Source organism: Tasmannia lanceolata, unplaced genomic scaffold, assembly GCF_043159265.1.
Source record: "Tasmannia lanceolata isolate RefF3 unplaced genomic scaffold, GAP_Taslan_0.1 ptg000013l, whole genome shotgun sequence".
Classification (NCBI taxonomy): Eukaryota; Viridiplantae; Streptophyta; class Magnoliopsida; order Canellales; family Winteraceae; genus Tasmannia; species Tasmannia lanceolata.
Genome location: NW_027518690.1, coordinates 4,781,200 through 4,903,549, shown reverse-complemented (window position 1 = coordinate 4,903,549; position 122,350 = coordinate 4,781,200). Strand labels below are relative to the sequence as shown.

The 122,350-nt window shown below is 38.1% G+C and overlaps 8 protein-coding genes across 11 annotated transcripts; 2 read left to right on the top strand and 6 right to left on the bottom strand.

The window, feature by feature from the left end:
- The first annotated feature begins 10,681 nt into the window (after positions 1–10,681).
- Positions 10,682–16,114, top strand: LOC143889581 (inositol-3-phosphate synthase). Its single transcript, XM_077393847.1, has 10 exons — positions 10,682–10,985; positions 11,725–11,793; positions 11,920–12,055; positions 12,425–12,672; positions 13,369–13,595; positions 13,689–13,804; positions 14,324–14,500; positions 14,598–14,786; positions 15,222–15,284; positions 15,892–16,114. Exons 1-10 carry the CDS (start codon positions 10,798–10,800, stop codon positions 16,009–16,011), a joined length of 1,533 nt encoding a protein of 510 aa, XP_077249962.1. The 5' UTR covers positions 10,682–10,797; the 3' UTR covers positions 16,012–16,114.
- A 3,056-nt stretch (positions 16,115–19,170) lies between these two features.
- Positions 19,171–22,041, bottom strand: LOC143890614 (non-specific lipid transfer protein GPI-anchored 11-like). Its single transcript, XM_077395321.1, has 3 exons — positions 21,559–22,041; positions 21,367–21,393; positions 19,171–19,400 (listed from the first exon to the last, which is right to left on the bottom strand). The coding sequence occupies exons 1-3, from the start codon at positions 21,890–21,892 to the stop codon at positions 19,171–19,173; spliced, it is 591 nt and encodes a 196-aa protein (XP_077251436.1). The 5' UTR covers positions 21,893–22,041.
- Positions 22,042–29,569: 7,528 nt separating this feature from the next.
- On the bottom strand, positions 29,570–49,409 carry LOC143889580 (uncharacterized). Of its 2 annotated transcripts, XM_077393845.1 has the most exons (9): positions 49,062–49,409; positions 47,908–48,659; positions 42,825–42,961; positions 36,993–37,062; positions 33,210–33,297; positions 32,892–33,061; positions 31,126–31,269; positions 30,849–30,977; positions 29,570–29,890 (listed from the first exon to the last, which is right to left on the bottom strand). In XM_077393845.1, the coding sequence occupies exons 1-9, from the start codon at positions 49,273–49,275 to the stop codon at positions 29,723–29,725; spliced, it is 1,872 nt and encodes a 623-aa protein (XP_077249960.1). In that variant the 5' UTR covers positions 49,276–49,409; the 3' UTR covers positions 29,570–29,722. The 2 variants fall into 2 exon arrangements, with proteins under 2 accessions (XP_077249960.1, XP_077249961.1); XM_077393846.1 differs by lacking the exon at positions 30,849–30,977.
- Positions 49,410–66,603: 17,194 nt separating this feature from the next.
- On the bottom strand, positions 66,604–68,771 carry LOC143889579 (FCS-Like Zinc finger 6-like). The gene is made up of 2 exons (XM_077393844.1): positions 68,443–68,771; positions 66,604–66,979 (listed from the first exon to the last, which is right to left on the bottom strand). The coding sequence occupies exons 1-2, from the start codon at positions 68,661–68,663 to the stop codon at positions 66,823–66,825; spliced, it is 378 nt and encodes a 125-aa protein (XP_077249959.1). The 5' UTR covers positions 68,664–68,771; the 3' UTR covers positions 66,604–66,822.
- Positions 68,772–73,190: 4,419 nt separating this feature from the next.
- Positions 73,191–75,390, bottom strand: LOC143889578 (FCS-Like Zinc finger 6-like). The gene is made up of 2 exons (XM_077393843.1): positions 75,064–75,390; positions 73,191–73,592 (listed from the first exon to the last, which is right to left on the bottom strand). Exons 1-2 carry the CDS (start codon positions 75,282–75,284, stop codon positions 73,436–73,438), a joined length of 378 nt encoding a protein of 125 aa, XP_077249958.1. The 5' UTR covers positions 75,285–75,390; the 3' UTR covers positions 73,191–73,435.
- An 8,606-nt stretch (positions 75,391–83,996) lies between these two features.
- LOC143889577 (Thioesterase superfamily protein) lies at positions 83,997–92,783 on the bottom strand. Its single transcript, XM_077393842.1, has 4 exons — positions 92,437–92,783; positions 92,228–92,288; positions 90,903–91,047; positions 83,997–84,415 (listed from the first exon to the last, which is right to left on the bottom strand). The coding sequence occupies exons 1-4, from the start codon at positions 92,681–92,683 to the stop codon at positions 84,161–84,163; spliced, it is 708 nt and encodes a 235-aa protein (XP_077249957.1). The 5' UTR covers positions 92,684–92,783; the 3' UTR covers positions 83,997–84,160.
- A 10,514-nt stretch (positions 92,784–103,297) lies between these two features.
- On the top strand, positions 103,298–108,651 carry LOC143890891 (protein SOSEKI 2-like). The gene is made up of 5 exons (XM_077395577.1): positions 103,298–103,481; positions 103,597–103,666; positions 103,774–103,886; positions 106,303–106,930; positions 108,250–108,651. The coding sequence occupies exons 1-5, from the start codon at positions 103,298–103,300 to the stop codon at positions 108,362–108,364; spliced, it is 1,110 nt and encodes a 369-aa protein (XP_077251692.1). The 3' UTR covers positions 108,365–108,651.
- Positions 108,652–109,863: 1,212 nt separating this feature from the next.
- Positions 109,864–122,084, bottom strand: LOC143889576 (uncharacterized). 3 transcript variants are annotated; one of them, XM_077393841.1, is made up of 7 exons: positions 121,743–122,084; positions 114,650–114,744; positions 114,288–114,464; positions 113,235–113,333; positions 112,584–112,826; positions 111,393–111,864; positions 109,864–110,067 (listed from the first exon to the last, which is right to left on the bottom strand). In XM_077393841.1, exons 2-6 carry the CDS (start codon positions 114,716–114,718, stop codon positions 111,400–111,402), a joined length of 1,053 nt encoding a protein of 350 aa, XP_077249956.1. In that variant the 5' UTR covers positions 114,719–114,744; positions 121,743–122,084; the 3' UTR covers positions 109,864–110,067; positions 111,393–111,399. The 3 variants fall into 3 exon arrangements, with proteins under 3 accessions (XP_077249956.1, XP_077249955.1, XP_077249954.1); XM_077393840.1 differs by lacking the exon at positions 109,864–110,067 and having other exon boundaries at positions 111,191–111,864; positions 121,738–122,083; XM_077393839.1 differs by lacking the exon at positions 109,864–110,067 and having other exon boundaries at positions 111,191–111,864; positions 121,743–122,083.
- Positions 122,085–122,350: the final 266 nt, after the last annotated feature.

Below are 122,350 nucleotides of genomic sequence, written 5' to 3'. Positions count from 1 at the left end.
TCCGCAGTAAACTTCGACTTTTTGGAAAATGTAAAACCTATGTGGTCGGAACTCCGAGAATTATGTCTCGGAATTCCGCAGCGAGTCTGATGGTTTTTAAAAAACTTTCGGAATTCCGAGACATAGTCTCAGAATTCCGACACTTATGTAACCCCTTTTAAACCCTCGAACGTGCTTTTTTTTCATTTCCCTCTTCTAATCTACCTTCGTTTTCCGTTCTCTCTGAAAACCGTTTCCAAACCCTAACTCCATTAACCATTCTCCCTTACAATTCGTTCAAATCTAACCCTAATTTATCATCTTCATCCTCCACAACCCTGTTTTTTACCCAAAAACCCATAAAATGCGTCATCCCTGCTAAAACCCCCAATTTCTCTTCCTATTCCTCAATTTCCTCCTCCTTTTGTCAATTTTCTTCCATTCACACTCCTCCTTCCATTTTCTCTTCTTTTTCTTTCACATTCCTCATTTTCTTTGTCATCTCTTCCATTATAATCAATTTCTCTTCCATTTTCTTTCATAATCTCCATTTTCAGAAATCTAAGGTTTCCCATCTTCCGTTTACCCTCCATTACAACTTCTCTTATTCCCTAACTGTTCTCAAGATGCCTCGAACCAAAAATGTCCAAATCAGAGGTTCTACCCAACGCCAGGACGATGAAGGACCATCGAGGAAGCGGTCTAAGAAAGCTATGGCTCCGGCTCCCGAACCGGAGCTTATTCCAAATTCCTACTTCTCCTCTGCACAAGCGAAGAAGGCATGGCCGAAAATGGCTAATCGTGGTGTCCGCACCGGACGCTTCATAGAGGCCGACGTCCTCAAACACTTCGACCTTAAAGCTCGGTTTGACGCTCTTGGATGGACACAATTTCTTCATCTTGATGAGCTTATCTATCCTAGATTGGTACGTCTTTTCTATGCCAATCTCACAATCAGTCCTACGTACTTCGAAATTGAGTCTCGCGTCAAGAAAACAACGATTCGACTCAATTATCATGAACTTGCTGAGATGCTTGAGATTAGTCCCAATGGTTTTGAGCATTACTTTTGGCCTGGAAATGGGATCCATTCACTTAATGATCTTGATCACGACACTGTGTATGGTCGGATTACCCGGAGTTATAGATCCAACATGATAGTGAAAGCCTCCCATCTCATTCCTGAAGCTAAGATGCTTCACAACTTCATGTTCAGCAACTTCACCCCTCGCGGGGGCATGACCGATGCTCTAAGGCCCTTAGAGGCCTACCTCATCTATTGTATTCTTGAGCGTCGCAAGGTTTGCCTACCCTATATCATCTTCCGTTTTATGTTCCAAACACTTAAGCGGTCCAGAGCCTCCTTGCCATATGGCATGCTCCTTACGTGTATCTTCCGCAACTTTGGCATTGCTCTGGATAGTGAGGCGACCATCATTCCTACCGCTCCATTTGATGATAAGTCTTTCCGGCGCATGGCTCTAAACAAAGAAGTAGTTGAAGTTGCAGCTGGAGAAGAAGACGAAGAAGGAGAAGAATGAGAGGAAGAAGAAGAAGAAGAAGATGAAGAAGAAGAGGCGGATCAGGATACTGAGGCACCTGTGGCACCACGGGCATCTCAGGATTTCACCGCTATGCAGGAGGCCCTTCAGCTATCCATGGCTTCTCAGTTTGAGAAGCTCACTACTCACGTTGACAGGGAGATGACCAGTCGCTTCGAAACGCTCACTACTCACGTTGACACGGAGATGGCCAGTCGCTTCCAGGCGCTCAGTACTCACGTTGACACGGAGATGGGTAGTCGCTTTCAGACTCTTACTACACACATTGATGAACAGTGGACCACCTATTACCAGTACCTCTCCGGTGGTCAGTGGGGTCAGCAGCCTGCCAGTTCCTCATATCCTCCACCACCACCTCCAGAGCAGTAGATGGCTTCAGTTCTCCGATGATGATGGATACTTTTTTGCTCAGACGCTTTATATATACTGACATATGATGTATTAAGCTTATCTTCTTGGATGATAATTTGGATAATGTAGTTCGTATGCTGGCCAAGCACCTGATAGGTAGATTCTGTGATCAGTCGCTTTCAGGTTTTGACAATTGTAAGTGCTCCTTTGCTTCGTAAAAAAAAATTCTCATTAATTATAGCACCCCATTACAGAAAACATACATGTACTCAAAAAAAACATACAATTATTCCAAAAAATGTTTATGTATTCCAAAAAATGCCGGGCCTGCAATTCATACTTACAGAAAAAACGGAGGCAGACAGGATAGACCAGGCCTGCAATAAAATTTGCACGAATCGATTAATGCCAGCACGGGTTGTATCGAGGACTAGTAAAAAAAACATGTTAGATTGATCATACCTGTTCTCCATTGGTGCGGAAGGCCCGATTGGAGCCTCGTTTTGCTGACGATTTACGATGGGAGGATTCTTGCACGATCTCTTATTATGTCCAAGTTGCCCGCAGGTACCGCACTTATGATGCACTCCTCTTTCCAGTCCTCTCTCCACTCTGACTTTTTTTTGTCGCCCTGGCTGTCGTCTTACTTTTGGCGGCAATACCAACGGCAAAGTATGGGAAGGATCTGGCCATTGCGATCGATCTAACGTGGGATAAACTACTCCATCATAAGTCTTCCGATATGCATCGGCCAGATACCAATCCTGGCAGTAACAGTATGGATCTTGGTGGTTTAGTCCCATGGCTGCTATCGCATGCCCGCACGGAATTCCCATCGTTTGGAACATACGACACGTACATGTTTGCTTAGCTAAGTCCACCTGGTCAACGTGATACCTGGACGTTACTTGAAATTCGGTCCAACTACACTGCCACGGCGTATAGGCACCTGCTTCTTTACGTGCTTCCGCCAACCAGGATTCTGCTTTTGGTGTCAAACGAGTCGTCCATTTGCTACATGTCTTCTGACGGAACTGAAAGAAGTCGCAAACTTTCCATCTTGTGTGTTCGACAAGTGCTGCAATTGGCAACTCCCTTGCTCCCTTTAAAACGGCATTGAAGCACTCAGCTGCGTTAGTTGTCAACACATTATATCTGCATCCCTCAAAATACGCGCTCGCCCAATTTTCTTTAGGAATGTCCGATATCCATTGGTGTGCTCTTTTACTCTGACTTTTAATACTCTCCATCGCTTCCTTAAAAGCACCCTCCCTTAGGGAATATGCAGCTGTCATAAAGAGTTTCCGGAGCTTTTCATTTTTAAAGGTTGAATGGAAGTTGGCACTGAGGTGATGGATGCAATAGCTATGGTGTGACCTGGGCAAAGCTTCAGTTACGGCTCTAGGCAACCCCTTCATCCGGTCCGACCCAATCGTGATGACATCTCGACCCGCTGAAATGAAATTATGACGGAACAAATGCAGAAACCATACCCAGCTTTCATACGTCTCAGCCTCGACTACTGCAAATGCTAGCGGGAATAACCCACCGTTGCCGTCTATCCCAGTTGCGGCTAGTAGAGTCCCCCTGTACTTCCCCCGCAAATGGGTCCCGTCAATTAGGGCGAGGGGCCTAACTGTTCGGTTGAATGCAAGTATGCTAGGGCCAAATGACCAAAATAAACGGGCGAAAGTATCATCCCCTCTTGGCCGTAACTCTCGGGATCGGCACAACCGTATTATTGTGCCATGATTCCTTCTTACCAACTCCTCAGTATACGCAGGCAGGATGCGGTAAGACGCCTCGGCATTTCCGCACTTAATTTCGTGTATAAGCTCCTTCGCCATGTGGGCTTTTCGATAGGACAATGTTATACCCCACTGGACCTTGATGTACTCTCTTATCAAAGTAGCCTTGACGTCATCTGGTCGGGGGAATAAGGCTACACAATTTTCAGCAGCCCATTTTGCAGTGGCCATGGGATGATCGTTCCCTTTCACTGTGCCTGAGCATGTGTGTTGGGGGATAAATGTTTTTACCTTAACATAATCTGTGTAAGTGGTCCCTGTGATACGCCACGGGCAACTATGCTCCTTGCATCTAACGCCATACTTTGTGGGATTTTTCTCCTGTGGGACAAACACAAAATGATGCTGGATTGCATAGTCTCTGAGTTTCTTTTCAAAGACTTTAAGATTTGGGAACATTGCCCCAACCGTGAACTCCTCAAGTCGCACAATCTCATTTACTTCATCAGCCCCTACAACCATTTCATCTGCTTCCATCGGCTGCCTTTCATACGTATTTCCCAAAGCATTGCCTAGATAATTAGTAGGTTCATCCTGCTCATCACCAATGTCCTCACTGTCACTGAAGTCCTCTTCATCATCACCAAAGTCATCATCATCGTTATTACTGCCATCGTTCGGTCTAATCAATTCATTAGCATGAACATCACCTCCAAAATTCCTAGACAACTCCTCCTCGTATTGACTTGGGTGGGTTGTCTCAAACTCGGTCTCAGTGGTGTCGGTCTCATTAAAATTGGGATCATCAAAATCCTGATTCAAGTCCACTTCGTAGCTGCACATCGGGTAGCAATTAGAGATAAAATAATCGATTCATAAATGAAATGAAGGAATATGAATAGCACTCAACAATTGCTCTCTACTATAATTTACCGATGTATGTTATGACTACTGCTATGTCTTCTTTTTTTTCCTTCTCGAGCAACGACCGATGGACTCGGTAATGCAGGGACAGAATTAATTTTCGGCCTCGAAGCGTCTGCAAATGAGGTAGGGATCGTTGCGACACCAACATTCCGGTAAGAAATATGATCTTCATAAACTTCACTTAAGTTGGCGTGACATCTGCGCAAAGGTGAGTAACAATAAAGGGAAGGCAATTTCACAAATGGATTGTAAACAATCAACTATTTTACCTATCACTCGTATATCCATCACCACATCTTCCTTCATCAGGAGGATCTCCACACCGATACAGCAGACCGACATCCGTAGGGTGAGGAGAATTGTTTCCTCCAAAATTGTACTCTTTAGTTACATACAAGCTCAGAGAATTAATAACCGTACTATCAAAAAGCATCATCATCAGATCAAGGTCGTTATCATCTCGAATATCGTATAAGATGATCTGATATGGGTCTAAAATATATCGACACTTGATGGATAAAGAAACATTACTTCGATTAGTCCCAATTTTCCTGTGAATTAGAGTGTCAAATTCTCTAAATTTTATTTTCTGACCCACAATTAATGGCAACTTCTTCCCTCCTACGTATTCAAATGATACCGCATCCTTTACAAAGCCGTCGACGTGTAAGATAAAAGAAGCTCTTCGTTCTACTGTTCTCCTGTTTACACAAAATTAAACCATTGTCAAAATAACCAATTCAAAAAAAAAACCATTCCAATTAACAAGTAAAGCACCCATTTTTGAATTATGCACAACTTCAACCATTGCTAAGTCTCCATAAAACAACATAAACCACTACTAAGACCTACTAAGTCATGACAAGGAAATATGAACCACTACTTACCCCATATAAAGCACTTAGAAATACTATAAACCACTGTTAAGCCAATATAAACCACTGTTAAGCCAATATAAACCACTTATAAACACTTTAAACCAATGGTTATCCTAAATAAACAACTTATAAACACTCTAAAACAACTGGTAACTCTATATAAACTACTTATAAACAGTCTAAACCACTGATATGGTTATATAAACCATTGTTTACCCTATATAAACCAGTTGTAAAAACTCTAAACCACTGATAAACCTATATAAACCACTTATAAACAGTATAAACTACTTCTTACCCTGTATAAACCATGTATAAACACTCTAAACCACTGATAAGCCTACATAAACCACTTATAAACAGTCTAAACCACTGATAGGCTTATATAAACCACTGATAGGCTTATATAAACCACTGTTTACCTTATATAAAGCAGTTGTAAAAACTCTAAACCACTGATAAACCTATATAAACCACTTTTAAACAATATAAACTACTTCTTACCCTGTATAAACCATGTATAAACACTCTAAACCACTGATAAGCCTACATAAACCACTTATAAACAGTATAAACCACTGATAGACTTATATAAACCACTGTTTACCTTATATAAAGCAGTTGTAGAAACTCTAAACCACTGATAAACCTATATAAACCACTTATAAACACTATAAACTACTTCTTACCTTATATAAACCATGTATAAACATTCTAAACCACTGATAAGCCTACATAAACCAGTTATAAACAGTCTAAACCACTGATAGGGTTATATAAACCACTGTTTACCCTATATAAACCAGTTGTAAAAACTCTAAACCACTGATAAACCTATATAAACCACTTATAAACAGTATAAACTACTTCTTACCCTGTATAAACCATGTATAAACACTCTAAACCACTGATAAGCCTACATAAACCACTTATAAACAGTATAAACCACTGATAGGCTTATATAAACTACTGATAGGCTTATATAAACCACTGTTTACCTTATATAAAGCAGTTGTAAAAACTCTAAACCACTGATAAACCTATATAAACCACTTATAAACACTATAAACTACTTCTTACCCTGTATAAACCATCTATAAACACTCTAAACCACTGATAAGCCTATATAAACCACTTATAAACAGTCTAAACCACTGATAGGCCTATATAAACCACTGTTTACCTTATATAAACCAGTTGTAAAAACTTAAACCACTGATAAACCTATATAAACCACTTATAAACAGTATAAAATACTTCTTACCCTGTATAAACCATGTATAAGTACTCTAAACCACTGATAAGCCTACATAAACCACTTATAAACAGTCTAAACCACCAATAGGCTTATATAAACTACTGTTTACCCTATATAAACCAGTTGTAAACACTCTAAACCACTGATAAGCCTATATAAACCACTTATAAACACTAGAAACTACTTCTTAGCCTGTATAAATCATTTATAAACATTTTAAACCATTGTTAATCCTTATAAACCATTTATAAACACTCTAAACCACTGGTAACCCTTAATAAACCACTAATTACGATTATAAACCACTACGGAGGAATCTTACCCAAAGAACCTATATAAACCACTTATAAACACCCACTTGAGTACTGGTTTATGGTAGTGAAATACTGGTTTAACTTAAGAAATTAGTGCATTACAGTAAAATAACAACGATTATAAAGTGTTTAAAGTAATTTAAATAAGATTAAATAGTGATTCTTCTGCAATGGAAGACAGTAGTTTAACATGAAAAACTTTCATTCAAGTTTATAAACATGCCTAATAATGGAAAGAGAAGGGAGAGGGGTACCTTTCCATTCAATGGAAGCTTTCTGCAATGGAATGGTGGTTTCTAGTGAAGATTTTTAAGATTTCCAAATCTAATAACGTTTTTTCCAATATTTGTTGAAAATGGAAGCGCTGTGCAATGCAATGAAGGGTTACGAAGGCTTTCACATCTAAAAATGAGGTTTTTAGCATTAGAATGGAGCTTTTGGCATCTAACAATGGAGGTTTTTGGGTTTCAAAAATGGAGGTTTTTGGGTTTTTCATACGTACGTTTTTTTGGTAGGTGGGAGGAAGAAGAAGAAGAGGGAAAAAGGTGGGTTTTGGGATTTGTTTTCTCCTAAATGTAATCATTTCAAATAGGTGATTTGATAGGGAGAGAGAGAGAGAGAGAGAGAGAGAGAGAGTCAAGGGCATTTTAGTCATATGCACTCTTGATTGGTGATTTAGAAAACAGCCCTCTTGAAATGTCATAGTCAGAAGAAACCCCTTCTATTTGGTCATTTTCCCTTTTCTTTTTTGTTTGACTGCTTAGAGCTTTTTGGGAATTGTAATAGCTTTTGACAGCTAGTTAAGTAACATAAGACAACGTGAGCTTGTGTCGTTATCAAAACATGGTAGTGCAAATATCAGTACCCTTTTTTAAAGAAAAATTCCTTATTTTTCAAGGAAAACTACAAACCAACCAGCTCATAATATTTTATTTTCCTAGGAATATTTTGCCATAAAAAATAAGGAAATATTATAAGCACTACCGTATTTTGATGAGGGCACTCCTCACTTTATTAAAATTACGGTATGGGCCCCACCATAGGATGATCCAAACCGTCCATTAGATGGGCCACAACCTAAATAGCTTGTGCTCTAAAAATCATTTCCATAGGTTGATCCTAACCCTCCGATTTATAGAGGGTTACGATCAACTTTCTAACATTCAGATCGGAGGGTTGGGATCAACCTATGGAAATGATTTTTGGGGCACAACCTATTTAGGCTGTGGCCCATCTAATGGACGGTTTGGATCATCATCCTATGGAGCGGGCCATACAGTACTTTTAATAAAGTGAGGAATGCCCTCATCAAAATACAGTAGTGCTGATAACATTTCCCAAAAAATATTATTTTCCATAACTTTTTTTTCCCTACAACCAAACACTCAAAAGTAAAAGTCCAAAACGTACAAGTACTGGCTAATGTCATGAACACCATAAACATATGGAAAACTCCAGTAACGTCGGTAACCTAGTCATGTGAGGCGGGACCCACCCGACCATGAGAGAAGGATGAGACTAACGTGCGCGCACGGGGCCGAACGATTGCAGCTTTTTGGGAACAGGGGACCCCTAAACTGAAAGGTACCCTGTACCGCAAGCATTTTTTTGTGGCCACTGATTTTTGGAAAAAAGAAAGCATTTCTCTAGTACAGTTAGCCCCACAAAAGATGAAATGATTCTCTCTCTATGTTTGTTTAGATGCGCGTCCTACTCCTGTGTATTATCTAGTGGACCAGGAACTAGGGTGGGCCCACCCTATACTGTCACACTCATCCCGAAAATATAGTGGGGCACACGTTGTTTGGGGTGATCCAAGCCGTTCATTTGTTGAGCCCTAATGTAGATAGGGTGTGCCCAACAAATCTTCTCCATTGGATGATCCTAATCGTCTGATTCGTGGAGGTTTAAAATTGACTGCACAGTATAGAAATCTCCACAGATCAGAGGGTTAGGATCATCAGTTTTAAACCTCAACAGGTCAGAGGGTTAGGGTTAGGGTCATCCTATGGAGAAGATTTTTTGAGTCACACCCTATCTACTTGAGGTCCCAACAAATGAACGGTTTGGATTATCTAAACAATGTGGGCCCCACTCTATTTATGGGCTGCACGCCTTGTTAGACCCCATTGATTATTAGGATCAATGATCTATCTTTTGAGAGTGTAGCTAAGGCACACGTTCCTTTAAGACTAGGAAGAAAATTATGAGTCGAAAACCAATTATTGTACCATAGGCATCGATTGTGAGTCCAAAACCAATTATTAGACCATACATGGTCTAATAATTGGTTTTGGACTCACAATCAGTGGTCATAATCTCAAAAGAATTAGGTTCATTCGTTCAAAATTACAGGTTCGAAAACAATATGGGTAGAAATAGTGAGGAAAGACTTGATGGCTAGGAATATATCATAGAACATGACTTTTGATAGGAGAGAATGGAAGAAAATGATCTACGTAGACGAACCCAACTAGTGTCAGGATTATACTTAGTCAATTGGAGCCGGATAGACCCTTTCACCTTCTTCATGAAAATTCTCTAAATGATTAATTAGCTGATCGCAACTGATTTGGGACAAAGACTTAGTCGAATTGAGCTGAGTTTTCTTCTCTCTTTCTATGTATAGATAGTTTCTTCCAAAGCCAATTATTGGTTTTTTGAGTCCAAAATTGGTTTTGAACTCACAATCTGTTCTCATAATAAACAAACAATGCCTAAGCTTTAATTAAGGGAAGAAATAAATGCGCCTCTATTCATTTCATGGGACACTCAGCTGCAGTGTATCTATGACTATTGACTTCAGAGGGTCTGATGTACTTGACATGGGAAGGATTCAACCGACCTGATTGCAACGTACACTGCAGCTGGGTGTCCAAAGTAATGAAAAGGGGCGCATCATTTCCCTTAATAAAAGGTCGAAAATCTAATTCTCGCACATTATTTTGACGGATTTGGAGAATCATGCTTTGATGAACACTATTTTTTTTTGTTTTTTTCACTCTCCGCATAGTAAAAGGAAAGAATTATTAAGAAAATTACATCTCAATTATGGATAAGTACTCTAGATTAGTATGCATCTTATACGTGGGCCCAATCACTCTGGTGTCTTGCAATGGGCCACATAAGATAAGTGCTCTAGATTAGTTTGTATCTTCTTGGTGGATCTCCCATAAAATTTCATGCCAAATTCCGAAGGTTACTGATATTGGCACTAAATATGTTTAAATAAAAAAGACAGCAAGAGTTAATGCGATTATCAAAACACTGTAGTGCCAATAACAGTTGTGATTCCGAATCTCGATTGCTCTCCAGATGACAACCACAAGTTTGGCCAAAAAGAAGGAAAAACATCCGTGACCCTTCAATCCTACGCTGGCCCCACCACTTATCATCTCTTTATCTCTACTTGTCAGAGCACCTTCATCTGTGGGCCCCACTCTCACACAAAACTCACACGTGTAAACCCTCGGCCCCACCACGCATCTAAAGCGCAAAACACACCTCCTCCTCTCCTTCACACATCAACTCAATTTTTCCCTCGTGTCCCCACACGTGTTGCTGGAGGCAGAAATCTCTTGGCCTTATTCATTAAATTATATCACGACACGTGTCATCTTTACAGCTACTATCTTTGGTTATAAATAACTGATCCAGATGTGTGATGAGGGGAGAAAAAAAAAAGAAGAAAAAGCTCTGTTTTTTCTCCTCTGTTTTTTTGGCCTTTTCTTCTTTCTGTGAATTTTCTCTGTTTTTTTTTTCTCTCTCTCTTTTGTGAAAATGTTTATTGAGAGCTTTAGGGTTGAGAGCCCTAATGTGAAATACACAGATCATGAGATTGAGTCTGTTTATAGTTATGAAACAACAGAGCTTGTTCATGAGAACAAGAACGGGGCTTATCAATGGACTGTGAAGCCAAAGACTGTCAAATACGAATTCAAGACGGGTACCCATGTCCCAAAACTAGGGTTAGAATCGATTCTAAACAGAAATTTGTGTTTCTTTTTTGTTTCTGATTATTGGGTTTTTAGATCTTTGTTTTCTCATTTGCATGTTATTTTGCTTCTCAAAAATAAGATGTTAGAATGGATTCAAATGATGAAAATAAAATATGGGTTTTCTCTAAAAAGTTCAAAAGTAGGGTTAGAATTGATTCAAATGACGAACAGATTTTTTTTGTTTTTTTTCTTAGATTATTATATTTTTATACCTCTGTTTTCTCATTTGCTTAAATCTTTTGCTTCCCAAAACTTGGATTAGAATGGGTACAAATGATGAAACAAAATCTGGGTTTTCTCTCAAACTAGGGTTAGAATCTATTTAAATGTCAAATAGAAATCTGTTTTTTTTGGCAGATTATTAGGTTTTTAGATCTCTATTTCCTCATTTTTCATGTTATTTTACTTCCCAAAAGATAGGGTTAGAATGGATACACATGATAAGAGAAAATCTGTTTTCCCCCCTAAAACTAGGGTTAGAATCTATTTAAAAGGCAAACAGTAAACTTTTTAATTTTTTGGCAGATTGGTTTTAAGATCTTTTTTCCCCCTCATTTGATTGCTCTTTTGTTTCCTAAAAAGATAGGATTAGAAGGATCCAAATGATGAAAGAAAACATGGGTTTTCTCTAATTTCTAATACTTTTACCAGATTATTAGATTTGGATATCTCATTTCCTAATTTGTAATTGATTTTTTATTGATTGTAGGGTAATGCTAGTGGGTTGGGGTGGAAACAATGGTTCAACCCTTACTGCTGGAGTTATTGCCAACAGAGAGTGAGTCATTTTTTATTCTGTAATTTTTCTTTATTTTTCCTCTTTTGATTTGATTAAGGTATGTTTTAATATTTTAATGCATGTGAGATTTTAATATGTGGATTCTCTTTGATTTGATTGTTGTAGAGGAATCTCTTGGGCAACCAAAGATAAGGTTCAACAAGCTAATTACTTTGGCTCTTTGACCCAAGCTTCAACTATCAGAGTTGGCTCTTTTAATGGTGAAGAGATTTATGCTCCTTTCAAGAGCTTGCTTCCCATGGTAAAAATTATAATAATTATAGGGAAATAATATCAGTACAGCCATTTTTTTGATAATATGCACTAACTCACCTTGTCCTATATGCTTTAACCATATGTTACAATTCCAAACTCACCTTGTCCTATATGCTTTAACCATATGTTACAATTCCAAACTCACCTTGTCCTATATGCTTTAACCATATGTTACAATTCCAAACTCACCTTGTCCAATATGCTTTAACCATATGTTACAATTCCAAAAAGCTGTCAAAAGCCTTTGACAGCAAGTTAAAGCATATAGAACAAGTTGATTTTGTGCTTGTTATAACTTACAACAACTTGGTTGTGCTGATCTCAGTTGCTTTTTTTTGTTTTTGGGTTTTTATAGGTGAATCCAGATGATATTGTTTTTGGGGGTTGGGACATAAGCAACATGAATTTAGCTGATGCGATGGCTAGGGCCAGGGTTTTGGACATTGATTTGCAAAAGCAATTGAGGCCTTACATGGAATCCATGGTTCCCTTGCCAGGAATCTACGACCCAGATTTCATCGCTGCAAATCAAGGTTCCCGTGCGAATCACGTGATCAAAGGAACCAAGAAAGAGCAGGTTGAGCAAATCATCAAAGATATAAGGTATATAAAAAGGGAGAATTTCTAATTACCCACTATATAGTGTTCATACACTGAAAGTGATGTGTTCAATCCTAACTAATTGATGGCGTGGTAAAATATTCCGTTTTAGTTGAAATCAAAATATTTCGACCGCGATCGAAATGAAATCCCTCGGTTTCAAAAAAAAAAATACAAGATTTCGTCCAGTACTTCAGGATTTCACCTGAAATTTTGAGATTTTGTTTCTGTTTTGGTTGAAATTTGCAAAACATGCGACATTTCAACAGAAATTCTGACAAAAATCAACTCTTCTCGCAGAAAAGAGGAACAACGAGATTCCTTTAAGATATTTTTAAAAACACTACAAAAAAATGAAAAGAAAAACCGGTCGTGAAGAATCTTACTTAGATTTTGGCCATGATTTCGTACTGTTTACTTGATTTTACAAGATTTCGGCCGAAATTTCATTCTGAAACTGAAATGTTTCTGTTTTGCTAATGACCAAAACCGAACCGAAATTGAAATTTGATGGGGATGTGTAAATTCGTTTATAGATTGTGTTATAACTTACCAACTTCTCCAAAAGCTTAAGCTGATGGAGAAAGGCGTTATTTATCTTTTATACTTTAACAGATTGAGTTTCAGTGTGCAGTTTTAGGATAACTAAGCTAGCTTGATTAATCACTTCTCTCTGGTTTTTTTTCCACCTGATTTTAGGGAGTTTCAAGCGGCAACCAAGGTAGATAAGGTGGTTGTTCTGTGGACGGCGAACACTGAGAGATACAGCAATGTAGTGGTTGGGCTGAACGACACCACAGAAAATCTCTTAACTTCGTTAGAAAAGAACGAAGCGGAGATATCTCCTTCAACATTGTTTGCATTGGCTTGTGTGTTAGAGAATGTTCCTTTCATTAATGGAAGCCCACAAAACACCTTTGTTCCAGGTTGGAAGCTTCAAAATCTTACTCTTCTATCTTTCAAAACTGTGATGATTTTCATTTTCTTAAAGAACTTTCTTTCTTTTGTGTGTTTTGCAGGGTTGATTGATTTGGCTATAAAGAAGAACAGCTTGATTGGTGGGGATGATTTCAAGAGCGGGCAGACAAAGATGAAATCGGTGCTTGTAGATTTTCTCGTGGGTGCAGGAATCAAGGTATTGAACGTGCAAACTCTAACCAAAGTTTAGTGCTAGTTTTTCTCTTTATTTTATTTGTTACGAGAAAGTGAAGTTTTTGAGCAATGGGTCTAGAACTAATCCAATTACTTTTCTGAGTGCAATTAGGCAAAAACTTCTGAGTATAATTTAGGCAAAAACAAAATAAAATTGACAAAATGGGCTTATAAGAATCAGCTAGTCTCTATCTCCCCCATTTTATTAGCTTAATAGGGGGGGCGAGGAGGGAGGATAATAAAACCAACTTGCATCTTTTTTGCCAATTTTTTCTGCAACATATACCAAACTAATGCAACTTTAGCTTAATTATAAAATGAAATAGAGGGTTTTTTATTGTGGATCTGTGTGACTAAACCATTCTAGTTGAAGTGTACTGTATTTTTTCTTCTTATAGCAGTTTGTAATGAAAAATTAAATGAAATTGTCTCTTTTTTTAGCTCATGGGTCTGAAAGATCTAATTGTGTAATGAGGTTTTCATATCCTTTTTTACTTGTCAGCCAACATCTATAGTGAGCTACAACCATCTGGGAAACAACGACGGCATGAATCTGTCGGCACCCCAAACTTTCCGATCGAAAGAGATCTCGAAGAGCAACGTTGTGGACGATATGGTTTCTAGCAATGGTATTCTCTACGAGCCAGGCGAGCACCCCGACCACGTCATCGTCATCAAGGTCTCTTTTTCTCTTTCTTAACTCTTGTGTGTTTTGGGTGAGCTCTCAACCTTATATCTCTGTAAACTTATGTTGGTCTTTTGTTTGAGTGTTGTAGTATGTTCCATACGTTGGTGATAGCAAGAGAGCTATGGATGAGTACACTTCTGAGATTTTCATGGGTGGCAAAAGCACCATTGTCTTGCACAACACCTGTGAGGATTCTCTGCTCGCAGCTCCCATTATCTTAGACCTCGTTTTGCTCGCTGAGCTCTCCACCCGAATTCAACTCAAAGCTGAGGGCGAGGTTGATCTCTCTCTCTCTCTCTCTCTCTCTCTCTCTCTCTCTCTCACACACACACACACACACACACACACAATACAGTTGTTAGATCAGTTGAAGTATCAATGATTAAATAACACTAACTCTTAACAGCTTAAGCTTTTGGAGTAATTGGTTGTTTCACATGGTATTAGAACTATTACGGTAGGACATCCTGTGTTCAAAACCCAACAACTCCTTGATATTAAAAAAATCTTGTGCATTTGGCCAACCCAAAAAAAGAGGGGCCACATGTGCCACGTGTATGCCCAACCCATAAAAGAGGGGCCACACGTGAGGTGGGGAGTGTTGAAGTATAAATGATTAGATAACACCAACTCTTAAAACCTTATGCTTTTGTAGTAATTGGTTGTTTCACAAGATCAACTTGTTTACCTTTCTCTGTATTGGGTTTTGCAGGGGAAATTTCACTCTTTCCATCCAGTGGCTACCATACTCAGTTACCTCACCAAGGCCCCACTTGTAAGCACATACTGCAACCCTTTTTCAATGCTTAAGTAGTCCTAAAAATGGCTGCATTTCCACTCCTCTTTGTTCATCCTTTCCTGAAAACAAAGCCATTTTCATGGGAAGGTAAACAAAAAGGGTGGAAATATCATCTCCTATATATTATAGGGCCAATTATCTAGTTGTCACTAATTGATGGCTTGCAATGCAGTGGGTATATACCCACTAATCAAAGGGCACCCAAATGTGCAATTATCAAAAAGCACAAACTGCAACCCAGGTGAGAGACTTGCATAAACTATACACCCAAGCATAGTGTATAAACTATACACCATCCGATTCTAGCCTGTTCTTGCTCGCAAGCAAGAGTTATTGGCCACAGTAGAAAAAATAAATTGATTCAATGCCTTAAAAAAGGAATGTACACCAAGCTTCCATGTATAAATTGAGTACAACAAGATCATTCTGGCTCGAAAGCTTACATCCTTAAATGGTTTTCTTTATAGAAAAGAAACATAGATATCCCATCTAAATCTTAACTGTTTGAAACTTAAATGATGTAGGGCTCTGGATGAAAATATAACTTGCTGTTATACATAATATTATGGTGTATGTGATTCAGGTTCCACCGGGTACACCAGTGGTGAACGCTCTCGCCAAGCAAAGGGCGATGCTGGAGAACATATTGAGGGCTTGTATTGGCTTGGCTCCTGAGAACAACATGATTTTGGAGTACAAGTGAAAGTGAAGATGGACATGGGTGTTTCTAAGTCCAAAGGAAATTAATTGAATGTACCAAAAGTTTGCTTATGTAATGGAAATTCGTGGTCTTCTTTGTTCTTTCAGAGTCGGTTTTGGATTTTCCTACCCTACTTTAAAGTTAGTTGCCTACATGTGACTCTGGAAAAGAAGAGGGAAAAAGCCCAGTGCTTTATCGGCTCACATGTAGAATCACCCCCCATTTGTTTGGACTCATAAATATATAAGATATGATGTGTTTAGACTTATTATATAAAAATATGATGTGTTTTGGTTTGTAATCTTAGGGGCTGAGTTTTTAGTGTACTTATTGAAATGTCCACACTTGACATTGCTTGTTTGCTACCAACCTAACTGGTGGGGGACTTCAAAAGCTTGAGAAATTAGGTTGAGGTCATGGTTTTAAATTTCGACCGGATTTCGGTGGGAAATCGAAACCGAAATTTCCCGAAATTTGATTTTTCGCCATTTACAAATTTTGGTAATTTCGGTCCGAAATTTCGATTAAATGCCATTATTATATTTTTTTAAAAGTGTTAAAAAATTTCATCCGAAATTTCGGAACGTCGGTCTGAAATTTTGGAAATTTCGTCCTGAATTTCGAACCAAATTACCTGAAATTTTGGTTTTCAGTGGGGTCCGAAACGGTTACCGAAATCAAAATTTTAAACCATGGTTGAGGTTAGCTTCTCACCGGGTCCAATTTGTTCTTGGCTTCTCTTTTGTTTGTTTCCCTTTTACAAGCAATAAGGAAACATGAAATGTGGGGGTGCTACCAATTGAGGAGAAGATGGTTCGGGCATATCCAACGTAGGCCTTTGATTGCTCCAATGAGAAGAAGTGACTCGTGCCAAGTTGGAGTAAAAAGAAAAAGGGGCAGACTTAAAACAACTTCGGTAGGAATAGTGAGGAAAGACTTGATAGTTAAGAACATAACAGAGAACAAGACCTTGGATAGGAGAGAATAAAAGAAAATGATCCATGTAGACGAACTCAACTAGCGTCAGGATTAGACTTAGTCAATTTGAGCGGGGTAGATTCTTTCACCTTCTTCATGAAAATTTTCGAAAGGATTCATTAGCCGACCCCAACTAGTTTGGGACAAAGGCTTAGTTGAGTTGATTTGAGTTTAAGGGTAACATGAAACAGAAATGAGCTACGGGTAATAATAAAGGAAAGGAAGGGCTCACTTTATTACTTTAAACAAAGGACTGTTTTTAAGTACAACATTGCATCATTTACAATTTACTAGTCATTTGGAAACACACATTAGTGACATACTCTGGAAATGTAAACAGTGTTGTTTGGAAAATGGATGCGGAAGTCTGGCAAGGAAAGAAACCATATTTGGACCAAGATAATTGAACTTAAGTATGGAACTTGTTAGACCGAAAATTAGTAACAGGTACAGCAGTGACGCAAGAGCTGAGCTGGATAACCAAAGGAGCTGAGTCCTGGGGGACCGTAGTGAAGTGGCTAGAAGCGAGTCCTGCACAAGGCAAGCGAGGTCAGAAGACCAACCCGGGTTTTACTCCGGACAGGCCCTTCGACACTCAAGTCAGTATGAGCAGGAGTGAAGGGGAGAAGTCTAAGAGTTTGGGTGGAGAGGGTTTTTCGCATTACCCATTGGTTTGAGCTTTGATCCCCCATTTATAGGGGATAACCTGGTGAGGTGTCCAGGACAGGTGTCCTGGACAGGTGGCGGCCTGTGAGAGGCTGGAGTTCACCTACTCCAGGACAGGTGGCGGCCTGTGAGAGACTGGAGTTCACCTACTCCAGGACAGGTGGCGGCCTGTGAGAGGCTGGAGTTCACCTACTCCTGGACAGGTGGCGGCCTGTGAGAGGTTGGAGTTTTTGCACCCCATCAGAACTCGTCCTCGCACTTATGGGACTTTTCTTGACAATTGGATCTATGATGATAAATATAGGTTTGGTGCTTTGACGATTTGGAGTGTGAGACGAGAGCACAAATTTCATAACCAAGTTTTGATGTGATAAACGGTGCATAGAAGTGCTTCTTTTGGACCTTTTCCCGATCCTTTTAGAGCGACATTAAAAAAAGAAAAGTTCTGTAGGATTGTTTGTGAGGGAAGGAGATATCACTTGGGAAATCCAGTTCATGCAGAATTTCTTTGATGGGGAAAAAGAGGCACCCTCCTTACTCATCTATTTGAAAGCCATTACATTAGGATTGTTGGAAGAGCAAAAGGGTTTGGATCTTGATTTTCTCTAGCGAAGAAGTTGTTCTATCTTTACATTGTTTATTGCTCTCCTCTGCCGTAGCTTTCTAGAGTTAGGAGTGTTCAAGCCTCACCCCAAGTCTTTTTTTGTCCTACCACAATTTGCTAAGGAGAAACTTGAGTGGCACAAAGACAAGGAAAAAATCAATCATATTTTGGGTGGAGTTTCTTGTTTCTTTGTTTTTAGAGAAGAAGCTCACAAAGAAGAAAAAAAATCAATCATATTATCGTGGAGTTTTTTGTTTCCTTTTTTTTTTCCAGGCTTTTCTTACTTTCTCCTCATTTGGTGGCATGCTTGGCTAACATGAAAATTTCTTCTCTAAACTATCTACTTACCCAATAGTGTGAGGGAGGGTGGGAGAGGGATAGACATGTGAGGGACCGAGTGAGGCGAGCGTAAAAAAAAAGGCCTGAAAAACAAGGGAACGAAAAACTACACCCAAAATATGATTTAATTTCCTTGTTTAGCAAACACAAACACAACTTATTACTGCCCTCTCAAGTCTCTCCTTTCCCATCGACTCTACCCCTCTCACAGCTTGAGACTATTCCACAATAGAACTAAATATCTTATGTTAAATTAATCTTGGTGGGATCAGAGAGCCAATTAACAACCCATTAAAGACTATTCCACAATAGAATGTCGTACATTATATGTAATTTACTTACCCCTACAAACAACTAAATTTCTAGCCAAAATACCAATGAACACCCACTTAGAAACTGATAATATATAAGATATTAAATTCGCAATCTGTTCATGTCAACATGGACAAATGACTCTATAAGACAAGCAACAAAGAATGCTATGCCAGCAGTTCTGAACTAGTATGGAAAACCCAATAACAATGCTATTCCTAAGAACAATATTCTATGACATACTAAATCTAAACAGGCACTTCTCAATAGTAAGCTATATAAGCAACTGAAATACTAACAAGAAGAGCTGCAAATGAAAATGTGAGTGCTGGTGCACCAGACTGCGAGGGAGATGGCTCCGGGGCCATTCCTACATTTCCTCCAGAGGGTGGTGGAGAGATTGGCGCAGCCGGAGCTGGCGCAGAAGGCAATGGAGAGACCGGTGAAGGAGATGGAGATTTCTTTGGTGGTGGAGGCATCTTTGGAGATGGACCTGCAAGACAAAAGCAACAAATTTTAATAAAGATCTTGCAGTGTTTTGGAAAGATTAGATTTTGTTGTGAGATTGGAATTTTGAAAGCATTGGCATTAGTTCTTGTTTCTTGGAATTTAGGAAGAAATTATACCAATTTGAAGGAGGTGAGAAGCTTATGTAGACCCACACACATAGTATTATTAGTAATATCAGAACAGTTCATATAGGCCCACCAAAATTGTAAAAGAAAATTGATTTCTAGTTTGTTAATTGTAATTGCTTGATTGCAATCACCCCTAATAGTGCCCTGTATAGAGCACCAAGTCCCTGTTTTGGATAGATTAGATTCTGTTGTAGGTGTGGCATTTTCAAAAGAAAGTGCACTTGTTCTTATATCTGGCAATTTATGAAGAATTTCCTACAATTTGTTGGGGTTGAGGAGCTTAACTAGGCCAACATTCATAGTTATACTGTTCACATAGGCCAACCAATTTGTTAAATGAATTGGTTTCCACTAATCTTGCTTGATTACAATCAACCCTAATAGTAATTGTATAGAGCACCTAGGCCCTGTTTTGGGAAGATTAGATTATGTTGTAGGTTTGGCATTTTGAAAGAAATTGCACTTGCTCTTGGATCAGGGAATTAGGAAGAGTTCACACTAATTTGAAGGGGTTGATGAGCTTACATAGGCCCACATACATAGTATTAGCAAGATCTATACTGTTCATCTAGGTCCACCAAATTGCAAAAGGAATTGATTTCTAGTAATCTTGCTTGATTATAATCTACCCTAATAATGCTTGTATAGAGACTAAGGGCCAGTTTGGATTGCAAGAATAGCTTTTCTAACAAAAAGGGTTTGATTTCATAGGATTTTTTTTTTCTTTCCACGATTTAGAGAGATGTGATATGCTTATGGTTAATTTAGAGGAATAACATCAGAAATGGAAGGCTTCTCTCAAGAAAAATTATAGGTTCAAGTTATCCTTTTTAGTGCACAAAAAATTAGGAAATTTTAGAAATATTTTTCCTTTCCAAACTTTTCCACAAAATTCTTGCAATCCAAAGAGGGCCTAAACAAGGAAAGATATTAAGATAAGATTAGCTGAGATCATTCTAGTCTAATCAAGTTACCTAACCTATCTAGGTTACCTCATCTAACCCGCTTGCCTAATCTACATCCAAGATGATCCAACCGTGAGATCACAACCTAATCCAATGGTGAGACCTCAGCTGTCTGCATTGGTCTACGTCGGATCGACCTGCTCTGATACCATGTAAAAATAGGAAATTTACTATGTTTTTTGGATTGAGTACAATGATCTCTAATGGAGCTTATATAAACCAATTTAAGAGATAAATATAGAGAAAAACTCCAGATCGGATAAGGATCAACTTCAAGGATAGAAAATCCTAATCTTAAAGTCTCAATTTAGGGACCAAAATCTCAATTGGTATCATAAAGATTGGTATAGAATAAAAAATTAATATCAGATGAAGTCTCAAAACAAACAACGGTGGAAAAATAAGCAAAATCCGATGACCACAAAATAAGCTAAAAAAAGATTTGAACATATTTTACAAAAAGGATATCAAAAGAACAGAAAAACAACTAAGAAGTTCAAGAAACTGAAGACTGAAATCATAACAGGTTAGTCTTTCCTTCATCAAGATCAAACAAATAATAATATCAATATAAATAATAAAACGAATAATAATGATTATAACAGATTCATTGAGCATCACCATTAAAAAAACAGATTCATTGAACATGAAAAAATACACCACAACTAACCATCAGATTTGATTTTTAATTATTTCTTGTAAAATCAGAACATCTTTACCAGAGCACTCTAAACATAAGATGACTTACATAGAAGTAGATACAGAAACAACTATAAGAGATCAAAGAAGACTACATAAAAATAAAAAATAGATAGAGAAAAATAACAATAAGAGATCAAATAGGATAGTCACAAACCAGGAGCAGGAACAGGAGAGCCTGCATCTGCAATACAAATAACCAAGTTCAATCATCAATCTAAAAACCCAAAGCAAAACCAAAAAAGAAACAAAAGAGAGAAAACCAAGATACAAAGAGACATAAACAAACCAAAGTGAGCAAGAAAACTAATGACAAAAACAAAACAAAACCATAAAAAAAAAAACTTACCATCACAGTTGCTAGGAGGAGGAGTAGAGACCCCACACAAAGAAGGAAGCTGTAAACCCCTAGTCATATTCAAAGCAATCCCAAAATCATTCTTTCCTTTCAAGACCTGACACAAACAACTAGGACTATTCTTCACCACACTTTTTAGACCAGCACAACAAGTCCCCTCAGGCTTAGAAATTTTACTACCATTTTGCACAAAGGACAAACAATCAGACATTGAAAGAAGAACATTAATACAGTCCACAGGTGGCGGAGGACTAGAAGAAGGTGGTGCTGCATTGGCCAAAACCCATAGAGCCAAAACACAAAAAACCCACAAAAACTTGGCCATTGTTTCGGAAGAAAAACACTAAAGAAAGGAGACGACGAACACCACAAGGCAAAGAATAAAGGGATTGGTGAAGGGGTTGTGCATATAAAATAGTGAATTGGGTGAAGTAATGTGGAGGGATTCCAACTTTGGTAAAAACACCACAGAAGGTTCGTATCTATCTTGCCTATTCCTATCTTACCTCAGTCAATATATCCCTTACAAAAAAGGATTTGCTTTAATAGGGTCCTATTCAATATCAATTAAAACGCTAAGAATTCTAATTAGTATCGTCGATTCCCTTTCTCTCTCAATTTAATTGCCTTTTTGCATTCCACCCTTCCACGTATCCCTCTAATTGATTTACATTGCATACTTATCTCAATTTCCTTTTCGCATACCACCCCTCCAATTATCCCTCTAATTGATTTACATCAGCTTCTCGAAGCAAATATAGAGAAGCTTTCTGGGTGGTATCCATCTCGGTTCCATATCAATTATATTGTTGTTTTTACATTTCATGTTACATATATTAGGATCTTTATCATTCCTTTAAAAAGAAAAAAAAATAATTCTGTGTGGGATGTTTTTTTCGTATCTCTAAAGTTGTATATGTAAGAGATGTTACTGAATCTTACATATACAACTTACTGGAAAGAGAGGAACTCTAGTCTTTGAGGGGAAAGCCAAGAATCCTCATTGGATTTACTTGAAGATCATCACCTTGGTTATATCTGGGTGAGATGCCTCTCATCATTCCGGTTTGTATCTGCTTTTGATCTTTGGGAAGGATGGTGGGAGGTGTGCTTTAGTGTTGAGTGCAGAGATCTTATTTTGCAAAGGTGGAAGCCCCCTGCTCAAAACATGTATAAGGTTAATTTTTATGGTGCGAGTTCCAGCAATCCGGGGGTCCGGCAGGAGTGGGAGGGGTTTGTCACAATGATAAGGGGGATGTTGTGTGGGCATACTACGGCTCTATTGGTGTGTCTGATTCCTCAGATGCGGAAGTGAGGGCGGCATATTTTGAATATTGATAGAAGGTTGATGGATCAGACAATTGTTGAGGGAGATTGGTTAAATGTGATTCGTTGGCTGAAAGGTACGGTGGCTCCTCCGTGGAGATTTCTTTCCATTTTTTATGAGATTGAGGACTTAACTGCGGGGTCTGCTATCGGCTTTTAGCATGTTAGAAGATCGGTAAATGATAAGGCGAATGTGCTAGCTAAGCATGGTGTTTCCGATGGTTCTATTATGTGGTTCGACCACCTTCCTCCCTAAGAAGGGTTATTCTCTGTATTTTGTTTTTTCTTCTTTCCTGTTTCTTTCTTGCTTCTTTTTGTAGATATGGGTGTTCCATCTCGGCCTCCTTAATTTGGTATGATATATAATTAATGCCATTTAAAAAAAAAAAAAGATGTTACTGAATCTTCTATTTCCCTTCCTTTATTTTTTTTATTTAAATTCGTAGGTTAGATCAGGAACCAGTTTTCTTATGAGAAGAGTGTCAGCAATTTCTCAGATAATTTGTTCTCATCAGCACAAATCCTTTTTATAGGATGCTTTTCATGTGATGATATTAGATACTTGGAGTAATTGGATAGTCTAACTGCTCATAGCCACCCCCGGGTGAACTTAAAAAATTGCAAATTTTGTTTTGGGAACTGCTAGCGTCTATCGCAAAAGGGTTTTCGCTGCTGGTCTGTCGCATATCAGATCAGCCACCTCATTAATGGAGACAACAGCTTTTGTCTCAATTCACGAGGTGGCGGGTCTGATTCACAACAAAAAGCCTTTTGCTAAAAGCCTTTTGTGATAATTCGTCTCCATTCGCGAAAAGCCTTTTGCGATGGAGCTTAGCAAATCCCTTTTGTTGTTATTTCTTTTGCCTCTTAGGTGGTGGCGATGATCGTTTGGTGATTTTATCGTGCAGCTTGACATATGGGTTTTGGAGTTCGAGTTCACCTATGCAAGTTTAGCCACCGACTCAAATGTAGAATATTTGTATATGAAATTCTTATGCTTATTTCATTTTTTTTGCATGCCACATGACCCATGTTGCTCTTATGATTTTTCAGCAGGAAAATTACACAACAATAAAAATAAAATACCCATTTTAATTTAATTTTCTTCTTTTATGCTTATATATGCATTCCTTATTTATGTATTTATTTCTAATTTAATTTCTCGTGTTATTCTACGACCCCCAGAAGTAAGATAAGTAATATGGTCATTGAGGCAACAAGTTTGGCATATTCCTTTCTCTTTTGTCTTTTTTCTCAGGAATTCAATGTTTTTTCTACGGGTCATTTTTATTTTATGAAAAAGATTATAACGTACTTTGAATTATTTGCTGAAATTCATGCATGTTATGGTATAGTATTCACGAGTTAAGAAATTATACTGTGGCTGACCATGCGGAAACAAGGGTGGAGAGAGAGAAAACCCTTCACCTTTGATTTTTGATCCAACAAAAAGTTGAAAAAGAGGGTTTTTGATTGTTACGAATCAATCATTAAAGTATGGTGAATCTCATTCAGCTTTTGATAAAAAAAACTTACCCAACATTTATTATCAGAGAACGTTTCCCACAATTTCATTTCTATTATTTTATTATTTTATATGAGATAAGTTTATTTTTGTCATTTTCATGAGATAGTGTATTTTGTCATTTTTATGAGATAGTGTATTTTGTTCATAGGATCGATGATCCTAACCTTCCAATCTATGCATTTTTTTTTATTGTGGTGTCCATTTTAAACTTCCTCAAATCAAAGGGTTAAGATCATTCTATGGAGAAGATTTTACGGGCCCACACTATCTACATTAGGGCCCAACAAATGAATGGTTGGATCACCCACCCAAACAATGTCGGCAGACGTATTTTTTTCATTTGTTGGGGGTGTGCCCAGAAAATATTTTTCAATCCTAACCCCGATCTATGTAGTTTTTTTATATTGCGGTGTCCATTTTAAACCTTCTCAAATCAAAGGGTTAAGATCATTCTATGGAGAAGATTTTATTAGAGAATAAAATTAGATCTGAATTAGAGAATAAAATCAGGGCCCAACAAAATGAATGGTTGGATCACCAAAAAAATGCGGCCACCAGTATTTTTTTCGGGTTGCACGTAAGTGCAGAGCCGTCCACCATGTAAATTGTCTTGCATTAGATAGGTCTTTTTTATTATTTTCTATGAGATATAAGTGTATTGGTCATTTTTTTATGAGTGAGTGGTACTTTGATCATTTTCTATGAGATAGGGTCTTTTTATTTTCCATGATATGAGTTTTTTTTTCTTTTTTTCTTTTTTTCGAAGAGATAGGTGTAGGAGTGGCAAAATTGGCCGAACCGAACCGGAACCGAGCGGACACCGAACCAAAAATTCAGTTTTGGTTTGGTTAAACCAAACCGATTCAAATTTCGGTTTGGTTTGGTTTGGGGATCAAACCGAACTGAAACCGAATATCTCCAATAATTATGAGTAAGGCGTGGTAAAATTGGCAGAACCGAACCGAAAATTCGATTTTGGTTTGGTTTCGGTTTGGTAAAACCAAACCGATTCAAATTTCGGTTCGGTTCGGTTTGAGGGTCAAACCGAACCGAAACCGAACCATTGCCACCCCTAGATAGGTGTATTTAACACTTTCTACGAGATATAAGTATTTTTGTCATTTTTCATGAGATTTAAGTAGGGATATTTTGGTTATCTTTTATGAGATAAGGGTACTGTTGTTATTTTGTCACGGTGGGGGTATTTTTGTAAAAACCAAACCCAAGGCTCTTTTGTTGAAATTGTAATTATGGAAATAAAATCTCGACTAGAATCGTTGCTCCAGTAATAAATGGATATACGGGTGGGGGTGCATGAAAATAGGTGCTTTAAATGCTCCTTAACGTTAGCAAAACCCATTTCAATAACGTATGTTTTTCAAAAATGATTTCCTTCCCTGTCTTTAATACCTTAATTTCACCATTTTTTCAACTCCTGGTTATGGTCCCACTAGTTCCTATATGTGCAATACACGCTTTTTACACGTGTGTATGGCTATAGATGGAAAGATACAGAAAGATATTTGCACAATACATATCCGTTTCCGAAAAGTTAGGCCGTTTTGAAATCCCATCTCTCTCTCTCTTTCTCTAGTCATTTAGGCTTTGAGGAATGCTAGCGTCAAGCGCCTGAATGTATTGGCCATAAATGGCCTTGTTGGCACTGCCTTCTTTAAGTCTTTAACCATGGGTAAAAACCGAAACGGTCATTTATTTCGACCGAAATTTCGGTTAGGATCATCCTATGAAGAAGATTTTTTGGGGCACATCCTATCTACATTAGGGCCCAACAAATGAACGGTTTGGATCACCCAAAAAATGTGGGTCCACAGTAATTATGGACTGCATGTGCATACATGGCCGGCCACCATGTAATTTCTCCTAACGAGACTTTATATGGTGTAAGCCCTTATAGTCCCGTATTTTTTTATTTTTTTTTCTAAAAGTACGGTATGGACTACACCATAGGATGATCCAAACTGTCCATTTGATGGGCCATAACATAAATAGGTCGTGCCTGAAAAATCATTTACCTATGATGATTTCAACCCTCTTATCAGGTTTTCATGGCTATGATCACCAATGGAAATGATATTTTGGTCATGTCCTATTTATGTTATGGCCCATAAAATGGACGGTTTAGATCATCCTGTGGTGTAGGCCGTAAAGTAAGAAGCCTAATGGTTTACGACTATTAAACCGCATCAATGTTAACTCATTAAGAGAAAATTGCTGACTTTCTAGGGATTCTATTGATGGCATTTTAACAAGAAGGATTTTATTTCTAAATTAATGCCAGTGTATGCCGACCCGAGCTCGAGCTTTGTTGAATTTTGGCGAGCAGAACACGAGCCCAAAAAAAAAAGCTCGTCACGAACACCCCAATGTTCGGCTCAGCTCGGCTCCTTTGTAGCCCTAAGTTCAACCCATAAGATAAATCGACCCCATATAGGATAGTGCTATGAGAGAGAGAGAGAGAGAGAGAGAGAGAGAGAGAGAGAGAGAGAGAGAGAGAGAGATTAGGGGGTCAATTTATCACAGCCCTTTTTTTAATCTTCGAATTTAACATGACTCTACTCTAATTTCTTGATGACCATTTGATAAGTGTGATTTTATGGTTATGTCATTTATAAAATGGGTCTCCCTAATGAAGGGTCTAGATCATGCTAAAGTTAAGCTAGGACCTTTGAGATTAGTCCAGGATAAAGGAAAGGGATTTGGATGAGATGAGAATTATGCTAGGATGAAGTCCATACTTAAGACCATAACACACCAAATTATTTTGGATTTTGAGTTCAAAACTAATTTTAGTGTTAGATTGTGTTTGATTTTGAATCTAATAATCAGTCTTGGAATCAGAAATCAATTTTCAAAATCAAAATGGTGTAGAATCAATTTTGGATTCTATTGATTCTACATCCCAGTAATACAAGTATTTTTGTTTTATTGTATTTTTTTCTTGTCCAAATTGAGTATACACTTGCAAGCCAAATGCCCAATTTTTCCAAGAATCAATTTTGGACTAAGAATCAATTCTCTAAATCCAAAACAAGCATAGCCTCAGTACCATTTCCTAAGTAGTTAGAGATCATTAATAAATAGGTTCATGAATGTACATGGGGGTGACAGGAAATGCATGTATGCTTAGCAAAGAGCCAGTGACTTTGAGAGACATAAAAGTACATAATTAGCACACGTGTATGGGATCTAGGCCGTTTGTTACATGTGTGGATTGTTTCAATTGAAGGTTTTGTGCATCTGTGGCAACTACTGCAGATGAACGGTGGGTCTTACACGTGTGCCATGTGTACAGACTACACACATGGCGCATTGTATGGCAATTGGAGTGATTAGTTTGGTGGGCCACCACCGAGTTGTATGGTGGAGATCCGGTACAGGTGTCCCCATGATGTAGGCCAACGAAATCTTCATAAATGGACAGTTTCGTAGCCCTTCTTCATCCAAGGGACCCACCATGAATATGACATGAGCTAAAATCTCTATTATAGAACATGAAGACCACTATTGATTTTTTTTTGGGATAATTACATTTACACCCCCTCTAGTTCATGGTGGGTCCCTTGGATATGCATATGAGGTGATGTTCATTTTGAAGATGGGCCCGATCTAGATCATGCTACATCATGTGAGTGGGCCCCATCAAAAAGCTTCATAAAAAAATTCGGGTGCTATCATGGTTTAAAATTTCGACCGAAATCCGAAATTTCGGATACCAGTGGGGACCGAAACCGAAAATTTCCGAAATTCATTTTTTCGCCATTTACCAATTTTCGGATTTCGGTCCGAAATTTCGGTTTAATGACATTATTATTATTTTTTTAAAAGTGTTACAAAATTTAAGTCCAGAATTTGGAACCAAATTACCAAATTTCGGACTGAAATTTCAGCTTTTTGTGAGGTCCGAAACGGTTACCGAAATCGAAATTTTAAACCTTGGGTGCTATTTAAAGTGCTATGCCCTTTCTTGAGGAATCACATCAGGATAGTAGCTAAAGAGTAATGATATAAAATTGACCTTAGTGTGCAAAGAACATTTATGTATCAGTGCTTCCCATTGATCTGGTGAAAGAGATCAACCTAGTGTAGAGTCTCTCCCTAAAGATCAACCTGGTCAAACTGAAGTAATCTGGCAAGAGAATTGATACTTTGATTGGGCAGGAGGCAAGCAGAAAAAGGAAATCCGTATTATAAAAGGGATGGATTTGCTAGGGACAATGGTGGAAGGCATTTCGTGGGCCGGCTGTTGCATGAGAGAGCAGCCTCTCTCATGCAACAGCCGGCCTGCGAAATGCCTTCTGCGATGGTCCCTAGCAAATCCTTAAACGGAACTGGCTTAATAATAGTTACCCTAGGGAACGAGATACCAAATATGGCCGTCTTGTAACATCCCCCACCAGACCAATAGTTTCTCATTTTTCTTTTTGCAAATGTACTCAATGACATCCAATAGCTTACTAAGCAGACCATTCCCATTCCGCTCCGCCTGGTGAGCTCCTTCGCCACTGAAAAAGAAGAGTCGGTTCGGCTTCCTCCTCCTCCATTGGAATACACCCCGGCACGTATCGCTCACCATTGAACCTACTGTTTTCATCCATCACCATTAATAGTTTTCCAAACATGTAAAGTATCCCAAAAGATACTATCCATAAAGCCATCATTCTCCATTTCGCACGAGCCTGAACTGCACGACTCTCCCGGCCCGCACGAGCTTAAACAGCATAAACATAACAAATGAATCTTTTCTCTACAATCAATAATTCCGTCCAAAAATTGCTTGTGAAATGTAGGGTCTAAATCACTCAAAGGTCTCCTTCAGCTGATCGAATCGATCCACCGTTTGACCAGAGTTAAACCACGTCAAGTGACCTACAAATAGAGGGCCCTAAATGAAGGATCAGATATCGTGGGCGTGGGTACACTAGTCACTGAACTTTTCTCGCCTTAGAAATAGCGAGTTTCACTGCCCTTAAACATCAGATTGTGCCAAATAATACAAAAATGTTTACTTGCTGCAGAAAACTAAAAGAGAATCGTACTGGGTGTGCATGTTATGAGCAATAGCGTTTTAGATATGTAGGCCAGTGGATGCTGAACAAGCTATATTTCGAGGACTCGTGAAACTGATAACACTTGCAAATAGGTTTTTTTTTTTTTTTTTTTAAAGAGACTTTGTGTCAAACAATCGAAGAGAATTCACAATACTGGTGCAATTGAGATTTTTTTCTATATCATACAATTGAAGAGAATTGCAGAGATTACAGGGGTTCAGAATTACTTGAATTAGGAGTCGGAGGTCTGAACTATGGAGACAATAACAGTAACATCATCCAACTTCCCGCCGGTAAATGAAGCGTACCCAGCTCCTTGGGCTGCATCCGCAAATGGACTTCTCGCTGATGCCGACCTCCCCACCTCTTGTGCCCTCATTGCCAAGAGCTCCGCTATCTCCTAAATCACGCAAACCAATGTAATTAAGAAAACTCAGTTACACTATTTTTTTCAATGGAAACTCAATTAAATAATAAATTAACGCTATCACGCTCGTCACAGACATAGTCACAAATATCTCCAACTTTTTCAAAATATTGCAATTTTTATCACAACTTTTTATAAAACTACAAAATCCCTAAATAATCCCAATATTTTTATTTTTTATCCTTTACTGGGAGAAATATCATGATAATATCATGATAATTTTATTATATTTTTAATTCTATATTTTCCTTAAATTATACATTTTCACAAATTTTTTTTTAGGGAAATGATATCAGCGTAACCATGTTTTAATAATTGCACAAAATCAGCTTATCTTTTCTCTTTTAATTGGCTCGTGAGAGCCTTTTGGGAACTGTAACTGTAATAACCTTTGACAGCTCTTTATATAATAAAAGATAGGGTTAGTGCAAATACCAAAACATGGTTGTGCTGATATCATTTCCTTTTAAATATTCTATTTTTTTCCAGTTTTTTGTCCGATATAAACCCGAAAGTAACAAAAAAAATTAAAAGGATTTAGTAGGGACCATCGCAGAAGGCATTTCACGCTTGGGATGAAACAGACAGTTGCCATAACGATTGGCACTCGGACAAACTTAGCCCAACTCTATTCTACCGTCACAGGGCGACCCTAGGGACCATCGCAGAAGGCATTTCGCACTTGGGTTGTTGCATGCGAGAGCAGCCACCTCAGATGAATTAAATGTAAAAGACAAAATCTGAGCCTCTGTGACTGCAACAGCCCAAGCGCGAAATGCCTTCTGCGATGGTCCTTAGTAAATCCCAAAATAAAATACCCAAGATATACACTTCCCGAGAAATTTCAGAGGCAAAATATTTGTGACTATGGTCACAGATAATTGATCTGCACGCATTGTGTATGAATTCCAGGAAAGGTTGATTTTCAGACCTTTGGTTTCAACTTGGCTTGCAAAGACTTGGAGACGAGCAATTCTATTTCTTTTTCATACAGATTGTCAAAAAGCCCATCGGTTGCAGTGACGATTACATCACCTTGGTCTAAGACAATATCATAGCGCTGAAATATAAAGAGCATAAACATAGGAATATTAAAATGAGTATTTGCCATTGTTTTCTATGGCAAGAAGAAAATATTTGCATAATTATTATGGCCTACTGACGCTTTGAAAGGTTTTGGACAAGAACTGGTTATGAAATAACTGTACCTCTATAAATTTTGAGGGATCATCGCCTCTTTGAATCTGCAAGGGAAAATTGAACTCGTACACCATTGGAGAGGACCTTCGAAAAACAATACCATTTCTTATTATGATGAATCCAGAGTCTCCAATATTCGCCACATGGAGGACCTGCTAAAACATCTGATGTCAAATGAAGCAGGGATTTTTGGATGTAAAATGTTGTACTAGCAAATACTGAATCACCAAGCCAACAATAGCACAACACCCCAAGTAGTATCTTCTACAAGTGTGTCAAGTAAATTTATACACAGAAATTTTACAAATTTTACAAACTGATGTCAACAAGTGGAAACAAGTAGATATTTTCATGTAAGGAGTCAGATTAAGTCTCATTTACTACAGATGCTAGCATACGCTTAAAGCATAATCAAGAAAATATGAACATGCCATATGAATTGAGTGTGTAAAATGCAAGATGAAAAACCGTTAAAAAAAACTGCAAGGTGAAAAGCCTTATTATATCCAGTTCATACGCAAACTGGATTTAAAATGCAGTTCTTGCACCCAAAACTTATAAGTATGCTTATAAACTCAAGAGGTCTTACAACCTGCAACAACTAACTAAAACCGCAGCATCAAATCAATTGTGTAAAGAAGAGGTAAAGAATGGGAATTTTTTACATTTCACCACCAAAATTGATTATGACGGTCGTGTGAAAACTGGACAAACCTCGAAGTATTCTTTAATTGCCATTAGAACTTTTCGTGTGCGCATGCATTCGTTGTAAAAAACATGCAGTGTAATTGTGCAGGAGAAACTTGAGTAGAACAGCGGACATTAGCTCCTTGGCTATTGTTCTGAGAGAAATTGGACCATATGCTAAAACCAAAAACAATTATGAAAGATGTTTTTATGTTAATCCAAGCTACAATGACGGGAGTGTATACAATTACAATGTGAGACTCAAAAATAAAACTTCAAAACAGGAAATGGATGGGAAGCATCATCAAAAGTGAACATAAATCATGTAAAAAGCCTCATTGGAAGTGAACCAAAAGGACGTAGAGAGAGAGAGTGGGAGGATATAGATGGTTAGGGAGGAAGGTTAATGTAGGTTACAATTACAAGAAGTATAGAGAACTTGACAACTTATTAGAATTACAAGTTTTATATGCTTTATTCATTTAGATTAATGAATAGTTTTTGGAAAAATATTCAGATAAGTTATATTGGAAACTTCAGATCTGTTTTTAAGTTTTAAATATACTCCTTCGGCAATATGAAAAGGGGAAAACACTCTTAGGAAAAAATAATCACTGAAATAGGAGGTATAGAGAAAGCTGTAACAAGCGAGGTTTTGTTAAATTTGGAAGCGAGCTTTCGACCCAGCTAGGGAACTTCCGGTAACTATGATTAAATCCATGTTAAGAGAACACCTTACTGAGGCTGTTTCAGAAGTCAAAAGGATACTACCAAGTACCAAGCCGTGTTTAAAAACAAGGATGTGGCGCAGAACGCGGCCGAAGAAAATCCTAGTCGACTCGGTACGACGCGGCTGGGTACTCGGTTGACGCATTCATAATTCGGAAGAGTCAAAAGGAGGTTTTATTGACTCTGAAGGGCAAAACACGGAACGGGGCCAAGGGAAAAGGGAGTCGAGGGGGAGTACACGATGACGCGGGGAGTTTCAAAACTATGCTATCAAGAGAACTAAAGCTTATTAAAAACAGCAGTGAACATTAGATGATTGGTCCATGGACTAAAAGAAAGTACCATCAAAATAACATACCTGACCATCAAAATAAGCAACCACAATAGTAGATGACCCAGGAGAACTTGATTCAGCAGTACTTTGGATGAGAATTTGGTCTGGTTCAATTCCCGGAGCTCCTTGACATTCCGACACAAACTTTACACAATTTTCCATCAGCTCTCGGGCATACAGTCCTGCATTGATCCCTGAAAAAGTAAAATAGAACATATCAGAAATAACAACATTACTAGCCATAACTATCGGATAGAAGATAACTTTATTTTTAACAACAGTGAAAGCTGATGCGTACATTGGAAAAAAGGGACAAAAACTTATGACGTATAAAAGGATTACCCTCAAGAGACCACTGACCAACTCCGTCAGCCACGCCGAACCAATTCTCACATGCAATGAAAAAAGCATCCTCACCACCTGTCAATGCCTGGCATTATTACTCTAATATTACTAACCTAAATATTTCCTTTAATGCCAAACAGCTAAGTACTCAAATATTGAAGATCTTGTACGTTGTAGGTTCTTAATTAAACATATGAAGAATAGCTATATAATTTCAGAAACTAACCATACTTAAATGGTTTGCAGTAGTACTCTATAGTCTATATTGCCAGAATAACAAGCAAGTTTTTACATACTTAGAAATAAGCAACATTCCTTCAAAATAATGAACTGTCAGAAGTTTCTGTAGGCTTCCTTCCAGAATTCCTTCTTAGTTTGTATCAATGGAAACCATTAAAGAGAAGATCACCTTGAGGGGCAGAAATAACTGTGGTTGAGTTAAATAGTCAAGGGCAAGATATGACAGAAGTCACTGTTAGCTTCATATATCACAGTGTAAAGGATCAACAGTTCTCAGCACTGGAAAAACTCATTTTATGTATTCAATTATTTAAAATAAACTTCACAGATCTAGACCATGGAAGACATTTTATACCACAGTCTTTACAATGTAAGGTTGCAGCCCCAGATTATCTTTCGGAGAAATAGCATGGTTTTCTACCCTTTTCTCGTTTTCACTTAAAGGCAACACATAGTATATGTGATTTTGAAAATAATCATATATGGTGCAGATCACCTACAGTATGTGACATAAGGCTAAATTGTTAATGAGAAGACTTCATCCATGCCGGTGATGACCTTCATGTTAATTAGAAGACTCCATAACCCTCTAATGACTTAAAAATTCTCCCCCCACTTAAAATTCCCGTAATACATATGTGAAGCCTATTTAAAACTCTCATAACTCAAAAAACTTAAGTTATACCCCTATTATAACTTAAGGAACTCAAAAGACACTTAACAATTATAATTTGGACCTTAGGATGGTCTTCATCACCTTGACCCAAAGGTTTAGGATTATCACAACAAATCGATTTGTTACCTTGATTCATGACATAACTTCGCTTGTAGGAGATTGTCGGCACCCTTTTTTGGTAATCATAATTCAGTACAAACTGCATTCCACTAGGTGTTGGACGTTGTTAAACTATTCTTGAAGCTTCATCGTAAAACTCTATCATTTGTATGTGTTTCCATACGTTTTTGTGATTTTTAAGGATTTTCAATGAAATTTCTAACCAAAATCGAAATGTTTCTGTTTCCATGTTGACCTAAACGGAAACCAAAACCGAAATTTAAAACATTGCTTTCAATGATGAAGCTGCGAAAAATGCAAGAGAAACATCTTATTCAAGGTTAGGCGTAGAAAAAGTAAACATTTCTACTTATTGTCCAGTGCACCATAGAACCTCACGAGTAGCAACAAGAATTTGATTAAAAATGACTTCCTCTGACTTCTACAAGGCTTACAAAAAATGACTGCTACCCGATCATATCCAAAGTCACTCAGAAAATCAATGGTTCGAACAATCGTTTCCTCTCTACAGCTGGCCGGGTGGAGCTAGTGAAATCTGTCATCCAGTCTTATCAGATTTTCTGGTCTTCATCATTCAACATTCCAGTGGGCATTATAGACCAGCTGGAGAAAATTTGCAGAGATTTTGTGTGGGCTGGGAGTGCAAGAAAGAAGAAAATCCATGCTGTTGCGTGGGAGGTTATTTGTAGACCTAAGGAGGAAGGTGGGCTTGGACTCCGTGGATTGAGAGATATCAATTCTGCTCTTCAACATAAATTGTTTTGGAGGCTTCTCCAAGGAGATACCTCTTTATGGAAGGACTGGATTCAAGCGAAGTACATCAAGACGAAGAACATATGGACAATGAAGTCCCCTTCCAAACCCTCATGGGCTTTCCGAAGCATTTTGAAATCAAGGGAGATTGTAAAGGAAAAGATCTGCTATATTGTGGGGAAAGAATCAGAAATTGATTATTGGACCCAACCTTGGCACCCGGATGGCATCATAGAACAGAATTTCTCCAAGACTGGGTCATATTATTCTCTATCCTCTGTAAAGCGCCTAGACGAAATTCACCGCCACTCTTGTTGGCACCCAATTTTGAACAAACCTTCGCTCAAGGAGGAGAAAATCTTTATGAGGAAAGCATTGTTTCATGAGGAATGCAGTAACAAGGTAATTTGGAAGCCCGCTGTTGATGGTGAATTTTCTGTGAAGAGTGCTTGGGACAGCGTAAGGTCTAACACAGCAAAGTGCCATGGGTGAAAACACTCTAGTTTGTGGGCCACATTCCGAGACATGCTTTAATAGCCTGGAAGGCAATACAAGGGAAATTACTCACAAGAGATCATCTGATCTTCAGAAACATCTCTATTGACGAGAAGTGTCCCCTTTGTAAAGCTGAGAGAGAGTCTATAAATCACCTCTTCTTTAAATGTGGGTACGCCTCCTGGGTATGGAGGTCTATTCTCTGGCGTTATGGAACCCGTAGAAAAACGAAGTGCTCTGTTAATAACGAAGAAGAATGGATCAGAAATGAAAGAAGAGGTCGAGGTCAATATGCCACTGGTATTCGAATTGCTTTTGCTTCTGCCATTTACCAGTTGTGGAGAGAAAGAAGACAAATCAGCTCATAAATCCGTTGTTCTAAGAAGGATTCTTCAAGATGTGAGGACTCGAATAAACTTTCTAAATCTCAGAGAGGATGATATGGAGTTCAAAGTTATAACGGCTAACCATTTCGGATACAAGCATATGAGAAACAAAAAAGAAATTAATTGTTGCAGGTGGACTTTACCTGGTGACCTTGAGTATAAATTGAATACTGATGCTTCCCTAACAGACTCTGGTGGTGGGTTAGAGGGAATCATCAGAAATGGGGGGGAGAGGCAATCTTTGCTTACTCTATCAACACTGAAAGTGCAGAAATCTTCGAGCTAGAAATCCAGGCAATATGCTTTGGAGTTCGGGTGGCAAAAAATCTGGGCCTTTCAAAGCTGTGGATAGAAGCAGACTCTACTTTTGCTGTCAACTGTCTCAATTCAGTTTCCCCCCCTCCTTGGAGAAAGTTGCCATTGATCCGGAATACTTGGAAGGATTGGAAAGACATAGATTGGAGAATCACACAGATTTGGAGGGAAGGAAATATGGTAGCAGATTACTTATCCAAAAGAGATTGCATATGCAAAGGCAAAAACATCCCAATTTCAAAATTTCCCATTGATCTGCTGAGATTACTGGACAGTGACAAGAGAGGGATGATTTACTTTCGAAAGCCTCAGTGAATTTGCTGTCTGCTCAATCCTCTTTTATGTATTTCTCTATTTAGGACTGGTGATCTCCTGTAGCTTGTATATTGTTGTTTTTCTTTAGCCCTTGGTGGCTTGTAGCAGCATGCTAAGTTAGGTCCTTGGTGGCCCACTCTCTGTATTTCTCCTTTTCTTTTAATATATCTGGTGGGGGTCTTGCCCAACCCCAGCTTAATCATTAAAAAAAAAAAAAAATTGATTAAAACTATATATGCCTCGTGAAAATTATTGTGAGACGAACAATATAACTACAAATTTATTTATAGTCATGCATATCCACCACTCATGATCAGTTTGGGGCCATTTGAAGCCTATCAATCATGCTTGCCAGCAAGCACTTCTTTTTTGTGGGAAAATTTACATGTACAATTACAAGGGTGCATTTACTACTCTTTTCCACATGAGATCCAAGAGTGAAGAAGTTGTGTTAAATTTTAGTTAAACTGTTGGGAGTACCTTAGAAGGATGTGGCAACATAGCGGCACCAGAGGACACACAAAAGCTTGGCATTGATGTCGCCTTTAACCTGCATTATAAATTAAATAGACAAGGAAGAACAGATGCAAATTATATTCCAAGATTCTTTTTCTTTAATGGTTATATTCCAAGATTCTTGAAAATAAACTTTAGCAGTTTCAACAGAAATTAATTCTAAATGCATGCAGAAATGTCAAAAACAAAATATTTACTTTGTAAAAGACGGAGCGCCAAAGAACAACAAAATGGATGACAGGTTTAAATTGAAAGTCTGATAGATGGTGCCTGCCTCTTTTTCTATTTTTCATGGTAGATGGTCTCTATCACCTTGACTGTGACCCTCCTCGTGCCATGTTGCATACTTTTGTTGATGCTTATCAATGGAATTGCCGTCTCGGCCATCCCTCCCTTCCCCGACTTCAGCAGTCCTTTGTTGTTTCTGGCCCTCTTCAGCCCTTTCAATGCGAGTCATGACAGCTCGGGAAACACCATCAAGTGTCATTCCCATCTTGGGTCGTTAGTCGTGCCACTACTCCTTTTTGAGCTAGTGCATTCTGATGTATGAGGTCCCTCTAGGATCATGTTTCCCTCTGGTTATCGATATTTTGTCGTCTTCGTGGATGATTTCTCTCGTATGACTCGGTTGTTTCTCCTTAAAGACTGCTCTGAGATCTTTCATGCTTTTTGCACGTTTCATGCAGAGATTACTACCCAATATGCTTGTTCTCTTAAGTGTTTGCGCACTGATAATGCTAGGGAGTACTTCTCAGTTGCCTTTCGAGATTTCTTATCCACCCATGGCATTATTCATCAGTCTTCTTGCGCATACACCTCCCAGCAAAATGGTGTTGCTGAGAGGAAACTCCGATACTTGATATGGCCCGCACTCTTGTCTCTCAAATGCGAGTTCTTCATCTCTATTGGAGCAATGCCATCCTTACATCTTGTTTCCTGGGTAATCGACTCCCCTCTTATGTTTTAGATGGCACCCCCCTTCTCGGTCTTACACCCTCAGGGGGATCCATTTCCCCTCACTCCGCAGATTTTTGGTTGTGTTTGTTTTGTTTACAACCTCTCACCCGGCCTGGATAAATTGGCCCCTCAGGTGGAGCGATGTGTCTTTCTAGGGTATTCTCTCACCCAGAAATATTATCAATGTTATAGTCCTCGACTACGACGCTTATTCGTTTCCGTTGATGTCACATTCTTGGAGTCTGTCTCCTACTTTACTGCTCATGCGGAAAGTAGTCCCATTGTATTCGACCCTCAGGTTCATCTTCATGTTCCTGTTCTACCTGATCGTGTATGTTCACCCTCTTTACCATTGCAGCTACCCTCGGCTCCTCCTCCTCCTCCTCCAACTCCTATGCAGGTTTATCAGCGGCGACAGAGGCCAGATGCACTCCACCCTACTCCCAAGGCATCGTCTTCTCAACTGGCGATCACGGCTCCTTCATCTTAGGTACTTCTTCTTCCCTCTTTAAATGTGGTTGTAGACTCCCCTATTGCCTCACGTACCCGTTCTCGCACCACTGCTCATCCTATCTCCTCTTATGTTTCTTATGATCACCTAATCCCTTCTTTTCGTAGCATTGTCTCCTCCTTGTATTATGTTTATTTGCCTAGGTCTGTTCAGGAAGCTCTTGCTCACCCCGGTTGGCGTGCTGCTATGGACAGCGAGATGGCCATTCTTGAGGCTAATCATACTTGGTGGTCACTCCTGCTCCTGGTGCTCAGCCTATGGGATGTCGATGGGTCTATGCCATCAAATATTTTCTAGATGGGACTATTGAGCGCCTTAAGGTGCGCCTCGTTGCCAAAGGATATACTCAAACCTATGGGATTGACTACACAGAGACATTTTCTCCTGAAGCAAAACTCCCCTCCGTACGTGTGCTTATATCTCTAGCCGTCAACTAAGGGTGGCCATTATATCAGCTCGATGTCAAAAATGCATTCCTCCTTGGAGAACTGGTTGAGGAGGTGTATATGGAGCAACCTTCTGGGTATGTTGCTCAGGGGAGATGTCCTCCCCAGTTTGTCGGCTTCGAAAATCATTATATGGCCTCAAACAGTCGCCTCGAGCTTGGTTTGGAAAGTACAGTGATGCTATCATGCGATATGGCATGAAACAATGCGTTGTTGATCACTCAGTATTTAGCCACCAGTCAGATGCTGGTCATGTCCTTCTCATAGTCTATGTGGATGACATCATCATTACAGGGAGTGACACAGTTGGCATACAGAGGTTGAAGGCCTTTCTGCAAAAAGAATTCTCCACAAAAGACCTTAGATGCCTTCAATATTTTCTGGGGATTGTAGTAGCTTACTCGGGTAGTACTCTCTCCCTCTCACAACGAAAGTATGTATTAGTTCTACTAGATGAGACAGGGTCGTTGGGTGTGAAACCAGCTGCCACTCCCATGGATCCAACTACAAAGCTACTCCCAGAGGAGGGCGACTTGTTAGAGAACCCTGGCAGGTATCGACGGCTAGTTGGGAAACTCATATACCTCACAATCACTCGCCCAGATATTACATATGCAATGAGGGTTGGTAGCCAGTTCATGAGTGCTCCTTGTACCTCCCACTGCGCAGCTGTCATGATTATGCGATATTTGAAAAGCACCCCAGGGAAAGGGCTGTTTTTCAAGAGACATGGCCATAAGAGGATAGAAGGGTTTTGTAATGCTGACTGGGCAGGGTCACGACGGATAGACGATCTACGACTGGGTATTGTACCTTTGTTGGAGGTAATTTAGTATCCTGGCGCAGTAAGAAGCAAAACGTTGTATCAAAGTCGAGGGTTGAAGCCGAATACGGAGCTATGTCACACACTGGTAGTGAGCTTATCTAGCTGCGTTCTCTTCTAGCTGGGATTGGATTCACACCATCATCACCAGCTCAGTTGTATTGCGACAATACCAAACACATAGAGGTGGACTGCCATTTCATACCACATAGAATCCAACAGGGAGAGATATACACTACTTTTACTCGGTCAACAGATCAGCTAGCATGCTCTTACCAAGCCCTTGAGTAGAGCTAAACTAAGTGATATTTGTAACAAGCTAGGAATGCACAATATAAACATTCCAACTTGAGAGGGAGTGTTAGAAGTGTGTATGCCTAAGGGCAGTTTGGTCTTTTGTATCCTCTCTTTATACATACATAAGTGAGGGGGAGCTAATCCTCAACTCACTCATTCTGTTCTCTTCTAATCTCTAACAAATATGCATGCTCAGAGTTAAAGACTCTGTAAGAGCATTATGACTGCTTCACTGCGACAAATGGAGCATCATCAATATCCATACTCAGAGTTAGGAGAAGAATTGACATGGCTAAGTTAAGACTTTGTTAAAGCAGTATGACTGGTTTACAATTTACTGTTTTTCACTATGTATATTCAATTAAGTTGCTGTCTGACATATTTGTACCCATTTTGATGGAACAAAATCCATATTTGAGGCGGTTAATCAAACCATCTCTTGGTCAGGGTATTGCATTCATAGACATCTTCATTGGAGTTACTGCACATTCAAGGTAAATGGGAAAATTGAAAATTGCAGAAATGGTAGTTGCCATATGGAAAGGTCTGTGCCTCCTAAGATCATCTTATGTCAGGATGCATGAAGGCAAGAAAGTTTAGCTAAGTCTTCCGTAATGTTAAGTAGTATGATATGAGGATTTCTAGAAGCAAAACAATGTGGCTTCATGCATTTTTTTTTTTTAAATCTTTGGATATAACACACCCACCAAAGCCTCTTCGTAGCAATGTTATCAGTGCTAATAAGTCTTCTAAACCCCTTGTTCTAAGTGAACAACCATGTTATTAGTGCTAATAAGTCTTCTAAAACTCTGATTCACAATTGAGTTTCCCTAGTGCTTCCATCAAACGAAGCACTAGACTCACTCAACTTGGAAATAAGGCATTGAAAGAACTTCACAGACATTCACCCCGTACTTCTTTCGAGGGAAATACTCGCTTAGCGCACAGCTCTCCTGTAGCTTATTGTTGAACTTAATTGTACTCTGATTGCAAAACTTAATTGCACTAGGTCTCCACACTAACCCTTAAGTTTTAAGAATTCAATATCTTTGAGTTGGTGGTAAGTGAGTAGAGCTAGCCTCTGAGCGGATCGAATAGAGTTATCACGATCATGGCGATGAAGGGCGTTAGGTTGCCCTACAAGGAGAGCCACCCCACGCCACAACCCAAAAAAAAAAAAAAAATCTCGGATCTCCTAAGATCATCTCATGTCAGGATGCATGAAGGCAAGCTAAGTCTTGCGTAATGTTAAGAATCAAAATAATGTGGCTTCATCTTTTTTTTTAAAAATCTTTGGATGTAACACACCTCAAAGCCTCTTAGCAGCAATGCTATCAGTGCTAATAAGTCTTCTAAAACTCTTATTCTCCGTGAGCAACCAAACACATGAGGCAGATTGGCACTTCACATACTGAAGGTAATGCCATGGAATCATCATCTTTTCAATATTATCAAACAACCAATCACTGAAAAAGAACGAAAACTTTCAATATATGTTCTAATTTTTAGCATGTACAGCTTTCACTCCCTTCTACTCTATAGAATCCCAAATTGTTCTCAATAATGCATTGAGATATATTTTGCCGTTTTACACTCCAAATCACCCTAAAGTTATCTTTTATTTTTTAGGGATATCATCACCACAAGGGCTATCAACGCTATGGAAAAACGTGATGGGTGTACTGTAATACAATGACATTGAGATGTTGTTCACAAATCAACAAGCTACCCTTTACCATGTGCATAACCATCTTCAGTCTGTCAGCCAGCACTTTCGCTAACACCTTGTATAAGCACCCCATTAAAAAATTCATGAAACTTTTCAAGAATTCAAGACACCCATTCATAAATCTTTCAAGGGTCTTTATCATTGATCAACCTTCTGTCCTACGTCAATTAGGATTAGAGCTGCATGCATAATGATCTTTATGTACCCTTCCTGCACCAATTGGCATTAGAGCGAAGCATTAGTTGTTCCTTCACTGGTCCTACATCAGTTTGATATCAGAGTGAAGCATAAAGTCCTTCCTTCATTGGTCCTGCATCAGTCACCAAGACAGTTCACCCATATTGGCATACATCTCTAGAACTGTTGTTTCGTGTCAACTAGTGCCCAAGTGCTTCCACTTGTCGGCATGACTAAAAATCAAAATGTAGAAAGTGTCAAGGTAATATTTTGTTGAGAAAGTGTTCATCTAGGCTGTTAGTGAAGGGCTTCATTTAAAAAATGTAACAAACACAGATATCTTTCTGGTGTTACAACCACCAAATGGAGACATTACCATTAGGTGTAATAGAAGATACACATATCTTTAATTTGGAATTCAACATATAGTGCAAGGTAGGCGAATGAGTCAAAGTCTGCTGTTAGGGAAGGACTCCATTTTAAAAATGTAAAGAACACAGATATCTTTCAGGTGTTACAACCACCAAATGGAGACGTTACCATAAGGTGGAATAAAAGATACAGAAGCTCTAATTTGGCATTCAACATATAGTGCACAGTAAGTGGATCAGTCAAAGTCCACAAGCATGCAAGGAATTTCTGCATAAAAGAAGTCAAACTATAGCGCATGTAGCCAAGCCAAGTGATCCCCATGTTCAAATTCATTAGAGTTGGGCTTAAACAGAGAGCATGTCCACACACACTATAGACTACGTTGAGACAACATATCCTGGAGAAAAACAGACTGTCATTTTACCTACCATACCAAATGGTTGTGTATAACCACCTAAAATGGAAAAGACAAGGATGAGCATACCTATTAGGATCAATATTATCTTCGATATCATGAATCTGGACAAATGATGAACCTGCTATATTTGCACTCCCGTTGTTCTTTTCATCCCCTTCATTGTTTTCTGATTGAAGATCTGATGAAGGAATTGCTCCTTCTAGCTACAGGTGAGAGAAACATGTAATGAACTTCATCTCATCTTAAAGTATAAGAAGTCTATAACATTGTGTCCTTCAAACATTACATTTTGTTTCAAATTTCATTATGAAATCATTACAAAATTTTGGCAAAAAAATGAGGCTTATAAAGAGGAAATCATGTCAGTCTAGTACATTAGGAGCACGTTAGGCACTTTCAATTTAAATGGCACTAGAAATTGGAGGCATACCAAGCAAGTCATCCAAAAAGCATGACAATAAAATAATAGCACGTATTACAAATCTATATAATCATCATAAAAAAATACTTGAATCTTAATTCAAATTTCTATCCATTTGTTTATATTGAAGTAGTCTGAGTATGATTTAAAATGCTTTGTTAACTGTTGTTTGCAAATTTGTATTGGGCATGCTAAATCTGTGATTTATTTACTCGCTCGTTTTGCGGGACTAATGTGGATAAAACAACATTTTTCAGACTCGGTGACTGAACCCGGAGGGAGATCGATTTAGTGTAGACCTAGTTATCTGGAAGCATCATAGTTGGTTAGGTTGGATTAGTATTTTCTTTTTGATATTGTACATATGTATTTTTGTCAGACTCTCATATATATATAGTTTAGTTTGGGACAAAGGCTTAGTTGAGTTGAGTTGAGTTGAGTTCATATATAGTTCAGTTTGGTTATTTAGATTGATTTATATTTATGTACCATTGATACAATCTGAGGTGATTCAGTTTTCGATTTGACCTTTCATTCGTGCGAGGTTCGCCCTGGCGCGCAACACCTAACACGTGTCCCAAGGGTCTCATGGCGTGACATTGCTAGACTAAAAACCCACCATATCTCTCTCTCATTGTCCTACAATGAGGGACGTTCACAATCTCACAGAGGGTCCCACAAACGACTGATCTAGATCGTCTCTTTTTCTCTCATTGTACTACAATGAGGGACGTTCACAATCTCACAAAGGGTCCCACATACAACTGATCTCAACCGTCCATCTGGTGGGCCTTTCTTTGGATCTCCTGTGGCCGAAACAATCAAATCAATCATGCAATCATAACATCAAATACTGTATATTTTTTTGTTGTTGAAGAACATAAATGGCCAAAAAACAAAATCTATCCAACGGTTCACATTAAATGATTAAAAACACACACTATTGAATGTTCGGATTGCATGATTACCGTGATTCGCAGGGCACTAATACATAATAGGTTTGAGTAGAGATGGTGGGCCCTACCCACCAACAACAGCAGGGGTTAAATGGTGGCCCCATCCCATCAATTCTTGTAGTGTAAACGGGTGAGCCCACATGGGGTGGAGATGGTGGTCCCTACCTTAACAAGAATTTAAGCAAGGGAAATTGATTGCTCCAAAATGATAAAGCCAATAAACACAATAGCATGCAAGATAAAGAGAATAAGCAAAAATAAAATACAAGTGAAAGAATAGATATGGAGAGAAGAAGAGCACCAAGGATTGAGAGAAGAGGCTTACACACACGATTTATAATGGTTCGGTCCTAAACCAAGACTTACTCCACTCTTCTCAAGTTTGTTTCCTTGAGGTAATCCACTAAATAACATCCTCCTTAGTGGTTGGATTTGAGCCCAATTACAATTTCCCCTTGATGGCCGAGATAGAGCCAATTCATCAAGTTTGCATGCTCCAAGGGATTTAAGTTAGGTTCCCTTCCACCTTTACAACGATATTATGAAAAAGAATGAAGAATACAATTGTTTTGGCTCCTCTTAGGCTGATTGCACAATATAGAGCTAGATGAAGATCTCTCCAAATGAATACAAGCAAGCGTTATTCCAAAACTCTCAAAGATTGATCACAAATTCAAGGCACGAGAGTTTGGGTGAGATTTGAAGGCCAAAAGTGGGTTAACAAGTTTAAAACATGGCTTGGGGAAGTTCTTAGATCATTAAAGTTAAGTTAATTAATATACATAACCAAAAATCCAAAACTAGCCATTTCAAGCTCCCAACGGCTCTCTCGGTAGACCCTTGGTCGACCGTGGCGCTAGTCGTTAGGCCTTTAAAAAAACAGTTTGTCGGGTGCAGTAGACTGCAGCATCTCGGTAGACAGTGCGGCAAATATTGGATTTTCCTGTTTTGCGTAGCCCGCTTGTAAAATTCATATCTCTTTCATTTCTTATCGGATTTCGATGTTCTTGTGCTCTACGGATAAGAGAAGAAAGAGAGCTATCTTTTAAAAATAATTTCAAAAATACTTGGAAATTAGTTGGACCAATTATCATAGGATTATGGCCTATGGTCAACTAAGTGTCAATTTGATGCTTTTTCACATTTGGCTCACTTTGGCACTTGGGCTTTGGGTCCACATGTTTCCCCTTGTTATATTATATTATTCGGGCTTTTTAGATATTCTTGAGTGCCTTGAATATGAGAAAATCAAAGGGAGATTGGAATTACAATCTAAATAACCTGACTCCCTTTTTTACTTGATTTTTCCTTGTATGATCCTTCATGATGTTTGGCCTTGCTTGTGATTTTCTTCAAACTTGGGCACTTCTTTGGAAACTCTAGCTTTAGCTTCTTTGATTATGCTTTAGCTTTGGCTTCTTTCTTTGAGCAAGTGATGAGCATGTAATAAACAACCAGGCCTCCAAGACTTGATCTTTCCTTCATGGATCTTCATTTACTTTCCTAGGCTCACTTGATTTTCCAAGATAACTTTAATGCCATGATCTATGCTTCTTGACTTTATTGAAAGACATCTTCAATACAGGCTCAACTGACACAGAATTCATTAGTAAACACATAATGAATCAACTTGTGTTTGGATTCGTCAAAACAACATTAGAAGATTGCCAAGGGTTGAACCATTGGGCTAACAATCTCCCCCTTTTTTTATGATGACAATACACAAGGTGATTATTCAATAAGCTCTACAAAAATAGAAGTTTTCAAGCAAATAATAATCAATTTAAAAGTATATGACTTTAAAACTTATCAAATTTCTCCGTCTAAATATATGATTTATTTCCCTATAAAACTTCTCTTCCCCTAAATATCTCTCCCCCTAAATAATTGTTTTAAAGTGAACGAAAATCCACTAGCCACTTAGACTTTAAAACATATCACTCAACTTCTCCCCGCCTTTGTCATCAACGAAAAGAGGGGTTACACCGAATTTTAAAAGAATATCGGGATTTAGATAGAATATAAAAGCAAATTAAGTCCTCTCCTTAATATTTCAAAACAAAATTCCCACTTTATAATTTAAAAGGTCAATTTGAAAGGAGATTTGAAACATGGGGTTTTAAGAGAATATCAAAGATTTTTGTCTCCCCCTTTGTTAATGAAAATTTCAAACTATAACTCCCCCTTTTTTATTTAAAGTTGCAAATTAAGAGGGGGCTTTCAAAACCAAATTGCTAAGAGTTCATAAGATTACTCATTTAGATTGAACCTTGGACTAAATAATCTCCAAAATTTATGATTTTCAAAATTCACTTCCATTCTTAATTTCGAAATATATATACTCAGTTGAGAACAGGCCTCTAAGACGGAATCTTTTCGAATCAGTTGAGGCAATGAATTATGTATGGATCCGCTTTAGTTAATGCATAGATAAATGGAGCATATGGCATACAATTTGAATGTAATAACATTATAATATTCTCCCTAAAATCTCGTCATGAGATATATAAATATCAGATCTAAGCACATCATGATAAGCATTGAAAAATTAAGATTTTTCAAGTAAGCTTTCCCTATAATTTTTTCATAAGAATAGTGTTTACAAGCTCATGCTCCCCCTGAATAAATGAACATCCACGTACGGCTCCATGAGAAGAGCGGTGGACAGAAATGACCTCGGCACTCATGATGATTCTACTGCTACTGTAGGACCTGTCAGTGCCTCCACACTTGGGCTTGGAACCATACGAAGGAAAGGGAGGGGTATAGGTCTCGATCACGTGTGAGGAAGAAATTGAATCAGGACTATCACTGGGAATCTTTTCACTTGCTCTGTTCACCCGTTTGCCTAATGCTCTCTAGTGCTTGCTCTGCAAGTCCAACTACATATTCCACATGCTCCGCTCACTCTAATCATTGTCGTTCTCGTTTCGCTCTCGCCCCACTTCCCTCTAAGAAAAGGAAAAACTTAGACTCGGATGAGAGCTTAGCTAACGTAAAGGGTGCGGACTCAGACAAATCAATAATTGACAGATGGAGTTTCCAGACAATCCTCCATACACATCTGACATCCCAACATCACCACATGACCCAGCAAACAACTCATCTCAACTGCTCGGTAAAACAACAAACAACTCTTTCGTACCCAAAGAATAAAAAAACATCCCAATTACAATATAGAAAACTAAATGGAAGCTTAGTATACAACAAAAAATAATACAAAAATTCCAGCAATAGAAGAAATTTTAAGGTAAAGTGGGAGGAAAAATTGTAACTAAAGTCATGTTGGCTAGGTCAAATGTAGTGAAATAACAGTCTTTGAGGTGATCTAATTAAAATGTGTGAAAAATACATTTCAATAATAAAGCTGAATGCCTAAATTTGTAAACAAATATTTGACTTGTGGTCTAAGACATATGACAACAACATTAACAGATGAGAAATATAGATTTGTAACTCAGCTCAACATCAAATGTCCTTCACAATGATCATAGTGACATCCGGCAAGTATGAGGAGAGTATAGTATAAGATTCTGTGATGATTCATCAATTATATAGGGTTTATTGTACTTTTGTGTTTCACTCATGAGAAATGTCTATGTGGTGCACTTGTATTTATTTTCTTGTTGATTGAGTATGGAGCAGTGCTCAGTGTTCCCATTTCGAGGGAAAAAAAAAGGAATAATGCCCAACCCACTACAGAAGTCACAAGTGCATTCAAACACTAAAAACAAAACAGAAAGGAATTAAAAATACTAAAAGCAAGGCTGACCATTATCGAGCTTTCGACCGAACCCACATCCTCAGAACTTTCCTCAGATTCGAAATTGATTTCTACATTCCCAACAGCGCCAAGCTCTACAGAAGTATACACTTCAACTTCTTCCGCGTCTTCTGGAACCTTCTCCATGGATTCTAATCCATCCTTATTCAGCGGTGCCACTATTTTACTATCACTGTCTACCACAACCATCTCAGAGTATTCCAATCTATCCTTATTTAGAGGTGCCACTATATTACAATCACTGTCTACCACAACCATCTTAGAGGATTGCAATCTATTGTCGTTCAGAGCTTTCATCACATTGCTATCACTGTCAACTGTTTCCATGGATTCCAACATATTATCGTTCTGAACTCCCATCACTTCACAATCACTGTCAACCATAATCTTCTCTACGGACTCCAATTTATTGACATTCCGGGATATCACCACATTACTATCACTGCCAACCAGAGTCTTCTCTAAGGACTCCAATCCATCGTCATTTGGTGCTACAACCAAATTACCATCACTGACATCCAATATATCGTTTTTTAGGGCTAACACCATGCCATTGTCACTGTCACGAGTCTCCCTACTTCCAAGCCCTAAATCCTCCTTCATAATCTCTCCAACATCATCAGCTTTCTCCTCACCAGCAATCAAACTCTCAACCTCATTGTCTCCTTCCACAAGATTCGAATCAAAATCCGTTTCCGCCGCAATTCCGAATCGGAAAACGAAGCTTCCATCCGAACACTCTGCCGAAATTACCAAATGCCACGTGAATAAGCAGCAACAAGCGAGGTAAAAGCATACCGATCTCAACACAAAGATCTGATCTCTTCTATAAACCCTAAATACCGTCATTTTTTCACAAAAGATTGAAGAAACTAGACGAAATTCAGCTAAAATGGAATGAGATTCAAAGATCTCAAAACAAAGATCTGATCTCTTCTATAAACCCTAAATACCGTCATTTTTCATAAAAGATTGAAGAAACTAGACGAAATTCAGCTAAAATGGGACGAGATTCAAAGATCTCAACACAAAGATCTTATCTCTTCTATAAACCCTAAATACCGTCATTTTTCACAAAAGATTGAAGAAACTAGATGAAATTCAGCTAAAATGGAATGAGATTCAAAGATCTGATGGAATACCGGTTGTGGAAATGAGATCCAGATCAGAAGATAGTGAAGGCGTTGCAGAAGGAGGCACGACGAAGATCTGGAGGTCGGATCTTCTTCGATTCGGAGATCGGAAGATAAAAGGAGAAATCTGTTTGATTGATAACGGCTTGAAAATCGAGATCGTGTGGAAGGACGAGAAGGTGAAGGATCGCAGATCGAGTAACTTGGAGGCGAAATCCGCCATTTTTAGAGGTGGAATTAGGGTTTGGGAGCTTTGTGTTAGGGTTTGGGGATACAGAGCTCATCCATGGGTTTGGAGAAGATGGATGAGATGCATGTTTTGATTTGGGCCATTTGGCACCACGAATTTAGTTTGGAGAGAGGAGCGGATAAACGAGTATAACACTACAACCCATGGATGTGGGTCCCACGATCATTACCTGTTTGGTTGCACAAAAGCAAGGACAATTTACTACTACTACAGGCGTCCAACTCGGGTCGGGTTCAACCCGAAAAAGGTCGTGTCAGGTCGGGTCAGGTCGAGTTTTCACAACCGGGGTTGAGTTCGGGTCGGGTCAGGTCGGGGTGAGGGCTTGGGCAAACCTTACCTGAGTGAAACCCAACATTTTTTATCATTTTTTTCTTTTAGTAATCTTAAAGAAGTCGGGTTGGGTCGGTTGAAATCAGGGCGAAGAAGGAAGTACATATGACTTCCATTACCATTTTGTTGCCGGATTCGGGTTGGGTGTGTCTTTAAAAAACCTCTGACAGGCCGCTGTTATGGACTTATCTTTCCAAAAAAAAAAAAAAAACTCAGGTCGGTCGGTTGGAAAAAAGGGTTACTAGGTTGGTTCGGTTTCGGGTTCGGTTTGACCTCCAAACTGAACCGAACTGAAATTTGAATCAGTTTGGTTAAACCAAACCGAAACCGAATTTTCGGTTCGGTTCGGTCAATTTTTGTCACCCCTGAGCAGGGGACGTCAAGGGTTCTTTATTTGGATGTAAATATATATTCCCATCTATTTACTTTCCTTTACCTCGTAATTTGATCGGATAGTCAGACAGTGAAAAAATACTAGCATTTGAAAATTTTGTAGCCGCCAATTAATGTCATCTTCATAATAATTGGCAACCAAATGAATTCTTAGTTACCAAAATCCAAAGAAAGGGAAGTGAAATTTTAAGTGGACATCATTAGTAAAATTAAATTGATGGATGATATTGAAATTGATAAAGGGTTTTGCTAACGAGCAATGGAAACATAAATTTACATATGATATGAGAAAAAAGTTTCAAACAAAACATGTGTAAAACTCTCAAACCATGGGTAAATTTATGTTTCCAATGCTCTTTTTAGCAAAACCCATTGATAAATGAGAAAAGAGAAGGTACTCCCTGGAGTAGATAACTTATCTCTTGATAAATATCATTATCAAGTTACAACTTAAACCCCTAAAATTTTTGACAACCGATTGTGAGTCCAAAACATAATGTTGAGTCCAATAATTGGTTTTGACTCAAAATCCATTGTCACAATCTGAAACGAACAGGGTTAGTAACAATCTTTGGCCATGGTGATTGTGGTGGTTCAACATCACTCTCTAATCTTCACCAATTGCAACGTATGTTATATAGTAGCGAGGGGGCACAAGGACTTTGAGCAACAGGGAAGAGAAGAAGGGAGAACGCCATTGAATTTGCACAAATTTAATAGAAAATACTCTCCTCTTCAAAATTCAAGTTCATATTACCTATAAATTTGTAAATATCATCTAAAATTAGAAATATAAAGAATTCAGTGACAATAAAATGATGTCGCTCTATGATAACTTACTTTGATGGTCTAAACAAGTGAATTAAGAAAAATGAAGAGGAAAAGAAAAACTATATTTCTACTCAAAGACAATCAAAACTCTAAAATTCATCAAGAATGAGGAAAAGTGAATAATTCTTTACTCGTAGCCCCTCCAAATTTTGTTGCAATATCTCGTCTCCTCTCTCACTTGTCCAAGTGCCAAACAATCCTCAGAAAAGAACCCCTTCTTAGATCCTTTATTAATCCAAGGGTATAAATCATATTTGAGTACATTTTATGTGTATTTATTTGCACAAAATTCCTTGAAATTGTTAAAGTATAAAGAATAAGTAATTGCCTTCTCCAATAGCTCAAGTTTTTGGACTAACTGGTTGTTTCACATGGTATTAGAGCTAAAGGTCCTGAGTTCAAACCTCCTTGATAGCAACAATCCACATGCAATGGCCAAACCAAAAAGAGGGGCCACACCCCGAGGGGTGTGTGTGGAAGGTTTAAAGTATAAAAGAATAAGTAACGCCTTCTCCAACAGCTTAAGCATTTGGAGTAATTGGTAGTTTCACAGAAGTATACATGACTAAATAATAGAAACTCTAACAGCTTAAGCCTTTCGAGTAATTGGTTGTTTCACATGGTATTAGAGCTATTGCTTCATCATAGGTCCTGGGTTCAAAACACAACTCATTGATATTAAAAATCCACATGTACAACACCCAAAAAACGAGGGACCACAAGTGATTGGGACCGTCACCAACATTGACAGCTTAAGCTCTTCTCAATAATCAGTTGTTTCTAAGGGCATCTTTATCTAGACTTACCATTTATGTTGTTTTCGGTGTATGTAGTGTGGATAAAAAATCGTTGTATTCTATTAGATGACACAATCTGAAAGATAATCAACAACAAAATGCACCATAAATTTATACCTTTGCCGATGTCCCGATCGAACCAAAAGAATGACAAATTCAACGACTGGAACTAATCACAATTAGCTGAAGTAAATAGTAAAATTAGATGAATTATCTAAAATGAATCAAGTGCTATATGCTCTTGGGAAAATCTCTCACTTCCAATCATAATCTCGGTTCAAATAGGGTATAGAGATGAGACCGTTGATATGCAAACTCAATAAAAACTCATTGACCCAAATAAAAAATGGTCATGAAAAATGAGGACAAAAAATGCTACACAAGGAGCTTGATTAGAGATAAGCAATTTTGATTTCATGTGTATTATAGAGGTGATTAGACCACTAATATAAGAGAATTTAACATGCATTTTTAATCAGTCATGACATTCAAGCTATTAATGGTCATTAGCTTTAAATGGGTGTATTAATAAAGATCGTTTATTAGAAATCAATACAATCAGAGCCCACAAGAGAACATCCACATCTCCAGTCATAGCCATAACTATAATCATAATCACAACCATGGCTCGGAGCGCGTGTGCAGGGTAAAGATTTTTCCTCTCTCTCTCTCTCTCTCTCTCTCTCTCTCCATCATTTGGAAAAACAACTTCATCTTGTAAGCTAGATCTCCATCGTTGGGAAAACAACTTCAACTTATGAGAGTTATCGATCTCCTCATTGATGAAACTAAAGTTTTGAAGACCTTATAAAAAAATAGCCTTTGACTTTGGTGGAAAATGAAAATTTGAAACAATTCTTTTTAATTGAAATACATACTTGTGTTTAAGCTTTATAAACTAACTTTTTAAAGCTTTAAAAACTAAAAATCCCCCACATGTTTCAAATGCAAAAAGGAATAATGCATAAGCAAATGTGTCTTTTGGACTTGAATTTTGTTTAGTATAAGTGCATCAGGTTAACAAGAATTTGGTGAAAAGATGCCTTGTACCAACTTTCTTTTAAATTTTTAAAACTTCCATGCACTGATCTTAGCGGGGAATTCAACGTAGTAGATGCTATAAGGACCACCTTTGTCCTAGATAGAGCACTCTCCCTCATGCGCATTGGAAACTAAACTTCGATGCGTCAAGTCTTGGTAATCCAGAGTCGACAAGTATTGAAGGTCTTCTCAGGACTTATGTAACTAATTAGGCATTTTCAAGTCCAATTGGCGGAAAGATTCTAACTAGTTAAAAAAATTCGAACTGCTTAATGGTATTTGTTTGGTTGTTAGAATCCCTTGGACCATCTCATTATTGAGCGTGATTTTCTTAATGTGATTTGGTGGACCAAAAATAAGTCTATTCATCTTTGGAGTTTCTTGGTTAAGAGGGGTCACAAGATTGATTTGAGGCACGTTTGGCACTCAACAATATTGAAGCTGATCAGCTATCTCGATCAAAAGTTGACAGTAGTTTATGTTTTCTGATTACCTCCACACCCCCTCCCTTCCCGAGGACAGGCCATTCTTCTTTTTCTGTATGTTTTGTGCTATTTTGTTCTCTTTGATCTTGTAGTTTTAGACCTCGTCGGTTTTTCCATAGATTAATGATATTTCTATCATTAAAAAATCATATGATAGAAATCACACTGATATTGAACCTGAAGGATCTCAAAATGCTGAAGACATAGAAGTGGGAATGGTTGAAGAGGGTCAGTTAACACCGAAGGAACAGAAGGGAGACAGAAGAGTTCAAAGGGTGAAGCAGAAATCTAAATGGTTGAAGGATTACATCTAGCTGATAAGGAATTATAAAACCACTGTCTTTCAGGAATAAATAAAAGAAAATCTTAGCTGTTAGTTTGTTAGGAAAAGTACCAACGGCATTAACTGTTAACTTACCAACTTCTCCAATAGCTCAAGCTGTTGGAGAAAGGCAGTATTTAATCTTTTTATACTTTAACACTCCCCCTCACGTGTGGCCCCACTTTCTAGGGTTGGCCTACACGTGGCACATGTGGCCCCACTTTTGGGTTTAGCCATTGCATGTGGATTTTGCTATCAAGGAGGTTTGAACCCAGGCATTTGCTCTGATACCATGTTAACTTACCAACTTCTCCAATAGCTCAAGCTGTTGGAGAAAGGCAGTATTTAATCTTTTTATACTTTAACATTAACTGTTTTACAATGTATAAAAAGAGTGGGTGTTGTAATGGTCAGGGTAATGAATAAAAAAAAAAAGAGTTCCTTTCCTTTTCTAACTCAGTTTTCTGACTTCTTCCTCTGTTTTCTTCCCTTTCTTGAATCTTGGAAACCTAGATACTAGATCTTACTGAGGTGGATCTTGTATCATTGGTGCTTTCATTGACTCTGAATTCCTAAGATCTGCTACCTTCACATTCAGTCAGCAATGGCGGATAGCACGCTCGCCCAATCAAAAATCGACGAACAGTTTAAACAACAACTCAATGATTTGAAGCTTCTACAATCTCAACAACATGAAGAACTAGTTGCCATGATCAAACAGCTTCAAACCATACCTCCACCTACTCATTTTCAACTCACCAGTAGTGAAGATCATACATCTGGTAATTCTGAAGCAAGAGGTATTGTTTCAATCCAATCAAATTCAAGTAAATTCATTCGAATGGATGTACCAAGATTCGATGGATCTGATCCAGTGGGCTGGATTTTCAAGACTGAGCAGTTCTTCAACTATTATGGTACATCAGAGGAGCAGAGATTGGCCATTTCTTCATTTCATCTTGAAGGGCCAGCTCTTGCCTGGTTTCAGTGGGCGACATCTAATAATCTCTTACATTCTTGGAAAGGTTTTCTTGATGCTATCAAATTGCAATTTGGACCATCGCTGTATGAGGATTTCAAAGGAAAATTAGCTAAACTTCACCAAACGTCATCAGTTGAAGATTATCAATCAAGATTTGAGGAGTTATCCAACAAGGTAGGTAAGTGGCTTATCTGAATTTTTTCTCATCATTTTTTTCATGTCAGGCCTTAAACCAGAGCTTGAAAGAGAATTGTTGGTCTTACAACCTACTTCTTTATTACAGACAATTTCTTTAGCTAGGATATACGAACAAAAATATGAGGATATTCGAAAATCTTGGAAATCATCATGGATTAAGCCCTGAAATGCTCCTAGTTTGCTTCCGATTCCCTCTTCTAATCCAGTTAAAGCTCTTCCTGCACCTCATTTGAAACAATTGCCGATCCGTACACGACAACTTACTATGGAAGAGATGAAAATCAAAAGAGAAAAAGGACTGTTATTTCTGTGATGAGAAATATGTTCCAGGCCATGATTGTAGGCGTCGTTTGTATCATCTTACGGCCCTAGATGATGTCGAACCAGATATTCTTGGTGACGATGGTCTAATTGATTTACCTGAGACTTCAACTGAACCTAGTCCTGCTACTTCACCAGCGGAAATTAGTTTTAATGCCATGGTTGGCCAACTGAACCCAAGCACAATTCGTTTGACAGGAATCAGCTCTTCCTCTGCTATTAATGTCTTAATTGATAGTGGATCTACCCACAACTTTGTTAAGGAGAAGGTAGCTACCTCTCTTACATGGGCTGTTGTTCCTATCACACCCTTTAAAGTCCTTATCGGAAATGGGGAATTTTTGCTTTGTACAAAGAAATGTCTAAATGTTAAGACTTTCATTACAGAAACATGTTTTTTCAATGGACTTGTTCATTTTACCAATCAAAGGGGCAGATATTGTTCTTGGCATTCAATGGTTAGCTGAATTGGGACCAATTTTGACTGATTACAAGTTATCTACAATGGAATTTACTTGGTAACGGCAACAAGTGAAGCTGATAGGCGAAACAGATTTGAATAATATTCCTCTTAAACTGGCTCAACTGAAATGTTTAACGAGGTCCAATTTAATAGCTTCTTGTTTCCAGTTGTATTGTATAGACAATCCTCTGTCATTCAAAGAAACAATTATGATGGAACCCATTGTATTTTCCAACGATTTACCATTAGAAATCTCATCCATTTTGAACCAATTCCAGAGTGTTTTTCAAAAACCAACAGGACTTCCTCCTCAAAGGGAAATGGATCATCAAATTCATGTGTTACCTGGATCTCAACCAGTAAATGTGAAGCCCTACAGATATCCTCACTTTCAGAAAACTGAAATAGAGAGATTGGTTAAGGAAATGCTACAGGAGGGTATCATTATCCCCAGCATAGTCCATATTCTTCTCCAGTTCTTCTGGTAAAAAAGAAAGATAGCACTTGGCGTTTCTGTGTTGATTACAGAGCATTGAATGCGATTACAATTAAAGACAGATTTCCTATTCCGACCATTGACGAACTCATGGATGAGCTCTATGGAGCAGCTGTCTTCTCTAAACTTGATTTGAGATCTGGATATCATCAGATTCGAATCATACAAGAAGATTGTGCCAAAACAGCTTTCCGTACGCATGAAGGGCATTATGAATTCTTGGTTATGCCGTTTGGTCTTACAAATGCTCCTTCAACATTTCAAAATACTATGAAGATGATTTTCACACCTTTTTTACGAAAAATTGTCATTGTATTCTTCGATGACATCCTTGTCTATAGCAGCTCTATCAATGACCATGCAACTCATTTACATTCTGTCCTTACCTGTTTAGCTCATCACCAGCTCTTTGCTAAGTTGAGCAAATGCAAATTTTGCCAAGTCAAAATTGATTATTTGGGTCATTTGGTTTCGAGGGAAGGTGTGCAACCAGATCCGGAGAAGATTCGAGCTCTACAAGAGTGGCCAATTCCCACTAATCTCAAGCAACTAAGAGGTTTTCTTGGCCTAGCGGGTTACTATCGCAGATTTGTTCATCATTATGCTACAATTGCAGCACCTCTCACTAGCCTTCTTAAAAAAGATGCCTTTAATTGGTCTTCAGCAGCTCAAGTGGCATTCACTGAGTTAAAGGTACTCATGACTCAATTACCAGTGCTTGCCTTGCCGGATTTTTCTCAAGAATTCGTTTTGGAGACAGATGCCTCTAGTATTGCAATTGGAGCGGTGTTAATGCAAAACAAACACCCTATAGCATATTTCAGTAAGAAGATGTCTGTTACAATGTCACTTGCCTCAGCTTATGACAAAGAGTTATTTGCTATTACGGAAGCTGTAAAGAAGTGGAGACAATATTTGCTGGGCAGGAAATTTATCATTTATACAGATCATTGAAGTTTGAAAAACTTAATGGCTCAAGTAATTCAAACTCCAGCTCAACAACAATACCTTTCAAAATTGCTGGGTTATGATTATTCTATTTTTTTTCAAATCTGCCAAGGAGAATCAGGCCGCTGATGCTTTATCAAGCTTTGAACACACCCCTTCTACTCTTACCACACTTCAGTCTTGTCAATTTCAAATGGCAAGGTCAGTACCGGTGTTGGATATATCAGGTCAAATCCTGTTAGAAAATAGTACTGATCCAGAACTTCTTGAAAAGCATGCAGAAGTGCTGAATGGAAGTGTTTCATCAGAATTCAATGTCAGAAATGGTATCCTTTTTCATAATTCTCGAATTTTTATTGGCTCTACCTCACCATTGAGATACAAAATACTCCATGAATATCATAGCGCAGTCAAGCAGGACACCCGGGGGTTGTAAGAACTACGAAGAAAGTTTCTGCAAATTTTTTCTGGATTACATTGCTAAAAGATGTTAAACAATTTGTCCAAGATTGTATCATTTGTCAGCAGACTAAATATTCAACCACTCCGCCAGTGGGGTTATTACAGCCCTTACCAACACCACTCAGAATTTGGGAAGATGTTACAATGGACTTCATCACTCATTTGCCACTTTCAGAAGGTTTTACAACTATAATGGTTGTTATTGATAGGTTGTCGAAGCATGCACATTTGGGTGCATTGCCAACACAATTTAATGCAGTTAAGGTTGCCCAACTCTTCACTGAAATAGTGATTAAACTCCATGGACTACCAAAATCGATTTTCTCTGATAGAGATCCAATTTTTACCAGTAAGTTTTGGACTGAGCTTTTCAGATTAAGTGGAACATCATTGAATCTTTCCTCCGCATATCATCCACAATCAGATGGTCAATCTGAAGTTTTAAATCGGTGTGTCGAGCAATACTTAAGGGCTTTTTCCAAGATACTCCTCGGAATTGGCACAAGTACTTATTGTGGGCTGAATACTCTTATAACACTTTTTTTCATAGTGCCATTCAGTTGACGCCTTTTGAAGCAATCTATGGCAGAGCTCCTCCAACATTACACACTTACATTCCAGGTACCACGTCTGTTGAAGCAGTGGATACAGAATTGCAACATCGAGATAAAATTCTGAATCTACTCAAAGCTAATTTGACTCAGGCTAAAGCACGAATGAAAGGTATGGGAGATAAAAAAAAAGAGTAGATAAACACTTCGATGTCGGTAAGTGGGTTCTGCTTAAACTCCAACCATATCGCCAACAATCTGTTCATCATCGTACTTCTCAGAAGTTGAGCAAACGTTACTATGGTCCTTATGAGATTATAGCTAGAGTGGGTCCAGTTGGATATAAATTACAGCTACCAATAGAGAGAGTCCCATACATCCTGTTTTTCACATCTCTCAGCTTAAACCATTTCATGGACCAATTCCTCAATCATGTTGCACATTACCAGATCAGAGTTTTAACAACCAACCTGTGATTACACCCTTGGCTGTCCTAGGGACCCGAGTTATTCTCCAAAATGATAAGCCTGTGACACAAATTCTGGTACAATGGCATGGTCTTTTACCCGAAGATATATCTTGGGAAAATTTGACCGCACTCCAGTATGACTATCCTCATTTGAACCTTGAGGGAAAGGTTCCTTTTCAAGCGGCGAGCAATGATAGAAATCACACTGATATTGAACCTGAAGGATCTCAAAATGCTGAAGACATAGAAGTGGGAATGGTTGAAGAGGGTCAGTTAACACCAAAGGAACAGAAGAGTTCAAAGGGTGAAGCAGAAATCTATATGGTTGAAGGATTACATCTAGCTGATAAGGAATTATAAAACCACTGTCTTTCAGGAATAAATAAAAGAGAATCTTAGCTGTTAGTTTGTTAGGAAAAGTACCAACGGCATTAACTGTTTTACAATGTATAAAAAGAGTGGGTGTTGTAATGGTGAGGGTAATGAATAAAAAAAAAGACTTCCTTTCCTTTTCTAACTCTGTTTTCTGGCTTCTTCCTCTGTTTTCTGACTTCTTCCTCTGTTTTCAACCCTTTCTTGAATCTTGGAAACCTAGATACTAGATCTTAATGAGGTGGATCTTGTATCATCATATGATCACATTTACACAATTAGAGGATGTTTGAGGACTATAAATGAATTGATCAGTTAGAGCCCATCGGATGGGCAACAATCTAGATCCAACAGGTCTTCGATTTTGTGTTTTTTTTTTTAAATTATAACTTTTTTATAGTTAGACTAAGGTTTTTTTGTGGGCATAATCAGTGTTTAAAAACTCCTTGACACGACAAGGTACTCCCCCGAGTCGACAAAGATTTTTCTTGGCCGTGTTCCGCGTTGCACACATCCGCGTTCCGCATTTTGCCTTGTAGAGTCAATAAAAACTTCTTTGACTCTCCCGAGTTATGACCGCGTTGACCGCGTCAACTGCTTGGCCGCATCCGTGCCGAGTTGACAAGGATTTTTCTTGTCCGCATTCCGCGTCACATCCGCATTTTTAAACACTGGGCATAATTCCAGTATGGGCATAATACTTTTACTTTGGGAAACACTAAAATAACTTTGGGCCTTCAATTATAACTTTTGCATTAAGGAGGACCAAATCCCTTGTAAAATTGATAGAAATTCTATGTAGATTATATGAAATTGAAGGCCCTTTTGTCATTGAACACCTCACCTCCTCACACCTCACACCTCACACCTCACACCTCACCTGTTGTTGTCTATATGAAGAAAAAATAAAAACCATAAAATAATACAAGTGTTGAAGACAAATAGCCAAAGGGCATAAACAAATGGTTAGTGAAGGCCCAATCCAAACAAATTGGAACCATACAGATGGAGGGTGATGCTGACAACAGCTATCAAACAAAAGAGCTAAGGTGTAAAGGGGAAGGTAGCTGTGACTTATGAGCATTCCATTGGATGCCCCACCTTCATTTATTTTATAACAAGTTGGGAAGGGAGTTGATATCAGCACTCATTTCTTTTGATAACGGCACTCCTCACTTCATCAAACACTTTTTTATTCTATTAAATTTTAACACTTTTTTGTTTTGTTTGAATGATGAGATATTTATAAAAAAAGAAGAGAAACAACAAAGAAAGCAACCAGAATACAACAGATACAGAGCAAAACTTGAGGGGGGAGAAAGTCAAAAATCTAAACAAACAATTAGGAGAAAATTTCGCCCGAAATTCCGAAATAAATATTTTATTTAATATTAAATTTCGGTAAAATATTAAATTAATATTAAAAAAACAGTTTTTTTGGGTCAAATTTTGGAAAAACCGAAATTTCAGCCGAAATAAATGACCGTTTCGGTTTTGGTCAATTTCGGTGTCGGTCTCCACCGAAATCCGAAATCCGAAATTTCGGTCGAAATTTTAAACCATGATGACAGCCACAACTTGCAGTTGGTGGTGCCATGAGGTGCTTACGATGGATCGACATGGATCGCACGTGAGAAGCTGACCATGTAGAAGACAAGATGGGGGCGTAGGACCCACATGTTATGAAGGTCAAAATCAAGTCTCCAACTAATCCTTGATACACTATTTATGTGATGATTGAAGATAAAATGATATTCCCACCTCTTTTTCCAGCTTTTCCAGCTCCTCATGTTTGTCTTTTATTAAAAATGGCTGCATCTCCACCTCCTTTTGTTTGTATGTTCATGGAAATAAAGTCATTTTTGTCAGGAAAAGACAAACAAGAGTGGGTGGACATGCTGAGAAAGAGGTGGAAATATCATTTCTCTATTGAAAATAATTGCTAGATTGCATCACTTCTAATAGAAAAATTAGGGATTAAAATCATGACACCTAAAGGTGGGCATTTAAGTTCATGCCATGATAAAAAGTTAGATAGAGCCCACATATGTTGTGTGTACTCCATGTCTAATGCTGATGAGACAACACCTATATATAAAGAAAACAAGGTGCACATCTTCCTAGCAATATAAATATCTAAACAAACATTTAGGAGAAAATTATAGAAAATAATAGTTTCAATGGAAAAAACATTCCATGGAATATAAAAGTACATGGTTTAGGTTTGTAGTTTTCCTTGAAAAACATGGGTTTTTTTTTTTTATTGTTATTATTATTTTGGAAAAAAATTCCATGGAAAAATGAGATTACCAACCTTTGGAAAATCCATTTTCCATGGAAAAAACTCCCAAAAAATTCACAGCATCCAAATTTGAGTCCAAAACTGATTATTGGCATCAAAATTAAACATAAATTTGATTATAATAATCAGTTTTAATTTCAACTCACAATTGGTTCTCAAAATCCAATACAAATCGGGCCTCAGTGTTGTAGTATATGATTAGGAAAGACAAACAACAATCTGCAATGTAAATTTATTTAATCTCTATTAATTTTGGAATTCGAGAATTAATCATGAGTCCAAAACTAATTATTGGACTCAAAATAAAATCAAGTTTGTGTCCAACAATCAGTTTTGGACACAAAATCAATTCTCAAAATTCTAAGGTCATGTTTTCTTTGGATTTAGAGAATCTATTTTGACTCCAAACTTGATTATTGGACTCGAAATTAAACGTAATTTTGAATGTAATGATCAGTTTTGTACTAAAAAACCAACTAACATAGCCTTAGATGTTTGTGAGAGTGGGTTTACATAAAAAAGCAAAAGTTAGAAATAAAATACTCTATTTTTTATTTTTTTCATTTAAACCAATATTAAAAAGAGCGGAAAAAATTAAGGGATGACCCTCATAAACAAAACCAAGCCTCCCTCTAGAGCCGAGTTCATGACACACACACACACATACACACACACACTATAAACAGTGTAATTATTGGCTAATATCAATATTTTAATCTTAATAAAAATCTTAAGCAGTTGGGTGGTAACTCGTGGTGTTATTTTGCAGCTAATATTATTGGCTAATATCAATATTTTAATCTTAAAAAACAGAGGGCATCTTTCCACTGAGTATATCATTTGATTAGTGAAAATTCCTAATTTATTAATAAGTATAGCTGTTAAGATGAACACTAAGATCTAGCACTCACGTGGAAATATATTTTATAAAATGCTAGTTGCATTGAGTTAATTTTTTCCATATTAAGGCCCTATTCTTTTTGGATTATGAGAACCGATTGTGAGTCCAAAAAAAAGCAATGAACAGCTCACATATATGGCTGTTATTAGCCATATATTAACAGACATAGACCAGACAAGTATGCATACCTTCTCTTATTCATTCCCTTTATTAAAGAAATGATATGGGCACTCTTTGTTTTGATAAGGGCACTCCTAACTTTAGCAAACACTTTTTTTTATTGACTCTTGGTAGCTATTTGGTAAGGAAAATGATATCCCCGTTATTTTGATAAGGATACTCCTCGTGTTATTAAACACTACTTATCTAATGAGGGTGTTCATTATTTGGTTATAACCGAATAATTGAACCGAACCGAATTGGTTTGGTCGGTTCGGTTCGGTTTTCTTCCTTTTCGGTTCGGTTTTGGTTTTTTTTTTTTTTTTGGAAATCCGGTTATTCGGGTTCGGGTTCGGTTATCTCAAAAAAAAAATTCGGTTAACCGAAATTATGGATAAAAATCATTATTTCCCCCCAAAAAAAGTGCTATATGGTCACTCCGTAGGATGATCAAAACCGTCCATTTGATTGATCACAACTTAATTAGGTTGTGCTCAAAAAATCATTTCGATAGGATGATCCTAGCTCCCGAGTTTTTGCTTTTTCTCCCACTATTTGGTTATAACCGAATAACCGAATTTTTAATCGGTTCGGTTTCGGTTCAGTTTTCAGAAATTTCGGTTCGGTTTCGGTTGTTGAAATTTGATAACCAGAATTATTTCGTTTATCAAATTTCGGTCTATTCGGTTCGGTTATAACCGAACGAACACCCCTAGTTGAAGGCATAGTTTCAAGACTAGGCCGAGTTGACTCCCTTAGACCTTGGTTAACATAAAAGCATAAAATAAAGAGAGGATTACCATTATCATAACAAGGGAGTGCGATATCATTTGCCTTTTATTTTATTCTTTTTATAAGAATAAATAAATTTTGTTAACCAAGATAAGCTTGCTTACTAAGAGATTAATACATCAACTTACTCAAGAACTTGCTTGGAATCAAAATAATTTAGTTTAAGTGCGAAAATATCTTCTCATTTCGTAATCAGGTCTATTTCTAAGGATCAGATTCACCATTAGTGACTCAAGATTATATGTCTTATATAATCACCATTATGCTAATTAAATAATGAGAAATGATAGAGTGAAAGAAGCCTGACCTTTCAGTTTCAAAGTGGTCCCCACACCCGATCAGTTTTACGTCATGGGTCCCACATCTAACAACTTTTCATGGAAGATCCAAGAGTTGATAAGCTTGAATATGCTTAAAAATGAACTGGAAACTTGATCTTTCTCTTATTATATTCCTTTTAAGGATTATGACCTAAGTGATAATAACATGAGGCCCCAATGTCCAAGTCATGGGTTCCACTAGCACAAGTGGCTACACATCCCTTTCTATCAAGTGCAAGTGGTTATATAATCATAGCATTTACTAAGATCACATGGAATTGATTTGGGTTCAATTAACTTGCCAGAAAAGAAAAAAGAACCCCCCAAAAAGTAAGGGCAATGATAAATTCACATTCCCTGTGGGATAATTCGCACCCCTTTAAAGGAGGGTACGTGGCATACTTTTATTCTTTTTAAAGTAAATTCACGTTAAAGGGGTGCGAATTATCCTACAGTGGGTGCGAATTTATCATCGCCCAAAAGTAAAATATCTAATTAATTCCAGGTGCCACGCAGCCAAAGCCAAGCAAGATACCCCAAAATTAGCTGAAGAATATGTTTTACAATTATCTTCGCAATAGATATAGATCATTTCTCTCAAATAATATATACAATGGTGATTTTCTCACCTACTTCAGATCCCATACTACTCTTAAACATTATCCAGTGTAGGGCTCCATTTGCAAGTTTCACGGATAACTTCATTACCTTCATGAGTAAGATCATCTCCCTCTTATTACGAGCTTATATGAGAGAGAGAACGGTTTCTACACACATGTGTAGATAAGTTATCTACACACTAGCTTAAAATACAGTGGAGGCCCACATTGTTTTGGTGATCCAAACCATTCATTTGATTGGCCCTCACATAGATAGGGTGTCAACAAAAAATCAGCTCCATAGGATAATCCTAACCCTTCGAACCGTGGAGGCAAAAAATGGATAGATTTGTGAAGGTTTTATACACGTCCATTTTACCTCCACAAATCTCTGTGTGGAAATTGTACATTCACCCCCCTTTTTTACATGGGAGAGCCCCTCTAGTGTAAAAGAGTATTCATAAATACATTAGAGGGGTCTGTCCCAAGTAAAAAAAGGATGAATATATCACCATGATTAGTAAAATCCCCCTTCCTCTTTATATAATAGATATATCAGGGGTCTAGCCCTAGAAGGTAGCGGCTTGGACACACAGGGTGGACACATTGAAGCCATGGGTTTTGTTCAATTAATCATAATCAATAGGAAATTTTCTATGTTAAGCTGTAATTGAGCATAAAAATGATTTTTTCTTAAATGGGTTTTCTCTAATGGGAATTGCTTCCAAAGGAGACAAGCAGAGCCATAAGCACAGGTGGATATAAATTAAAAGATTTTAATGAAATAAGAGATTCCTTTGAAGTACACCTTCCCATAATGATGTGATGAAAGCTGTCTGAGGCGTTTTAATTATTCCACTGCCTCCCCATCCTCAACACAGATGATGATAAATGGGAGACAGTCCCCAAACACAGAGTAAAGAGAAAGCAATTGAAAACCAAGCCCATTTGTCAAAGCAACCACATGTAATAAAGAACTGAGATTACAAGCATAGAGGAGCAAAACTATAAACAAAGAAGGAAAGGAACCCACTTATCTTACAAGAAAATGTATGAAAATAAGTGCCTTAAAAAGCATTCTGTTATTCGAATCCCCATTAATTTGGCCACCCAATTGGCAAAGAGTGCCATTGATCCAAGAGAAAAAAATTTCACTCGAATCTTCCAGCTTTGCTCTTATCAGATTTTGGAACATTTTTTTAGTAGGATTCTGTTAAAGTATAAAAGATAAATAACGCCTTTCTCCGAAAGCTTAAGCAGCTTTTGGAGAAGCTGGTAAGTTATTTATGTTTTATACTTCAACAGATTATGTTTCTTTCCACGTAGAATGGACCTAATTAAGACAAATTTGATACTCATTTTTAAGTGGAAAAATGGGCATAAAATTTATTTTACGCCCATTTTACATCGAAAGAAAGAACGGAGAGAAAAATAAAGAAGAGAAAGAGAAATCACAGTCAGATTTTCTTCTTGGCAATTGCCTGCTCGTCTCCTAAGATTCATATTTGAATTGAAAAGAGCAACATATCATAAATATCTCTACATGTAAAATAAATAAATAAACTATCAACATGTCGTGATTGGCGTGATGCAGTGGGCCTCACCGATGTGGCCCATCGTGTGGCTCTAATCAGCTTTAGACTTCTCTTTAGTTACATCCTTCCCTTAATTTCAATGTTAATTTAGATTTATTGATGTTAATAGAAATGATTTTGTCTATAAACTGTACACAGAGATTCAGTGTACAGACAACTCTCAATATCGATGGGCCATAACCGAAAAATCGCATTTCAGATTTTTCTATCAACCCTATGAAAAGCTAGATTTTGGATGGTCTACATGAGAAAACCCATCAATTAGATTAACTGGATTGATGGAAATGTTAATTGATTGAACAGTACAAGTAGGTTATATACTGAGCTTATATGTATAGATTATATAAAATATCATTCCTAGCATATATAAATTATCATATACCTGTTTATCTTTGATGTCTCACCACCTTCTGTGGTAGTGAATCCACAGAGAGAGAGAGAGAGAGAGAGAGAGAGAGAGAGAGGGCTTTCAATGGTTATATCAAGGGACCCACCACACCAATGAAAACCACAAACCATCCAAATTAATATCTTGCCTCTTTCTAAGGACTGGGGCACACACCATGCAAGCTGCAAAAAATAATCAATTTCATGGAGTCTCCTCTGCCAGAAGTATAAAACTCAGCTTATTTAATTAATAGCTTGGACCCTAATACTGAGTATTCAATATTAAAATGAAACCCTTTATTGCAATTGGGTGGAAGTGACATAAGTTTAAATTGATCTATTACTGACCCAGAAAAATATACAACTCAAAGATACACCAATCCTTTTCAAGAGCTCTATAAATTACTGTTATAAAAATTGATTTTACATCTCCCTCTTTAGGACTAACTCAGTAAAATTTTATTCTTTTGTCATATATAGAATTGGTAATTTTTCTAATGAATTTTCAGTTCTACTTCTGCCATTTTTCCACCAATGTTTATTGCCATTTTTATGACATTGAAATGGTAGAAAATAAGATCCTTTACATGTCAAGCAGTGAAATTAAGCTTCATTGAATACAAAATAAGAAGAAATTTCCTTGTTTTTTTTTGTTTACTATATTCCATGGTCATGGGAACACCATGTCACCATCCATTATAGAGCTTGTGGTATTCTCACTGGGTCAAAACCAAAGTACAAGAGAAATAAATAGAAAATGATAGAAATCTCTTGAAACCCAAGAGTAAGACCAGATGATCCGCCATTTTCTCCCATATAATAAGAAAAAAAGTAGGAAGAAGTACATCATCTAATATGTATATGCCTGATGTTCCTCATGGAATTGAAGTCCTTTTACATGAAATAATTAACAGAGTTGATTTAAAGCTTTGATTTTGCATACAAGCCACAACATTGGATTTTTCATATGAACGGTTTTTTTCACAAAGATTTGTTTAGTTCTCTTAGGCAGCTGCTACCCTTTCGCCATTGCTCGAAGCTTCGGATCCTGCGGTTGAAGAAGCTTCTTTCACAATGGATGAAAATGAACACTTCTCTTTTCTCTCATCTTGATTCAGTTGCTGTTGTCTGCACTCTAAACTGCAAAAGGCGGTATCACCCCTAGAAAATAAAAGAAAAGAACAAATGGGTTAGATGGAAAATGAAAGATTAGAGAGCATGGAATTATATTTTCCAAGAATTAAGAACAGAATGGGTCAGAAAATAACAAAAAACTTTATAGAGTAAATAAATACTACCATATTGAAAATCACCCCTAGAAAATAAAAGAAAGGAACAAATGGGTTAAATGGAAAATGAAAGATTGGAGAGCAAATAGTTATATTTTCCAGGAATTAACAACAAATGGGTCAGAAAAATTGGAAAATAACTAAAAAATTTATGGAGTAAATAAATACGAACATATTCGAAACGGGTTTTTCTAGCGTCCATGGCAGAAGGCATTTCACGGATGGCTTGTTGCATGTGAGAGCAGCCACACTGGCTCACTTTTCAGCAGATTCTGTCTTCATTAATGATGTGGCTGCTCTCACATGCAACAGGCCATCTGCGAAATACCTTCTGCGATGGACGCTAGCAAATCCCAATCAAAACAGCTTTTACATGGTCTGGATTCATAAATGTGCAAGAGAAGTTAAAAAATAGGAAGGAAATTTGGAATCTTAGAAAATTTCCACTAAACTAGTCAATTTTGAATAAAAGAGCAAAGAAAATTTCAGTCTAGTGTCACAATGTCACAGAAATGGTAAAAATGAAAAGAGTCTGTCAACCGCTAAGCATGGAGTTATTAAAAAAAATGGAAGAGGAAGGACTTAAGATAAAAAAAAAGAAGAAAAATGATCAGCTTCCTTTACAAACAATGGCAGGAACTTCTACAATTATTTTACAATTATAGCTTTCTTCTTTGTGTAAAGAGAGATGGCAAGCAAAACAGGAGGGCATATAAGTAAACCTTCTTTGATTTATCCTTACATGGCTTTCTTCTTTATGAAAAGGAAAGGAGAAAAAACAAACAAGAAAACAAAAGGAGAAAAATCAAAACAAAGAAACCTCATCATAAATATCAGAAACAGTAAACAGTAGAAAGAAGAAAATCCATTTTCCAAAGGAAAAAAACAGAATAAACCAAATGGGTGAAATTAGAAAAAATATAATATCCCAGAACAAAGATTTTTTATGGTGTAAGCCCACATAGTCCCTTATTTTTCAAAAATTACTGTACGACCCACACCATAGGATGATCCAAACTGCCCATTCGATGGGCCAAAACGTAAATAGGTTGTGCCCAAAAAATCATTCCCATGGGATGATCCCAACCTTCTGATCTAACGAAGTTTTCATAATAGTACCTCTATAGATCAGAGGGCTAGGATCATCCTATGGAAATAATTTTTGGGGCACAACCTATTTAAGTTGCGGTCCCTTAAATGGACGGTTTGGATCATCCTGATGTGTGTATAGCTCAGTACTTTATGAAAAATATTGGACTATACAAAGAAGAAAATTGTTGTAAGTAGAAGGTGGGAATAGAGAAGGGTGTGTATTTAACAAAATAAGGGGGGTACCTATACATGTAGATATCACGGCCAGGAGCTAACCGGCGCTTGCAGAGGCCACAAGCTCTCAAGAAATGAGATGTTACTATTTCTGGGGTGGGCTTATGACTTTCTTTGGGTGTGTACGTAATGAACGGTGGAGATGGATCGATGGGAGGGAGATCTACGGTGAATTCCTTCATGCTTGTGGTTCTTCTCATGTGTGGACGAGGGCGCTTTCCCAACATCATAGACTCTTTTTTCTGCTCTTTGAGCTCTGATGCAGAGAGGGAGAGAGGGAGAGAGAGAGAGAGATTTGGTGTTTAATTGAAGAGGAGAGGTTTGAGAAATTTAAGCAAAGAATGTGGACCGTTCAGCTACTAGTAGCACACGTCACTTTCTATTTTTGCCTCCCCTATATATCCTCTTCCGCTCCCCTACTTGCTGTAATTGTAAAATGACCAAATCACCGGCGCAGCCGGTTACTCTCTCTATCTCTCAGTCTCTCATGCGCGCATTGTTAATAAAACAATTAGGGTGCAACATGGGCGGGCTCAACCAGGAAAAAAGTGGGGTTGGATTGAGTTCAGGTCGGGTCGGGTTGAGGGCTTGGGCAACCCGACCTGAGTCAACCCGACATTTTTAATAATTTTTTTTATTTTTTAAGCTTAAAATCTCAGGTTGAACTCGGGTTGGCAAAAAGGGTTCCTCAGGTCAGGTCGGGTTGAACCTCGTCAGGTTGGAACTCGGGTCGGGTCAGGTTCGGGTTGGCCTCAACCCGACCGACCCGAGTTGCATCCGTAATTGTTATTATTATTTTAGAAGGAATGATAGAATGAAGGTCGTCCTTGCAAAAAACAGCTTCAAGGGTGCCTCTATTGGTCAGTTTCAGCAAAGTCAAGGCTGTTCGGTTTGGGTAATGATTTTTTTTTTCAAGGAGAAAAGTGCGGTATGCATGCCATAGTTTTGAGCAATTACGGATTTAGCGTACCTTTTAAAACAAGAATTAAACACGGGTGATTCTTCAAAAAGGGGTGGGAAAAAGACCCCAATACCCTTATGACAGAGTCCTCGTATGTTGCCCTTCCCGATGGATGAGAACGTCAATCATTATCATCAAAAAACGTTGAAGTTGCTCACTTTTCACGGAGTGCATGCATATCTTTTGGATAATAAAGGCTAACGTTTCTTTTGGCTTAGAACGACGACGTTATTAAACATTTTATTATTTCCCACGTCTCTTTTGGCTTAGAACGCCGCCAAATTCTTAAGTACCAGAATATCAAGTACGCCGTTGGATTCAAGAAACACCCATCGTTCAAAGATATCAAGTACGCGTTTGGATTTTAGAGTACGCCGCCGGAATATTGAGTACGCTGTCAGATTTTCTGGGTTCAAACATGTGTTCCAAACATATCGAGTACGCCACAGGAATATCGAATACGAGTACGCCGCCTGATTCTATAGAATGCCGCCGGAATATCAAGGAGTACGCCAACGGAAATAGGGTGTACGCTGCCGGACTATCGAGTACGCCGCCGAAATTTCTAAGTTCAAACATTTATTCTAAACATATCGAGTATGCCGCCGGAATATCGAATACGCCGCTAGATTCTAGAGAACGTCGCCGGAATATCAAGGGGTACGCCAACGAAAATAGGGTGTAAGGGGAAATAGAGTGTACTAATGGGTACGCCAGCTGAATCTCATACATAGAGGTTGTATTATTAGAAGACACCCACCGTTCTATGTTGATGTCCATGTGTTATGCATCCGATCGTCTATGCATATTAGCGACGGCTAAGATTTAAAAGAACTCAATGGACTCTGGGTTCAAAGAAAGATTTAAAATCCAAACGGCTGTGTATAGAGGCGCCAGCGTTCCAAAAAAAATTTCAACACTTGTCAAGCATCCATCTGTCTCTAGTTATTTGATTTCCGACGGCCAAGATAAAAACGAACCCAAGGTTCTATTGGTCCAAATACACATTCAGACGAACAAAAAGAAGCCTTGTGAAGCGCGTCATTTAATGGGCAGTAATGAAAAAGAAAAATTCTATTGATGCTAAAAGGGTATCAGGGTCTTTTTCCCATCCCCCTTTGAGGATTCACTCCTTGTTTAATTCTTATTTTAAAACGTACTCGAAATCTGTAATTGTTCAAAACTATGGCACACATTCAGTACTTTTTTTTTTTTCGCCCTTTTAGGATAATCCTTTAACGTGATTCGACGTAAAAAAGAATTAAAGTCTGCTCACAAATCACGTTAAAAGTGGGGCGCGGAATCCTACAGTGGGCGTGAAAAAATCATTTCTCTTCCGTTTTTCTCGTCACCATCTACCTTTTTGGGACCTTCATAAATGCACTTCGCTGAAAAATGACCAATAAATGAGCACTCTGCCTTCATAAATGCCTTTGAATCTGGTTTTTGGAAGGGCGCCCTTCATTTATTCAGTCCCACTCTCAATCTCCATAGCAGCACTCATTTATTAATACTCAAAGGACCATACAATGGTTTTGAGGAATCCATCTAGACAGGATCCAAAGCTATTCTAAAACATATCTACAATAGACAACATCGAAATATGACTAGGAAAACAAATATCGTCCTCATATTCATATTGGGTAAGGGCCAATCTATCACATTTGCTTGTTCCTCTCACTGCTCTGGAATGGTCACTCCATTTGTAGTACTGCTTGTTTCTCAAGTGAAAACACCCCTCCTTGACCAAGGCGCCCGTTGTTGTTCAGGTGAAAAACACCTCCATCTTGTTTTTTACTGCTTTGTTATTAATTAACCAACTTCTCCAAAAGCTTAATCGCATGTGGATTTTTGCTATCGGGAGGTTTGAACTCGATACCATGTTAACTTACCAACTTCTCCAATAGCTTAAGCTGTTGGAGAAAGGTGTTATTTATCTTTTATACTTTAACATTTGTCACTTTCAACAGGAAAAGAGGGATTGGAAGAGTTTCATGATCAGTGGTTTCAGCAGGTTTTATGAATAAAAAGGAAAGGAATATCTCAGTATTTTGGAACAAATTATATGGAAAAAGGACTATTTATTATTTGATCCATATACTGACATAAGAAGTCTAATACATAGGAGCAATATTGAAAATGGCGATGCATAAAAAAAACCACCAATACTAATACTGGCTAGAAGAATTGATATGACTGCTTTGGATGGCCCGATGCTGAATAAACCAACATTGTCCCATCTATCTGCTCAATACCAAAGGGATATGTAATTGACATTTTGTCTGGTTTACTAAATGTGGTCCCCATAATTAATTTGAGGGAGACCCTTCAATAAGAATACTGTGGGAGAGAAGCTGAACTTTCCAATTTCCTGTGTTTTCACATATAAGTACAATTTTCTAGTGATGCCATCTCCATAAAAGTGGGTTGTTCGCTATGGGGAGAACAAGCCAGTGATTATTTTATTCTTGGGTAGATTTGTTATCCTTGTTTTACATCAACCTTTTTTGTTGGATAAAATATTACTAGAATAAAATCGGTAAACAGAGAACAAGGTAATCTCAAGAAAACTCATGTAAGTAGGATAGCCAATATTTGGACAACTCGTCCAAGGATTTCAATCTTAATAGAGAATATCCCTAAAACGGCTTACGAGATGAAGGCTTGTATCATACTAATACAATACATGTGCTGGATTGGGTTCTTACAACCGTAATTTTATGGGTTCTTTTAGGTCATGTTTGGCTGCCATGAAATTTTTTTCTTTTTTCCAAAGAAAATTAGTTTTTCAAGTGGTAATAGAGGCGTAGTGAGGGTGGGAGAAGGACAGACTTGAGAGGGCATGAATGACGAGAGAATGAGAACTGGCTAAAAATCAGGGAAAAATAAATCATCTTTTGAGTACAGGTTTTTACTTTTTAGTGCTTTTTTAGCCTTTTTTTTACCCTCTTCTCACTCAAATCCCTCTATGGATTGTCCTTCTCTCATTGGGTAAGGTAATATTTCATGGAAAAAATTCCATGGTCAAACATGGCCATGCCACATATACACTTATTTTTCCAAGGAAAATATATGAGCCAGTTGCTTAAGTACATGTGAGACCCACTAATTCCACGATCCAAACCATAGCATGGTGTAAAAGATAAATGGTTTACATCATTGAACAATTCGGCACCACTTGTATTTTTAAAATGACTTTAGAACAAATTTTACAGTAAAAAAGGGCATAAAACAAAATTTCATGGAGTCTCCTCTGCCAGAAGTATAAAACTCAGCTTATTTAATTAATAGCTTGGACCCTAATACTGAGTACTCAATTATTAAAATGAAACCCTTTATTGCAATTGGGTGGAAGTGACATAAGTTTAAATTGATCTATTACTGACCCAGAAAAATATACAACTCAAAGATACACCAATCCTTTTCAAGAGCTCTATAAATTACTGTTATAAAAATTGATTTTACATCTCCCTCTTTAGGACTAACTCAGTAAAATTTTATTCTTTTGTCATATATAGCATTGGTAATTTTTCTAATGAATTTTCAGTTCTACTTCTGCCATTTTTCCACCAATGTTTATTGCCATTTTTATGACATTGAAATGGTAGAAAATAAGATCCTTTACATGTCAAGCAGTGAAATTAAGCTTCATTGAATACAAAATAAGAAGAAATTTCCTTGTTTTTTTTTGTTTACTATATTCCATGGTCATGGGAACACCATGTCACCATCCATTATAGAGCTTGTGGTATTCTCACTGGGTCAAAACCAAAGTACAAGAGAAATAAATAGAAAATGATAGAAATCTCTTGAAACCCAAGAGTAAGACCAGATGATCCGCCATTTTCTCCCATATAATAAGAAAAAAAGTAGGAAGAAGTTCATCATCTAATATGTATATGCCTGATGTTCCTCATGGAATTGAAGTCCTTTTACATGAAATAATTAACAGAGTTGATTTAAAGCTTTGATTTTGCATACAAGCCACAACATTGGATTTTTCATATGAACGGTTTTTTCACAAAGATTTGTTTAGTTCTCTTAGGCAGCTGCTACCCTTTCGCCATTGCTCGAAGCTTCGGATCCTGCGGTTGAAGAAGCTTCTTTCACAATGGATGAAAATGAACACTTCTCTTTTCTCTCATCTTGATTCATTTGCTGTTGTCTGCACTCTAAACTGCAAAAGGCGGTATCACCCCTAGAAAATAAAAGAAAAGAACAATTGGGTTAGATGGAAAATGAAAGATTAGAGAGCATGGAATTATATTTTCCAAGAATTAAGAACAGAATGGGTCAGAAAATAACAAAAAACTTTATAGAGTAAATAAATACTACCATATTGAAAATCGCCCCTAGAAAATAAAAGAAAGGAACAAATGGGTTAAATGGAAAATGAAAGATTGGAGAGCAAATAGTTATATTTTCCAGGAATTAACAACAAATGGGTCAGAAAAATTGGAAAATAACTAAAAAATTTATGGAGTAAATAAATACGAACATATTCGAAACGGGTTTTTCTAGCGTCCATGGCAGAAGGCATTTCACGGATGGCTTGTTGCATGTGAGAGCAGCCAGGCTCACTTTTCAGCAGATTCTGTCTTCATTCATGATGTGGCTGCTCTCACATGCAACAGGCCATCTGCGAAATACCTTCTGCGATGGACGCTAGCAAATCCCAATCAAAACAGCTTTTACATGGTCTGGATTCATAAATGTGCAAGAGAAGTTAAAAAATAGGAAGGAAATTTGGAATCTTAGAAAATTTCCACTAAACTAGTCAATTTTGAATAAAAGAGCAAAGAAAATTTCAGCCTAAATTTCAGTCTAGTGTCACAATGTCACAGAAATGGTAAAAATGAAAAGAGTCTGTCAACCGCTAAGCATGGAGTTATTAAAAAAAATGGAAGAGGAAGGACTTAAGATAAAAAAAAAGAAGAAAAATGATCAGCTTCCTTTACAAACAATGGCAGGAACTTCTACAATTATTTTACAATTATAGCTTTCTTCTCTGTGTAAAGAGAGATGGCAAGCAAAACAGGAGGGCATATAAGTAAACCCTCTTTGATTTATCCTTACATGGCTTTGTTCTTTATGAAAAGGAAAGGAGAAAAAACAAACAAGAAAACAAAAGGAGAAAAATCAAAACAAAGAAACCTCATCATAAATATCAGAAACAGTAAACAGTAGAAAGAAGAAAATCCATTTTCCAAAGGAAAAAAACAGAATAAACCAAATGGGTGAAATTAGAAAAAATATAATATCCCAGAACAAAGATTTTTTATGGTGTAAGCCCACATAGTCCTTTATTTTTCAAAAATTACTGTACGACCCACACCATAGGATGATCCAAACCGCCCATTCGATGGGCCAAAACGTAAATAGGTTGTGCCCAAAAAATCATTCCCATGGGATGATCCCAACCTTCCGATCTAACGAAGTTTTCATAATAGTACCTCTATAGATCAGAGGGCTAGGATCATTCTATGGAAATAATTTTTGGGGCACAACCTATTTAAGTTGCGGTCCCTTAAATGGACGGTTTGGATCATCCTAATGTGTGTATAGCTCAGTACTTTATGAAAAATATTGGACTATACAAAGAAGAAAATTGTTGTAAGTAGAAGGTGGGAATAGAGAAGGGTGTGTATTTAACAAAATAAGGGGGGTACCTATACATGTAGATATCACGGCCAGGAGCTAACCGGCGCTTGCAGAGGCCACAAGCTCTCAAGAAATGAGATGTTACTATTTCTGGGGTGGGCTTATGACTTTCTTTGGGTGTGTACGTAATGAACGGTGGAGATGGATCGATGGGAGGGAGATCTACGGTGAATTCCTTCATGCTTGTGGTTCTTCTCATGTGTGGACGAGGGCGCTTTCCCAACATCATAGACTCTTTTTTCTGCTCTTTGAGCTCTGATGCAGAGAGGGAGAGAGGGAGAGAGAGAGAGAGATTTGGTGTTTAATTGAAGAGGAGAGGTTTGAGAAATTTAAGCAAAGAATGTGGACCGTTCAGCTACTAGTAGCACACGTCACTTTCTATTTTTGCCTCCCCTATATATCCTCTTCCGCTCCCCTACTTGCTGTAATTGTAAAATGACCAAATCACCGGCGCAGCCGGTTACTCTCTCTATCTCTCAGTCTCTCATGCGCGCATTGTTAATAAAACAATTAGGGTGCAACATGGGCGGGCTCAACCAGGAAAAAAGTGGGGTTGGATTGAGTTCAGGTCGGGTCGGGTTGAGGGCTTGGGCAACCCGACCTGAGTCAACCCGACATTTTTAATAATTTTTTTTATTTTTTAAGCTTAAAATCTCAGGTTGAACTCGGGTTGGCAAAAAGGGTTCCTCAGGTCAGGTCGGGTTGAACCTCGTCAGGTTGGAACTCGGGTCGGGTCAGGTTCGGGTTGGCCTCAACCCGACCGACCCGAGTTGCATCCGTAATTGTTATTATTATTTTAGAAGGAATGATAGAATGAAGGTCGTCCTTGCAAAAAACAGCTTCAAGGGTGCCTCTATTGGTCAGTTTCAGCAAAGTCAAGGCTGTTCGGTTTGGGTAATGATTTTTTTTTTCAAGGAGAAAAGTGCGGTATGCATGCCATAGTTTTGAGCAATTACGGATTTAGCGTACCTTTTAAAACAAGAATTAAACACGGGTGATTCTTCAAAAAGGGGTGGGAAAAAGACCCCAATACCCTTATGACAGAGTCCTCGTATGTTGCCCTTCCCGATGGATGAGAACGTCAATCATTATCATCAAAAAACGTTGAAGTTGCTCACTTTTCACGGAGTGCATGCATATCTTTTGGATAATAAAGGCTAACGTTTCTTTTGGCTTAGAACGACGACGTTATTTAACATTTTATTATTTCCCACGTCTCTTTTGGCTTAGAACGCCGCCAAATTCTTGAGTACCAGAATATCAAGTACGCCGTTGGATTCAAGAAACACCCATCGTTCAAAGATATCAAGTACGCGTTTGGATTTTAGAGTACGCCGCCGGAATATTGAGTACGCTGTCAGATTTTCTGGGTTCAAACATGTGTTCCAAACATATCGAGTACGCCACAGGAATATCGAATACGAGTACGCCGCCTGATTCTATAGAATGCCGCCGGAATATCAAGGAGTACGCCAACGGAAATAGGGTGTACGCTGCCGGACTATCGAGTACGCCGCCGAAATTTCTAAGTTCAAACATTTATTCTAAACATATTGAGTATGCCGCCGGAATATCGAATACGCCGCTAGATTCTAGAGAACGTCGCCGGAATATCAAGGGGTACGCCAACGAAAATAGGGTGTAAGGGGAAATAGAGTGTACTAATGGGTACGCCAGCTGAATCTCATACATAGAGGTTGTATTATTAGAAGACATCCACCGTTCTATGTTGATGTCCATGTGTTATGCATCCGATCGTCTATGCATATTAGCGACGGCTAAGATTTAAAAGAACTCAATGGACTCTGGGTTCAAAGAAAGATTTAAAATCCAAACGGCTGTGTATAGAGGCGCCAGCGTTCCAAAAAAAATTTCAACACTTGTCAAGCATCCATCTGTCTCTAGTTATTTGATTTCCGACGGCCAAGATAAAAACGAACCCAAGGTTCTATTGGTTCAAATACACATTCAGACGAACAAAAAGAAGCCTTGTGAAGCGCGTCATTTAATGGGCAGTAATGAAAAAGAAAAATTCTATTGATGCTAAAAGGGTATCAGGGTCTTTTTCCCATCCCCCTTTGAGGATTCACTCCTTGTTTAATTCTTATTTTAAAACGTACTCGAAATCTGTAATTGTTCAAAACTATGGCACACATTCAGTACTTTTTTTTTTTTCACCCTTTTAGGATAATCCTTTAACGTGATTCGACGTAAAAAAGAATTAAAGTCTGCTCACAAATCACGTTAAAAGTGGGGCGCGGAATCCTACAGTGGGCGTGAAAAAATCATTTCTCTTCCGTTTTTCTCGTCACCATCTACCTTTTTGGGACCTTCATAAATGCACTTCGCTGAAAAATGACCAATAAATGAGCACTCTGCCTTCATAAATGCCTTTGAATCTGGTTTTTGGAAGGGCGCCCTTCATTTATTCAGTCCCACTCTCAATCTCCATAGCAGCACTCATTTATTAATACTCAAAGGACCATACAATGGTTTTGAGGAATCCATCTAGACAGGATCCAAAGCTATTCTAAAACATATCTACAATAGACAACATCGAAATATGACTAGGAAAACAAATATCGTCCTCATATTCATATTGGGTAAGGGCCAATCTATCACATTTGCTTGTTCCTCTCACTGCTCTGGAATGGTCACTCCATTTGTAGTACTGCTTGTTTCTCAAGTGAAAACACCCCTCCTTGACCAAGGCGCCCGTTGTTGTTCAGGTGAAAAACACCTCCATCTTGTTTTTTACTGCTTTGTTATTAATTAACCAACTTCTCCAAAAGCTTAATCGCATGTGGATTTTTGCTATCGGGAGGTTTGAACTCGATACCATGTTAACTTACCAACTTCTCCAATAGCTTAAGCTGTTGGAGAAAGGTGTTATTTATCTTTTATACTTTAACATTTGTCACTTTCAACAGGAAAAGAGGGATTGGAAGAGTTTCATGATCAGTGGTTTCAGCAGGTTTTATGAATAAAAAGGAAAGGAATATCTCAGTATTTTGGAACAAATTATATGGAAAAAGGACTATTTATTATTTGATCCATATACTGACATAAGAAGTCTAATACATAGGAGCAATATTGAAAATGGCGATGCATAAAAAAAACCACCAATACTAATACTGGCTAGAAGAATTGATATGACTGCTTTGGATGGCCCGATGCTGAATAAACCAACATTGTCCCATCTATCTGCTCAATACCAAAGGGATATGTAATTGACATTTTGTCTGGTTTACTAAATGTGGTCCCCATAATTAATTTGAGGGAGACCCTTCAATAAGAATACTGTGGGAGAGAAGCTGAACTTTCCAATTTCCTGTGTTTTCACATATAAGTACAATTTTCTAGTGATGCCATCTCCATAAAAGTGGGTTGTTCGCTATGGGGAGAACAAGCCAGTGATTATTTTATTCTTGGGTAGATTTGTTATCCTTGTTTTACATCAACCTTTTTTGTTGGATAAAATATTACTAGAATAAAATCGGTAAACAGAGAACAAGGTAATCTCAAGAAAACTCATGTAAGTAGGATAGCCAATATTTGGACAACTCGTCCAAGGATTTCAATCTTAATAGAGAATATCCCTAAAACGGCTTACGAGATGAAGGCTTGTATCATACTAATACAATACATGTGCTGGATTGGGTTCTTACAACCGTAATTTTATGGGTTCTTTTAGGTCATGTTTGGCTGCCATGAAATTTTTTTCTTTTTTCCAAAGAAAATTAGTTTTTCAAGTGGTAATAGAGGCGTAGTGAGGGTGGGAGAAGGACAGACTTGAGAGGGCATGAATGACGAGAGAATGAGAACTGGCTAAAAATCAGGGAAAAATAAATCATCTTTTGAGTAGAGGTTTTTACTTTTTAGTGCTTTTTTAGCCTTTTTTTTACCCTCTTCTCACTCAAATCCCTCTATGGATTGTCCTTCTCTCATTGGGTAAGGTAATATTTCATGGAAAAAATTCCATGGTCAAACATGGCCATGCCACATATACACTTATTTTTCCAAGGAAAATATATGAGCCAGTTGCTTAAGTACATGTGAGACCCACTAATTCCACGATCCAAACCATAGCATGGTGTAAAAGATAAATGGTTTACATCATTGAACAATTCGGCACCACTTGTATTTTTAAAATGACTTTAGAACAAATTTTACAGTAAAAAAGGGCATAAAACAAAATTTTCACCCATTTTACCAAACAGGTCCTAGTAGCCCATTGTTTTAGTCTACTGATATTTGCACTACTATGTTTTGATAATTGCACTGACTCACCTTGTCTTTTCTTTTTTAATAGTCTCAGCTTTTTTGGGAATTGTGATAACCAGTTACAATTGGGTTAAATAGGAAAAGACAAGATGAGGCAGTGAAATTATCAAAACATCGTAGTGCTGTGCGTATATCAGTGGCCTTGTTTTACTACTAACTCAATACCCGACAAGTTGTCTATGACTACAAGTAAGATCTCGACCGTTCATGGTTTAGAGCCCAGTGTGGGACCTCATTTTCTTTTTGGCTATTTCAATTTCCCCCCAATAATACGACGAGAAAAAGGAAAGGTAGATCATGAGTTCGCACCATTGAACGTGATTTTGCGTCAAAAAGCGTCAAAAATTAGGGTAACGTGGATAAACTTTTAACGCTTTTTGACGTCAAATGTCGTTCCTGTGGTGCGAATAATCCCTATCAGGGGTGCGAATTTATTATCTCCCAAAAGGAAAATATCATGAGAAATTTTAGTGCAGTCGACCGTACAAAAAATTACCGGCTATTGCGGTAATATTTCTAACGAGTGCGCGTGCGAGGAATCACTATCAGCAATTCTGCGTACTGGCATCAATTACTGGTTTTGTGCGGGACCCAGTTGCCCGCAGAAAAAGTTACGAAAACCAAAATTCATCTATTCGTGAGGCCGTATGAACCAGTATTCCCACTCCATAGGATGATCCAAACCGTCTATTTGTGGGCACAACGTAAATAGGATGTGCCCCAAAATTCATTCGCATAGGATGATCCTAACCCTCCGATCTATAGAGGCGAACCCTCTATAGATCAGAGGGTTATGATCATCCTATGGAAATGATTTTTGGGGTGCAACCTATTTATGGACGGTTTGGATCATAACAAGATTGGATGCTCATGTAGGGGAAAAAAAGTATAGCTAACGGACAGGGGTGTAAACGAGCCGAGCTTGGCCAGGCTCGGCTCGGCTCGTTAAGCTCAAAAGCTCGAGTCGGGCTCGGCTCGGGCTAGAACTAGGCTCGGCTCGGTCAGGCTCGGCCAGACTAGCGAGCGGCTCACGAGCCTTGTCGAGCTCAAATTATATTAATTTTACACCCCTCATCTTCCCTGGACAGCCCTATATAGTGTTTTTTACTTTTTTTACTACTCTTTTTACACTAGGGGGATGGTCCAAGTAACAAATGGGGTTCCAAAAAAGAAGTGACATATTTTGCCTTCCCCTTTCACTCCCTAGACAACCCTTTTACTGTATATATTAATATATAATATATATATTTAAATATATTAAATTCTCAATGAGCCTTAACGAGCCGAGCCGAGCTGAGCCTGGCCTAACTCAGGCTCGGCTCGTTAAGCTTAACGAGCCGGCTCGGCTCGGCTCGTTAAGGATTCGAGCCGAGCTTTTTTCGAGCCGAGCTCGAGCGAGCATCCGAGCCCGAGCCAAAATTGACACCCTCCCGAGCCAAAATTGACACCCTTACTAACGGAGATTACACGATGTCATATCAAGTGCCTGAAGAGCATATCTGCCGAAACCTTCATCGACTAGAAGGATTCAATTTCAGCGTAGAGTCAGAGTCATTGGATCCTTTTCCACGTTCTAGAAAGCAATCAAACAAGATTGGATGCACTTACCACTAAGATGTTGGTTCCGCTTGCGGCCAAGCAGTACAAAACACTACACTATGGCGTAGTGGTGGTGACAATGACAATAGCTAACTTCGAGATCAGAAGGAATCTGATCGACCACGACAATTCTGCATACAGACTCTACTATGAAGGAAAAAATGAAGTTTGGGGCAAACGGATTGAAGCCCATAAATTCACCACCATCCTAGGCCGACCTTGATGGTAAATTTCCTGATAGTCAAGGCACTCTTAGCTTACACCACCATCCTAGGCCGACCTTGATAGAATGCATTAAACGCTATTGTCTCCACCTGCCATTTAAGGGTGAAATTCCCGACCAGTAACAGGGCAGGAGAGGTCCGAGAAGATCAAGCTACAACCCATACCTGCTAAGTGGACGCGTTGAAGGGAAAGTCCCAAGTCCAAGTCCAAATAGGCCCTATCGATCGAGACCTCGGACTTGAGGGTACTCAGAATGGAAACACAGAACGTCCCAAGACATAGGCGGATTCGATCCGAGATAACACTAGTGAAAATTGATGCAGATGGCCCAAAACCATTGGTACGAAGTAACTCTTAAAATATATTGCTTTACACATACAAAGGTGGAGGACAATGGTGAAAAATGCGATGGTGTTTAAGAGTCTTTAGACCCTTCTTTGGGATAGCATAGATTTTCTCTTCGGACATTATCTAAGCCATAAAACATCTAGGGGCGTTTGTATATGCGGATTTTAGAATCCAGGATTTCTTCAAAATTGTAGATGAGAAACAAGATAAGAAGCGGACCAGCCGTCGTTTTCTGATTTCTTGCCATTGTTTCCGTCAGCGAGAGAGCAGCAGATCATCCCATTTTTTCAGGTTTTAGAAATCGCAGGACGCATGAGAGATTTCTAAAACCTGGATTTCTTACTTTAAATCCAAGAAATGCTGTTAGGGCAGCATTCAGCAGCTTGATCATGAACCCTCTTGTACACTGTTTTCAAGCTAAAACTTGGATTCTAAAATCCACGTATCCAAACACCCCCCCAGAGGAAGTGATATATTCGGCCCCTTTTCTTCCCTGGGTGGGACTCGTCTGGTTACTAGGGGTGGACATGGTTCCGGTTCAACCCAAAGAACCGAACCGAACCAGCCTATTCGGTTTGGTTCGGTTCGGTTCTAGGATTTGGTGGTTTGGTTCCGGTTCTGGGATCCTGGAACAGTGAGAATTTTGTTCGGTTCTGGATTTGGGATCCTAGAACCGAGTAGGATCATATCCCCCCAATAGGATAAAATACCCCCCCCAATACGGTTTCCGTGAGAAAAAAATGGTTTACACTTTACACTTACTGCTTGAGGATAAATTCACCCCCCTTTAACATTTTGCTTTGCCTTTTAAAGTTTTATTCGTAAGTTCTTAAAAACGAATAAAATCTCAATCGTTACATGGTGGTTTATTAAATTTTGTTGAACAGGTTTATTAAACTTACATGGTGGCTTTATTAAATTCTCTTCAAAACCGCTCATGCATTACATTCATTCATCCAATAAATGGGAAAAAATTTATAAAATAAAGGTTGGGTAAACTCAGAACCGAACCGATCAAGTTCGGTTCTGGTTCGGTTCGGTTTCAAAGATATATGGTTCGGTTCTGGTTCCAATTCTGGGAACCGATTGCATATTGTTCGGTTCTGGGTATATCCCGGAACCGAACCGACCATGTCCACCCCTACTGGCTGCTAATGTAGCATTGAAATGTGGGAGTCATTGTATGTCTGCTGATGTGTCACCCTGGTCCCCTTTTCATAATACCCAAGCCCCAAACCACAGAAAAAGTGAAATTTTGCTTAGATTTCTTGATAATGATTCTCTCTCTCTTCCTCTCTATATTGATAATGAGATTCCCTACCACTACTGTGACCTGGGTTCAAAATTCCTTGATATGAAAAATCCACATCTAATGGCCAACCCACACGTGGGACATGCGCCCCTCTTTCGGGTTGGCCATTAGATGTGGATTTTTCACATCAAGGAGTTTTGAACACAGGTCCTTAGCTATGATACCATGTGAAACAACCAATTACTCCAAAAGCTTAAGCTGGAGAAGGCATTATTTAATCTTTCAATACTTTAACAACCACTACCATGGAGCACAACCAAACATGCCCCTCTAGATTTTGTATTCAATTTGGATATGATTGATGTTTCCCACTCGGGTAAAGTAAATTCTGAGAGAATTTGCATATGATTGATGTTTCCCACTCGGTTAAAGGAAGTTAGGATATAATGCGTAAAGGCAAGTCTGCCATGGATTCCACTGAGAGAGAACTTTTTGAATGTTGAAAACTAGCTCAACCAGAAGCAGCCAACTAATAATCCAGTTGGGCTTGTTTGTATTGCAAGAATTTTCTGGAGAAAGAAAAACTTTTCCAAAATTTCATGCTTTTCCATTGTTTGATTATCAGATTATGCATGAAAAAGTAACTCGACCCACAACAGTTAAAGCTTTATTTACAGAGACCTTTTACTTGTAATGATATCCCTAAACTATATCATTTCTCCCTCTAAATTAGAGAAACAAAAAATATTCACAAAAAAATTTCCTCAACAAATATTTTTCCTGTAATCCAAACAGGGGGATTGCAGGAATTTTATGGAAATTTTTGGAAAGGAAGAATATTTCTAAAATTTCCTACTTTTTTACACACGAAAAAAATATAACTTGAACCAACCGTATTCAATTTTTATTTAGAGGGGCTTTATGAAGATATCCAACTAAATTACTCATAATCATATCATTTCCCTCAAAATCATGGAGAGAAACATTTTTACTAAGAAATTTTTTTTCTCACAATCCAAACAGTTCCCTAGGTAAAGGGTTTTCCATAGAGAGAACCTTTGAAATGGTAAAAACCAAAAACAAAAGCTAAACCAAAAGAAACCAACTACAATCATGTGAAAAATATTCAACAAACAGAACCTTTTGATTGGTTAAAACAAGTTCAACCAGAAAAAAAAAATTTCACAAGAAAAGTTTTCCATAAACAGAATCTTTTGAATGATGAAAGCAATCTCAAGAAGAACCCAACAACTGCATTTATTTTGGGCATGGAGGCCTTACATGTCCATTGACTGAAACTGATAAATCTCATACCGTCAAAACTCTAAGGCACAAACAGAGATTTGCATGGAAGATAAAACAAAATGCAAGTAACTCCTTACCAAGAAGTGTTCATATCATTCGCTATTGCCCATAGCCATCAAGAACTCGCCCTCGCACACAACCTGATCTCCCACGTATGCTTTCCCTTCCATCTTTGCTATTCCAAAGCGTTTCTGAAGCTTCACCAGTGTCATTCTCATAACTAAGGGGTCCCCTGCAATCACTGGTTTGCGAAACCTTACTTTGTCGATCCCCGCAAAGAAGAAGCTATCACGGGATCCTCCCACTTCCGGCTGCAACATCACGAGGCCTCCAACCTGGGCCATGGCCTGGATCACCACATTTATCAGTAGTTATCAAGATCATAAAAACTTTTCCAATGATCACTCAATGAAAGCAAGGCATGCAAGAAAATGATATAGCAAATATCTTCGAGTAAGGTGAGAATGGATTCATAATCAAGGGTGTGCTGACGCTGAAAATGCATTGCTAATTATGAGCATAGTAACAAATATCTCCAACACTTTTGAAAATATCATGATTTTATGTGATTTTTGGATAAGACGACATAATTTCCCCAAGATTTTGAAAAATCATTGGGATATCATCTTTTATTTTGAAAAATCATTGACTTGCCCAAGTCAACTCTCTTTTACCATGGCCGAGTTCTCATCCGAGTCCAAGTTTAGAAACACTAGTTTGTATTAAGGTAAACACCATGATAAAGCTTCAATTACGAAAATGGAGATAGAATTGAGATCTCCATTCTTATGGATACGGATTCAAAATAAACGTGTACAAGCCCAGAAGAGAAAAGTTCAAAGTCAATACAAGCATAAACTAATTTAGCAAACCATTGGAGATATACGGGTAATTTGTGTCATTTGCCATATTATATATTTCTGATGCTTATATGATAGAATGGATGTAGATCAGACAAAAAACCATTGGCCATCTCTCCCTGTTACACGCAAAGTTAATCAAGGTATTGGAGGACCAAAAGGTTTACAATCTGAAAGTTAAATTCACTTCAAGGTTCAAGATCGATTTTTTTGTCGGTCTGTACATATGAATAGCATAAGATTAGGCACCTGATCCAGCTCAAGAAATTCCATATTGAATGCAAATGTAAATTCAGATCTCATCTAGAAAGAGGGAAAAGATTATTCTTTCTGACACATGTACTTCCTTGGAATGAGACGAAAATGTTGAATTCCAATCCAGTTAGTACAGCCAATGGTATGTTACTATGTAACAAGAAAATCAGTGAAAAAGAATAGACTATTCATGATCCTCATGCTTACACGAGAATGGTTGGCCTGACTCTTGCTAGACCTAACATACCTATGCCGTGGATTAAGTCTATTAATACCTTCACGAACCTCGAATAACTTTAGGTAGCCAAGAGGATTCCAAGGTACATCAGAGGCACCTTAGATCATAGGCTACGCTACCGGGCATAGCAGGATAATGCAGGCAGAGTATATGGATATTACACAAATATCAGTGTTAGGATATTGTACTCTACTCAATGAATGTCAGTTATCATGGAGCAGCAAAAGGCAAAGGACTGTAGACAGGTCGAGTGCATAAGAGTATAGGTTCATTGCTCCCACTACAGTACAGTCAGGGACACACGTTTCTTCTTGCCATAAACAAAATGCCATCAAACTATCTCAATTAAAGAACATTGAGATAGATTACCGTTTCATAGAAGATGCTGAATTTATCTCAGTTAAAGAACAAGTGACAAATGTATTCATGTACAGTCTAATAGTCTTTCGAAATGTTTGACTATCTTTGGAAATGTTTGGAAATGTTTGATTACCTTGCCAATGAGGGGGTGGAGAAGGAATCTTTGGAAATGTTTGACTATCTTCCTCCAAGATAGTTTTTATCATTCTCTATTTGTAGGGTTGTCTTCCCCTTTTCATTTGAGATCTCTTATCTCCTGCATAGACCATCTCGGTCTTTTTTTTTCTTTTTTTGCTTCATTAATATAATTGCTACCATTCCCCCCCCCCAAAAAAAAAAGCTCTAATAGTCTATCATCATTACTTGATTAACAACATGAACATGCTTCATAGAATGATAGCACACACATGTCGAGGGGAAGTATTGAAGAGAAATTATTATATTAGGGCTATTTTGGTCATTTTACCAAATGTTGCATAAGTACCAACATAAACAACATAAGTACACATCATGTTTAGATGTTATCCACTTCTCATCTCTCTTCTATACTTTTATGGGTGATCATCTTTAATTATTTTTTACAATTCTTTCCCTATAAGCATTCTAATTTCTAAACAATTATTATATTAGGGCTATTTTGGTCATTTTACCAAATGTTGCATAAGTACCAACATAAACAACATAAGTACACATCATGTTTAGATGTTATCCACTTCTCATCTCTCTTCTATACTTTTATGGGTGATCATCTTTAATTATTTTTTACAATTCTTTCCCTATAAGCATTCTAATTTCTAAACAATTGTCTTGGGTTCTTTAAATTATTTGGGCTGCCTGTTGACATCCCAGATCACCACCCTTTCCCACTTATCTCATATATAGGATATTTTATCCTCACGCCTCTATAGTTCACTAGACGATATAAGTGTTAGAGGCATATCAGTCATTTACTGCAATCTTTCTTTAGTGACAGTTTTATAAATCTCATTGTTTTTTTTTTATCGAATGGCATATAAATATCATTGTTAGTGACTATAATATAAGAGTGTCATCCCTATGACTAGGAGATTTTAACTTTTCCCTTTCTCTATTTTCTCTCTCCTCCCCACTTCTATTCCTTTTCTTCATCCCTTTCTCTCAAATTGGTATTTCAGCAAGATCGTGATTGTGGTTAGATATTAATGATAAAGCCGACAGGCTCAAGGTGCCTTTTTTTTAAATATCCTCGATTGATTGAGGAGAAAGAATAAAGTACAAACATGTGGAAAGGGAAAAGTCAAAATATCCTAATTGTGGAGATGATTCCCTTTAATTATATTCACTAAAATTGATATTTAAGAAAGTTTCATTAATGAAGGCTGCACTAAATGACTGCTATGGTCCTACGTACAATAACACTCCTCAAACTGGTGAATGAATGTCTACCATTTTCAACTTGTTAGGAATAGTCTGATGTTGGCTTCTTGGTAATGCTTTGGTAAACACATCTGCTAGCTGATATGTGGTGAGAATGTAAGGAGTTGAAATCTCCTTTGCCTGTACTTTAGTGACAATCCACCTCGATGTGTTTAGTTTCCTCGTGAAAGATAGGGTTGGATGCAACATTTAAGAATGCTTGATTATCAGAACATACGCAAAGGCCACTCAACACTGATTCACAAATCCCAACTCTCAATGATCAATCCTACCATGATAGGAGCCCTTTCTATCACAAGATGATTTTTCACAAACTCTGCCACTACCATCACGATTGCTTCCTCGTCAACCATACTTACCACCAAGGTTTTAAATTTCGATTTCGGCCGAAATTTCGGTGTTTCCAGAAACCGAAATCACAAAATTTCGGTCGAAATTGGGTACTGGCCCACAAAATACCGGTTTTTTCAGCCGAAATTTGGTAGAGTAATAAAATAATCAAAATTAAGCATTTATTTCGCCGAAATTTCCGAAATTTTGTAATTTTGGAAATTTCGGTTTCATACCCATTTCGTTTCGGTCGAAATTTAAAACCATGCTTACCACCTTGACTCATATTATCACCCCCCCCTAGAAGTGAAAACCAGTGCAGACCTATTAAAAACCGAGGGAAGGGGCTACATCATTTGTCTTCTATGCTCATCGAGTTCAAGGATAGCATAGAGTTGTTGGGATGGAAGTGATGAGCCACTAGAATTTATTCACGAACAGGTTGAAATTCCATATTCAACTTACCTAGCAACTCAAAAATCCTTTTACTTTCTTGTCTTCTCTTTAATTGTTCGGCATCTTGAGGATAGTGAAACTGACTGTCCTCATAAAATGCCAACTCCTCCCATAATCCTTGCAATGCAATGTAATATTGTTGAAGGTATTTATCTCGATGTCTGTTCTGAATTCTGATTGATCTCCTGAGCTGAATACAATTTGAGGATTGTATCCCATATTCCTCAGGCAGAGGATAGTAAATACATACTGTGACTCCATGGAGTTTAGAAGCCAAGACATTGCCAAAAGATTGTTAGATTCACAATCACAATCTGACTGCCTAAGACAGTAAGACCATTGTAAAATATTAACACCATTCAATTGGATGGCTGTAATCTGTAGTCCTGGATTTTCCATAGGACTCGAACTGAAGTTTTGCACTTCTAAAGGTTCACCTGACCCATCCGAAGGCATTTCTTTTGAACATATTTCCTCCGCCAATAGATTGAAACACTGCAAGGCAACTGGGATATTTCCACCGACACATAGCAGTCAGTAATACTCCTTTTATATGGCACAATCACTGATTTATGAATCTACATCCACCAACTCAACTCAACTCAACTCAACTCAACAAAGCCTTTGTCCCAATCTACATCCACCATATAAACAAAATTATTTTGATGAGTATGATGAAAAATATGCTCATTACACTTCTCCAACATATGAGATCCACATCAAATCTACCCCCTTTTGTATTTCCGGATATATCTAATTTTGAAATCGACCCTTTGCAAGATCGGATCCAAAAGGTAACTAATCAATCTGATGTTTAAAGACTTGACAAGAAATGACTGAAGCAATGTTTCCTTTCAAATGATTACATGATGAAGTATCCACCTCAGATCTGATAGAGAAGAAAAAGAAAAAACACGAAGGCTATGGGAGTTGTACGGCTGATGACATCAACCGCATGTTGTGTGGTTGCCAAGAGGAAATGGTAGTGGAAATAGAGGCCGTGGCAAATCTTCAGGTGATAAAAAGCACTCTTATTCTAGAACTAACAATCATCTAAGTGTTGGTATTTGTGAATCGATATCCTATACACGTGCTTTGTGATAATCAAGCTTCCATATACATTGGAAAAAAACCTATCTTCCATAAGAGAACTTGATGTAAGACGGATATAGGGGAGGAGGAGAAAGACAAAGATCTGGGAATTGTGTTATTTGCCTAAGATGCATATCTAGACATATCAATAAATATAGAATTTTAGGATGATCCAACATTGGATCATGTTGATCTTTAGAGATAAGCTAGAAAATTTGACTAAGATCAATCTAAGCAATTTGGATGACAATCAGACCGTCGTATCTTTGATCTGGGCAAAAAGTACAAGATCTGCAATTTTTGGAAAATGTACAGTCCAAATCTGATCTCAGATTCAGATCTAATCGCTAAATCACCTTGCGTTTTGAATATGTTATGGAAGTTGGTGAATAGAAATTATTCCTAAAATTGGTCCAGAATCCAGATGCAACCATTGGAACAAAGTTATGATGAATGATTAGACTGATGTCAAGAACAGTTCTTAATCCTAAAATCGGATCATGAATCAGATTCGAGAAAGGTTGAGGTTGGTTGAAAAACTAAAACGGAATGTAATTTCGAAAGTGGATTGAAATCAAAGGGAAAGAATCAGGGAAGTATCATAGACATAAAAAAATAGAATAAAAATAATGAGAGAAAGGGATGCGAAAAGGGGAAAGAACTAAGAAAAAACATGATAGATAAACCTGGAATCACTCCAAGATCCCAAGCCTTCGCTCGCTACGAATGGCGTCCTACCATAAGAGAGTTCTTACATTCACACCCACCCATACTAGTATATATTTATCTGCAATAATTTTGTGCAACATCTTTTTCCTCCACAAATCTCCACAATCATCTTCCTTGTAATGATGTATTTGTGCCAAGCTCTCTATTATTTGAAATCAACACAAGAATATAATTGAAGTTCATTTTTTTCAGTTCCGTTTCTATCGTTACAAACTTGACTTTGAAATGTTCGATTGGGTCTAAATTTCACTGAATTCGGAGTTGAATTGAGTGAGTTTTCTGGTGATATAATGCTACTTGAGAAATTTTGAAAAGACTTGCTGACATGCACCTAAAGTTAGTGAGGAGCAAGTCTCTAATGTCCTTGGGACCATTTATTAGACACTACAAATTATCATCTAGTGTCTATGTTCAGCAACCATAGCTAAAGACCAGACAAGAATGGATCCAATGATTGGAAGATGTTGAGTTTCTCTAAAGCAAAGAATGAAGAAGACAAAAAAGGGAAGCCAAATAAGATGGTTGTTGCTTAGTTTATGTATGCATCCGCTGTATGGACACCACCAACAGTTAGAATTTTGATCAATTGCTTAAAAAGTGTAAAAAGTAACTTTTAACTGATCCAGATCAATCTGATTAAAACTCAACCCGAATTAAGGAAAGTTGATTATTTTATGAGAGGGAAAGGAGCTGCCTGATGAGAACATTATATCAGATGGGAGCCATTATGTTACAATAGTAGTAGCATAACTCATCATACTAGGATAAGTTTGTGCCCTACTGAAGCATTCCTCTGTTTCACTAATCACATTAACTATGATGAAAGACAGCCTGGGGCAAGCCCAGGCACTAAAGAAAAGAGACCTCCCTAAATTTAACAAACTACACTGACTAAATAAAGCCCATTAATCAAACCTAAGCAGATATAGAATTGCATAACTAAATGGCAACATCGACAAAAACTCTCTAGCCTTGTATTTTGTTCCACATTCCCTACTCTTTAATAACAACATTCTCAGTATGAAACTTCCAACTTCATCAATGAAAGCATAAAGAAATAAATAAAGAGAAGAAAAGTGAAGACAAGGAGCAAAATACCTCGACCATGAGAACACCAGGCATAATAGGCCTCTCTGGAAAATGGCCAGGGAAGAAGTTATCGTTGATCGTCACATTCTTGATACCAACTGCTGTAACGCCTGCTTTGTACTCAATAACTCTATCCACCAGAAGAAATGGAAACCTAAACCCGCACAAAAACCCAAATTAAAAAAAAAAAAAACATAAAAACACAAAATAAATCATATCGAATACTCAAATGCTCTCTCTCTCTCTCTCTCTCTCTCTCTCTCTCTCTCTCAAATTAATAAAATTCCAATCAAACAGAACAAAAAATCCAATCAAACACTCATATTCAATCAAAACTCTCTGTCTCTCTCTCAAATTAATAAAATTCCAATCAAACAGAACAAAAAATCCAATCCAACACTCATATTCAATCAAAACTCCCTCTCTCTCTCTCTCTCTCTCTCTCTCTCTCAAATCATACCAGAAACTAAAATGCTCTCTCTCTCAAATCATACCAAATACTAAAATGCTCTCTCTCTCTCTCTCTCTCTCTCTCTCTCTCTCTCTCAAATCATACCAGAAACTAAAATGCTCTCTCTCTCAAATCATACCAAATACTAAAATGCTCTCTCTCTCTCTCTCTCTCTCTCTCTCTCTCTCTCTCTCTCTCAAATTAAAGAAACAAAAAATAGAACAAAAAATTCAATCAAAACTCTCTCTCTCTCTCTCTCTCTCTCAAATTAAAGAAACAATAAATAGAACAAAAAATTCAATCAAAACTCTCTCTCTCTCTGTCTCAAATCATACCAAATACTAAAATGCTCTCTCTCTCTCTCTCAAATTAAAGAAACAATAAATAGAACAAAAAATTCAATCAAAACACTCTCTCTCTCTCTCTCTCTCTCTCTCTCTCTCTCTCTCTCTCTCTCTCTCTCTCAAATTAAAGAAACAATAAATAGAACAAAAAATTCAATCAAAACTCTCTCTCTCTCTCTCTCTCTCTCTCTCTCAAATCATATCAAATACTCAAATGCGCTCTCTCAAATAAAAGAAACAAGAAACAGAACAAAAAATCCAATCAAAACTCTCTCTCTCTCTCTCTCTCTCTCTCTATCTCTCTCTCTCTCTCTCTCTCTCTCTCTCTCTCTCTCTCTCTCTCAAATAAAAGAAACAAGAAACAGAACAAAAAATCCAATCAAAACTCCCTCCTCTCTCTCAAATTAAATAAACAAGAAAACAGGACAAAAAATCCAATCAAACACTCAAATCAAATCAAAAGTATGTCTCTCTCTCTCTCTCTCTCTCTCTCTCTCTCTCTCTCACTCTCAGTGATGAAAAATCGAAAGCTGACTCACCGATGGGGCAAAATCTGGCGAATCTGATTGATATCGAAAACAGTCGGAAATGCCGGAAATCCTGGCAGTTCAAGACTCCAAATAAAGTTCAATTCAATAAACTTCTACATTGAATGAAATCACAAACAGGAAGAAACAAATCTATAAAAAAATAAAAGTTCAAATTAATAAAATTTCTACATTGAATGAAATCAAACAGAGAAATATACTCTTTTCGATCGGGATTTCTTCGGAGACGTCATCGGAGGAGGATCTGGTGACGAATCTAGTGAGTTTCTCAGATCGGAGCGAGGAATAACGAGAATTAGGGTTAGAAAGAGAGAGGGAAAAAGGAGGGATTTTTCCTCGAGGGAAATGTGATGGGAAACAGACACCTTCGAATTTAGTTTTGTGAGAGAAAGTTGGAGGAAAAGGAGACACGATTGATCTCGCCATAGCCGTACATTCCATCTCCATTATTCAGCGAGAGAGAGAGAGGGAGTTTGCAGACTAAATGAGGCTAAATTGCGCATTCGGGCGAAGGTATCGAGGGTTGGTTTTCTGTTAATCAATGATGGCGGCGGGATTTCCCATTTAAAAGCCAAATGGCCGACGGAGGTTTCCATGTTATTGTCTACTGATATTGGCACTACAATGTTTTAATAATTACACAAAAACAGCTTGTCTTTCCTTTTTTATTTGGCTTTGTGAGAGTTTTTCGGGAAGTGTTTAACAACGATTAAAATAAGGGTTTTGTTAACAAGTGCCCAAAGGTGAGTTGAAAATACATATTTACAATAAATTTAGGGAAATGATTTCTGCACTCCAAAGGTGCGTTGAAAATACAAATTTACAATAAATTTAGGGAAATGATTTCCACTCCATTGTTTTGATAAACATTAGCCCCAATTTTTACCGTATAGTATTTAAAGGGCTGTCAGAGGAATGTTACGGCTTTCAAGACCTTTAAATACTACATGACAAACAAGCGGAGTGCATGTTTATCAAAACAATTGAGCCCTGAAATCATTTCCCTAAATTTACATAGGGATTAAGAGTTTGGGTTTTGCTGAAGCACCTATTTTCATGTACCCACACTTTTATCCTCAAAAGACATTTATTATTAGAGAACCGTTTCCCACAATTTCATTTCTATTACGAGAAAATAACAAGAATACCCCTATGTCATAAAAGATAATAACCAAAGTACCTTAACCCATTTTCCATGAGATTGAAATATTTTATTATTTTATATGAGATAAGTTTATTTTTGTCATTTTCATGAGATAGTGTATTTTGTTCATAGGATCGACGATCCTAACCTTCCAATCTATGCATTTTTTTTTATTGTGGTGCCCATTTTAAACTTCCTCAAATCAAAGGGTTAAGATCATTCTATGGAAAAGATTTTACGGGCCCACACTATCCACATTAGGGCCCAACAAATGAATGGTTGGATCACCCACCCAAACAATATCGGCACACGTATTTTTTTCATTTGTTGGGGGTGTGCCCAGAAAATATTTTTCAATCCTTACCCCGATCTATGTAGTTTTTTTATATTGCGGTGTCCATTTTAAACCTTCTCAAATTAAAGGGTTAAGATCATTCTATGGAGAAGATTTTATTAGAGAATAAAATTAGATTTGAATTAGAGAATAAAATCCGGGCCCAACAAAATGAATGGTTGGATCACCAAAAAAATGAGGCCACCGGTATTTTTTCGGGTTGCACGTAAGTGCAGAGCCGTCCACCATGTAAATTGTCTTGCATTAGATAGGTCTTTTTTATTATTTTCTATGAGATATAAGTGTATTGGTCATTTTTTATGAGTGAGTGGTACTTTGATCATTTTCTATGAGATAGGGTCTTTTTTATTTTCCATGATATATGAGGTTTTTTTTTTTCCGAAGAGATAGGTGTATTTAACACTTTCTATGAGATATAAGTATTTTTGTCCTTTTTCATGAGATTTAAGTAGGGATATTTTCGTTATCTTTTATGAGATAAGGGTATTCTTGTTATTTTGTCATGGTGGGGGTATTTTTGTAAAAACCAAACCCAAGCCTCTTTTGTTGAAATTGTAATTATGGAAATAAAATCTCGACTACAATCGTTGCTCCAGTAATAAATGTGTTTGAGGATGTATGCGTGCGGGTGCATGAAAATAGGTGCTTTAAATGCTCATTAACGAGTGCCAAAACCCAAGCCTCTTTTACATGGCTTTCGAGTCTTCTTTTTTTTTTTCTCCAAAAATGTGTAGATTTACATTTTCGAGGGACAAAACCGTTGAAATAATAAAAGACGAGAAATTTGTGCAATGACTAAAACATAGTAGTTCTAATATCAGTAGCCAATGTCTATTGTGAGAGGGAATTGCTAGCGTCCATCGCAAAAGGCATCTCACGGCCGGTCAATCGCACGTCAGACCAGCTACCTCATGAATGGAGACAAAAGTTTGTCGCACGTCATACCAGCCACCTCGTGAATGGAGACAAAAGCTTTGGAGACCGCTTAATGACTGTTCGTAATGGGCCTACTATTTGACATACGTATGTCATGTAGTTTTTGTTTTTGTACCTTTGCCGTCCCTCAGCCCCTCTCCCACCTTTTCTATCTATTATTAGAAGTGGGGCGGCCGTCGATCGATGAATTGAGAAAGATAGGACCGGGGATTCCATTTCCATAGAGAAAGCTATCGATGGTCACATTGGGACGGGAACATATGAGAAGTATGGCCCCGGTTTGATTCTTGTTCGGATGAGACAGCAGTACTGAGCAATCGATAGAGAGCAAGGGATGCTAGTGCTCTAATCCTAGTATTCCTTGATCGGAGCGGCTAACCACGCTTATAGCTTGAGAAAGAAGGCATCTGCTAGAAGGATGGGGTCGACTCATCAACTTGCTTTTGCTTTCCGGATGTGAGAGTTGCCAAAGGCGGTGAAACCCCTGTTGATTTCCTTTCACCAGCTAGCCGACTGCCTCAATTCACTAAGTTCTCTGCTTTAGCTACTGCTATGTTTCAACAAGGTCAGTTGTCGATTAAGAAGTTGATTCATGCCATTGAAAGTTATCCTTGTTTCCATAAGCCCGAGGACTATCTAGTTGAGATGAAAGAGGCGCACCTCAATCTCCTGTGTCCGCATAAAGGTTCCTTCATTCGTGAAGTTAGCTACTCAAGTCGTTCAACAGGGACTGGATCGCTTCTCAAAAATGTATCATTTCATAGCCTATCGGAAGACTATGGATGCTGTCCACATAGCACAGCTGTATCTCAGGGAGGTATATAGGCTACATGGGGTGCCACAGTATATCATGTCTGACAGGGACATCCAATTTCTCAGTCACTTTTGGAGGAGTTTATGGAAGAAGCTCACTACCTCGTTGTCTTTTAGCAGTGCATATCATTAGAGCCAACCAAAGCAGAAGTGAAGGCCAAGATGTTCCCCAAAACGGCAGAAAGATCTAAGCCAGCCTCGAAACTACATAGCCGGTCGGAATCATCAGCAATTCCCTCTTCAAAGAATGACGAAGGTTCAGAAGGAGAAGTTATTCTCGATGCCGCAAGCAACACAAAATCAGAATAGGTTTTTATTCCTCGATGATACATCAAGTGACGCAGGGTCAAGTGTGCTCCACGTCGGAAGTGAATCTGATTCTGAAAGAGAAGCCGAGCTGACTTATTCGCCAAGCATATACCCCACCCTTTTCTAGCTACATGGAACTTCGAAAGCTTTAAGAGTTTGTAACTAGAGTAGTGAATATCCTACTTTGCACAAAAAAAAAAGGTTCGACAAGTCGATTAACATAATTGTTTCTTGTCAATCTTGAATCAGATAACGGGGTAGGCGGGGCATAGTTTACATATGCGAGTAAGATTGCCCGCCTTCTTCATATTAGGTCCGTACGTGAATGCGTGAATGAAGGATTTCCTCCCATTTAGCAAGCCTAGCTCTCAGGTTGTAAGACATTCCAATACCAGCTGAGTTTGTCTCCATTCACGAGGTGGCTGGTCTGACGTGCGACAGACCAGCTATGAAAAACCTTTTGCGATGGATCTTAGCAAAACCCATCGCGAGCACAGGACTTTTTATAAGGTAGGCCCACCTTTGTGGATGATTTAGGATGATCTCAACCCTTCGATTTGTAAAGGTTCCGATACTTTTGTTTTTAACTTTCTGAGCCGTCCATTTTACACCAAATATATTGGAGGGTTAGGATAATCAGCCAGGGGAGAAGATTTTTCAAGTCTATCTAAGGCAGGAACTACAAATGCACGGTTTAGAGCATCCGAAGAAGAGGGTACCAGTACTTTTTTCTACAATTTCCTCTAGTTTACTAGGTGGGTTCCTACGTGAAATCAAGGCCCTTGATCCTGTAGGACACCATGAGACGACTCAAATGGTTTATCGCTCAGATTTGTGGTTACCATTTGGATCAATGGATCTGATCTCGTACACATACATTGAGGAACATGTGGGGCCCAATAAGTGTCATTTTAGCATTTTCTAAAAGTTAGGCATAAGTCACACCCATATATGTGGTGTGATATGTTCATACAATCTAGATAGATAGTGGACCTCATCGTGGTGGTCCGCGACCGTGGGCCGTGACCCTCAAAACCGAAACCGATTGAGTATCATCGGATTAATTTGAGCCATCGATTGCTTTTGTTTTTTACCGTCCATCTGACACGTTAAAATCATCCCTTCCGAGCATTTGTAGCCATTCGATCATGGAACTTTAATGTGGAGCCGCTGCTCACAGTTTCTTAAATCTCCATTTGAATGACATTAATCAAACAGCCAGGATCATCCTATGTATGAGATTTTCCTGTTGTATCATTTCCGCAATGGAGCATACCAAATGAAGGGTCTGGATTGCCCTAATTTCATCTAGGTGGGATGGATTAGGATTTTCATGCAATTCTTGTTTTAAAGATTCTTGTATTATCATTCCCCATAGCATAATAGTATAGAAAATCTATTAATACCCAACAACATTGCTAGTGTCTCCCGCTGGCACATGAAAATAAACTATTGATTTGTCAAGCCTCAAGCCTGCTTGTGCCTTTCCCATCTCGAAAAAATCTGTCATGATTGTTCAGAGTGTCGTGAACTTACGGATCACTGTATATAAAGCTATTTCATTCGTTATGTTCTCAATTAGAGCCGGTTGAGGCAAATTTGCCATTGACTTCACATATTAGCTCGATTTTGCTTTTCCACGGACCCATACAAACTCAAGTTGGGCCAACGGCAGCTCAGTGTGAAACAACCAATTACTCCAAAAACTTAAGCTGTTGGAGATGGAGATGGAGTTATTTAATCTTTTATACTTTTAACACTCCCCTATATGTGGCCCTGCTTTTTACAGTTGGCCATTACATGTGGATTTTTAATATCAAGGAGTTTTGAAACTAAGACCGTTGCTTGGATGCCATGTGAAAATAAGAAAATTTCTATTGATCTTGATTGCTTATAATCAAACCCTAATGAGTGTTTATGTAGAACACTCAAAAGGATAAAAAAGAAGAAGAAGATAAATACAACCAAGGAAAGAGATAAAGATAGAAATCCGGCCTAGCCACTAAATCTAACTTAGTTGCTAATCAATTCAATCTACCTAATCTACCACACACCCGATCCAACGGTCAAGATGATCTGATTTACTCTAACATTCCCTCCCCCTCCCTTTTGAGTCCTTTACACTCCCTCTACATTATTTAGAACTCATGTATTGGTTCTCATGATGCCCATTAATTGTGTCAATGAGCCAGACCCACAAGCTTATCAGACCTGGATCTCGGTGATTTTATAAGGTGTGCGCATGAAGTTCATTATTTTTCAAAAAAGTACTGTGGGGCCCACTTCATAGGATGATCCAAACCGCTAATTTGCTGGTCCACAACAAAAATAGGCTGTATGCAGTAAATAATCTACATCAGATGATCGTAACCCTCCTGTCTATAGAGGGATTGCACATTATAAAAACCTCTATCGATCGGGTACAGTCTATTTATGTTGTGGATCATGTTTTGAACGGTTTGGATCATCCTACGAAGTGGGTTTTATGGCCCATTTTGAAAAATACTAGACCTGACAAATTTGTGCGGCACCCAACATAAGCATATACTATTGACCTATGGTCAGCTTTTCCAGTGCCCAAACTCAGCGGCACCCAACAGAAGCATGTACTAAGGTCAGCATATCCAGTGCGCAAGGCCCTGAAGGCCCTACACGGCAAGCATCTCTTGTTTCTTTTCTTATGCTCACGATCTCCAAGTTGTTCGAGCCCAATCATGCACACACATCATATAGAAACTCTTTATCTTGAAGCCTAATTGGGCCAATGTTAAGATCCAATCATTTCAAACCCATGTATTAGCCAGTCATGGTTCCCATTGTGGGGGGGAGGGGGGGTGGGTGGGGATTGTGGTGTTCGCTTCAGAGATAGCTATCCTTGAATTTCAACATGATAGCCGATTTCTAGGTTATGTTACGCTCCTTCATACCATGCTAAGAAGATGAGATGTAGAGGAGAGAGAGTAAGTGCAATGCTTCCCATAATCACCAATTCGGGAGGGCTGTGTTGAACTATATATGATTAAATGGCACCAACTCTAACAACTTAAGGCCCTGTTCGCTTCAGATTATGAGAACCGACGGTGAGGGCCCCAACCGATTATTGGCCCAAAATTTATATTAATTATATGGATTTTGGGCCAATAATCGGTTGGACCCTCACCATCGGTTCTCAGAATCTAAAACGAACAGGGCCTAAGCTTTTGGAGTAATTGGTTGTTTCACATGGTATCATAGCTACTGCCTCCTGCTCTAACGGCTTAAGCTTTTGGAGTAATTGGTTGTAGATTTTGAAATTTTCCAATTTAAATTTTACGGTTTGGTTTTTCTTGCCAATGCTCTGTAGACTAGATGATCATGGCACCATGACCAGGTACCATATTTGGATTTATCCAAAGAAATCTAGCCAATGTTTTTGTCAGCTCTAATCAAATTAGATAGGTACCACAAGAAGAAAAATAAAATTGAAAACGGAGTACTGATATTTCACCACCTTCTCTTGTGTAATTATTAAGAAAAAAGACGAACAAGAGGGCGTGGAAATATCATTGATATTTCCACTTCCAAAAAATAGATGAAATGGTAAAAAGGAGTAAAGTTGACCTTGTAACACTGCAGTAAAAGAGAAGCTGATAGGAACCAGAACGTTCTCCTGCTATTCTGCTACTATTGATAGCAGTAAAACTCAGTGATGTAATTATTACTATATTATTTTCATGGAAGCGAGTAATACTGCATTCGATTTGACGTTGTTATTCTGCTTTCTTTTACTTCTACTGCAGGTGAGAAAATATTGGAAGAGAAAAAGCATCAACTTTGGGTCAAATACTCATATCTTTGCCTACAAATAGACAGTAAGCGCCAGGCTTCTGAGACGACAGTATTTTCCGAGCCTGTCTGCATGAAGTCATCGACTTTGTAAGTAGATATTTGAGGCCTTGATATTGATATAATAGTTAGCAAAACGTGATACGCCAAAAAAACGGGACGGCAAAAGTTCGAGTTTAATACGGTACTAGTTCAAAAAAAAACATAGTAAAAAAAACAGAAATATAAGATAATCAGTTTAGAATTTTGTCATTTACAAAATATGGCGGGAGTAAAATTGGAAAGTTGGCTAAAAAAAACGTGTTTAAAACATTTAATTCATTGTGAAAGTTTGCCAAAAAAAACGTTTGCCAAAAAAAAAACGGAATTTTATTCATTGTGAAAGTTTTAAACAACACACCAATAAAATGCTTTTTTTTTAAATACGGAGTTTAAAACAGAGTTTGGCCAACTGTGATTGATATTGGCACCTTCTATTTATTCGAGGTTGTTATTGGAGCTAGGGGTGCAACTTCGGTCGGGCTCAACCCTTCAGGTTGAGCCCGATTTTGGCTCATGTTCGGTTGGGAAAAGAGGGTTGAAGCCTTGGCAATCTGATCCAGCCGGAACCCAACCTCCGTCCTCTAATTTTTTATGATTTTCTTAGAATTATGTTTTTTCCTTGTATTTTTCTGTATGGCCCTAGATGAACTTGAGCCCAACCCGAGCCGATTTGAAGACGGGTTGGGTTAGGGTTGACCATACTCAACCCGAGGCTCAAGTTGGGTTGAGTTAGGGTTGAGGGAATGCTATCTTGGGTTGGGTTAGGTTTGGCCTCAACCTGACCTGAGTTGCACCCCTAATTGGAGCATCGTGTATTCTTCGAACAATTTTAACTCCCTAGAGTTGGGGATTTGCTAGGGACTTTCGCAGAAAGCATTTTGGCTGCATATTGCATGAGGGAGCTGCCACCCAGACTCACTTTTCTGCTAATTTTGTCTTATTCGTTTTATTCATCTAAGGTGGTTGCTCTCTCATCCCCTATAATTGAGATAGTTTTGTTACAGCCTTACCGGTGCCTTTTTTATATTTAGAAGGGGTGTTTGCAAAAGAAGTCTCCTACTTTACTTTATTTGCAAAAGCAGTCCTCTAGTTTGACAATTTACAAATAGAGTAATCACCTTTGAGCTAATTTTGCAAATCCAGTCTTGCCATCAATTCGTGACCAAATTACTCATGCTAGATTTCTTTTTTACTCATATGATAACCAAAACATCCTTATGCCATGCATGGATTTGGTGGAGATTGTCGGCATCACTCATGAAATGGATTTGAGTAGAGTTGGTGGGACCTACCTGATCAGAACAGAATGTAAAATGGTGGGCCCTACCTAAGCTTTTTAATAGTAAGCAAATCCTTACATAGTCACGTCTCTTGTTACAAATTTTTTTTACGTTTTTGACTTGTAACAGTGAAACAACTAATTACTCCAAAAGCTTAAGTGTGGCCCTCTTATGGGTTGGCCATTACATGTGGATTTTTCATATCAAAGAGTTTTGAATCCGACTTTTGCTTTCATATCATGTGAAACAACTAAATACTACAAAAGCTTAAGTTGTTGGAGATGGCATTATTTAATCGTTTTTACTTTAACAAGTCTAATTTGCATATGGGTAGGAGTGTAGAAGTTAATCGCAAAAGTGGCTGAGAGGAAGTCTTGTTTGGTGTAGAAACTTGCAAGCTATACTACCTATGTGGAAGGAGTTTTTTGTGTGTCTGACTGTTGAGGAAAAGACGGAAGTGAGTGGAAATATCACTTCCCTAGCTAAATAGGCCGCTAAGAATTGAATCTAATTAAGGTATCTGGTAAATGCAGGTGGTGGGGATCTTATCTTCTGTGTTAGGCGATGCCATGCAAGATCTGCAGAACAACCAATGCTTCTTCACAATTAATGGAACTTTTCCTTGTCTCCTTCTAAAGTAAAACAAAAGGCAAAACAGAAACAGTGACAGAGCTACACGGGAAGAAGAGAATTCCCGGTTTGCAAACAGGGAGGACACCAACCGGGGGCTTCCGAGTCCCTGACCACTTGCTCTGACTGTTGAACAGGTGGGGTCAAAAGTACACGTAGCTAGGGACCATTTTTAGAGATTTTATATGCTTTGTGCATGTGAAGTCCACTATTTTTCAAAAAGTGATGTGGGCCCACTTCCTGGATGATCCAAACCGTTTAAAACATGTCCACCAACATAAATAGGCTTTACCCCACAAATAATAAAGAGAGAATTGCCTTCGCAAAAGGCATTTCGCGGCTGGTCTGTCGCACCTCATACCAGCCACCTCGTGAATGAAGACAACAGATTTTGTCTCCGTTCACACGTGCAACAGACCAGCCGCGAAAAGCCTTTTGCAATTGACGTTAGCACATCCCAAATAAATATTATCCTATTCAGACATGATCCTAACTCTCCTATCTATAGAGGGACTGCCCATTACAGAAACCTCTATAGTTTGGAGGGTTAATATCATACTATGGTAATTTATAGGATACAGCCTATTTACGTTGTAGGTCATGTTTTGAACGGTTTAAATCATCCTACGAAGTGGGCACCACACTATTTTTTGAAAAATATTGGACTTCATGTACACAGCATATAAAATCTCGCACACTTGTGCATTTCCACGTGCTACAAATGATTACATTCCATTGTGATTCACACCAACATGCTAAACGTGTGCTTCATCAAACACATAGGGTCTTTAGTAGCTATCCCCTCGGACAAACCCTAGAAGAGACATTCCAAGTACCACGTTCTCGGGCTTAAAATTTCATCAACAAATCACATGGTCCTATCACCACTGTGACGTATTCCGCGGTCTTGTTCTGAATCCCGATTCCAATTAGGTCATTTCACCTTCCTAACACCCCACTTACCGTGGAAATATATGTCCAAACTGAATTAGAGGATTTTCCTACATTCCATCCTGAGTATATTAGAGTACAGTAAAAGAGAATTAGATTAGTAGAAATGAAATGGTCTTACACGGCTACATAACATGCCACAAATCCCAACATTAGCCACCTTTGATATCTGATCCAAGGATAAGAGGCTAAAAGTGAAGGATCTCATCTTAATCCTTGGATCAAATATCGAGGATGGTTCCCATACAAGCATGTATGCACTAACACCATAAAAAAACTCTGAGAATCCATTGTCAATGGATGATTTCCACTCTCTGATTTGTATTCTTTAAATGGACGGTGATAAAATAAAGAAGCAACAGTCTGCGTTCAAAATCCCAATTGTCCATCAAGAGAAGGTATTTCGATCATTGAACGAGTAAGCCTTGTTACCCTTGTACGTTGGCCAGCTCTTTATTGTTTCTAACGAGAATATCCGTATCCATCATAAAGAAACTTCTTTACATTGCACAAAGTGCTTGTCTTTAATCCTAGAACAAATCGACAACTATCTGCTAAAATTTTACACGGTCCCCATCTTATCTCATCCAAAGTACAAATAATGCACTCCTTTCACATAGAAGGAGAGGAATCGCCTGTTCTATAGCTTTCGACGCATTTATTCATTTCAAATTTTCTGCTTAGATGAGTGGAAAGGTATCAAAAAGATGGTGAAAAGGACATAAAAAGAGGAGGGATAGTTGGTTAGCTTATTCTTCAAACTAAGGTGAGAAAAGATGGATATTAGAGAGAGGATGGGTAGAGAAATGAGCCCAGATAGATTGAAAGTTTGTATGCAACCAAAGATAAAGGCATTGAGGAAAGTGCAAGTCGTTTATTACCTTTGTAGGAATGGGCAACTTGAACAACCCCATTTCATGGAGGTTCCTCACATAGCCAATCAACAGCTACGTTTGAAAGGTACTAAACGGGTACTAAAATTATGAAAATTTGAAGACTAGAGGTTCTTTTTTTGTTTTTTTCTTAAAAACCCATTTGTGTTTTGCTATTCATTTGGTCTGTTTTTTGTAAATAGATGTGATGGATCGGCTTATGGTTCTCAGAGGCAGTGGCATGCCTGCTCTCTTCTCTTGGTCTTGCAAAAGGTTTGTTTCCTCTTCCTTTGATTTTACAGTTGGGTTTTATCTTCTTTTTTTCTTTTTCTTTTTTATACTTTTTTAGAGTCTTTTTCTTAATTTTTTTGTTGTTGTAGGAGCTACAAGAACGGGTATGTCTGGAACGATTTGGGGGAGAACGATGTGATTTACCCTGCAAATGGAGCTGAGTATGTTTTGAAAGGATCGGAGATTATAGAAGAGTCTGCCGGTTAGTGTCAAACACACCCACAAAGCAATTTAGCAGAAAATACCATCTTCTTCTTTCTTTTATCATCCCTTGTTTCTCTCTATATTTTTTTTCTTCTCCTCCATTGTCCTTTTTTTTATTCTCCATTGTCCTGGTTTCTATAAAACTTCCCCACATCAATTTCGCAGAAAACCCTGTTTTTCTTCCTCTTTCTTATATCATCAAACTCCCCCACATGGCAATCTAGCAGAAACCCAGTTCTCTTTGTTCTTATACCATTCCCTGTTTTTATCTGTTCTTTATTTTTTTGAGGTATTAATGATTAAATAACACCGACTCTAACAGCTTTAGCTTATGGAGTAATGGGTTGTTTCACATGGTATCAGAGCTATCGCCTCACGGCAGGTCTCATGTTCAAAACCCACTCCTTTAGATTAAAAATCCAGGAGTAGGCTAACGAGAGAGAGAGAGAGAAGGCCACACGTGAGGGGAGTGTTGTATAACACGTGAGGGGAGTGTTGTATAAATGATTAAATATGAACAAAACCTGGCTCCAGATCAGTCGGGATAAACAAAACCTGGCTCTGTAATAGCAAGGGGAGTGGAAATATCAATTCCATGCTTACTTTTTGTCTTTAGAAGGAATTGATATTTCCACACCTCTTGCCATTAGAGCTGTTAGACCGAAAATCGGTAACAGGTACAGCAGTGACGTAAGAGCTGAGCTGGATAACCAAATGAACTGAGTCCTGGGGGACCGGAGTGAACGAGTAGTGAAGTGGCTAGAAGCGAGTCCTGCACAAGTCAAGCGAGGTCAGAAGACCAACCCGGGTTTTACTCCGGACAGGCCCTTCGACACTCAAGTCAGTATGAGCAGGAGTGAAGGGGAGAAGTCTAAGAGTTTGGGTGGAGAGGGTTTTTTGCATTACCCGTTTTTCGTATTACCCGTTGGTTTGAGCTTTGAACCCCTATTTATAGGGGAAAACCTGGTGAGGTGTCCAGGACAGGTGTCCTGGACAGGTGGCGGCCTGTGAGAGGCTGGAGTTCACCTACTCCAGGACAGGTGGCGGCCTGTGAGAGGCTGGAGCTCACCTACTCTGGGACAGGTGGCGGCTGTGAGAGGCTGGAGTTCACCTACTCCAGGACAGGTGGCGGCCTGTGAGAGGCTGGAGCTCACTTACTCTGGGACAGGTGGCGGCCTGTGAGAGGCTGGAGTTCACCTACTCTGGAACAGATGGCGGCTTGTTAGAGGCTGGAGTTTTTACACCCCATCAAGAGCTATTAGCAACTTAGCAAGGGTTTGGAGGAAGTCCCTCCAAACTGATGTGGAGCCAAGTTTTTTTAATTAAGTATCTCCAACTCTAAGTAAATGGTTGTTTCACATGGTATCAAAGCTATTGCCGCCGGAGGTTCGGGTTCAAAACCCAACAACTACTTGATATTAAAAATCCATGCCAAGTGCTTAAGCTTTTGGAGTAATTGTTTGCTTCACATTAGCTCTCAGGTAGGTTCTGGTTTCAAAAACCAACTACTACTTTATATTAAAAATCCACGCTTTCCGCTTAAGCTTTTGGGCATGTTTGCCAACCATGAATTTTTTATATATGAAAAACTAGTGTCTCCAAGGGGAAGTGGTGAGAGAAGGGTTGGGTGGGTGAAGTGGCTAAAAATTAGGAAACAAAAATCAGAAAATTAGTGTCTCAAGTGGTGAGAAGTGGCTAAAAATCGAGAAACAATTTTCTACTCAAAGTAGTATAGACTTTTCCCTAATTTTTAGCCACTTCGCACGTTCATTTCAATCATGCCCTCTCAAATCTCTCTCCTCCCACCTGCCCTACCCCTCTCACCACTTTGGAGACACTAATTTATCATGAAAAAAAATTCCTAGCTGCCAGACATGGCCTTTGGAGTACAGTTGGCGTTCTTATATTATATATTCTCGATGGCATCCTTTTATATAAAATATTAGAGCATATTAAGTAGTAGAAATAAGTCTATCACCCAATTTTTCTTACAATCTCAACCCACTTCTTGTCATTAGCGAGAGATGAGTTGACAGTCTTACACTCTTTTGGTTAAAAGCATACTATATATACACCCTCCGATCCTATCAAAATACTAGTGGTATGAAATGCAATTAGGATCTACGAATTCTAACGCCCGTGTTTCTTTTCTGTTTTCTTCTTTTTCTCTTCCTTCTCCTATGTTGTACCTGCATATAGCATTGTAAAGCCTATTTACTTAACATTTTCTAAAAAAATTCTCTCTTCTCTCTTATATTTTATATCATTAGATTTTTTCGATTTTTTCTTTATTAAGTATTAGAAATAAGAGATTATAAATTACCAGTTCAAGAACAACGTTGGTTCCTAGTCTAGCAATAGCAATAATGGATTGTGTCACATTTTTTTTCTTCTAACATCTCCATTTGTGGCAGAACGTCTTCAACAACTTCAAGTAAGCAACAAGCAACAGAACCCAGAACTCAATTTCCAACCCAAGAGAAAATCACTAGTAGGAAATCAAAACAGAGAAGAAGAAAAAGAAATGGGCAACATAAAAAAAGAAGAAGAAGAAGAAGAGAAAGCAAGCAACAGAATCTCTAATACACCTTACTCCGAAATCAAATCCAACAAAAAACCCACAACACCAAACAACCTCGCAACGGAGCTGGCATTAGACAGAGGCTCTCCACCAACGGTTTCTGTTAAAACAACCCACAGAAATTCCCAAAGGTTTGAAAACAGCAATGACTCACGGTTGGACTCGGCAATGACTCGGAACTCGGTTCTTTTTCAACTCTTTGCTTGTGGCTCTCCTTCTACCAAAGTAAGAAATACTCACTCTGTGAAGAACAACAGTCTCCACAAAGGGGTGCTATGTAAAATCGCAACTAAATCTATCTTACATGATGAGATTAATTACATGTCTGAAAACCCACGATTTGGGAACGTACAATCGGAAGAAAAGGAGTATTTCAGCGGGAGTATGGTTGAGTCGATGATGGAGAACCGAGTCTCTGCCGAACCTTCGTTGAAGAAATCGTCATCCTATAATGAAGAAAGGTCTGTTTCTATGTAATTATTTTCCAACTCAGCCCGAGTCGACTCGTTTTTGGTATATTTTAGATTGGGTTTTTTTGCAAAAGAAGTCATGTACCTTGCTGGGATTTGGTAGGCAATTTCGTGGAAAGCCATATGCGGTTGGCTTTTGCATGATGGAACACCCACCTATGAATTAATTGAATAAGACAAAATCTGCCAAAAAGTCAACCTGTGTTGCTGTTCTCACATGTAAAAGGCAGCCGCGAAATATCTTTCCTTGAAATTGTTAGCAAATCCCTACTTCGCTTTATTTTTAAAAACAGTCTCTAGTTTGACAATTTGCAAAAAGAAGCATCTTGTTTGAGTGAATTTTGCAAATCAGGTCTTGCCAATAATTTGTGACCAAAGTACCCATGGTAGTTTGTTTTGAAAATTAACAGATAAAAATGCGTTTTGTCTGTTAATACATCTATAGTTTGAGTGCTTTGACTATCTCCCTCCTTGACTTATTGTATTGCTATCTTTCTATTCTCTTTGTTCCTTCAGGACCATCTCGGTTCTGTTATATATATATATATATATATATATATATATATATATATATATATATATATTCTGTTGCCCTCTTCAGAAAAAAACAGACAAAAATGTCCTTATATGTGGGAAAACATGAAAATTACCTCGTAAAAAGGCCAAAATACCCATGATACACAATGATATGTTTTGATAGGTGGGTCTCATCAACTCATCTTAAACTCGTGCATGGGTGGGACCCACCATTTTGCCTTGAATTTTGATGCGTAGGTCCAACAATATCCTTTATGAGCCCATGCATATGTTGGGGCCCACAATTTTACACATCATGTTTTGATGGGTGGGCCTATTTTTTTAATCCCAATCGGAACATCTGCTTAGAATGCTAGTATATATATAGAAATGATATTTCACACCCTTAATTCAAAACTTACCATTGACTGTCATAAGTAATTAGGTCTTTTTACAATGTAATTTTTCTCTTTTCTCATGTAAGGATAGTTTAGTCTTTTCAATGATTTAAAAACATCTATCACGGGTATTTGGCCACAAATTGATGGCATGACCCTGGATTTGCAAAATTCACTCAAACTTGAAGACTATTTGCAAATTTTCAAACTACAAGTCTCTTTTTGCTAATAAAGCAAAGTATAAGATTTATTTTTGCAAAAAACCTCTATTAGATTATGCATATGGCCATACGACTTTCTATGTCCATACGATCTAATCCATCGAGAATTTGACGGTGATTATAAGTGGGTCCAATGATTCATTTATTTGAATTATTTTATTTTTTGTTTGAGCAGGAATTTGAAAGGTGGAATTGTACAAGAATTACAGAAGCGGGAGGAAGAGAAGAGCATGAAAGGAAAATGCATTCCAAGAAAGAGACCCGCTTCTGTCAAGCATCCGAAGAAATGACCACATCTGCCCCTCAAATCAATTAGACGAAGGGGTAAAGTAGTGGTTAGATCTGTAATTGTCGGTGTTAGAGGAGGTTTATTTTGGTTTTGACTTGTCCATCTGTGCAATGATGAAGGTTGACGTTGGAAAAAGATTACCATCGTTCGTTTGTGCAATTTTGCCTATACCATGTTTTAATAATTGCACAACCCCAGCTAGTCGTTTCTTTCCTAATCGGCTTAGAGATTTTTGGGAAATGTAATAGCTTTTTATAGCTGTTTAAATAATAAAAGACAAGATGATTAGTGCAATTATCAAAACATGGTGGTGCCTATATAAGTAGCCTAAATATTTTGTCCATTATTACTGCACAGTTTATTCAATTCAATCAATGCTTTGCTTGTGATTAATTTAAACTTCAAAATATTTAAAACAATTAATCTGAACTCCATACAAGCATTAGTCTCTAGGATTTGGTTAATGGAAGAGCCCGGAGAGGGAAATGAAACTAATGAGAGAGAGAGAGCGTGGTGGAAAGTTACAATCATGGTTTTAAATTTCGACCGAAATCCGAAATTTCGATTGAATGCCATTTTTTATTAAAAAAAATGTTACAAAATTTTGGAATTTCAGTCCGAAATTTTGAGCGAAAATACCAAACTCCGGCCCGAAATTTCGGATTTCGGTGGGGTCCAAAATGGGTACCGAAACCGAAATTTAAAACCTTGGTTACAGTCCTAGTAGGGCTCTACCTAAGTATGGGACTAGGTGAGACCCAGCCTAGGGCTCTATCTAAGCATGAGACAAAGTGAGACCCAGCCTGGTAAGAGACAGGTTTAAAGAGCTTAGCCCATTGCATTCCATCAATCCATCAAGTTTCTTTAGAATTCTTTAGTTGGTTTTATGAGGATTGGCATGGATTTGGAGTAGCTTTGGAGTATCTATGGGTTTGTTTGGGGGGGAAATGAATCTATGGGATTTACCTGGACAATTTCTTGGAATATATTCTATAAAAAATATACAATTTTCTATTTGCAAATAATCTTTATTTGTAAATAAGATTAAGTTAACCTTATTTGCAAATGAGATAGCAGGGTCATTTTAGAAGCCATCAACCATTGCATTTAAGATTATATTGAAATGAAAATATGTGCCGTTAAGATCATATGCAAATAGCTTTTAGGGGTAACCATAGAGTAGAAGTGGACTTCGGATCGGATCTGCCCGTACTGGTCACATCTGTTAAGATCCCCTATTGGTCAGATCAGGATACATTTCAAAACAAACCGTCCATGGGAGTCTCCTACGTCCTACCAATGTTGTACAAAGGGCTTATGATCATGGACCGGAATGTTTCCATTTCCATCCCCACCGAAACGAAATCTACTTGATTTCCTTTCACATTTTTTCCTCCGAAATTTCAACCAAAATTTTTGAAATTCGATCGAGATGGTCGTAACAAAAAAAAATTTGGAAAGTTATTATGATTTGTATTTCATTTCATTTCATTTCATTAACTTTGAGAGCGATATTTGGTTGGAAACATCATTTAACTGCACCATAAAGTAACGGTGTCTTATGCATGAGATGTCAAATCGGCATGAGACCAATAAGAGGTTGGAAACATCATTTAACTGCACCACTAGGGCGTGCGTGGTGCTAGCATCAGAGAAGATGACCAGAGTTTGTGAGGCCAGAGAAAGGCAACTGGTTTCCAGAGGCTGTAACATTGAACAAACAACGGATTAAAATAATTCCAAGTTAAAAAACATTGTCAACTAACAAAATATAAAATTAACTGGGGATAAGCTATCTGTGACAACAATGGTTCGTTATAAGAGCTTATTCCAGATAAAACCTAGCCTTAAATCAAACAGGCCCTAAATGAAAACAATACCAAGAGGTCCGAAAGTTGTACAATAACTAGAACTCCCTATATTCTTAGGGTCTATTTAGTTGCACATATCCAGAACTCCGTATACTCTTAGGGTCTATTTAGTTGCATAATCTCCTAGCTTTACTTCATTCAGCCATCAAGCTACAGGCCTATCCCTTAATGGCTTGTCCTCTCCTTGTTTGTGCCCACTGGCATACTAGCAAACTCCTAGTAAAAAACCACCAAAATGTAGTTTTTTTATTAATAGACTAAAAGTAGTTTTTACTAGTGGAGTCTTGGGATTATAGCATTTATCTCTCTTCTCTCTATATTGGTAATGACAACCCTACTGCCCCTTTAGTTTGGTAAGACACTCCACATCAGGAAACTACTTCAGTTGACAATCAAACACCTACTTACCACCATGGTTTTAAATTTCGACCGAAATCCGAATTTTCGGACCGAAATTGACCAAAACCGAAACGGTCATTTATTTCGGCCAAAATTTCGAAATTTCGGTTTTTCCTAAATTTGACCCAAAAAAACTGTTTTTTTAATAGTAATTTAATATTTTACCAAAATAATCATTTTTGGGTTATGTACCAGATTTCGACTGAAATTTCGGTCAAAATTTCGAAATTCCTTGGTCCGAAACCGGTACCGAAACCGAAATTTTAAACCTTGCTTACCACTAATCGATGAAGAGACTACTTCATTGGTGTTACACCTGTTGACTACTTGAGTTCTAATTTACCACTACTCTACAAGGTAACTACGTGCAACCATTTCACCAATGACCAAACTGACCATGAAACAGTGGCAGTTTAGCAAGCCCTAGGAAGTAAGCAAGTTGCGGAGTTGAAAACAATAGTAAAGCAGGCCATTGTAGTCCTACTCTGGATGCTCACTATACATATGATATCAAACAGGAAACAGTAAATGCATGAGGAGGGTGGAAAACACACAGATTTTGTAAAAGACCTGTTTTGATCCAATACTTCAATCTGCAATGCAGAACCTCATGGATGAGAATATGGGTTTTGTTCAGATTTCAGAGTTCATAGAACGCTAACAAAGAAAACGGGTTTGCCTCCCAATCATTCGAAACTTAAAACAGAATGTCTACTAGCAGATATATCTTAAAGAGATGTTAGTATTGTCAATCATTACCAGTGGATCACACCGCCTTGTCATTAACTGAAGGCTCCAGGTTTATAGTTCCCACACCTGATTGTAAATCTCCCACATCATTTCCACTTCCATTTGCCTCCGGTAAGCTATGCTCAGACGAGTTGTTTGATGCAAGCTTGTGAGGCGAAGAGTTCTCTGCATTCTCTTTAATGGATTCATCAGAGTCCGACTCCGAGATTTTTGAGTTAAACAATGGGAGGATCGGTGCAGGTGGGTCCATGGCCGCTGGGTTACTATCTCTCGACCAGAATGAAGGTATTCTTTTGTCATCTTCTCTCATCCTTTCAGCATAATCATTAATATTGAAACCCTCCTGATTACGCCCACCAAATGCAACCTCGAGTTTGTCCATATCAAAGAGGTCTTCCATTATCTTCTTAGTGCCAATGTCGTCCGAGTAAACAAACTTCACCTTCTTGTAAGTCTTGGGCTCCAGAAATGGTTTCACAATCTGCAATGAATGTTTTGAGCTCAAACTATATTCACAGTCCAGCAAGTATGAATATTGGAGTTTAATCAGTCAAATGTTAGTTTTGATCATGCCAATGTTCAACAATCTCACTGGTTATCATTTAAAAAAGAAAAAGAAAAAAAAGAAGCAATTTCACTGATCAGATTATCCAACAAGAGGTGTTAAAATTGATGGTTAAAGTATGGCAGGTCAATGGTTCACATTCAATGGTCAAAATTTGCTCATTGGACAAGTAGGAACATCCAATCGGTGAGATGTTTCGGCAGTGGGCCATTCACCGCAGGCCCCACCAGATGACTGATTCCAATCACAGCTCACATGGAACATTTATGGTGAGAAATGGGGCGGACTACCAACTTTGGCAGTCTCAAGGCTAGCTTCCTTCTCCCTTTCATGGCCCTGTTTCGATTGCAAGAAAAACACTTCTCATGGTTCCTAAATTAAGAGGGGAATAAAGTGATTATCTTTTATTTAGAGGGGTATTATGATAAAAGAAGTAGGAAAATTTAGAAAGATTTTTTGTTCCCAAACTTCTCTTGAAAATTCCTGCAATCCAAACATGTCCTAAATGCAATTACTCTAGCTTTCTTTAAGTTTTCTTCATGTTACCATCCTATTCTAGAAGGCAACTGACAATGAAATTCAAAGTTTTTCTGTGAAGAGAAAAAAAAAGGAAAATATAAAAAAGTCTAACTTACTGTCCAGAAAGATTCAAAGAACTTTGGTGGGTTGTAAAGGATTGCCAAACCCAGCCTTTCCGGGTAACAGTCTTGCAAAACATGGGCTGTCTCACGGGTAACCTTCACTGATATATTTGTCATGTTGAAGCCCTGGAAATCAATGAGCCACACCATTTGTTCGCGGTCCGGTGCCAGATTCATAATTGCGTTCTCCATGCAATATACCAAATACCTAATCTGTCCTTTTGTTGACTTTGTGTTCTGCAGTTTACCATAAGATTAGAGAAATGGTTATCAATGCAAAAAGCACAAAACCCACAAAAGCAAGATATTAAATATCGGTTTCGGTAGAATTTTCAGCCGAAACCATCTAAAACTTAACAAAAAATTCGGCTTTTTTAAAATTTCCACCGTAACGTATAAATTTTTGCCGGAAATTTCAGTGGAAATTTCGGCCATTTCGGGGAAAATTTCGGTAATTTCGGTGGAAATCTTCAACATTTCAGTAGAAATTTTGTAAATAAGGGTGAAAAACGAAATTTTGGATTTCAGCAAAATTTCAGGAACGGGGAAATCATGTAAAAATCCGATTCAATGTGCTTTCGGTTTCGGCCGAAATTTAGAACTATGCACAAAAATAGCATGACTATCGATATAATTTGAGCAAACCTGACAACCAGGCCTCATGACAAGTACGCTCCTTCCATATTTGTCAATATAGTTTGTTCTGTAGATTTTGCCTGTCTCGGCTTCATGGGAAACTTCGTCCTACATCAAGTAAGGTTAGTTAAGATAAATTATAAACATTGTCTCAACAGAAACACCTTCCCATGCTAAAAACAATAGCGCAGCTGTTAAGAGGGTAGACACTGCGCCTGATAAAGTACCTAAAATGCCGTTACCCAAAAAGACTTTCTTTCAATGAACTGCAATAAAAGGGTGGACACTGCACCTAATATTGTACCTAAAATATTGTCACTCAGAAAGACTTTAAGACACTTTCCAAGCAGAAAATTTTGTACCACAAAATAATCCAAACAGTATAACATAATAGTACGTAAAATTCACTTCACTTCTAATCTGAGTCCTTCCTAGGCCCTATTCGTTTGAGATTGTGGCTGCCGATTGTGATTATTGGATTCAAAATTACATTAATTTTGAGTCCAATAATCCGATGGGGGTCACAATCGGTTGTCATAATCCCAAAAGAACAGGGCACTAGTAATTCACAATCACATCCAAGATGCATAATCCCTGATTCTAAGATAATACAAGAAGCAAGCTGTTGTACTCATAAACATGCCAGATTTTCAAAGGCTTTGCAATCTAATTAGAAAAGCATAGGAAGTCATCTTTCTTGCGATTAATAGCATGTGAGTCATTATAAAATAATATAAAGGACTTCCCATGGCTTTATTGTCTCATTGTTTCCCATGCCTATAATTTTTCATAAGCGCATTAGAATATCAAGTGACAGTGACTGATATGAAATAAAATCAATCAATTTACATTGCTCCTTGAAACATGAAGCTGTATCTGATCTTGGTCGCTATAAATACTAGTAAAGGGAAACCAGTCTCAAATAACCCAAATCAGAAAGACTATCCAAAAGAACTAGTGGTGTGGTAGATATGTCAATCACTTCTGAACGTCAATAACAGAGAGAAAAATGACTGCCCAATTTTTTAGATCAAGTATAACATGCATAGGGGGGTAGAGTACCCAGCGTATTTCTTCTGGCTTGTATTCGTATCTCCATTTCAAGGTCTCTTTCAGCATTTTAGTGGCCTTCTTGACATTCCAGTTCCGTGCCCTCAGATATCGTGATATTGACACATCAGAACAGTAAATCGACAATTTACCCGACAATGGCCCTAGCAACCTCCTAACCTCATTAATCTGAAAAGGCAATCAAACAAAAATGTTAACCCATAAAATATTACGCTAAATAATCAGTGTCGTCTTTTTCAAGGGTCATTCCATAAGAACGAATGGCTTGTCCGGACTCTAAAATAAAAGGCAAAGTTTATTATGTCAGTATAGCACGAATACTTAATGACAAAACTATTGTCAAACATGATTACCTTTTCCTGCTGCTCTTCAAATGGTGATTGTTTTTCGGACCCATTTGCTCCAGATTGCTTTGAATTCATACTGATTCTTTTTGAAGTAATATTTCCTGAAAGCCAAACATTGGGAGTATCAAAATGCAGAACACTGTGGATGAAAGATTTTACATCAAAAAAACAGGAAAGCATTTGCTATGAACCATATAAAAAACAATAAATAGACATACCATGTTCTAATGAATATCTCTACACAAACTTCCAATCGTTACAAATGATTCTGCACTTCTGGCCTCGACTATTCAAGTGACAAACTGCACTTCTGGCCTCAACTATTCAAACTTCAAAGTGACAAACCAAGACTAGCGTAATGAAACACCTAGTTTCCTAGTTACAACCTAAGTCACAAATATCGTTCTCAGGAATTTCTCAGCAAGGGAAAATCTTGGGATATATTAATTTTTTTTATTCTTTTGGGTTTAAATCGGGAAAAATGTTTAAAATATATATAATTTAAAAATAAATAAGTTATATCACAAAAATATTGTGATATTAATGAGATAAATGATTAAAATAAAAATTACGGTTTATTTTCAAAATATCGGGGTTATTTCGGGATTTTGTTGTTTTATCAAAATGTTATGATAAAATCGCGATATTTTGAAATTTTCAAAATATCAGAGATATTTGTGACACACATCTCCACTTCAATGTTTAGAAACTCATACTTGGTCAAGAACTCACCCAAGGAAAAACAGGGTAGACGAGTCAATTATTGACTAATTGGCTCGGGTGAGTAGTGAGTTTTGATTGAGTCGGTAGAGCTAAAACCTAGTCGAAGGTGATTGAGTGATTGACCAGTGACTTCTTAAACATTATTCAGCCAAGAAAAAACATCAAATACATTTTTCCAATATAATCTCCAGAGGGGAAAAGGCCTATGGGACCCACAATCATTCTGTAATAGGGACCATTATGGCCCCTACCATTGCATACATTGTTAGTAACAACCTCAAGGATAGATTTGTCCTCAGTAACAACCTCCAGGATAAATTTGCTGGATCAGGTTGTCCTACATATCAGAGAAAATCTTTCTACTTGACTGCATATTCTTCTCATAATTTGCAGTCAACGACAAATTAGCTAATCCTATTCGCCTCCACAGAGTTCTCTTTTCTTTTCTTATCTCCTTTTTTTTTCTTTTGAGATAGGAGACAAAATTATGAAAAGCAAAACAGAACAATGCAGACCAACAGGGGCAGAGATTGCCCCACATACAATACATATCTGGACACAACCATAGCTCCACAATAACTTCAGCACTACAAGGGGTATGGGAAAATACAAAGGATAGGAAAGCTTATGCAAACCATTCGCGAGATAATTTCATGGCGGCGGAGTGGGGAGTTCCAAGATGATTTTCTACAGTCTATGCTACAGAGGGATTCACTTCTAAAGAATGAAAAGATCTACGATCACACACACACACACAATACAAAATTAAAATAATAAAAAAAAATCAAGAAACCCACAAAGGTTCAAGACTGAATAAACAAAAAAAACAGACACCCAGCATCCATGGCGCAGAATAACAAATAGTAACCATGAGTGCTAACATGTGCACCTTACCTTGTCAAGTAAATAGACCTTGAAGTCCACCCTCCTCTCACTCCTGAAGAATCTCAATTGACAGAGCCAATCAAAATCCGGTCAAATATATCTGATAAAAAACAGATCTAAGAATATGGGTATTGAAGGAAAATAGGGAATCTATAGAAAAATGACCAAAATGAGGAGAGGAGAGTTTCAATGCATATATCTCCAATGATTCCCCGTCTTGAATACATAGAGCACAATGATCAATAATCAAAATTTTTCGCTCCCTAAGAAAATCCATTGTCTGAATGCGCTTGCGAAGTGCGTCCCAACCAAAAATACACCTACCCTTGGAGGGGCTTGGACAGACCAGACCCTTTGCTACACTGGAGGTAGCATGGCAAAACATGAGGTGGTGATAGAATGATTTTATGGAGAATTCCCCCTAAGTATTCCAAACTTATACCCTTGTATCTAATCCATTCGTCTTTATGTAACAACCCTCTAACAATTCGAAAAGCCTGGACGACACTGATTGTAGCTCCCTGTCAAAGAAGTTTCTTCTAAAGACTCTGAACTGATGTTTCTTCTGTCATAGTACCCATATCGACAAACTGCTTAGGAGCTGAATCACATCCGGTGGACAGGTATCGTATCTGAGTCTTCATCTCCCTCACTTCTTCAGTTAGCCATGTTTTATCAAACATCCATCTTTTAGACATTGAAGACCCTAGAGATGGTGTAAAGGTGCTTTTAGCCATGTTTTGAGATAAGGATAAGATGACATTGTATCTTCGATTTGGCTAGCAACCACACAACTCTTCCTCTCTTCTCTCGAAGAATTCTTTAACTAAAGCCTCTGTTGAAGTTGTCACCACAAACAAATCCGGAAACAATTCCTTCAAAGAAACGGAGGAGCACCACTTGTCATGCCAGAATCTTATTATATCACCAGACTGAACTCTGAATCTAGTGCCTGCAAGAAAAAGGTGCTTATAGCTCATAATGTCTCTCCGCATGGTGCACCCAAACTACCTATAACAATCCTCGGACTCCCAGTGCCCCACTTGGGACCCATACTTACTGTCAATTACTTTGGCCCAAAACTGTGATTCCTCCTCCCCATACCCCACAACCATTTGCCTAGTAATGTAATGCCTGATTTACTTTAATCTTTCTTATCCCTAATCCTCCTGCCTTACAGGGTTTGCAAACCTCCTCCTCCCATGCAACTAAGGAAAAAGCTCTTTTCTCTTCTGAGCCTCCCCACAAGAATCTTCTTTGGTTTTGATCAATTCTCTATTTTACACGTACTGGCATTTGAATAAAGATAATTAATAAATCAGAATGTTCGCCAATACCGCCTTAATGAGGGTAAGTCTGCCACCCATTGATACTAAATTTATTTTCCGCGTATCTAGCCTTCTTTCCACCCTCTCCACTATAGGGTCCCAGCTTATTTTCTTGGGCCTACCCACGCCTAATGGAAGGCCAAAGTAGAAGGTAGTTGGTCCACGTTGCATCCCATGATACAAGCTAGCCCCTGAGTCACTTCCGCATCCAAATGTATGCCAAATATCTTAGACTTATGAAAATTTGTCTTTTGTCCTGTCACCGTCTCATAGCCCCTCATGATAGCTTTGCATTACCTTCAATACATCAGGAGCTAAAGAGCATAATGTCATCAGCAAAATGTAAATGAGAAATCTATGTTTCAACTTGCCCAATTTTGAAGCCTTCAATCAACCCACATTCTCTACCTTTCTCCAACAATCTACTGAGGGTTTCCACAACAACGACAAAGAGGAAAGGGGATAGTGGATCACCCTTTCTCAGGCCCCTTAATGATTTGAAAAAAAAAAAAAAAAAAACCCTTTGTGGATCCATTGATCAAAACTGAGAACCAAGCAGAAGAAACACACTTCTTTATCCACCCTCTCCACTTTGCCCAAAAACTCATTCTATATATCAAATAGTCTAGATTTTCCACTCTACACGATCATATGCTTTCTCCATATCTACTATGCCCTTCTCTCCCATCTTTGAACACTAGTCAACTACGTCTTTAGTAATCAATGAACAATCAAGGATTTGTCGAACAGTGACAAAAGCGGATAGTCATTTGGAGATAATCTTAGGGAGAACTTTCTTGAGGTGATCGGCTAGGACCTTAGCAAAATTTTTAGATAAGGAACCAACTAAACTTATTAGTCGGAACTCACCCATAGTGGAAGCTCCTTTAACTTTTGGGATTGAAGCAATGAAGGTGACACTCGTTCCTCTATCAAGCTCCAATCCTTCAAAAAACTCCTTGAAGAAACTCTCTAGATCATCTTTAACATAACCCCAACAGACAAAAAAAAAAAGCTAAACAGAATCCATCAGGACCCGAGGCTCTATCCCTGCCCAATGAAAATAGACCCTTTCAATCTCCTCTTCTCCAAGCTTCAAACATCCTCCTCCTCAATCTGACTAAACTCCACTCCTTCTGGGAATGGGCGAGATGCAATGTCAGAAGAGTACAATCGCCGATAGAAGTCAACAACTTCCTTCATTATTATCTCCTTCTTAACGGTTCTCTCCCCATTAATTTGCAAGGTCTCAATCCAATTTCCTCTCCTTGCACTAGCAATATCGTGAAAATATGCAGTATTTTTACCCCCCTCCTTTAACCATTTTACCCTAGACTTTTGTCTCCAAGAAATCTCTTCATGTAGCAACATACTATTATACTCTTCTTTCAACCTCTCCACTTCCTCCACCTCTTCTGCCAAGGCAATTTTTTTTTTCGGTCCTCTTTCAATTCCTTGAATTTCTTTTTCAACCCAATGCCTACATCCGCCGGCCCCTCCGCATTCAATTCTGACCACCATCCTTCCATTTTCTCCTCCATTTTGGGAAGCTCTAGTCATGCTATCTCAAGTGATTCTGATAAAAAAGACCTCCATTTTGGGAAGCACTATTCATGCTATCTAAAGTGATTCCGATAAAAAAGAAGAGCACTACAAGGTTCTAAAAACATAAACAAAAACTTAATACTTTTAACTACAAAGTTCAAAAAACCTAAACAAAACCTTAATACTTTTGGACAAAATACCCTCTAATTAAAGACCCTCTCCCCACTTAAATTTTCGTAATATGAGTGTGGGCCCTATTTAAAACACTCATAACTAAAAGAATTTAAGTGATTCTGATAGAAAAATACTCTACTACGCTCTATGACTTAAAAAAGGTTAAATAACACTCTACAAACTAAATAACACTCTTTTAAAATCAACGATGGGCCCCATCTTCTTAACTCATTGATTCTCCATGGCATTTGGATGCTCCCCCGTCAGCATGTATAGGGACCACATAACAAATCCTCCAGAAAGAATAAGCTAGAACTTAGAAGTTAAACCTGGTTCATTAATAATAAGCGAGGAAAAAGACTCAACTGCAAAAAATACCATCAGATCCCAAACCAAAACTTTCCTTTCAATTATAAATGGGTGCATGTATAGGGACCATATTCTCTAAGCAAAGACCGAACACATTCAAACTCTTCATACTTGAGATTTCTTCCAAATATCAAATTCCATACCACCCTTCCCTCCCTTGTTTGTCGCAACACAGTCTTTGATTAATCACCCCCTTAAAAAGCATTAAACCTTTTACCAACCTCACAAAACTATCCGCAATTTAAAGAACACTAATTGTTGTTAGGTTTAGGCGTCTTGTTTCCTAAGTAGGAAGAGGAGACATCCCTTTTGATTCTAGGCTACCTAGAGAAAGAGGGGAGAGTGAGGTTTCCTAGTTAGTCTATGGCTAGGTCTAGGTTAGGTGTCCTAGGTATTTCTTAGTTTGACTAGGAAAGAGTGAAACCTAACCTTTTTAGATAAGGAATTGAATATCTTAGGAAGGTGAATGAGAAAAACCACACGACCAAGTCTGGGGGAGAGAGAGAGAGAGAGAGAGAGAGAGAGAGACTCTTATGCTTCGTTTGGTTGCACAAAAGCTCGGCAGCTGTCGGAATTTGGTTTGGATTTGGCATGTCATTCCACGTTTGGTTGCCAAAATAGCATTGAACTCCCTTTGATTCCCTTGGATGTCTCCCATGTAATAATTTCTTGTCTCTTTCTTGTCCCCTTCTTCCAAAAGCAAAGAATTATGGTTGAATTTTCTAGGGAATGATGCTCACTCTTTCTCGCTCTTGCCTCTCTCTTCTCTCTCCCTATATTGGTAATGACACCCCCTACTTTTTCTCCTACTCTCCGAGTATATGCCATGCAACCAAACACTACTACACAATTTTCCGAGGTAATTTAGGCAAATCAAAATGCTTGTCTCCTCCCTTTGACTTCCTATTCCACTACTCTCTGTGCCACCCCAAGCAACCAAAGATAGCATTAGGGTGTGTTTGGTTGCACAAAAACTTGGATAATATACGGGTTTTGCTTGGCATTTGGGTGCCGTGACAGAAACACCCCTTGTTTGGTTGCCAATATAGCATTGACATCCCGGGAGACTACCAGGGATGTCTCTTGGGTAATCATTACATGTCTCATCCGTGTCCCCTCCCATGAAATTTATGCAACATTCCACAAAAAGGGTGGAATTTTACATGGATTTCTTGGGAATGACGATTTTTCTCTCTTTCTCTCGCTCCCTTTCTCTCTTCTTTCTATATCGGAAACAGCGCCCATACCTCTTTTCTATGAGATTGACAACCAAACACTACTTGTCACTATTCTACGAGGTAAATTCCAGGTAAATCCAATGCTTCTCTCCTCCATGTTGACTACTTACACCACTAATCGACAAGGTAAATACTTGCAACCAAATAGACCCTTAATGGGGTTTTCTCATGTGATAAGAAATCAATTTTTTTTTCTGTTGGTAGTGTACGGTCTGGTTGAAAGAGAAGGGAAAGGATCACGGTTTATGGGTTTTGGGCAAACCTTGTTGTAATCCTTATATTATTTCTTTCTCATATGGAAGATCAGATCTCACCCTGTGGACATAGGCATCGTCACCGAACCACGTATATCTTGTGCTTGTGTGTGTTTCTTGGCATAGTTAGATTATCTTTCTATTACTTTGGGTACAATCGGATCGGATTTTTCCTGTTGGATTTCTCACCAATAGTTACCAAGAATAATTTAGAGAAACTTAAAATCTAGAATCCATTTACGCGGGGGGGGAGGTGGGGGGCGGGCGAAGGAAGGAAGGAGTTTAACCATCCAAGATTTTAACATGAGAAACTAAAATTTCTCAAGGCATTTTATTGTGATCTAAAAAACCCACTACAGACCCAACACATATTTCCCAACAATCATTTTATCAGTCCCCATCCATTGGCATGATCAAGTTATTCAATATTATCATGTAAATATATAGAGAAAAAAAATACAAAATAAAAATCCAAAAATCAAGAAACCCACAAAGGGAATAAACAGAAAAAAAACAGACAACCGAAATCCATGGCGCAGAATAACCAACAGTAAACTAAAGAGTGCTAACATACACACCTTACCTTGTCAAGAAATAGACCTTCTAGTCCACCCTTCTCTCACTCCTGAATAATCTCAACTGACAGAGATGATCAAAATCCGGTCAAATCTATCCAAGAAAACAGATCTAAGCACATGGGTATTGATGAAACCTGTTGAGAAAAATAGAAAATGACCAAAAGGGGGAGAGGAGGGTTTCAATACATATTTGTAAGATTAAAACCCTTCAATCAATTGGGTCTCTTTCCTTTGTTATTGGGTTTTCAAACCCATTACCAAACAGAAGGAAATTCCCAGGGAAAGAAAATGAGGCTATCAGAATATCCTGGAGTCTGTCAGCAACCGTATTTTAATTGTGGTTTTCTTTTCACTTTTATTTTTCTATTCTATCAAGGGGCTTTTGCCCCACCGAGCACAAAAAAAAAAAAAAAAAGGGGGCTTTTGCCCTTCTACTTTGTTTTATTTGCAAAAAGGGTAGAGTTTGCGAATGGAATCATCAGGTTTGAGTGGATTTTGCAAATCAGGTCATTCCATCAATTTGTGACCAAAATACCCATGGTAATTTTTTTTTTCTCATGAAAGACCAAAATGCCCTTACATGTGAAAATACAAAAATTAGCCTATGAAAAGA

Bases quoted from the DNA above. Each gene is read 5' to 3' on its own strand.
- LOC143890891 (XM_077395577.1), top strand. From the start codon at position 103,298: ATGGATATTAGAGAGAGGATGGGTAGAGAAATGAGCCCAGATAGATTG. The intron at 103,667-103,773 runs GTTTGTTTCCTC...TTGTTGTTGTAG, and splicing joins TTCTCTTGGTCTTGCAAAAG to GAGCTACAAGAACGGGTATG. The intron at 103,887-106,302 runs GTTAGTGTCAAA...CATTTGTGGCAG, and splicing joins GATTATAGAAGAGTCTGCCG to AACGTCTTCAACAACTTCAA.
- LOC143889581 (XM_077393847.1), top strand. From the start codon at position 10,798: ATGTTTATTGAGAGCTTTAGGGTTGAGAGCCCTAATGTGAAATACACA. The intron at 12,056-12,424 runs GTAAAAATTATA...GGGTTTTTATAG, and splicing joins TCAAGAGCTTGCTTCCCATG to GTGAATCCAGATGATATTGT. The intron at 13,596-13,688 runs GTTGGAAGCTTC...TGTGTTTTGCAG, and splicing joins ACAAAACACCTTTGTTCCAG to GGTTGATTGATTTGGCTATA.
- LOC143890614 (XM_077395321.1), bottom strand. From the start codon at position 21,892: ATGGCCAAGTTTTTGTGGGTTTTTTGTGTTTTGGCTCTATGGGTTTTG. The intron at 21,394-21,558 runs GTAAGTTTTTTT...TTTGTATTGCAG, and splicing joins TCCTCCTAGCAACTGTGATG to ATGCAGGCTCTCCTGTTCCT. The intron at 19,401-21,366 runs GTTTGTGACTAT...TTTGTCTTGCAG, and splicing joins CTCTCCTGTTCCTGCTCCTG to GTCCATCTCCAAAGATGCCT.
- LOC143889580 (XM_077393845.1), bottom strand. From the start codon at position 49,275: ATGGCGGATTTCGCCTCCAAGTTACTCGATCTGCGATCCTTCACCTTC. The intron at 42,962-47,907 runs GTCAGCCTTGCT...TCTCACCTGTAG, and splicing joins CGGTCGAAAGCTCGATAATG to CTAGAAGGAGCAATTCCTTC. The intron at 29,891-30,848 runs GTCTGAAAATCA...TGCGTGATTTAG, and splicing joins AAGCCAAGTTGAAACCAAAG to GAGATAGCGGAGCTCTTGGC.
- LOC143889579 (XM_077393844.1), bottom strand. From the start codon at position 68,663: ATGATGTTGGGAAAGCGCCCTCGTCCACACATGAGAAGAACCACAAGC. The intron at 66,980-68,442 runs GTACCCCCCTTA...TTTATTTTCTAG, and splicing joins CGTGATATCTACATGTATAG to GGGTGATACCGCCTTTTGCA.
- LOC143889578 (XM_077393843.1), bottom strand. From the start codon at position 75,284: ATGATGTTGGGAAAGCGCCCTCGTCCACACATGAGAAGAACCACAAGC. The intron at 73,593-75,063 runs GTACCCCCCTTA...TTTATTTTCTAG, and splicing joins CGTGATATCTACATGTATAG to GGGTGATACCGCCTTTTGCA.
- LOC143889577 (XM_077393842.1), bottom strand. From the start codon at position 92,683: ATGGAGATGGAATGTACGGCTATGGCGAGATCAATCGTGTCTCCTTTT. The intron at 92,289-92,436 runs GTATATTTCTCT...TTGAACTGCCAG, and splicing joins AGAAATCCCGATCGAAAAGA to GATTTCCGGCATTTCCGACT. The intron at 84,416-90,902 runs GTATTTTGCTCC...GTGGTGATCCAG, and splicing joins CTGGTGTTCTCATGGTCGAG to GCCATGGCCCAGGTTGGAGG.
- LOC143889576 (XM_077393841.1), bottom strand. From the start codon at position 114,718: ATGAATTCAAAGCAATCTGGAGCAAATGGGTCCGAAAAACAATCACCA. The intron at 114,465-114,649 runs GTAATCATGTTT...TTGCCTTTTCAG, and splicing joins TTGAAGAGCAGCAGGAAAAG to ATTAATGAGGTTAGGAGGTT. The intron at 113,334-114,287 runs GTACTCTACCCC...TACTTGATGTAG, and splicing joins AGCCAGAAGAAATACGCTGG to GACGAAGTTTCCCATGAAGC.